Source organism: Sus scrofa, chromosome 8 (genome assembly GCF_054392235.1).
Source record: "Sus scrofa isolate SSC_HxYL_T2T_F1_AM1 chromosome 8, Sscrofa_HxYL_maternal_Yorkshire_Landrace_v2.0, whole genome shotgun sequence".
NCBI lineage: Eukaryota > Metazoa > Chordata > Mammalia > Artiodactyla > Suidae > Sus > Sus scrofa.
The window spans coordinates 27,925,600-28,069,778 of NC_139390.1; the positions used below are offsets into that span (position 1 = coordinate 27,925,600).

Consider the following 144,179-nt stretch of genomic DNA (forward strand, 5'->3'; position numbering starts at 1 on the left):
GAGTTAAAGGAAAAGAGGTCCCTGAAAAACAAGATTTCTAGTAGATAATGAGCCTGCCCCCGCCCCCACCCTCACCCTCACCCTCACCACCGCTCCCTCCTCATGCTGCTCGTTTCCTTTTCCTTCAGCCTCTTCAGACCACAAGCAGGTTCAGCAGCGTTTAGGCCTGTGATGCATTTGTTCTCTAGTCCCTATTCACTGGGCTTATGTTTCCCCATCTTGTCTTCCAGCTGTCCTGAGTGTGGCTCTAAGAACCCTGGTGCTTAAGATAAGATAACGAGATGCCTGTGGGAGAGAAGCATTCGGGCTTTCCTTTGGAAAGCTTCCATTTCATTCCAGTACTTCTGAGAGAACAGGAGCCCGTCTGAAGGCACTGCCCCCTCCCTCTGGCGCTGCGTTTCCCCATGTGAGAGGAGGGAGCAGGCTGTTCTGGGTTTCTCCGCATAGCCCCAGGCCCTCCCCCCTCCGCCCCCAGTATCAAGTCCAGTGTTGCCATGGCCTCATATACAATGTACCCACGGAGGGCCCAGCAGCACTGAGAACTTGCTGTCACTGAAGTTTACTTATGTATGGTGAAGATTCCCTGTTAGTTCATAGCCACTCTCTAGGTTTGCTTTCTTTTAGTGAAGAAGCAGTTTATTCAATTAGAGAAAAATGGTCAGAGAATAAAGAGGCCAAGGTCCTATTTCAGTCTGCAGACTTGACATAAAAGAATGTGCTAATTAAAATTTACCTAACCAGTGGCAATAAACTCTATTCCAGCAGAGGAATTTTTTAAACTCTCTATTATAGAAAAATAATAAATATATGCTGATTGAAGAGAATGGTGGAGACTCCACGTGAAACCATACCCAGCTTTAAGAGTAATTAACTTAACAGCCAATCACTTCATCTCTACACCATTCTCACACTCTCAAGTTATTTAGAAACAATTCAAACACCAGATTAGTTCCTTCATAAGTATCTTTTAGCATTCACATAGAAATCTTATTAGCAATAATATTGAAAGTATTTACCTTTGTTTAATATACTTCTCATCCTATTACAGAATTCATATTTTGTTGCCATAAATCTTGAAAAGTATACTTTAGAGATTAAGCCCTTGTCGGTTACATCATTTGAAACTATTTTCTCCCATTCTGTAAGTTGACCATGATGTACAGTAGAAAAAAATTGTACTGGGGAAATAATAATAAAAAAGGTTAAAAAAAAAAACTTGAAAAGTATATGAGACTTCCATAGTATATTGAAAATGTGAAACTTCCACGGGAAAAGGAATTGTGTGAGCTAACTCCGTCCCTGTGGTTAATCTGTTCTGTACACAGTGGCACCCATTGTGCAGGAACGCCCCTCCTTTGGTCACCTAGTAACTTTTCACTAGTCAACAAGAAGCTGAATAAACTATTATGTTGCATGAAAGTGCTGGCTAGCTGACTTGGATCATCTCCTGGACTTTTAGAAGCAAAAAACCATACCAAGTTTGAATTTGCTAAACCTTTAGGCTTTGCTGTCAGAAACATTCCACTCTTGGAGCATAAGATGGATACAGAAGACATAGGCTCAGGGAAACTAGGCCAAATATTGAAGCAGATTTGGAGACAAAACGTGATGCTAAAGCAGGCGCTCCTGGGAGAAGACCATTGTGAAGGGGCTGGTGGGGCCACTTGGATAGCCACAGTGGTCTTTCTGGGTCAAGGGCTCAGTAGGGCCCTTCACCAACTCTTGGAGCACATTGCAGGGACTCTGCGCTCCACCTGCCAGCAGCTGTGTGTTCTGCTTGACAAAGAGAATCACTGTACCTGGACACAAGGCAAGTGTTTCCTTTACTTGTACTTTTTCTAAGAAATATTGATTGGGTAGCCACTCTGAGAGGGCTGAGGAGCATGCAAACCCTCTATCCATAAGGGACTAATAATTTAACATGAGAAACAAGTTAAGACAAATGCACTGAGGCCAGTTCCACTGGAGACATACAAATGAAGTGTGCTAAGTCTTCCGCAACAGGCAGGATTCCATTTTTAGGGTGGGGAATTGGGAATTTCACTAGCACAAATGCAGTATCTAACCTGGAGTTTAAGGAATAGATTGGATTTATGCAGCCAGAAATTGGGCACCTTGAGAGAGCATTCTGGGCAGAGGTCTTGTTAGCAGGATCCAAGACTTAGAGATAGGAAAACATAGGCTTAGTTTGAGGCATAACAAGAAGTTTTCCCATATTGGAATATGATTTTCTATTTTTAGACTTGTTTGAACTTGAACTTAGTCATTTCAAAAAATCACTGGGAAGACGGGGGTGGGATGGATATGGAATTCAAGCCCCCCGCCCCCCACCACATACACACACACTAAGGGGATGAAGTTTCTTGGGAAGAGGCCCGGTTCTGGATGCTAAGTATGGTGTGGCAGGACGAACATGGTATGCAATGTCTAGGATCTCAGACGATCTACAGTTATTCTAGTTAAGAAGATGGTGGCATCTTGATATCCAATTCTAAATAATATAGAGTCAAGGCAGGTGGTCAGTTTTCAACAATCAAGAATCCAGGGCACATCATGTTAAGAAATTCAGTCTAGAGGGCAGATCGTGAACATCAGGGAAATGTCCGAAGGCAGCATGACCCAGAGACCATCAGCTGGAGCTGATACCAGGAATCAAATCTCTGGATAGAATTGCACGTGGTCCTAGGAAACATATGAAGACAAAGGATTATTCATGGAAAATAATAAAGACTCAGTTACTAGAACAGGAATTTAAAATAAAGACAGGGTCTCAGATACAAGACAAAAAACAACAAAAACAAAAAAACAAGTCATAACTGTAGCCTGAAGAAAACGGCTAGACTAGTAAAAAAAGACGATTTACTGATGATTCTGAAAACACTGAGCTCTGGGGCCTTAAATGATATATTCCTGAGTTCAGAATTAAATTCTAAAGATTGGAGATCTGCTAATCCTGCAAAAAGCCATTAGTTGATCCCACCTGTAAGGAGAGGAGGGATGAACAAACAGGAAAATAATAATTAGCAACGGGGATGGAGTGAGAGATTATATCAGATCAGATCGTGGTGAAAGTTCCTATCCGAGTGAGGAGGCTCCACTTGGCTTATTAGTCCTTGAGTGTTCAGGTTCTAATCATAGAATAGGTATAATTAGAGCTATTCTTTGAAAGATTCATTTGAAAATTGCCAATGATCACAACCCCAGCAGGAGGAATAGTGTCAACACAATAGCCATCATAACAAACACAGTAGCCAATAAAAAAACCTGCTACCCAAGTCTCATCTGGGGAAATTTGCTACAATTTAGGCAAATAATTATAGGTGGATTACTGTTAAACTATATAGTACATTCAAAGAGGAAAAACAATTCTCAAAATCACACCAAATGAGGAACCATTGAGGGAGATGTTGACATCAGCTGAACAGCATTTTATGGAAGGGGGTCACAATATCTGCTTTCAGGTGGCATTTTCACCCCGAAGAGGAATTAGATTTACTCTTTGCTTTTATGTTGAAAAAACAAGATGTCCCCAATTCTTAGATGTGATAAAGAGTTACAGTTGTAGAGTTGTACAAATGACTTCTTCAGGATGGAGACAGGCTTACATGCCTAGTAAAGGGGTTTGTAGATTTCTAGGGTGATCTCTCTATACTTCATTACATGTCAGTGGAAAGACATAATTTGGTTCAATTTGTATTTATTCTTTTTATGTGTCTGTCTCTGTGTGTGTAGAAATCGTGACTTTCAGAGAGTGCCTCATGAAAATAAATGAATATTTGGGGGGCACGGCTGCATTTCTAAAGAAAGAAGAAAAGGAGATGTGTAATTTATGCGGCATGCATGATGAATGTGCTCCACAGCAGACAATGTCCGCCATTCAAGATATCAAAGCCACAGACATTGCTGCAAGAGAGGAACAAAATGTCATAGAAACAGCTACTGTGTCTCCCACAAGTAGAGAGGAAAGTCATTACCCAAACCAGGTCCAGTTAAAAAAAAATAAAACATATAGGAGTTCAGAATTAGTGGAAAAAGAAAACAATACATCATTGAATGGAGATGTAACAGGGCAAGAAGAGTCACAGAACAAAATGTTCCCAGATAATACAGAAAATGAAAACGATAAACAAACAGAACACATGACTGTTGAGAACATAAATGGCAACAGGCGAGAGACACATGACATAATCCAGACAACAGAAAGAGAAATTCAAGAGACCTCAGAAAGCCAAAGAGAAGAGATGATCATATCCTCAATAACATGTGATATCACCAATAAATATGTGACTAGTCTTCTTCCCAGTGATCCAGAGAGTTTAAAGCAAAAGGAAAACATAATGGAAAAGGAGTAAGTAAATACAATGTGAGAGGTGCTTTCACATGTGTGTTTCTACTTATATATAAAATAGTATTTATCATGAATAAAATGTTATATTTACATTTCAGATCTCCAAAAGATATTATAAATCAATAATTCAGTTCGAATTATTCCCATAAGATGTAGATGGCTGCTATTTCCAATATTATTTGTTTCTTATAGATTCAGAAAAAAAATTACATGTTGCTTTAAAGGAAGAAGGAATTGACTATATAAGAAAGTAGTTAAAAACGAGCTTTGCCCAGAACATGAACACTTTCCTAAAGCACTACTCTTTAAATTATCATAAAAAAAAACTAGGGGGGTGCAAATTTCAAATACTAGAAGAGAATTTCCCAACCTCAGATTTATTTTCTTTATATTCTCAAGTAAATTCTCAGATTTATTTTATTTATAAATCATCATGAATTCTTAATCTGTGTCTGTAGAACTCTGGGAGGGCTTTTGGATAAGTTTTGGGAGGTTCTTAAAATCAAATGTGTATTTTCACACCTATTTTATGTCTTTGGAGATGGTCCAGAGCTTTCACCGATTCCCAAAGAGCCCCTGAGTTTAAAAAAAATATGTTGAAATTGACTGATCTATTTTATGAATTATATCCCCTATATATAGGGCATAATAATCCATATTTGCCCACATAAAATAAAATATTCATGTCATATTTTCCTAGTAAAAAATAAGACCCTTAGAAGGCAATGGGGAATAATAATAATAATAAATCATTGGTTTGAGAGTCAGACTTAAATTTATCTCCTGTTTTATTGCATACTAGTTCTGTGACCCTGGGAAACTTGTTTCACTTCTTAGCCCCATTTTCTTATTTGTAGAAATTATATATACTTTCTGGGATTATTTAATAAGGTCAAATGAAAATATCATGTAAATAGCCTAGGACCTTATTGCTTGGCAGATGTTTACTCTTAAATAAATATTCACAGGTTGATTTATTTCACCCTCAAGAAGGTTCACTTTCTCCACCTCCCACACACCACCGAACTTCACTTATTCTCTCTCTGGTCTTTCAGATGTACAATACCATTTCTAAGACAACACCACAAATGAGTCTATGATCTCAGGCAAGTTATTCTGTTCACTTTGACCTTAGGTATCTCATCTGTAAAATGAAGAGGTTGGTCTAAGTTTCTTTCCATGTCTGAAAACTGATGAATCCCACAGATGTCACAGGAGTACACTCAATGTATGAAAGACCCCCCCCCCCACCAGGTTTGAAAGACTCACTGCCCCTGCAAAACAACTATTAAAGTAGACAATATATAGTTGCCCATTTCACTTGAGCAAAACATTAACACTTCATATCCTCACATTCAGAAATGACTCAAAGCATCAACTAATGAGTCATTGCTGAACCACTCCCTCTATCATCTCCTTTAGGTAGGTGTTCCCTAGTTAGTGATTTCCTCTTTGTGGCATGCAAACCAATTTTGCTTGGCTTGCATGTTTCAGAGAATGACTACTCATGGCAATTCCCCAGGCTAGGAAGCCATCATGCTACAAGAAAGATGAGTATCATAAACAAAACCTAGCTCAGAATCTGTTGTGATTCCTTCCTGGAGAGCTTTTTTGGGGAGAAAAAAAAAAAGCCCTATGTGTTTCAGGGTAGTTGTCCTAGTGTGTACAAACTCAAAGGGAAACAACACTAGACTAAACCAATGTGATTATTTTAGTGGATGGAACAGATCGATTTGATTAGGTCTAGGGGAAATGGCAGGATTTATAGGTCTCCTCGCCCTATTTCACCTGTCAGTTTTGTAGAAGAAGAGTGTATTGAGTTGATTTTCCATGGCATTAAAGAGAGTCACTTTTGAAATTATTGAAGGCTGGATTATTGTATCCTCTAGTAAACAATGTATCTCATTTTCTGGAGTACCATTATCACCAGATCAGAGAATACTCAAATAGATCCATGTACTGTGTAATTTTGCATTCCTTTTAACTTTATGAGTTCAAAGTTGCAAATATAAATAAATAGTCCTCTCTGTAATTTCAACATTTTTTATATTTCTAAGTTAAAAGGCACTGTAATATTCAATTTATTAATTGAAAAGTAGTTAAAAACCTGATTATTCTAGAACTGAGTATTAATGCCACATTTTACAAAGATCCTCTTTTTTCTCTTTGAGATTGCTTATATTTCAATCGTTTCACTCATATGAAATGAGAAATAGCAAGAAGAGGAGAAACCTAAGTTGATAATTTTAAGGCAGAGATATAATATTTATTTAGCACTCCCTTTATGTTAATCCATTATTTAAAAAGTTGAAATTTTTTATATCATTCAGTTTTCACACTGTTGTGGATTTGGTATTCATTTCAATTTGTCTGGATAAAGAAACCAGTCTTTTGGAATGATTTGAGGAAAAATGATATTAGAAAGTTAGGGCTTTTGTGTTAATGATAGATGGATTCAGTTATTGACTATATAGCTTACCATCTGTATGATCTTTAGCAAGTTAAATTTTCTAAACTTCAGTTTCTTTATCTCTAAAATGGTAGTGACAGGAGTACCTGCCTGACCATAGTGTGAGGAGTAAATGAAGTAATCTTTAACCGTAAACCTTGTTCAGAGAAAGAGCTAAAATATTAGATATTTTGATAATAATTATCGATGTTAAAGGTCAAACAAGTAGTAAGTGACTGATATCAAAGTTGAATTCCAATCCATAAGACTCTAAAACTGGAGTTCCTGTCATGGCTCAGTGGTTAACGAATCCGACTAGGAACCATGAGGTTGCAGCTTCGATCCCTGGCCTTGCTCAGTGAGTTAAGGATCTGGCATTGCCATGAGCTGTGGTGTAGGTTGCAGACGCGGCTCGGATCCCGTGTTGCTGTGGCTCTGGTGTAGGCCTGTGGCTACAGCTCCAATTAGACCCTTAGCCTGGGAACCTCCATATGCCGCGGGAGCGGCCCAAAGAAATAGCAAAAAGACAAAAAAAAAAAAAAAAAAAAAAAAAGACTCTAAAACCTTTGGCAAAGGTGATGGTACAAAAAACAAGAGTAAATCCAATTGTCAAAGTAAACATTTGGATTGATACTCTGAAGATTGTAGATATTATAAGTATGTTGATCAATCATATATTCACAGTATTTTTGCAACTTTCTCAATTTTTCTTAAATAATATAATAAATATCATCATTTAATTTAAGGTGTTTAGACATTTCTAATATATATACATACGTATATTCCCTTTCCTCAAAATATAGAAAACTATTAAGGTATTAGTACCTGGTTTATCAAGAAGATTTAGCAATCTTCAGATTCATACTGAAGTGAAGAAAAGTGAGGAATGAATCGACTGCTTAAGTAATAATAGTTATAACAATAGTAACAGTAGCTAACACAGATAGTACTTACTATGTGCCAGGCACAGCTTTTTAATTACCATACCATAGTTCCTTTAATTCTCACAGCCTTCCTGTGAGATAGGTATTATTTTATCTCTATTTTACAGTTGAGGAAACTGAGGCACAGAGAGGTCAAGTATCTTGCCCAAGGTCACAGAGTAAATGAGAGAGCTGGAATTCACATTGCAACAATGTGGCTCTAGAGCTTGTACTCTTAGGCAGTTCTCTATGTGGTCCATATATCATAATTGAAAAAATGATGTCCTTTTTGTCTCTGCAGGTATCTTGATGTGCTGAATGATAATACTCTCCCCCAAGTGTCTTGTTACATTACAGCACCATCCTCTGTTCTACAGCATCTAGAATGCCGGATAATTAATAGTATGAGTTCTTTAGTAGTGAGTGACAATGAGGAGTTGGTCAGCAATGTCATCACTGTTGAGTGCTCAGAAATGGAAAAGAGAATTCCATTTCCAATATGCATTGCAATTCCATTTACTGCACGTTACAGAGGAAATTACAGAGACATCATGGTGAAAGTGTCTGATATAAACTTTCAGTCAAGTTACTTGACTCCAAATTCACTGGAAGGAATGAGAGGAAGTTACAAGGTTGGTAAATTTTTGGCTACATCTACATTTGCTATTTGACTTCTGTTACTGAGACTACCAGATTGCAACATAGATACAGTTGTTCCATTGGTAACAAATGGAAGGGTTGATAAGATTTATGCTAGTCAATTTATGTTTTGTTTTGTTTTGTTTTGTTTTGCCATCCATAAAATATCAAAAAGCAGAGCTTAGTGGTTAAATTTAGGATTGAAGAACTTGAGTCTAGGACCCAGCAAGTGTTATATTTTTGCCTGAGAAGCAAAACCAACATCACAGTTTAATTAGGTTCATGCCTTAGACTGCCTTTAGACTAACATTTCTAATGTGAAAGACCTCTTTCCAAATTTAAGAAGTTTAGAATCTCCAGATGATAGTAGCTTTATTTTTATCATTCATGGGTTGGGAAAATATGTAAAAACTAAACACTGTGCATGTATGTGCACGTGTGTGTACACCTTGAGATAGTTATTAAGTTTATAAATCATGTTTAGTCTGTACATGGAAAAGAGCATATAAAGTACTTAGTACTTAGTTGTGGAGGAAGACTGGCTAAGTCTGAAGTTTGACTCCTACACTTCCTTGCTATGTGAACTTGAGAAAATTATGTAACCTTGCTATGGCTCAATTTCTTCATCTAAAAAATGAACAGAGTATTAGTGTCTAACCGATGAGGTCATAAGGATTAAATGAGAAAATACAATCAAGAAGATAAAAAAAGCTCTTAAATACATGTTAGTGGTTACTGAATTATCATTTTTCATAGTAAACTTTTTTTTATAACTCTGAATCCCCTTATAGTGACAGATTCCTATGTTATGATAAAAGAATATATACACAATTATTTTAAATATAACATAAAGTTGAAGGGAACTCAAGTTTAAAGTTCTTTTGTGGACCACTGAACTTATTTTTTTAAATTATGGTTGATTAACAATGTTGTGCCAGTTTCTGTTGTACAACAAAGTGACAGTTTTATGTACATATCATTCGTACACACACATTCTTTTTAATATCCTTTTCCATTATGATTTATACCAAGAAATTGGATATAGTTCCCTGTACTGTATAGTAGGGTCTTGTTGTTTATCCATTCTAAATGTAATAGTTTACGCCTACTAACCCCAAACTCCCAGTCAATCCCACTTCCTCCCCCCTCTATCTTGGCAACCACAAGAATGTTCTCTACATCTGTGAGTATGTATCTGTTTTGTAGATAAGTTCATTTGTGCCATATTTTAGATTACACATTTAAGTAATATTATGTGGTATTTGTCTTTCTCTTTCTGACTTATTTCACTTAGTATGATAATCTCTAGTGGTATCCATGTTACTGTGTGAACTTATCATTAAATAATTAAAATATTTCTATTTCTTATCTTTATATAAGTGATCATTATTTGAAGAGAAGGGCAGGGAATAATGTGAAAAAAAAAAAGCCATGAATACAAAGTTATTTTTAGTTCATCTCTTCCTTTTCTGATTTGGGTCATTTCTGAGTTAAAAAGTTATACCCTTGAATATTAAGGCTAAGCCTGTTCTAATTATTTACTCCAGTCTATATGACTAAGACATTTTGTATTTAGTCTAGGAAGCCTGTAAGTATAATACAGGCTACTGTAAGTATAATACTTACTACTAATGTAGTAAGTATTGCCCTTGTGTGTGGCTTTTTCATCTTGACCAGTCTGTGTGACTGCCATAATAAAAACAAAAACCGACACAGCCATGTGCTTTTCAACAAATGGTGGCAAGAGGTTTAGTAAATAGATACTGCAAAAGAACAAAAAATAAGAGAACCATTGTCTACTGAAAAAAAAAAGCATTTTTTTTATAGTTTTCTAACAGTAGTTATTCCTATTTTTAGCTCAAGACAATTTAAACTCTGGATTCCTTCCAATTTTTTTATGTGGTTCACATAAGACATTTAAGAATTCTAATTCTGGAGTCAGATAAACCATCATCAGAGTTCTGTTCATGACATTCCCCAGCTTAAAACCCTTCCGTTTCCCTAGACTCTGCCAAAAGTACTCTAACTGCATGGCAACCCCCACGAGGTCCCCAAAAAACCTTTCTTTCTTACTTCTCACCATTTTCCCTCCAGCCAATTAAAGAACATTCATCATGCCCTGAATTTTCCCAGCGATGGATTGAGGCAGTGATATTGTGAAATCTCTTTCTTAGTCAGTTTTCAAATGATAGATTATTTTCCACTGTGACTGTCCCTGAGATGTTTGTGTGTGTGTCTGCCTGATTATCCACTCATGCCTGGGTGGAGTCCTGCTGGTGTTTGGGGAAGCCTGAATAGACCAGATTACTTCTAAACCTTCCTCTTCATTTTAAGCTTTGGTGATTATGTAAGTAGATAATTTTGTTTTCATTTATGTACTCAGTTCCTTTTTGTGTGATAAAAAAGCTTGAATATGTCCCTGCGTATATGCCTCCCAAATGTAAACGGCACTATATAAAGGAGAAACACAAATGGGTCTCTTAGTGATCATCTGCTCCCACTGCGTGGAGGAGAGAAACAGAGAAAACGACTTTCTCAAGAGATTGTGACTTGCCAGAAGGAAGATTCTGCTGATGGTACAGGTGCTATGGTACTTGTGTAAACTACCCAAACGGTGAAATTTCAGGCCTCAGAATTCCTAAACCGGTGTTAAATCATCTGGATAAAGGTCCATATTTAAAGTCCATTCTGGTAAAGGAAGATAGGATTCTAAATATAATCAATACTTGTGAAAACACTACATGTGATTGCCCGTCATCCATTTACCTTTTGGAGGGAATACAAATACATTTATTTCTCTCTTTTTTTAAAATGAAAAGAAACTCCTAATATCTACTTTTATATAGTTCAGATTTGGGACACTTCTAATATATACTTTTACTTCATCTCATAAAAGGACCATCTATTTGGGATGAAATGATTCTCCGTAGTGGGGGATTACAGGGGCAGCAGAGAATTTTGTTTTGTGTTTTTCCACAGCTATAGCCTGTGTACAGCATGTAGTCCCCAATGATGTGGTATTAATGTCCCTTAATGTCATTGTCTCGATGTCCTTCGATCCATACAGGGAACCTATGCTGAAGTGAAAGTTTATAAGCTGGGTATCTTTTCTGTTGTGTCCTGTTTAAAGAAAGAGTCCTTTACAGTAACAAAGAAAGGCCTTACTCTTAAACCAAGCATGGATTCCCGGATATCCTTAAATTACCCTCCAGGAGTTTTCAGCTCACCAGTGCTTATACAATTAAAGGTAAATATAAAAAACTGGTGAGTTTCTTCTCCTAGATTTTGTGGGTAATCAAACATGGCCTTGAGAGAATGATGAAGATACAAATATGTAATGTAACAATAAACAAATTTCTTTCTCATGCTTCTAATGACCTAACTTAGAGTCTCATCAGTGATATAGTGATTTGAAGCATATTGAATATCATTTCAAAATGAATCCCTGCCTTATCTGAAAGGCTTTCTAGCTATTTTTTGTTTCTTTGTTTGGCTTGGTTTATGTTATTTGTTGACAAGGATAAATGTTGAATATCTATGATAGAATTAGTACCAGACATTGGGACTTCTGTATGATTCAAGATTTCTACCTAAGAGGATGGCTAAAAAAGAGGCTAATCAATTAAAATACATATGGTTATATTTAATTGTAAAATCTTTTTGGGAAGAGGATTTAATACATACAAACATTATTTACAAGTTGTAAGTGATGAACCAATGTACATATTAGAAGTCATACTTCCTCAATATTTCCTGTTCTTCTGGCCTCGTCTCCCTCGTGCTTTTCTAATTTCTCCCAGTTGTTATTATAAGTGGTAAGCAAAAAAGAAGAGTTAGGAAGAAAACATATTATAAATAATTTATTCATAAATATTTCCATAAACTTTGACATTTTTGAATTATACTAGCTATTTTTATTAGCCATTCTTATGTGAGAGGAAACAAATAAATATAGTCTTGTTTTTCTAGTTTCTGAAGAGCCCTTGTTCTAACAATAGTTCTAATTAGAAATTATATAAAATGTCTATTTTGTTTTCTAGGTCATGTTGTTGCCTACCATTAAGAATGTTTCTCAGTTATTTATAACATAGGACAGGGAACTAAGATTTCAGAAAGGCTTTGTGAAAAGAGGACCAAATGCTGTAATCTTTTATAAATTCTGTCCTGTTGATTCCAACCAACAATATATAGAAATATGTATAAAACTATGTTCTATTAAGTTTTCAGAAAATTAATTTAGAAATGTGCTGATAACTTTGCATCTTTTTGTGTATATATGTATGTGTGTGTTTTCTTTGTTTAGGTCCAGCCAATTGACCCATCTTTGGTGGCATATTTAAAAACTCAGCAAGATATTTCCTATTCAGTACTATCCACAAGTCCTGTGATTCACATTCAACACCCATCAACGCATCCTTTCCAGAAACCAGTCACTGTATTCCTACCTTGTTCACCACATCCTGATAAAAAAAATCTTGGGTCTGAGGTAGATCATAAAGGAAGAGCTAGTACCACAGCAAACAGAATCATACCTTTATACCTCAACTGGTGAGTTAAGACCCTAATGTCTCTAACTGATCCTGATGGTAAACAAGGAGATTTAAATGATTAAAAATGTAATCAGAGGTATGTAAATATAAGTATTGAAATACTATGAAATATTTTAACATAGAAATAAAATATTGTGGGTTGAGAAGGGTAATGATTTTAGCTGTTAAGGGGTACAAAAGTATGCTGTGTTAAAATCTGACACAAAAGAGATAAAATTAGGAGTTCCCATTGTGGTGCAGCGGCAACAAATCCGACTAGGAACCATGAGGTTGTGGGTTCAATCCCTGGCCTCGCCCAGTGGGTTAAGGATCAGGCATTGCCGTGGAGCTGCGGTGTAGGTCCCAGATACGGCTCGGACCCTGCGTTGCTGTGGCTGTGGTGTAGGTCAACAACTGTAGCTCTGATTCAACCCCTAGCCTGGCAGTCTCCATATGACATGGGTGTAGCCCTTAAAAAAAAAAAAGGTAAAATTAATACCTGCTTTCAAAAAACTTATGATATGTTTAATTACAAAGACATGATATAATGATTTTATTTTCCATATTTGAGTGTTCTGTTAATGTGGGAAAAAGATTAACCTGTTCTTTTCATAAACAAATTAACATTGAGTCTATATTTGTCATATAGGCAGTTTGCTTTATCTCATTTTTATAATTAAAGAAAATCCTCACCAGTAAGACTAAAATACATATTGAGCTACCAGCCAAAAATGAAATTGAAAATGAAATGCTAACCACAAATAGCTTACACTGCACAATAGTAATCCTGACTTTAATTCCTACCCTTTCATTTAATTTTTCCTCTTTTTTTTTTCTAATAAGAGACGTAGAAGAGAATCTATTCTTTTATTTTGAAGGGAATTTTTTTTTCTTTGAAAAACCATTGGAGGGAAAAACAATTTCAGACAGAAATAATAAGTACTATTCATTGAGAAACTACTATTTGCCAAGTTTCTTGTGTACATGACCTTATCCAGTCTCCTTCCCACCTTAGCATCATTTGATCAGTAAGAAGACTGAACCTCAAGGAGATGAAGAACTTGCACAACTGGCCGCAGGTTCCACATCTGAATCTTCAGATGTGGGTTGAAAGATTATTGTGGGTTGAAAATATTTTTTAAAAAATTCCAAAAAGTTCCCCAAAGCAGAACTTGAATTTGCCGAGCCCTGCAACTATTTACATAGCATTTACATTGTATTAAGTATTATAAATAATCTTGAGATTGATTAGAAGTATACGGGAAGATATGCATGGGTTATATGCAAAAACCACTCCATTCAACATAAGGGACTTGAGCATCCACAGATTTTGGTATCTGCAGGCGTCCTGGAATGAATCTCTCACATCCAGATACTTAGGGAGCACTTTAACTAAGAAGTGCACGAGCGTGGTCTGGACTCACATATCTCTATTTCTAATCATGACTCTTAAGTAGCCAGTATCTATTTAGTTTGAAATTGCAAGACTAAAAAATCGAGAAGTGGATTATTTGGTCTTTCCCACTGTGTTTCTAATTTAGGAAGTTGGCAACAGTAGAACATTAGGTTGTGGCTAAGTATTAGGTAAGTGAGAGAGAACATAGACATAGACGCAATCCATTTGTATGTGCTTTTGCTACTTGGAATATATATATATGTGTGTGTATATATATATATTGTGTATATATATATGTGTGTGTGTGTGTGTATATATATACACACACACACATATATATATATATCAATTGGCATTGCATTAGGTCATGTTCCTGTATGTCATGGTAAAATAAAATTTAAAATAAGAAATGTTCTGGAGCTTCTTATTTATTTATTTTTTGTCTTTTTGTCTTTTCTAGGGCCACATCTGTGGCATATGGAGGTTCCCAGACCAGGCGTCTAATCGGAGCTGTAGCCACCAGCCTACGCCAGAGCCACAGCAACATGGGATCCAAACCGCGTCTGCAACCTACACCACAGCTCACGGCAACACCAGATCCTTAACCCACTGAGCGAGGCCAGGGATCGAAAACGCAACCTCATGGTTCCTAGTCGGATTTGTTAACACTGAGCCAAGACGGGAACTCCCTGGAGCTTCTTATTTAAATGTATTAGTCTAACAGATTAGGACATTCTCTTTCAAATATTCCCTAAAATACATAAACATATGTATTTTATACACACATATATTTGTATATATAAAGATGAGAGCTTAACTAAAAATTGATTCTGACTGTTAGATCATTACTAGAATCTAGTAAGTATTTCTACTGTCTATAGGATTGCAAAGGATTAATAAAAATGATTTGTGCCTGACCTATACTTTATATTATGAAACAAAGCAGCTCCACTTGACAGGAAGATGATAGAAAAACAATTTGCCTGTCCCTGATTATTGATCCCATAGTCTACATACACCAATGAGAATAAAAATGTATCCTTGCAATACACAAATATCATTTGTGGAAGCGACTCCATCATTGTTGCCCCTCTTTTACTATATTTCCACATCCCTCAGAAACAACGAGGCAGAATGTGGACATAAGTTGGAGGCAGCATATTGTACCGTCAAAAATGAAATTGCCAAAAGCGTAGGGATAAAGGTAGAGGTAATAACAGCTCTAATAGACATGCACGCTGACGGTGGTACCTTTTCATACACTTGGTCAAGGCAAAGCATTGGAAGTCCAGTCAGCACAGACAGAAGTTTACGCCTTTGTCCAGAGAAATTACACTGAGTGAAAAATGACTAGATACTGACAATCAGTTTAGAAATTATGCACATGGATCTGTCCTCTAGATCTGAGAAAGAGATTCAAATGGCTACCGAATTGAAAATGGGTGGACAAATATTCATTCAAGGATAAGTCCTCCATGATGTCTTATTGAAAAAAAAATCAATACCAATCACTACTAATACTTCAAAAGAAGAACAAAACTAACCAAAAAAAACCCCAAAATATAGAAATAAAGAGAACATCATCCTGACATTTCACAGTAATTAAATAATGAGAACTCTAGTTATTGGCGAATATTAGAAAAATCTGTTTTGTAAGTTTAGTAGTATCCAGTAAGGAAAATTTCTAAGAAACAGAGAGTCATCATGGTAGAATAGGAAAAGAAAAAAGGACAGAAGTGAGATACAAAGATAACAAGCTGAGGTGAAATGTCACCCAGGTGTGATAAGGACTCATCTGAAGTGATGTAACCTAATAATTATAACCCGTTGAAAAGAGACTTAAACTACCACGAATGAAGCAATAATCAAAGGCATAGTCAGACATAATTTTCTGATGCTGATTAAAACCTTGAGTTAGAAAGTATGGATTTCAAAATTTATGAAAAAAACCCCCGCATACTCAGACATAACATGGCAAATTGAAATGTACATTTAAATAAAACTCTGTAAGCATCCATTCGGCAGAAACAGATTAAGTAAAAAGGAATAAAATCGGTTTAGCCCCAGGCTCATTCTTTTTTTGTTGTTGTTGTTAAATTATGGTTGATTTACAATGTTTCTTCAATTTCTTTTGTACAGCAGAGTGAGTGAACCAATCACAAACAATTTCCTGTGCTGTAAAGTACGAGTCCATTGCCCATCTATTCCAAATGTTACAGTTTGTACAAGGCTCATTCTTTGTGGCACTAAATATCAAGGAAAAAGGGACTCAAACCTTCAAATATTTGATGAGGAGATGTAGAATTAGTGTCTTCACCTAACAAAAGAATTTTTCTTTTAATACAAGGGCTTATAGAATGTACTACTCACTCGTTCTTAACAAAATAAATAAATAGATAAAATTAATGAGATCAATAATAGGAGAGCCATTCTTATTTTCAAAATCTGGAATTGATCATAATATAAAAGCAAAAGGAGAGTTCCCTGATGGGCTAGCGGTTAGAATTTGGTGTTTTCACTGCTGTGGCTTGGGGTGATACCTGGCACAAGAACTTCCACATGCCATGAGTGTGGCAAAAAACAAATAAATAAGCAAAAGGAAAAAAAAACAGTGAAAGTTCATATGGCAAAGTGATAACAGAAAGAAAACAGATAAATAGCATGGTGATTTTAAAGAGAAAAATATATATAATTAAAATCGAGTTAAATAAATATAAATGGATTAAACATAATTTGCCCTGTTGCCCCTCTTAATCTTAAATATTTTAAAATACTTTAAATGCTTTCCTTGTGAAAATTTCCTTAAATTTATTATTAATTAATTAATTAATTAGCTATGTATTTGGCTGTGCCTGAGAAATGTGGAAATTCCCTTGCCAGGAATCAAACCAGAGCCACAACAGGGACTTGAGCCGTAAAAAGTGACAATGCCAGGTCCTTAACTGCTAGCCCACCAGGGAACTCATTCCTTAGATTTATTATGTATTTTACCAATTTTATTGTCAGTTTTTCAAATTTTTCTTTTTAATAATTCTAATTCTCCTTTCTAAAAAGATATTGCTATTTTAAAAAAATCTTTTCCAAGGTACTCTAGTTTTTCAGTATGCTCCCTATTTCTTCTTTTATGCCTTTAATCATTGTAAACACTTTTATTTCCAGTCTCACTAAGATTATTCTATCACCTATTAGCATGCTATTAATAATAATGTCTATCATACTAATTCATTCTATGAGTCTCAGACTTAGAAATTCATTTCCAAGTATGTATTATAATTTCTGATCAGATCAACTTTTTAGCCCATTCCCTTCCACCCAGAGCAGCTTTTGTGTGTTTCTTATTTGCTTGAGCCAATGTTCAAAGGGATTTTGGTTGTTTCTGTTGTTTCTCATTTCAAGGCCAGTGCTTCCCTTTTGGGATTCCAGTTTTATGACTAAGTCAGTTCCAGTTAACAGCTGGAGGCTGTATTTAATGAGCTGAGTACATGTGAAACTCCAGCCCCCCACACATCTGGTGTATGTGTATGGCTGGTGGGGTGGGAACAGGCTGATGAGGATGGGGGTACGCAAGGCTGAGGCCCTCATGTTCCCTAGGGAGGAAAGAGAATTCTAGCTTTTGGAGATGATTTTTCCCAAATCTAGGGGATTTCCTTTCCAGCTTTTGAGTTTCCCTAAGTGTGTGTAAGTGTGTGTGACATTTCATCCAGCATTCTAAGATTGTCATTCATCATCAGTTCAATTGGCCAGTTTAATTTTTCTTTTCCATTTCTTTGCCTTAGTACGTGATGTCTCTGCTTTTTATACCACGTTTAGCTGAAGAACTTTTGTTTATTCTATAAATTGAAGCTCAGGTTTTCCTTCTCTGTCAAGACAGTCTATGATCTCCAGGAGGGACGGACCGTTCCTCTCTATACCAGCCCTTTCCTTGTGTACATCTTATATCACTCCATAGGGCTATTAAATCCCCTTGTCCATTTATCATCACTCAGCATCCTTACCACACAGTAGGTGCTATGTTGAATTAGATGAAATAAATAAATTAAGTGTGTAGAAATGTAAATTGTGTTATTAATTTTCTATATTTTCTGACGATACTAAATTGATGTGTTATAGCATACTCTGCTGCTATTAGTGCTAGACATAGGAGGTGCATTTTTCCCATCCAATGGAGCACAAAATAATGAAATGAGAACTTATATGAACTATTGACTTAACATTCTTTCATCAAAGGGTGAAGGCCAGTTGAACATTTTCTGTGGAAATAGAAACAGAATGAAGCAATCCATGCCTCATAAAATAAAAAAAGATAAAAAAAAGATGGGAAGCCAAAACATAATCTGAGTATAAAGAATAAAAGGTCTCTATTGCAGTACATTCCTTCATGTGTGAATGATTTTGTGTAAAAAAGATGAGAGCCATTTAATTATGAGCCAGGAAATATTTCTTGATAGTAATGAAAAGAGAAATTAGTTTATTAACTAGAAACTTACCCCATATTCTTCAAGACATATTTTGGAGAGTTAATGGGAAATTGGTTTATTTTGCATAAAATATGCCATTTCTATGTAATGCTATTGGTTTTAAAATCATCTTATTCCAATGTAACTTGTGAGTCATACACAAAAACACTTGTATGATATATGTGTCATATCACAAAAAAATAATAAAATGAACAAGCCAGTAAAGCTACCACATAACTTAAGAAATCAGATATTATTAAAAGGATTACATCTCCTTATTAATCTCTCCCCATCCCATCCCCTATCTTCCTATCATAACTGAGCTTTACCTTCACCAAAGTTCACCACTATGTGGAAATTTTGAATCAGTCCTTTGCTTTTATTTATTTTTTAGTTTTATCACATGAATTTTTATTCATCCCTATACAATGTCTCATTTGGTTTTGTCTGTGCTGGCTATTTGTAAAAACAGTACCCTACTATGTATAGTCTTAAGGTCTCGCTTTTCCATTTATATTTGTGTTAAGTTCATTTTCACTTCTATATAATATTCTATTGAATAGCTTCATATTTTATTTATCAATGATTTTATTGATGGACACGGGTAGTTTCAATTTTTTGTTAATACTAACAGTACTATTATGATTATTTCTCAAAGTATATTTGTGCAAGTACTTCTTTAGAGTATACAGCTAAACATCTTATTGTTGAGTCACAGGGTATGCACATGTACAATTTTACAAGTCTTACAAACTGGTAGAATTAAATTTCAACCTCCCACTATTCCTTATCTTTTCTAGCCTTGCATTGTGTCGGACTGTAATTTTGAATATGTAATAGGTACAAAGTGGATCTCATGTGGTTTAATCTGCAATTCTCTGTTTACCATGAAGGTAACATCTTTCATAATGTCTTCTGATAGTCCTTTTCTTATGTGTGAGATGTCTGTTAATTTCTTTCCTCATTTTTGAATTTTTTATATTTATTTGTAGGATTACTTATACTCTCAGTGCTAATCCTTTGCCAGTTTGTGACCTTTATCTTTATATTTATGTGCCAAATTTATCGTATTTTTCTTTTATGATCCATGTCTTTTGCCCAGGTCTAAAATACTTCTATCTCCTGAAATTATGAAAATGTTCTTCTTTATTATCTTATAATTTTAAAGGTTTGAATTTTATGTAAGTTTTCCATCCGTCTGAAATAGATTTTTATGTACAGTGTGAGGTAGGAATTCATTTTTTTCCATGTGGATAACATTTTACCAGCATGATTTATTGACTAGTTCTTTCTTTCCTTAACAGTCTGCTATGCCTCCTCTGTCATATAACAAATTTCCTTCTTCTGAGCTTGTCCATTGGTCAGTCTTTTTACATAGTTTTGAACTAATCTAACACCATTGTAATTATTAAGGCTTTATAATAAGTTGCTAACTGGTAGGTAAGTCATATCATACTTTTCTATGCAGGATAATTTTTTTTTCTTGAAACTTTCCCATTCATGTAAAATAGGATAAGTTTGTTAAGGTCCACAAGAACATAATGTATTGGGATTTTTCCAGTAATTTCCTTCAACACATGGGTTGATTCAGAGAAAAATGACATCTTTAGCATATTCGGTCTTCAAATATATTCTCTATAATATAGGCTTCAATTTGTGTAGTTTTCTAATGTCTTTCAATGAAGTATTGTAAAAGTCTCCACACATGTACTGCACATGCTTTGCTAGGCTTATTCCTATATACTTTATAGAATTAGCTGCTATCATAAAAGTATATAAATGTTTTGTTCTCTCTTTATTGGGGAAATATATATATATATATATAGTGTATTTTTCTACAATGGTATTGAAGCCAACCTTTCTAAACCTTCTCATTATTTCTAATATTTTTTGAGAGCTCCTTCAAGTTTTCCATATAAACTTTTGCATCATCTCTAAGCAATGAAAGTTTTTCCTTCTGGTCATCATGCTTATGTATTTAATCCATTTTGAGTTAATTTTTGTATATCGTGTGAGATGAGTTCAGTTTCATTCTTTGGCATTTAGATATCCAGTTTTCCCAAAACCATTTATTGAATAGGACAGCCCTTCCCCATTGTGTGCTCTTGGCATCCTTGTTGAAGATTAGTTGACTTATTTCTAGGCTCTCTATTCTATTCCATTGGTCTATATGTCAGTTTTTATGCTAGTACCATACTGTCTTAGTTACTGTAGCTTGTGATATATTTTGAAATTGGGACATATGATACTTCCAGCTCTGTTCTTTCTCAAGATTGCTTGCTCAAGGCCTTTTTTGGTTCAATATGAATTTTTTAAAATGTGTTTTTTAATAAAGACTGCCATTGGGATTTTGATAGAGTTGTATTGAATTGGTATATTACCTTGGGTAGTATGGAATATTAATTCTTCTAATACATGAGCACTTTTGTCTGTGTATCATTTTTCTTGAAATAGAATTTTGCTGGATCTTTCAGTTACCCATTTCTTCATGTCAAACTACTCCAAATAACAATCATTTTACTAGTTATTATGTTCTGTGGGTTGTTTGGGGTCTCAGATGGATGGTACTGTCATTCATCTTATTTAGAGTCTGTTATGCATTGCAGTAAGGTGGTGTATGAGGCTAGGAAGTACAAGATGGCTTTATTCACATGTCTGGAGTCTTGGGAGTGGTAGTGGGAAGCCTGGGCTCTGCTGGTATGCAGAAATGGTTGGGCCTCATTTGCACTCCAGGTAACCCCAAGGCCTCTTTCTTTCCATCTGACTTCTCCATATGGCCTCTTCCTGTCATTTACTTTTTCTAGAAGAGTAGCTGGATTACTGACATGAAGGATCAATGCTCTCAAAAGTCCAAAGGCAGATGCTGCCAGGCTTTCTTAAGTCTTGAGCCTGGAATGATCCGATCATCACTTCCATAATATCCTACTGACTGAAGTGACTCTAGTTTATTGTGGGAGAGTGCAGCACAAGGATGGGAACACTGAGAGGCATGGGTAACGTCTCTGGAGACCAGCCACCAATCTGGCATATGAGTCTAGATTTATGTTGATTTTTTTCTCATTTCTTTGGGGATATTATGCCACTGTTTATGGATTTTGTTACTAATGCTGTAAAGACCTCAGTGAATTTGATTCTCATAACTTTACGGGTGTCTTATCTTGCTGGATGATTTTCTTTGTACCTGGTATTTTGCATTTTTCTATGCTATATCTAGGTGCAAATTTAAAAAAACTTTTTTCTGAATTCAACACATCGTGCCTTCTAAATAAGTGGATTCTGTCCTTTTTTAGTTGTAAAAATATTTTTTATTACTTTTAGGCTTCTTGCAAATACTTAATCATTTGCATTTTTAGGATTTTATTTAAGTAAATAAAATATTTTTAAATTTCTGTAGTGCTTTACAATTTCCAAAAGTTTCACACACATGCATTCATATAATCCCATATTAACCAAATTTTTAATCCCCTCCCTCTACATTGTACCTCCCCTCTTCCGTCTCCCCACTAGTAACCACAAGTTTATTCTCAGTGTCTGTTAGTCTACTTCCTTTTTGTTTTATTCACCAGTTTGTTATATTCTTTAGTTCCTATGTATGTGACATAGTATTTTCACATTTCTGAAAAAATCCTATGTTTTCTAATCAAATATTGCCTCACATCCATTTTATGTGCTCTATTCTTCCGGATTTCCAGTGAGATGTATGTTAGACCACGTCTTTCTTTCATCTTTCTTTTCTTCTCTTTTACTTTGTCCATCTTCCTGTCTCTCTGTGCTATATTCTGTTGTTTTTTTTTTCACATTTCAGTTCAAATGACACAAATATTGTATACTTTAAAATATACTTTTAATCTATCACTGAGTTTTTGCTTTCGGCAATTATTTTTTTTATATCTTAAGATTCTATTTAGCTCATATTTAGCTTTCCCTCATCATCCTTCATAGTCTCTTGCTGACTGTTTATATTTTATGCTTATTAAACTTTTACCCTTTATCTTTTTAATCTTTTCATATATAGTTGTAGCATTCTGCAACAACTAATTCTGATACCTGCAGGGTTTTTTTTTTTTTTTTTTTTTTTTGCCTTTTGTCTTTTTAGGGCCACACCCACGGCATATGGAGGTTCCCAGGCTAGGGGTCTAATCGGAGCTGTTGCTGCCGGCCTATGCCAGAGCCACAGCAAAGCCAGAGCCACAGCAATGCAGGATCCGAGCCGCATCTGCGGCCTACACCACAGCTCATGACAACGCCAAGATTCTTAACTCACTGAGCGAGGCCAGAGATCGAACCCGCAACCTCATGGTCCCTAGTCAGATTCATTCCCACTGTGCCACAATGGGATCTCCTCATACCTGCAGTTTTTGATGGTGTTGCCTGTGCCTTCTGCTGACTATCATTCATGGTAGTTACCTCTTTATTTGGGGTGAACTTCTGTTTGTAATCATGTATACGTGAGATATCTAAAGGGTAATTGAGTTGCTTTCCTTCAGATGGCATTTATTTCTGTCTCTGCTGAGAACTGGGGGCTATTTACCCAGGACTACTTCAGCGTCTTTGAGAATCTTGGTCAAGGTCTCTAGCTCACATTTTATGATGAGGATCTCAAGAGTCACAGTTCCTTATTCTGCTCACTTGATTATCACTTACAGTTTTATTCTTCTGTATTTAAGTTATTGGAAAGTAATTTGTCCTTAGAGTAATCCCATAATTCCTAGCTGTTTGCCCCCTGATGTTCAATCCTGGTCTCACAGATGTTTTGATGGAGAGCTTGAGACATTCTCTTAAGATTCCTCCTGCTTATTGTAAACCAAAAAAAACCCCCCAAAAAACAAAAAAACAACTTGAAAAAGTATATTTATCAAGATTTAGTTGTTCAGCCTTAGAAAGGGGGAGGACTTAAATGACTTATTCTTGCTTTGTTATTATAATTTTGTGTTTTGTATATTCAATTTATAATATTTAAAGGATTTCACCTAAAATGTCATTTTATTTATTTACTTTTTAGTTTTACAAAGCTAGAATTAACAAATAAATTTGTAAAATAAAGCATACATCATTGTGATTTTGTAGACAGATACACTGTGAAAAGATTCCTCCCATCTAGCTAATTGACACATCCATCACCTCACACACTAATCTTTTCTTTTACATTTTTGGCGACAACACTTAAATTCTACTCTCTTAGCAAATTTCGACTCTATAACAGTGTTATCAACTATATTCACCATGTTTTGGATTAAGAAGTGGTAATTTTATAAAAAGTAAAACTACCCATGTCATATTTTTCTTTGTACTGAATGAAATCATTTCAACAAGTTTTTGAAGCAAATGCTTACTGGGAAAATACAACTTTTTAGACTTTTAAACATTCTGGAAACACCAAAACTATGAAAACAGTAAAAAGATCAGTGGTTATTAGAGTTTGGTGTTGAGGAGGGATGAGCAGGCAGAGTACAGAGAACTTTTAGGGTGGTGAAAATACTCTGTAAGATACTATGGTGATAATATATGTTATTGAGTATTTTCCAAACCCATAGAATGTACAACAAAAAAAGTGGACTCTAATGAAACTATGGTCTTTGGGGGATTATGATGTGCCAATGACAGTTCATCAGTTGTAGCACATGCATCACTCTGGTGGGGAGAGTTAATAATGGAGGAGGCTATTCATGTCTGGGGCAGGAGATATATGGGAAATTTCTGCACCTTCATCAGATTTGCTGTAAACCTAAAACATCACTAAAAATATGGTCTAAAATAATAAAAAGAAACTATCCTTGAAAAGTTCCCCGTAATGTCTATTTCTGCATAGAGACAAAATACTGAGGTACCTGGGAACAGATCATTTTTATCTTGGGAAAAATCTTAATTGCGTGGCATTAAGGCACGTATCTAGGAAAGATGCGTCAGCATGCTCTTAGATTTGAAAAAGACAGCCTGGGGTAGACACCTGCTGGTTTGTATATCCTGCCACTTTATTTTGGGGTAATTGTACCAGAAATTCTGGATATTGCCTTTTCTATCTATGTGGATCTAATGGGAGCTTCTGTATTCTTCAGTGTCTCTGTTCATTATAATTTAATATTTGACCCCAACGGGCCAATCATAATTTCCTTAACACCTGGAATTTTCGACATGGAAAGAGTCTTGAACTCAAGAAATAGCATGGTCAGTTATTCCTAAATAAACAAATAAATTCAATAAAGTTTATGTTTCATGGAACTATTAGTAAATCAAAATGCCTGCTATCTTTTGTGGAGTGCTATTCACTGCTAGGCAATACTTAGTGGTCAAAGTTTGGTGATACCGTATATATAAAAAAAGAGGTTAGGTGCAGAGCTGCAAAGAATAGCTGGAATAAATAAAGATGCCATCAAGTTATCTAATTTCAATATGATTTGTATCTATTACATTAAAACCTGAACTTTAGGTGACAGATATTAACAAACCTTATTGTGTTAATATTTTACTATATATATATATATATATATATACATATATATATATATGTATGTATCAAATCATCAAACTGTATGTACTAAACTTGCACAAAGTTACATGTCAATTATAACTCAACTGGAAAAAAATGAAGCCTAAATTTGACCTTACTATCATTAAAGACTGTTTTGATTTTAAGTGACAGAAAAGCAAACCCAAAGTGTTAAGAAAAAATGAATTCTTTGGTCCATTTAAATTATAAATCCGGGGATATATTTATCTTAATATTTATCTTTAGCCAACAAAAAACCCAGTCTCTTTTCTTTTCTTTCTGCCTTTTTCTGTGCAGTTCCCATTCTCTGACACACTTATTCCTCATACTGGAAATATTGCTACATCTTCAAAACTCCCAGTTCAGTAGAAAAGAGGAAGCTTCTTTTAGCCAAGAGTATACATAATAGCCCTAAGTCTTATTCCTACTCAAAATCAGATCACTGAGACCAATCGGAAGATGTACTACACAGGGTAGGCTAGTCTAGTTTATGGCATGATAACAAAAACCTGCCTCATTCATCAAAGACAGGCTGCCTCTTTGTCATCCTTACTCCTAGAATTAAGCTGAAGGGCAACCAGTTTGGTTGCGGTCATTGTGGCAGAAGAAAGAATTTTGGACAGACCTGCACTAGGAATTCAATACTTAGCCTGAAAAATGACAAAATGACATTGTTCACTATTAACCAGAACTAGTCCCATGGCCCCAGTCAACCACAGGGGCCAAGGAAGTATAATCCTATCTCAGAAACGGGGTACCTTGGATATTTTGGCAAGCAGCACTAATGAGCGCCGAATGCACTATTTGGCTCAGGTCATACATCCACCTAGATCCAGGAGTAGGTCAGCCCCACCAGAGTTGAGAACATTTAGGTCTTCACAGAAAACTTAGGCTATTAGCAGGAAAAAATTGAGAGTTGTCATCAGAGAAAAAATTAATATTACATATAATTAAGTCAATTTCTAGTAAATGACAAAGTTCTGGATTCAGTATGAGTATATCTTCCTGGGTTAATAGATAATTAACTTTCAAGTGTTAAAATTTTTAACATGCCTGTGGTTATAAACCAAAAGCCAAAAACTGTTATGTTTTCCCCTGTACTCTTGATTTTAGTCTGGTTGATCAATGCAGTCTAAAATTTTGAGAATAGGCATTTTAAATTTAGTTCAGTTCCTAATTTACGGTTCACAGGACAGCTCAACCTGTGAAACAAAAGTGGTTTTAAACCTATAACTAATTCAGTTCACAAATAAAGATGTGGGACTCACACTGACACCTTTATTCTTAGTACCTAGCTAGAATGGGTCTGTCCCCTTGTGAGTTGTATCATCATTAGAACAGGATTTTTCTTTTTCCAGCAAGATGATCAGTATCAAGGATTTTTCTTATTGTCGTTGAGACAGATAGAAATCTAAGCGAATTTAAGACAAGAGTTTATTATAAAGTTGCAATAGGTAATCTCTATTTTCTCCATCTCTAAGACTACACTGATTCTTTCATATTTTTTTTTCCTTTTCTCTCTTAGTATCTGATCTATTTCTCCCTTCTTAATAATCTCTCTGACAATTCATTTTCATAGCCCAGGGCACTATAGCCAAAGGACAACAAGTTATAATCTCTGGGCCTCTTTCTTGGTCAAATTCCAAAGAAAGGAATCAAATTGGCTAGGTGTTGGAAACTGGTCTCCTGTTAGTGAAATCAGCTGTAGTTCCTGGAAAGTATCACAGGGTATGTACAACTGCCTCTTTCAAGGCTTTGGAATAGGGTGCATTAAGCAAGAAGGATAATAGTTTGTGAAAGCTCAATTAGCTAAGTCCTCCAGCCATCTCTGCTGGAGGAATTAGGGTGAGAATATCAATACCATTTATGCTTAGTACAATTTTAAGTGCTTTACAAATATTAACTCATTCCATCCTATAAAGTAGATACTATTATTACTCTCATATTACAGATAAGAAGATTGAGATACAGGGAGGTCTCATAACTTGCTCATGGTCATACTCTTCATAAGAACCAGGGCTGCCCAGAATTTGAAAGTAGGAAGTGTTGCTCCAGAGTCTATGGTTGCCATACCACAAGTCATGGCTATGCTAAAGCATCTGGGTTCATATCAGTGAGTTTATTGTTTTGGGATAGTCCCTTAATTTTTTTTTTTTACCAGTAAAATGCTTCTCATTCTCTAAACTTCATCTCAAATATTAGCATTTTCCCTTTGCAAGCTTTCCTGAGCACCTTCCTTTTGCTGTTGAACTATCCTGTACATCCCTTCACTACTCCACAGACCACCTTGTCCTGTGACTGTTTAACACTGTAATATTATGAACTTCTGTAGAACAAGGGCAATATATTTCTTATCTTGGTATTACTGGGTACATAGCATAATTACTGCCACATAGTATATATTTAATGAATTGTTACTGGATTATTCACTTAATGAAAGAATGAATGCATTAAATATGATGTATGCTATACAAATTTTGCCAATTTTTTTACCATTATCATAATATAGGACAAAACGAACTTCCATAAGAAAACCTGGAAACACCTGTGAATCTTTGAAATTATTGGGATTCAGAAGCCGAGACAGTGGTTGGTTTGTGCTTGATGGTGTTATGGTGAGAACCACACAGAGTGGCTTGATATCATTTGAATTGTGTGAACATTTAGAGAGGTAATGCAACAGTAAACAATAAAAGTTGATGATATTATATCCTGATGGTTGGTAATTGATGTTTACAGAGGTAGAATCATAGGATTAGGTTTTTTTATTCCTCAAATTGAAATATGAATAGTCCTTTAGGGTGTGTTTAAAATGCAAACTAGATCCAACATGAATACACTATCTGTAATTTCATTCATGATAGTTTAATAGGTGTTGTTGGAAACCACTCTTAACTTAGATTTATTTTTACAGTTTTCTTCTAACTCTAAAATAGCTTTAAAATAGCACTTTCATTTCTGAAATTCCATGAAGATAGTAATTAACTCTTCATATCATGTTCATCTCCTAAGTATGTATATATAAACTGAATTTACTTCTGTATCCTCATTTTGCTCTCTCATTTCCATGTGTTCTAGACGGCTCATTATGAGAAGAGGCTTAGACATTTTAAGCTTCATGAGAAGTAGACATTCATAAAGAGAGGTCAATTGCATGTCCAAAGATAGCCTTTATCTCATTAAGAAGAACTTACATCTATAATTGTCTTGGGTCAGTTTCCCTAGAAAAAGCATCTAAGATGAGAAGGCAGGTGACACATAGAGAAAGCTCTCAGGTGACTCCTGTAGGGGAATAAAAGAAGAAAGTTATGGAAGGGAAGAAATGGGAAAGATTATAGCTTGAGCTGAAGTTTTACCTCAGCCTGATACGCCAAGGGAGCTTCTAAGTGTGAGTACCAAGGAGGCTGGCTTTATACCCCTGTGTCAGTTAGTCTTTGTCTGAGGATGTGGAGCTCTTGTGAGGGAGATGGCTCTTGTGGAGCAATTTTCTGGAGGACAACTGGGTGATGGCTGGTCCAGCCCAGGGAGAAGGATTTGCATTCATTTGCTAGACTGCCATGATAAAGTATCCCATACTGGGTGGCTTAAACAACAGAAATGTATTGTCTTACAATTCTGGATGCTAGAAGTCCAAAATGAATGTGCTAGCAAGGTTTATTCCTGCTGAGGACTCTAAGGACGTGTCCTGGGCCTCTCTCCTGGGCTTGTAGATGCCCCTTATCATGTTCACACGGCATTCTCTCCTTTTTATTGCACCAGACATACTAGATGAGGGTGTTCTCTAATGATCTCACATTAATGTTATCAATTCTATAAAGACCATAACGCCAAGTGAGGTCCCATTCTGAGGTATTGGGGATTAGACCTCCAACATACGAATATGGGTGCAGGGCACACAATTCAACCTGTAACAGGATCTGCCATAACAACCCTTTTCACATAGTGACAGAGACGAATATTTCAATCCCCACTTCATTACGACATCTCTCCCATGTCCTATTGATGGTAAATGGATGATCTTGATCATCTTTCTCCTTTTGAAGTAATACCTTTTGGTAACGTGAGTTAAAATGGAACCTAAAATATACTGCCATATTTAGAGCTAAGCCAAGACTGAATCATTTCTTTGTTTATGAGTATCTATTTGAGAACTTGGTTTGATTTAAGCTGGTTTCCTGACTGTTGAGAGTTTCATTAAAGGCGTTCATGATTTTAATAAACTGGCCATTAGATGCTTGGTTTTAAAGGAGGTTGGGATAATAATGTCTTTGGGGGGGGTGTTTTTAGTTATCTCTGATGTTTTAGAGACTGGCTGTTTCCCTCAGGTCACCCCTTTTCTCTTCTGTGCAGGTTTATTGTGCTTCGTCTGTCTTCCATTATGGAAAATAGCCATTTGCTTTCTTTTGTGAAGTCTTTGGAGGAAGCCATGTTCAGCACCACTGCCTGCATTGTACTTTACCACCAGAAAGACAACCCACATAGAGTTGTTATTTTGGTGGTGCCTTCTAAAGATTTAAACCAGGAGCTCAGGCACTTGCGCTTGGGAGGACTCAGTGGTCCTCCAGAGCCATCTCGCCATTTCCAAGTGAAAGAAGGAGAACAACTTCTTTTAAGGTTTACTGGAAACATATTTGCTTCAAGTAAGTATAAAGAAATCTTTTAGCATAGTCTATGAGCTATCCGCCACAAACTTTGGGAGGAGATCATGAAACACCAAGGAAATCTTCGAAGGACGGAGAGGAGCTTTGGAAAAGTAGAAAGAGAAAAAAAGGATTTCTTTCTCCCTTTCTTTTCAGTCTCTTTCTTCTCTTTTTAGGGCATGTGTGCTCCTTTATGAGCAAACCCTAAGCTGTACTCTTTTAGAAATAGTCATCTCCATAATTATGATAGCTGACTCCATGCTAGGATCATCTCTTTCCTACACCAGTGCCTCTTAAGCATTCCTTTGCTTTCACTATGACCCACACGAGATGTATTTCCACACAGTAACAACAGTAATAATTTAAGAATATAAATCAGGAGTTCCTGTTGTGGCTCAGCAGGTTAAGAACCTAACTAGTATCCATGACAATGCAGGTTTGATCCCTGGCCTCACTCAGTGAGTTAAGGACATGGCATTGTTGCAAGCTGCAGCACAGGTTGCAGATGTGGCTCGGACCCAGTGCTGCTGTGCCTTTGGCATAGGCCTGAAGCTGCAGCTCTGATTTGAGCCCAGGAACATTCGTATGCCACAGGTGCAGCCATAGAAAGAAAAATAAAAATTCTATAAATCATACTTTATTACTCCTCTGATTAAGACTTTATAATCATCTCCTATTCTACTGAAAGTAACATCTGAACTCTTTATGTTGTCCTACAAAGACTCTAACCTGGGGCCTGTAGAGTCCCAAGGAATATGTAGATAGAACTGTATTCCAGTATAATCATCTTATTTATAATTCCACTTATTGTATTTTATATGTGGTAAGAGACTATGGTGAGAAGGAATCAGTAAGTTTCACCAAACTCCAAAAGGGTCTGTGGCACAAAAGAGATTAAGAACCTTGGATCCTGATGAGACAGTCCTGTTTACCTCTTATCTTTATATTTATCTAGTGATTTTTAATTTCCACTATAAATCTTACAAATCAAAATTATTTTACTTATTTGTTTACTTACTTTTCATTCCTATACTCATGTTCTTCACTGGAATATAGATTCCATGAGGGCAATGACTTTGTCTTTCTTTCTGTGTATCCTTGAGCCTAGGATCATGCCTGACATTGAGGGCCTTTAATAAATATGTAGTGCATGCATGAATTTATGACCATGATGAGAAAAACGAACAGTGTGAATGAAGATGAGAGATGGCAGGAGACATGGGAGAAGTGGGGGAATGGATGAGATAGAAGAGATAAAAGGAGAGAGAAAGAAAAGGAAGCAAAAGGAGAACACAGAGAGGAAACAGCTGTGTGAAAAAAGGGAGAGAAAGAATTTTGGGGGAACATCACAGAAATTTATTTTTTATTAATTGATCCCCTTCCCCTTTATAACTCCTTTCCTTGAGGTGGAATAAGATCTAATGGGTGTTCATGTAAAGGTGAGATGTGAGGGGAATTCAGAAAGAGGTTTTGTGGGGATTTCTGGCCCAAGAGTCTTGTGATAGACTTGACTTGAAATAATACTCTCTTATACTTATAAATTAATATAGATCCCCTTGATTTTTAAATGGTACCTATTTTCTCCTAATTCTGAAAATTACTTCAAGGTCCACTGGCTCTTTGGTTTTTATTTCTTGAAAAATGATGTGGCTTAAAGCTGAGGCTCCCCTCCCCCCCCTTTTTTTGATTTCTTAGGAATAAATAAGATTCCAAGTGTCTCAATTTGAAGAATCTCTTCCACTTTCACATGTAGAGTTTCAGCCATCTGCTCCAGCTAAGTGGACCTAGTGAGTGAGTGACTGAAAGTCAGAAAAAGGGGGAAGAGACAGCAGAGGAGAGGAGGAAGGAAGGGTGGGAGGTACCCCTTCCTTCTTGGCTTCCAGAGCAGAAACCACCCTAGGAGAATCCCTCTAAGAAGAGATAGTCAAAACCTGGAAGGGTCCCACCCAAACTAATGATGCAAATGATTTCCTGTAATCCTTGGGATAGCAGCTGTGTTTACCTCCTGCCCTAAACAGGAAAAAGTCAGGCTGCTTCTCATAGGCAACAGTTGAGTGTACTATTGCCTGTAATGAGGAGTGGGGAATGTGTACAAAAGAAGAGTGCCTGGGGATAGCCAAGTGTGTGCAGTTCTTCCATAGAAGAAAGGAGAAGAACTCGTCGTTGCTCAGGAAAATGAGTCAGGTGGGATGCCAGGATCCTTCCTGCCTTGCCTTTTCTAGAGATCTATGCTTGGATCCAGGGTCTCACTGCATTTTCTCCATCTAAGAGGAGCAAGACCCTTACTAGAGAATTGATGCCTCATCTTTCCATCAGGGCCTGCGGTAGCCTCTGGGAATCTCAGAGGCAAATAGCCAGAGGTTGTCTGTCTGGAGAGTCCTCTCCACCCATCCTCATCCCCTCCTCCAGTTATGTCCAAATGCATTTTTATATCTCACTTTTCATGATCATAACTGGAGAAGCCTTTCCTATCTTTCCTGATGATGTCAATTCTTATTTTACTTTTTCAGATCTTTATGTAATTCTCTTAGTGGACATGGCCATAGAGGTAATCTTTTATTTATTTAATTGTTTAATCAATGTCAGTTTCTCTGACTGTAGTTCCATGAACGGAGGGCTGGTCCTGTTGGTAGGAAAAATCCCCAGCACCTAGGACAGTGCCCAAAAAGCTAGAAGAATTTGTTTGAAGAATAAAGACAAAAGCTTGGGAACAAACGTGACATTATAGTATTATTTGATTAAAAGTATATAAAACTCAGATGACTGGCCCTCTGAGAAATATCAAAATCTCCATATGCATTATATAGAATACAGATGATTCTTTTGATTGAGGATCTTGAGACACGGACATTATTTCTACTTCTAAGAAAAAATAAGATAGGCGCTCCTCTTGTTTTTATATTGGGCTTTGGCATTCTTCTGCACACAGCTAGAATCTTATTTCTTTCTCTACATTAGAGCTGTTGACTCAGCCCTTAAGCTTTCCACTGGATCACATTTAAGACCCCCCCCCGCCCCCGCCATGCTTCTAACATTCTTAAAGTGCTGGGAAACAGGCAGACAAAATTTTACATAATGATACCTTAGCACCACTCATAACATCATGTAATGCCCTAAAGAGACCTACATGTATCAAATTTGCCCTAAATGCCCTTCGGCCCAGAGAAGTGGTTTTCCCAGACACATATGTAAAATGCCAGAATGACCATCTTTTTATTCATTTAAAGATTAAAGATTCTGTTATTTCACTGGAGAGAGAGAAGTAAATAAGTAAATAAAATGTACGGGTTAATGAGGTTGAAAGTTCCTTACAGTAGAATAAGCAGGGAAAGGAAACAATCTCAGAGAGAGTGGCAGATCTACAACTTTAAATAGACTCATCAGGGAAGGTTTTTTCAAAAGATGCCCTTTCAGCAGAGATGTGAAGATGAGAGAGCAAGCTGTATTCCAGGAGCGTCTATCCCAGGCAGAGGGACTACAAATGAAAATGAATTGAGGCAGAAATGTGCCTGATGTGTTTGAAGAAGCGTTAACAGCAAGGAGGCTGGGGTGTCTGGATGAGAGGGAGTGCAAGGCGAGTTGAAGGAGATGAGAGGAGTACTAGCCATACCTTAAAGACTATTTTGAGAACTCTGTCTTTTACTGTAAGTGAAATGAAGAGCTATGAAGGGTTTTTAAACAGAGGTGTCACATGATCTGGGTCAGATTATATCTATGTTGAGATGAGATGGTGTAAGTCCAGGGAAGAAACAAGGAGATCAATGAGCCACTGCAATGGATCAAGCAAGGGATGATGGAGGCTTAGATGCAAAGGTGCCTTAAGCATCTTTGTCATAGACATCTTTGCTGCAAACATTCTCACTGCATAACTAACTGGCCATGAGGCAATTTTGCCGCAAAAGATATAATAACCTAAAATAAAAGAGGGACATTTAAAGCACATAATGAAACCTGAGAAATGAATAACAAAACTATAAACACTTCATTGCAAGATATAAAGTATTTAAATACAATTAAAATATGTGGAGATTCATGGCAATCCTGCACAGATATTGATTTTATTTGGTGGGTTGTACCTATGCACGTGTCTTCCGAGTTTTTTGCTCATAGTATTTTATACATTTTTTAAAAACTTGTTCATTCATCTTATTGTTCAGCATGACACTGTTTCTTACTCACTAAAACTTCATTCTTCATAAGAGAGGTACCGGTTTTCACTGTGCTGGGATGCATGTTTGTAATTGAGCTTTGTGTGGCATTACAAAAACCTCCTACACTGTTTGTTCTTGGCCTATTGTCACATGTCTATTGATAGATGTTCCAAAGTTCTGTGGGAAAATTGGGCTCAACTTCTGGCCTCTATGGCCCTGAGTCTCTGCCTCTTTCTCCTCCAGTGTGGTGTGTTTCAAAATAAGAAACCACCTTGAGGCCAATCATTGTCATTTGTCATGATTTTTTGAATAATCTATGTTAAACTGTTGACCAGTTAGTTTATTTGCTCACAGCAAAATTGCCTTTTATGGAAAACATGTTTGTGGCAAAGATGTCTACAGCAAAGATGCATATGGTGAACTGGCGGAGATGAGTTAGACCACAGATATGTCCCACACCAGTGGTTCTCATGCGAGTCTTCTGGGTCTCTGTGTTGGCAACCTGTTACTTCCTCATCTGACTTTTCTAAGCAAAAACCCATGTATTTCTACATTTGCACTTCCTATGTCTTCAACGAAAGTTATTCCAATACTCATTACTGAGAAGAAAATGTATTGCTATAAGAAATATCTAGTAACTCACAAAATAGAAATAAATTTTGTAGTTCTTTATATGACAAATATTTATTACAGAGCTACTACCCTACCTTCTCTGCTAGTAACTATATCCATAATATGTTGAGGAGAAAGAGGTTCTCAAAAGGTCAACAAAAGTTGCTTCCATAATTTTGGTATGTAATGAATGGCTTTAATTTTAAATATGCTGAAGTGGGAGAAAAAATAAAATAGTGTAATTTCTTTGTGCTACTTGTACTTTCTTGGGTTCTAATTGTTTGTTTGTTTTCTCTAACAAGAGGTCTTCAAAATATAGTGTTATGTCTTCCAACAATGAAATTCCAACTTTAAAATAATCTACATAATGCTTCCTATTTATAACACTAAGATCATGTAATTTATTACTGGTAAATCATCAATAAATTCATCCTTATTTCATATAAAAATGAGATTCTCAGAGATTTTCATTGGAGAGCTTTATTTTTTAAAATTAACTGCTAATAAGAGGTAGATAAGTTTTAGATCTAATTTGAACAAATTTGGCTATGCCCATCCTCAATCTTGATATACTGTATATAAATTATTCCTTGTAATTGAGTACCTGGCAGGGAATATCTTTCAAGAGATGGAAGGAGAAATTTACTAAATTATATTCTATTGGGACCAAAGTAGTAACATTTTTCTTGATAGTACTCTAGTGGTTTGGAAGTAGAAGTATGCCAAATATTAGCCCAGTGATCCAGAAATTCTAATTTACTATTTACTAGATGACATTTCAGTGACTCCAAATTATTTATCTTTTCTTTTCTTTTTACCAGAGTGAAACTTTGAAGAAGGCAGACCCCAGCTAGTCATGTAGTCACATCTGTGTCCTAGGAATCTGTTTTGTTCAAGGTGCCAGGTTGCCTCTAAAATATAGACTTGTGCAAAAGGACATACTCCTATACCTTCTGTAACCTGGAGTTATTCAAATTGTAGATAACAGTTCTTTAGACATTTACCAACATGACTTCTAGCAGTTGCAACAGAATATTTCTTTCACTGGGCAGGATGGGATGACTAGAGAGAGAGAGAGAGAGAGAGGTCTGGGCAGTAAACTCTCAGTCCTCACAGAGCAGCAGGAAGTTGCACTTTAGACATAAAAGCTTCATATAGACATTTAAAAAAAAATTAAGTGGGTTTGTTTTTGTCATACAAATTCAGAATGATGTAAGAATCCTGCTTCTTTCTTCTTATTTGTGCTCATTGCTATTATTTAATGAGTTTTTATTATAAGGCAGGCCTTGTGCCACCTTTCATATTATCTAATTTCATTCCCAGAACAGTGCTAAGAGGTAAGTTTTATTTCTCTTGTTTTAAAGGTAAGGAAGTTAAGGCTCCAAGCAATTCAGAGATGTGAAAGAACTGGATAAATATCACGGTGTTGATAAATACTAATGGCTGAACTTGGGTCTAGATCTGTATATCAAAAACATATAACCATTACATTGTAGCTTACTTTTAACTTTTCGTAAGGGTAACATACACCTGCCTTAGGCAATATGGCAGTGTCTTTTTTACCATTGCAATGAGAAGGTGAAATATCCTGATTGTCATGGTAAAACCCCCATGAGTGAAATGTTACATTTATTAAACCTCCATTATTTTCAGCGGACAGTTGAGAAGATGTTTCCATATCTTTGTTTTGGGAGAATTCACCAGGTTTTAGTAGAAATTTCAGTAAGTATCATTAAATCTAGTAATTATTCCATTTGAAAGTTCTAGGAGTTTCCATCATGGCTCAGTGGTAATGAACCCAACTACTATCCTTGAGGACGTGGGTTTGATCCCTGGCCTTGCTCAATGGGTTAAGGATCTGGCATTGCTGTAAGCTGTGGTGTAGGCCACAGCTGCAGCTTTGATTCAACCCCTAGCCTGGGAGTTTCCATATGCTGCAGGTACAGCCCTAAAAGACAAAAATACATTTAAAAAAATAATAAAAGAAAGTTTTAGAACTGCAGTGTATTTCTGCAATTGTGAAAATGTTTGATATCTGTACTGTCCAATAAGGTAGCTAGTAAACAAATGTTGAACATTTGAAATGTGGCTAGACTGCCTAAGAAATTTTATTTTCAAGCTTTATTAATTCTGACTTTAATTTAAAAAGCCTCAGGTTGCTGGTGGCTACCATATAGGAGAGTGCAGATCTAGAATGTCTATTGTGAGGTCTTGATAGTGTGCAACATGAGAGGAAGAGTTAAGGGAAAGGAAAAATATTCTTAAAAAGTAAACATTTTCTGTGTAAAGAAAGAACTGAATATTTCCAATAATTTCTTGTTGTAGTAAAATGGAATAGAAAAAGAAAATCAAAGATTATTTTATCTAGAAACAACCAGAGAGTACCTGGTCCAACTATAGATGAGAATCATTTTACTAATTTATACAGTTTCAGCCTGTGATTTACACAGTACTGCTTTGTCAGGTTGTTGTGACTAGACATAATGACACCAAAAAGACACATTTTTAAAAAATGAGTTAATTTGAATTTTTAAGAATTAAGTCTCTTAATAGTAACACATGCATCTTACTTCTATTTAGGCAATGGGAAGGATTATGGAAAAGACTACAAGCTTATTTTTCATTTACAAAGGAAACCTAGATTGGAACTCCAAATCAAAGAGGTGGATGAATTTGGAAATTACAGCTGCCCTCATTACAAGGGTACCATTATAGTTTATAAAGTACCTAAAGAAAAGATAGTTCACAACTCGGATCAGTGTCTTATACTTAATGAAAACAATTATCAGTTGCCAATTTGCAAATTACCACTGAGATTGCCAAAGGTAAGTAATTTTACTTCCCCAATTACTATATTTTATTCTTTTTAATTCTCTACCAAAGTCAATATTGGCAGACATATGGATACTTATAGTTAAAAGGAAAGATAGGAATAATGTTGATAAAGAAAGAGTAGCTACAATTTTAAAGTTAGAGAATGTTTTCTACTTTTTTCCATATCAACTTTCTAATAGAAGCAATTCAAGTTGGTCTTGTCCTAACAGTATATTGTTAATGACTATTGAAAAAATATCATTCATTTTTTTGTAATTGCATTTGAGTAACTAGAAAAATCATGTATAAGAGTACTGAATAGGAAGTTTCCTTGTGATAGTGGTTTAAGGATCTAGCATTGTCGCAACTATAGCACAGGTTGCTGCTGTGGTGTAGGTTTGATTCTTGGCCTGAGAACTTTCACATACCACAGGTACAGCCCAAAACAAAACAAAACAAACCCTGAATTATATTTCAGAATACGCTTTAAGAAAAATCATGTGGTAACAAAGACAGTGACATCAAAATATTTTCAGTGAGACTTATCAAATCCTGAACATTTGTTTTGAGTTAATTACTCTTTTAGTTTTGATTTTGTTTGAGTTCTTTTTTCTTGGTTAGTCTAGTTAAATTTTTGTCAATCGTGTTTATCTTTCCAAAGAATGAGCTCTTAGTTTCATTGATCTTTTCTACTGTCTATTCAGACTCTATTTCTTTTATTTTCTCTATCTAACATTTATTATTTCCTTCCATTTTTAACTTTGAACTTTTTTGTTCTTTATTTCTAGTTTCTTTATGTGTAGAGTTATATTGTTTATTTACTATTTTTCTTTTTTCTTGAGGTAAGTTTGTATCATCATAAACTTTCCTCTTAGGACTGCTTTAGCTTTATCCCACAGATTTTGGTATGTCATGTTTCTGTTTTCATTTGTCTATGTATTTTTTATTTTGTCTCTGGATTCCTAATAACACATTGGTTGTTCAGTAGCATGTTGTTTAATCTGCACATTTTTGAAATTTCCTCAGCTTCTTCTTGTCGTTGATTACTAGTTTCATGCCATTGTTGTTGCTGAAGATGCCTGATAGTATATAAGTCTCCTTGAATTTCCTGAGACTTGTTTTGTGACCTAACATATGATCTTAGAATGGTCCATATGCACTTGAGAAAAGTATATATTTCAGGTGGAATGTTTTAAATATTTTAGATGGAACATTTTATATATACATGTTATATATATGTGGTTCATTTGGTTTAATGTGTTGTTTAAAGTTGATGTCTGCTTATTTTCTGTATGGACAATATATCCATTGATGTAAGTGGGATATTAAAGTCCTTTATTCGTTTTTTATTGCTATAAATTTCTCCCTTTAGGCCAGTTATATTTGCTTTATTTATTTTGGTGCTCCTATAGTGGGTGCATATATATTTAAAAGTATTACATCTAGAGGAGAAGCTACAACTGATACCACAAAAATAAAAAAGATCACAAGAAATTACTACAAACAATTATACACCAAAAAAAGCAGGCAACCTAGAAAAAATGGATAAATTCCTAAAAACAATCTTCTAAGACCTAATAATAAATAAATAGAAAATATGAATAGACTGATTTCTAGCAAAAGGATTGAAATAGTAATCAAAAACTTCCCAACAAAGAAAATTCCAGGACAACATGTTTCATGGGTGAATTTTACAAAACATTCAAATAATATTTAATGTATATCTTTCTCTAAACCTTCCAAAATACTATAAAGGAGGGAATGCTCCCAAACTCATTTTATGAAGTCAGCATTACTCTGGTACCAAAACCAGACAAGGATACCACAAAAAGAAAAAATATATATGGTTAATATCCTTGATGAACATAGGTGAAAAAATACTCAACAAAATATTAGTAAATTGAATCCAATAATACATTAAAATAATCATGCACCATGATCAAGTGGGATTTATTCCAGGGACACAAGGACAGTTTTGCACCTGCAAATGAATCAATGTGATACACAACATGATACATTGACAAAATGAAGGATTAGAATCATGTGATCATCTCAATAGAATCAGAAAGAATTTGACAAAATTCAACATCCATTTATGATAAAACTGTCAACAAAATGGGTAGAGAGAAAAGGTACCTCAACGTATTAAAGACCATACTTGACAAACCCACAGCAAACATTTTGTTCAATGGGGAAAAGCTGAAAGTATTTACCCTAAGATCAGGAACAAGACAAGGATGCCCACTCTTGCCACTTTTCTTCAGCTTAGTACTGGAAGTCCTAACCACAGCAGCTTGACAAGGAAAAGAAATAAAAAGGCATCCAAATCAAAAAAGAAAAAGTAAAACTGTCACTCTTTGGAGATGGTATAATCCTACTGATAGAAAATCCTAAAGACTCCACCAAAAAATTGTGAGAATGTATCAATTCAGTAAGGCTGTAAGACACAAAATCAGTATACAGAAATCTAAGACATTTCCATACACTAATAATGAACTATTGGAAAGAGAAGTTTTTAAAAAAAAATCCCATTTATAATTGTATAAAGCCCCTGTAGTAATAAATTTAAATAAGAACATGAAAGGCATATACACTAAAAATTGAAAGAAGAAATTGGAGAGGACACAAATAAATGGAAAGACATCCTATGCTCATGAATTAGAAGAATATTTTCAAAATGACCATAATAACTAAAGTAATTTATAGGTTCAGTGCAATCCCTATTAAAATACCATTTAAAAATAATTTTAAAATTTGTGTGGAAACACAAAATACTCTGAATATCCAAAGCAATCTTGAGAATGAAAAACAAAACTAGAGGGCTCACGCTCCCCGATTTCAAACCATACTATAAGGCTTAGTGTTCACAACAATATGGTATTGGAATAAAAACAGACACACAGATCAATAGAACAGAACAGAGAACCCAGAAATAAATCCACATATATGTGGACAATTAATTTATGACATTGAAGCCAAGAACATACCACAGAGAAAGGATAGTCTCTTCCACAAATGGTGTGTGTGTGTCTGTGGGGGGAACAGGACAGCCACATGCAAAAGAATAAAATTGGCCAGTATCTTATGCTATACATAAAAATTAACTCAAATGGATTATAGGCTTGAATGTAAGACCATGAAAACCCAAGAGGAAAACATAGGCATAACTTCCTTGATATCAGTTTTAACAATGTTTTTGTGGATCTGACTTCAAAGACAAAGGAAACAAAAAAGAAAATAAATACAAAACTACATCAAACTAAAAATCTTCTGCATAGTGAAGGAAATCATCATAAAAATAAAAGCGGAATCTAATGAAAGAGAAAAGATATTTATAGATCATATATCTGACAAGAGATTAATAGCCAAAATATATAATGAATGCATACAACACAACAACAACAACAACTCAATTATAAAATGGGCAGAGGACCTGCATAGACACTTTTCCAAAGAAGATACACAAATGGCCAACAGGCAAAAGAAGATGTTCAACATTTCTAGTTATTAGGGAAATGAGAATCAACAGTGCAATGAGATACCATCTCAAACCCCTCAAATAGAGAGGCTTTTATCAAAAAGACAAGAAAAAACAAGTATTGGAGAGGTTATGGAGAAAAGGGAACCTTTGTATACTTTGGTGTTTGTGGAAATTGTTTTTCTGGAATCCAACTAAAATCAATAGAAGTTTCATAGTAGTTGCGGTATTTTATCTGAGCTTCATAAGTTGGTAGAAAATCATGTTAGGCTGAAGAAATGGAATGAATTTGACTGGGAATGGTAGGCATAGCTTAGCAGGAATTCTTAATTCATATAATGCTATTATAATAATTTCTAATGTGCCAAAAGTCTTCCAATTCTTCCCATGCGTTGTACCATTAAATCCTCACAAAAATCCTATGAGGCTTTATCACTGCCCTCATTTTATAGGAAACTGAGGCATAGAAATTTTAGGTAACTTGCCCATGGACCCATAACTTAGTGTCAGAAGTGGGATTCAGACCCAGAAAATCTGCTTCACACATGAGCAACATTGTGCACTATTGCCTCTTTAGCACTTAACATTATGATTCTTAGTCATGGGTACAGGATGGATTTCAGGACATTCAGGTTCTCTCTGGAAATTGTTTGAAAATTTCATGTATACTATGTTTTAGTGTAGAGATATTAAAATTATTTAACAAATGATAGGACATGGGTTCTAGTCATTTGCACTGAAAGCAGCCATTTAAGCAGAAGTACAGTTTCCCGGAGACATTAATTATTTACTTGCTGGTTTGGGGGAGATTTGGGGGTTCATGGGAGACATGGATAAGGTAGTAGAGTCTAGCAAACCACTAGATACGGAAAATTATAGTTTAAGAATGATATAACTAGATAGGTGTATACCCACTATCAATTTTCCTTCTGGGCATTTTTGTTTCCATTCTAGGGCCTTTGCTGCTCCCTATGTTTGGGGAGCGGTCCTCTTCCCTCAGATGATCACATAGCTGGTTCTTCATCACACAGGTTTCAGCTCAAATATCACCTCCTTATTCGTATTCCTCCATCTCTTTATCTAAAGTTGCTCTTTAATCTCTGATCCTTTTATATTTATATTTTATTTATTTATTTATTGGTTTTTTAGGGCCACACCTGTGGCATATAGAAGTTCGCAGGCTAGGTAGGGGTCAAATTAAAGTTGTAGCTGCTGGCCTACACCACAGGCATAGCAACTCGGGATCCAAGCTGCATCTGCAACCTACACCACAGCTCACGGCAATACCAGATCCTTAACCCACTGATTGAGGCGAGAGATCAAACCCTTATCCACATGGATATTATGTTCATTACCACTGAGCCACGACAGGAACTCTAACCCCTGATCTTTTTAAAACTTACTTCATAACACCATTAACTGAAATTTTTAGATTTACTTATTTGTTTGTTTAACTTCTGCTTGCTTTTTCTCCTTGAGGAAAAGCAAGTTCCATGAGTAAAGGGCCTTGTCTACCCTGTGCTAGCTCTGTTGTCAGTGATTAGAACAGTGCCTGGCACATTATAAGCACTCTAAATATTTGTGACTGGATGAATGCAGAGAGGTCTATAGTGTTCATTAGATGCTAAAAGTTTAAGAACTGTTGACTTAAAGGAATACTTGAGTTCTCTCAGATCAGTGGTTTAGAGCCTGGCTGCACAAACACTTAGCTGGCCGGCCAAGGAGTTGATTTGGATCAACATGAAGATTTGAAAACAGACAAAGGATACATCAGAGGCTCTTTAGGTAGCTTGACTTAGCACTTTACATCTTAAGATTGCAGTATTGTTCCAATGCTATGGGAAAATCATGGGCTTGAAGAATAGACTTGTGGTTGCCAAGGGGGAAGGGGAGGGAACAGGATGGATTGGGAGCTTGGGGTTAACAGATGCAAACTATTGCCTTTGTAATGTATTAGCAATGAGATCCTGCTGTGTAGCACTGGAAACTATGTCTAGTCACTTATGATGGAGCGTGATAATGTAAGAAAATAGAATGTGTACATGTATGTGTAACTGGGTCACCGTGCTATACAGTAGAATAAAAAATTTGTATTGGGGAATTAATGATTAAATAAAAATACCTATGCTATACCAATGCAGAGGGAGACAAGTAAGGGGGTGGTGGGAACTGTTGGAATTTTCTGGCAGGAGGTGTTGAGAGCCTCACTCACTGTGATGAGGCTGATGGAAGACAATGAAAAGAAAGGCCCTGGGAGTTCCCATCATGGTTCAGTGAAAGGGAATCCAACTAGGAACCATGAGGTTGTGAGTTTGATCCCTGGCCTCGCTCAGTGGGTTAAGGATCTGGCGTTGCCATGAGCTGTGTTATAGGTCACAGACATGGCTCAGATCCTGTGTTGCTGTGGCTGTGGTGTAGGCTGGCAGCTACAGCTCCGATTAGACCCTCAGCCTGGGAACCTCCATATGCTGGGAGTGTAGCCCTAAAAAGATTAAAGACAAAAAATGTAAAAAAAGAAAGAAAGAAAGGCATTTATGGGAGAAAGAGCAGACCTGAGGTACAAAATGTGACAAAAAATTCAGCTTCTAATTGCAGTGTCTTCTCTGTGGCTTGATTTGATGAATTAATTAGCCAAATTAGCCAAACTAGATAATTAAGGGGTTTAGATATATTTTCCACAATGAAAGTCTGTTCGATAATTGTCTAGATATTTTCATGAACTCTTCCTCTGCTTTGATTCTAAAACAGCGCTCTCCACCTGCTTGCCTGAACAATTCCTACTGGTCATCCATTATAGCTCTGCTGAAGGGTGACTTCTCCCAGGAAGCCTTCCGTGATCTCCCTTTCAAAACAAGTTAGGTCTTTCTAGGGTGTATTTTACAACATCCTACACTTTTCCTTTCACTGGAATCATCAAATTTTATAATAATCCCCTGTTCTCCAACAGACAAGTATTTCTCAATCTCATTGTCTGTTTTTGCCTTCCTAAGGGGTCCTCAGAATGTATGTCCATTTATGTATTGTATGTATATTTTATACATTAAAAGTTCAAGCCTTTTATCTTGCCCAAGAGCAAATTTTCTCTCATTGAGAGTAATGTTACTTTGGTTGAGGATAAGTGCAATGAACTGTGCAGACACATCCACTGTCCTGCTCAAGTTGTACTGTCAGTATCAGGCACTTAGTACATGTTTGATAATTATTTGTGAATGATTAGATAAGTGAGACAATTTTTCAAAGCTTAAAATTGTCAAACCTTGAAATTGATCCTCTTGAAACTATATCGGCATTTTAAAAAAATTACATTTTAAACGTCTGCTGCATTTTACATATGAATCTACTGCCAGTATGCCATCTGTTTTTTTTTTTTTTTTTCTCCTAGATAGCTTTGTATAAGGCTTTCCAGACATACTCTTTTGGCCCTTTCTCATGATTAAACTAAATCTTTACAAGTAAGTTTGCTGGCATTGAGAAGGAATCTATAGCTGGAGAAAATTTTAAACTAACATACCTAAATGGAAATTGAAACCATGACCTCTATTTTTATGAGAACAGACTTCTTCCATAAAATTCAGAATTTTAAAAAAAATTCATCTCAGCTAGGCAGTATTAGAATGTGCTATTTTTCAGGAAATGGAAGTAGCCATATTATATGGAGCTTGGCATTAATAAACACTACATTATGCATACATTTATAGATGTAGCATAAATTAGGTGAAGGCATCTGTCAAAATTAAAAGTGTTTTCCACAGAGAAGACAAGCAGTAAATATTCATATTTGGTATGTATATAGATATAGACACACACATACATTCACACACAAATACTTATAAGATGTGACCTTAATATGTCTGTTTCCCAAAGATATGAACATATCACCTGTTACTTCATGCTTGGGAGGATCCCTGTTTATCTTATTCTTCAACTTCCATATTCCATTTACTCATATGTTAATTCATTCAACAGACACTTCTTGTCTCCATGGGTATTCCTATGTATACTGTCTCATTTTCCCCTTGCCTCTTTATAGACTATTCTCAACTCAGAGGGCAGAGTGAGCCTTTAAACCATCAGTCAGATCACCTTCTGCCTCTGCTCCAAACCGTGCAACAACGTTCAGTGTCACTCAGAGTAAAAGATTCTATGTGAACTTGCCCCCTAGAATCTAAGGCCTTCTTTCCTACAGTCTCTTCACTTATTCAACTACAGTTGCAATGCCCCCTGGCTGTTCTTGGAGCTTGTCACCCACAGGTCTGATTTAGGTCTTTGTGTTAGTGGTTCCTCCTTCCTAGAATGCTCTTCCAACCATCAGACACCTGCAAGGCTAACAGCTTCACCTCCTTCACTTTGCTCAGATTTCACCTTCTCTCTGAGGCCTACCTTTATTCCATTTCTTATTGCAGTCTTCTCCTACCCATGCAACCTGACACTTCTGATTGCTCTTTTTTTTTTTTTTTTCCTTCTTTTCTTTAAAGCATTGCTACCTTCAACCAACCTCTTTTTTTTTTTTCCTTCTAAGGCTGTGACTGTGGTATACAGATGTTTCCAGGCTAGGGGTTGAATTGGAGAAGCAGCTGAGGCCACAGCAATAGCAGGATCTGAATTGTATCTGCAACCTACACCACAGCTCACAGCAATGCCAGGTCCTTATCCAGCTGAGGGAGGGTAGGGATTAAACCCTCATCCTCATGTGTATCAGTTGAGTTCTTAATCTGTTAACCCACAACAGGAACTCTACTGAATGTCTATTTCCTCATTTATTGTTTTTATCGCAGGAGTGCCTCCACCCCACAGCGAGGACCTAGGCTCCTTGAGGGCAAGGATTTTTATTTATTTTGTTCACTGATGAATCGTAGGGACTTAGAATAGTGTCTGGTGTATGTTAGGTGGTCAGTGAATGTTTGTTGGATGGGTGAATTCATAAACAGAGCTTGCATTTCAAATACCAAGTGTAAAGAGGAAAATAAGAAGCATCAAGAAGCAAAGCAAATCAGCATCAGAAGGTTGACAGAATTTCCAGTGTACACTTATAGAGGGGATGGCTGGAAAGGGCTGCTCTGTCTGCAGAGGTGTCTTCTGGGCTGAGGAGTCACAGTGACAGGAAGCCTGTGTGCCTGTGTGGCCAGGGGAGCATCCAGGGAGGCAAACGGCAAGTACCAAGACTATGATGGGCACGAGCTTCTCTTCAAGGACTCCAAGGAAGGCCATCATGAGGGACAGAGAAACTGCATGAAGCTGGAAAGATTAAGAGGGTCCTGGTGATAGTTCACATTTCAATACAATTTTCTGAAAATGGTCACATAATTAGTATATGTAAAAATATATGGCTGAAAAAAGGGTGATTTATCTCTAAATTTTTCTTAAGTTGTGTTTCAAACTTCCTCCTTTTACAAAATATTCAAGTCAGTTCAGTTCACATTTTGCCTCTTTGTGCTTTGGTAGATACGAGGCAAGTTTCAAAGAACCATCAAAGATTTTTGTAGGTGGCAGGAAGTGGTGTGCTTGTGTTTCTGAAATCACGTCACATAGGTGACTGCCTGTGCTCTTCCGTTATTTGTGCCAGCTTGAGTTGTGGCTGCCTTTGAGCGAGGACTCTTCCTGTCTGCTTGCAGGCTTTGCTTTGAAGGGGAGAAGGGCTCCAGGTGGCTGTTTCTGTGGGACTCTGTTCCAGGCTGCAGCGCCGCAGTCGCACCTAACCTACACATTTACGTAAGCTGTCCGTTGACCCACGTTTTGCTCAGCCTGAACTTCCTCTTTTCTTTTCTTTTTTTTAAACTGAACTCCTGACATGTGATTTCTAGTAAATAATGATACTGGTTCAACACTTACTTTCTCACCACATTAAATAAACTTGCTGTGTCAAACGGGGGAAGCCTGCAGAGGTGCAACAGTCAGTTTTTCAGAATCACCATTTTCTTACCACTTTGGATTTTCATTGCCATCTTCCTGCCTTATCAGGGTTGACTTTCTTTTCTCTATGATTTTCTCCGCTAAACATATGAACTACTAAAGAAGAATCTTGATGAAATAAATGAGAAGATTCCAAGCTATTGAAAAATTTTACATTCACAGGCACTTCAGTGCTACCTTGGCTTTTGTAGATGTAAGTTTACAAAGTTATAACAAGGTTGAAGAATGAAATGGAACTTTTATAACCCTATAGGTAACTCTTAAGAAAGCATAGTAGAAAAAATATAGACCTTAAAAAACAAAATACTCTTTAAGAGAACTCTCATCTGTTTGTGATATGTGTGTGTGAATAGTGAATTTAAAATAGTAAGAGTGAATTTAATTTTTTAATGATTTTTATTTTTTCCATTATAGTTTTACAGTGTTAGCAAGAGTGAATTTAAATTAGCAATTTAAACATTTTCTGTAACTTAGTTTCATGCTTTCTGCACTAAAGTCCAATACTGTGTATGTTGCTTCATACTCCACCCTGGACTAATTATAGAAGAAAATAGCTAGACTCTTGGTAAGTAGAGATATCATGTCAATTTCTTTAACCTGTGAAAATTTTAAAAGTCTCCTCATTCTTCCCAGTGTTTCAATTCTGGTGCACTTTGGCTTTACCTAGACATGCCTTCCCTGCCTCTGGTGTAATCTTCCTCAAAGCGACATCAGAACGATCCTCAAAGAGCAGTCTGAGTCTGAAAAATTGACTTTGTAGTGTATATGAGACGAAAAAGGGAGAAAATGAGCAGAACTGGTTTAGTCAGCAATAGGGTCCTGTACTTTTTTTTGGAAAGTGTTTTGCCACCAATTTAATCAGAAGAGAATCTTCTCTTTTCCATCTTCTTCCTTTTCTGCTTCCCACTCCCTATCCTTGTCACTCTCCCCTCTTCTCCCCTCATCTATTGCCCTCTTGATTCTTTTTCTTCCTTCTCTACCCCTTCTCCTCCTCCTTCCTCCTTCCCCATCCATCTGTCCACAAAAGGTAAGGTTTTATATGCTCAGTGGGCAGTATAGCTAAACCAGGAATTGTGCATTATATTGATGTGTTTGTATTTATTCTGTTAAAATTACAACATTTAATAAGTGAAAATGGTGTTCATTAATTCTAATAACTTTTTAGTTCATGAACTCCCACTTTTTCCCTGTATATATCAGGGATATATATCAGGGATATATATCAGGGATATATATCAGGGATATTTCCCTATATATCAGTCAACATGTCAATTAGTAAATACTAATTAAGCGCCTACTATATATAAGACATTACATAGGGCCTAAAAAGGAAGTAATGTAGGTCAAAGCCCTAGCTTCCAAGGAAATTACAGTTCAGTTCAGGAAATAAAGGATAAACACTTTAAAAGTTATAAAACAATGCAAGAGATAAATATAATTGAATATAGCAATAAAGTAATATCACAAGACAGGAACTGATGATAAAATGCAAGTAAATGACCGAGATGTTAAGTGCTATGAAATTTCAGAGGAGGAAGTGATTTTGGTGGCTGGGGGGCTTGGGGACACTTCAGAGAGTAAGATAGTTGTAGAGAATGATTAGCTCTGGATAGGAAGAGAGAAAGAGGCAGTGGGTCCCACTTAAGAGGGATGCCATGAGCTGAAACTTAGAAGTAGCAAAGCTGAAGGTGTGTTTCAAGACAGGACAGTGAATAGATCTGACTGAAAGATTTGGTAAAATTATATTGCAAATAAGTTGGGAAAAGATTATGGAGGGCTTTGGATGTCTCATTTAGATTATCCAGATGTCTCTGTGAAATTGTCATGAGGGATCATTTTGTTAAAATTTGTCAAAAGAACATGATTGATTTCATGACAGAGAGAGTGTGTGCAAAGTAGAGGTTCAAACCAGAGATCCTCAGCATGAGTAAAAAACAAAGTCTCAGCCGTTGGTATTTTTGGAATGAGTCTGGCCATAACTGAGGATGGAGAAGCACGTATGTAGTTGATTCTCACTGAGTTCATCTTCTGTCCTATTAGTAGTGACAAGCCATTGTAAAAGGTTAACCAGGATAGTGACATGATCAAATTTTGTTAGCATATCATTATGACAGCCTATAAAGATAACTTAGAAATAGATGAGTTTAGCAACAGTATAATAAAGGGCTAGTGAGGTAGTCCATGGAAGAGATAGTGATGGTCTGATGTTAAGACCCGACAGTAAGGATGGCAAGTAGAGATTAGGGCTGGAGTGGGATTTAGGTTGGATTTGGGATCAACTGGATATATTAGGGTTGGGAGATAGAGGATACTGGGAGATGGAGGAAGTCATGGAGTGGGCAATTCCTAGGGTGACTCTCAGGACATTGCTTTGAGCTACTATTACACAAATAAGTGTTTCACTGACTTTAGTTTGGGTGTGTGTTCAAACTTGCATTTCATCTCTATTCCCCCTAACTGTCCTATACACTAGATGATTGCAACTTTCTCCTTGAAGGCCTATCACCAGTCCCCTTTTCTACTCTAGGCTATATGGTAGTTTTTCTCAAAAACAAATATGATTTTCACTCTTCTCCTAAAAGTTCTCAATTGGCACTTTATATCTATTGATTAAAGTCCAAGCCATTTACCCTAGCAGATGAGACCCTTTACAAACCTCCACAACTTAACCATCACAAACCCTTCATATTACATTCGCCCTGCTAACAGCTTTTGCTCCTATTCCACTTAAGGTCTCATTTCCGTTATACATTATGGTCTTAACTGTCTTAGAGGCTCTTTGCAAAGCTGGCCTTGTGTTAGCACTGACTCCACACTTAGCTCTATTATCATTTCTTTGTTTTTGGCTTTTTAGGGCCATAACCATGGCATGTGGAAAGTCCCAAACCATGGCATGTAGGTCGAATCAGAGCTACAGCTGCCAACCTATGCCACAGACACAGCAATGCAGGATCCAAGCTGCATCTGTGACCTACATCACAGCTCACAGCAATGCTGGATCCTTGACCCACTGAATAAGGCCAGGGATCGAACCCTCATCCTCATGGATACTAGTCGGGTTCATTTCTGCTGAGCACAAAACGAACTCCTATTATCTTCTCCTTAGAAGAAACTTTTAAATTTCCTAGACAGAAGTAGACACTACACTTTATCCATTACCAGAGCACTTTGAATACATATTAACTTATAGTTTGTTAAAATTTTAATTTATATAATAAAGATTATTCATAATGATCACTAATATTTTTTATTATTCCTTGCTAGTAATTTGATAAAGCATTTATACATATTAAGTCATTTATTGGAAAAGGTCAGTGCTTGAAGAAACTAAGGTAAAGAGAAGTTTGCTCAAGCTTGTGTGATTCCAGTGGTGGCACTCCCAACCACTCTACCCAGTATCTCTTTTTGTGACAGAGTTCCTCAAGGCTGGGAGCATAGCTCATTCAATTTTGTAATCTCATCTGTAGTACACATTAAATAATGCTTTGTAGAACTATTAAAGAATACATGAAGGCATGCTAGGGAAACTGATTAAACAATTAAAGGTGGAGTCTTAATAGCTGACAAAAGCTTTACCTGTTTCCTCTCCCAGCTAAGAGTAACATTTAGCAGAAGCCTTTCGTGCCTACAAAGGAATGACTAATGTGGGGATTTTACACACTGTAGCCAGATATGGGAAGAAGATGTTTGTAGCTATCGAGGCCTTTCCCAGCACATTCTCATCATCCCTTCTGTCAAAAAGGCTATTCCTATCTATAAGCCAAAAATAAAAAAGACAAAAAAAAATCTGTTAGATATTCTAGAAAGAATTTTGGTCAGAGTTGAATAGGAAACTTGACAGGTCTTTATGACTGCCAAAAACTTGTTGGATCCATAATTTAAAAGTTGAACAATAAAGAGAGAAAGTGGAAGCTTATGCAAGTGCTAATAGTGCTGTGTATCCTTGATGTGTTGAGTTGCTTTTAAAATCAATGTGGTCTCCCATATAGCTACATTTATGGACCAAAAACATATGCTTTTGCCAGGATTCCTTGGAATAGTGAGCAAAGTTAACACTGACAGAGTGCTAGGAGTATTCTATATTTAATATGCTATTTAATCTTTACTGCAACCCCATGTGGTATGTCTATGGCTTTACTCTTTGGTAGATAAAAAAATGAAACTAGAGACATTAATTTAGAAATTAGGTATATCTATTCCAGACTGCTCTTGACATCTTTAATAATTCCATGTGTATTCCATTTTCTGAATTTTCTACCACCCTGATCACATTATACATACAGCCATCCCTGATGTTACCTTCCTTCTCTCTCTCCAGCTCCTTAAATTAGTTGGGATTTCTTAAATTGGTTTATCTAGCTTCCAGGATCCTAAAGCTTTCTTCTTTTGTGACTGACTCCTTCAAAGGCTGAGAGATATTTAATCCTTTCCTCTTGACAAAGTCATGATCAAATTTAAGCATTAAAAAAGAGTTCTTTTCTAAGAAGTAGTTGAAAAAATAATGCACGATACAAAATGTAAGTTTGGTTAAAATCAAAGGTGCATAGATTTAAAACTAAGGAAGATCTAAGGTAAGCCAAGATATGGATGCATATTTCTTCTGGGATTGGTAAAAGCCTGATTTCATTTCTGAAAATCTTAATTCCTAGATTTATCTCCAAGTGAGACCACTCTGAGTCAGTTATTCTTGCTCTAAACTCAGTTTTTACTTTTTTTTTTCACAGTAATCATACTTCTCTGTTTGTGGGTCTTCAGACCTTTCTATGTAGAAGCCCTTCCCTTTATTGTGTGGACCAAGACTTCAGGAAGTTCTGCACTGAGTGTGCAGTTAAAATAATATCTGTGATGAAAACAACAACAGGATATGGATTGACTGGTGCTGGTGTCTTTAATCTGTATATATTTATTTCAAAAAGTGTATGTGGAAGTTTTCAAAGGCACATGAAAACAGAAACTATACAGTGCACCTATGTGGATCCATCACTCATCATTTTTCTGCCATTCTTATTTCATTTAATAGGGTTTATTTGGGTATTTTAAAACAAATCATAGCTGTTCTATGACTTTACTTCTAAATAATTCTGTGTCTCTCTAAGAGGTGAGAAGGACTTCTAAAACAACCACAAAGCCATTACAAACCCCAATACAATTAGTAGTTCTTAGTAATAGCATCTGTACCCCGCTTGTGTTCTGTATTCACCTACTGACTCCCTTTCTTCTTTTTATAGTTAATTTGTTCAAAAACAAGATATTTAAAAGTGTTCACACAGTGCATTTGGTTTGTGGGTCTTCTCTAACATTTGTTGAATTTTCAGTGTAGATGACATGCTTTTCAGACATCATGTTATTCTAACCTCGTAGTATACTTCAGAGGTAAGAACCATCATCTCCATTTTAACCAGTCTGAGATGTTGTCAGGAGTATTTAGATGGCTTCTCTCAACTTGCATGACTTCACAGGGGCAGAGGCCATGCGAAGACCCAGAATTCAAAGTCATTTCTCTTTCATTCCCTTCCACTTCCTCCATTCCTTACACAAGCCAAGTCTTTTGTCTCCTCATGTCTGTCATGTCTATCCTAATGTCATATTGCCTCTCATATCTTTTGTCCCCTTCAGGGTGTTTGACAAATCTAGATCTTCCAGAGAGTCAGAGTGGTTGTACCTTTTGTTGAAACTCATAAGCAACCATAGCCTCAGATGGTGGTTTCCTTTGTTGCCCGGAATTTTTTAGCTCTTGAGGCCGAAGAAGACTTTCTCTGTCACCTTGTTTTTTAAATGCATAGTCCCTTCTGAACAGCCCAATAAGTTCCTCCATTTTAATCCACATGGTAACATCAGATCATAAACCCATGATTACAGAGCAGAGAAAGATACCATCCCTTTAACATGATGAAGGCCCCAGCTTTCTCTGGGTTAGGTTATGAGTTCAAGTTCTTTGCTTTTTGTTGATGATTTATTACTCAAATGCCCTCAAAATCTTCTTTGTGGCTTCAAAGGAACAAATATACTTTCTTTGCATGTTTACAGTAAAAGATATGATTCCTGGCAAATAAAAGGTGATGTTTAGTTATATTTTTCCCAAATTTTGAATTTCAAGTGCTTTTTTTTTAAGAACAATGATATATCAGCTTTGAATAAAATGGATTCACATAATGAAGCAGTTATTATTTTTTAAATCTTTTTTAATCCCTGATCCTCTAAGTAGATCTTAGTTTGGTGTTTGCATGGGTTTACACCTATCTAACATTTGCTAAACATCCCTGTTACAACAAGCAGAGAGCAACTCTCAGACTCAGAGATCTTGGTGGGCAACAGGATTGAATAATATTGTTTTGTTTTAATTGTATTTATTGTTAAGATTTCCAAGTGTTTATACAACTTAAATGGTATTTTCCTTTATGATTAAAATATGAGTTTCTTTTAAAATGTATTTTTGTAGGTAAAAAATGATTTTAAAGAAAAATTTTAGGTAATAACAGCTCTTGTTTTGAACACTTATTACATATAATGCCCTCCTCTCAGCTCATGATTGACTGAATGTTTTCTTTAATAGCACTATATAGCAGATGCTATTATCATGCCCATTTTATAAATGAGGCAAGTGAGGCACTAGCCTGTAAGATCACAAGGTTAGTAGGTAATATGATAAGGAGTTTAACTCTTTCCCTCCATCTACTATGGCTTCCAAGTACAGAACAGTGATGTGAATATATTTGAATGGTGAGCATAATGCAAGAGGTTATAGAACAGCAAAGTGAAAGCCTTTTCTCCAGCCTTCACTTTATAGCTAAGTTTTAACTTACAGGTCATAAATAAAGGCTCTGTAGGCTTACAAATGCTAGTTTAAATTTTATATCTGTCACTTAGTGTGTATGTTTTGGTCAAATTATTTTACTTTTCTAAACTTCACTGTTCTCATTTGTAAACCAAGTATAACAACCACCTTGCAAGTTCACAGATATACTAGACTCTGCCAAGGTTATATAATACATTTTCAGATGGTAGTTACTGGTACATGGTAAATAACCAAAATAGTAGCTGATATTGTTATCTGGAGGCAATATTACTTATTGCTTAGTTTAGGCTTTAGATAAACCTAGATTTCAAGATTAGTTCCATGCTACTTTGCAGAAGTTATATCTGTATAATGGGAATGATAATTCTTCAAACTGCTGTTAAGAGTTTGAAATGAAATAGTATAGGTTACACATTTAGCCCAAATATTGGCATCTATTCTGCCTGGTATCCTCTGAACTTCCTGGATCTGTGATTTGGTGTGTCTGACATTAATTTGTGGGATCTCATCATTTCAAATATTTCTGTTTCTTTCATTTTTCTTCTTCTTCTTCTGGATTCCAACTACACATGTATTTTTATTGTTGTTTCATAGTTTTTAGATATTGCTTTTCTCTTTTTTTCCTTTGATTTTCAGTTTTGAGATTTCTATTGAGTTTCCTTTGGGGGGGGCTCACCTGTGGTATATGGAAGTTTCCAGGCTAGAGGTTGAATCTGAGCTGCAACTGTCAGCCTACACCCCATCCACAACAATGCCAGATCCTAGCTGTGTCTGTGACCTACACTATAGCTCATGGTAATGCCAGATCCTTAACCCACTGTGTGTGGCCAGGGATTGAACCCGCATCCTTACGGATACTAGTCTGGCTTGTTAATTGCTAAGCCATAAAGGCACCTCCTTCTATGGAGATATTCTTAAGCTCAAAGTCTTTCCTCAGCCATGTCTACCTACTAATAATCCTTTTAAAGATAGTCTTCATTTCTGTTTACAGTGTTTATGGCCACTAGGATTTCTTTTTTGTTCTTTTTAAGAATTTCCATCTCTCTGCTTAACATTGTACCTCTGTTCTTGTATTCTGTCTACTTTTCCATTAGAGTCCCTAGCATATCACTCATAGTTAAAAAAATTTTCTGGTTTGATGATTCTAACATCCTTGCCACATCTGAGTCCAGTTCTGCAGCTTGCTCGGTCTCTTCAAACTGTGTTTTTGGCCATTTGGTATGTCTTGTAATTGTTTTTATTGTTAGCCAGAAATGATGTACCTGGTAAAAGGAACTGCTGTAAACAGACCTTCAGACATGTGGTGGTAAGTGCTGGAGAGGGGAAGTGTTCTATGGGTTAATGCCTAGGTCTCCGTTTTCCGTGAGCCTGTACTTCTGACTATGCACTCCTCCCCACCCCCACATTTGGTGGGACAGGATGGCTAGAGGGGCCAGTTGGGTATTTCCCTCCCCCCATGTCAGTTAGGCTCTGATAAAGCCCCAGCCTATTAGCTTTGGGTTAAATAGTTTCTTTTGAGGGCAGGCCTTGGTCAGAAAACAGAGGGCTCTGATGTAATTCGCAATGCTTGCTTTCCTTTCTCCCTGCAAAAAGTAGAAGGGGATTTTTCTCAGATGTTCACTATGAGAACCGGGTTGAGCTCCTGGAGGTCAAATTCACAGAAATGTGGAAACTCCCCCCATGACTGGGTGCCCTGGAGTTTATAACTCTTGGACCTGTCCACACAGAGCTTCCAGCAATTTGTTGATTATAGTTCAGGTTTCCTTACTTCGGCCCTAGTTCCCCTGGTGGTTTGTGTTTGTGGGTTTCTGGTCTGGTAATTTGTGATTCTCTGTATGTGCCTGTCAGTCTCATCAAATTTGGCACAGAGTTTTTCCCTGTGACCTTATTTCTCTGATGGCTTTAGAAGAGTTGATGATTTTTCAGTTTGCTCGGCTATTGACTTAGGACAGAGTGGCAACTTCTAGCCTCTCACATGACTGACTAGAAACTGAAACTCTAGCCCAGTTATTCCTGTCAGTGGGTCCTCATTCAACACTGATGTAAACTCTTATTTGATTCGTATTATTTGGGGCCCATAACTGAAGCACAAAGCTTTTCTGCTAACATCAATCTTTTGTATCAGATTATTTCTTTGATCAATATTCTAACTAATTTACAATGTAAGACAACTAAGAATTTGATAGGAGTTGTACATTATAAAGATGGGGACTCTACACTTTATTATGATGTGATAAATGAACTCTGATAAACTAAATGGCAACTATTACTTAGTTGAAGAGGCCTCTATATGAAATAAATGCAGAGCAGAATAAGCAGTGAAAACTAGTGCTTGGATATGGTATCTTAAATTCTTCTGGTAAAATCTGTTAAAGATACATAGAAATATACTAACCATATATACTTCCTTGATGTATTATTCATACTACTTTCAGTTCTACATCTTTTAACTACAAAATAAATTAACCTATTTATCAGAAAAAGCTACAATAAGTGTGTGGGGGATGGGAGGATTATGGAGGTTAAGGCTGGATGGAGGTGTTGTTGCCATAAGATATCATAATAATTGCCTGGGAAAATCTCTCCATCCATGAGTACCTTAGTGTAAGTGATGAAAATGATAATTCCAGCATCACCTTTCTTGTTGTGGGATGCATTACACTGACATTTAGACACAATGCTCTGTGGCACCCATGTTAGATGATGCTTCAAGTATCAGAAAATTCTTAGCATGTTACTTTACACAAAACTGGTTCTTCAGTGGAGACCCCCAAAACTAACAGACAGGTAGAAATTAAAGAAGAAAACTATCCCTTATTACTTGTATATCTTCCAAATAGCAATAGTATTAGTGTAGGTGCCCCGGAAATGACTGACCACCTGACTTACAATTTCAAATAGGATATTGGTCTGGGAGTCAAGGATACCGTTTGAGGTTATTGTTTCCATTGAGCTTTTCAAAATATGTGTGAAATCATAGGAAGGATTTATGATTTTTCCAACTTCTTTTTTTACTTTCGTATTAGGTTTTATGGGTTATTGTGGTGAGCCTGCAGGAATCCCAGCCCCTAATCTTTGCTGAACTCCCTAATTCCATCCATTTTTGTGCTTTTAAGCTGGGGTGGGGGTGTGTGCAATGATAACAGGATGCCACCAACAAATCTTCCCTAAAGCCAGCTCATAGTGGCAGTGTTTTCACAGCATGTTCTTCATTCTATTTTCATGTACATGTTCCTAGAGGAAGGTTAACATCCTTAAGTACAGCACCATCCTAAGCTTCCCAAAAGCACCATATAATGAGGGTGAGTCCTGGCCAAGACTGAAACTCTGAGCTTGTCTCTGTCAGAGCATCACTGGTCAGCAGCTGCTAAGCCCAGGTGGGCTATGAGACCACAGGGAAAGGGACAGTCTCCAGTGCCATTATGTCATGGTAAGACTTGGATCATGTCATGCGGTGCAGAAGGCTACACTTATGGGATTAGCCTTAGCTACAGATGGATCTTTGGATAGTCATCTACATACTGGAATTTCATTGGTGTCAAAAGCCTCTCTGCACCCAAAATAGACTTTCATTCTACCAAGACTTACTTGTGTGACAAAAACAACTAAGTGACTTACTGAGAACCCACTCTGTGCAAGGAACTGAACTAAGCTATCCCATTTTATTTCATCCAAAGTGCATTACCCATTTTATTTCATGTAAAGCTCGCTATACACCTAGGAAGGAGATAAGGTAACAATAATGATTTTAAAGTTTAGGACACCAAGGTATGAATTTACTCAGGAGTCAACAATTGACAGAATGGTTTTAAGCTAAGTCTTACCCGAGAGCCTAGGTGCTCAAGCAGCCTTTATTAAGGAAAGATCTCTTTTGGACTTAATCAGGTTAAGGTTGAGCACTCTGCTCCCTCCTTTGCTCTGAGGTCTAAACACTCTTAAGTCTTGATATTCTTACTCATCTGAGAGGAAAAGAGTAAGAACTCCCTCATCTTCCTCACAGTATTTTAGAGAAAGACAGATGAGATAATCAAGAAGAAAACATTTTGTAAATAACTGAAGAAGGCTCAATTCTGAGACTTTCAGACAAGCCTCAGAAATGAGTGCTGAGGGTTTGCCAGCCCAGAAGATTATTTGCATAGAAGCTGAGGTACTTCCTGGGGCAAAAAATTAATCTGTATTCGCTGCTAAGTTTAAAATAACAGTATGAGATATGACTTGACACAGTTCTATTTGCAGGGGCTTCAGGGTGTGTTTGCCTAAACATACACATATTTAATATGTTAAAACTGAGTAATTTTGTATTAAATACCTATAAATATGCATCAAACTTTCTATATTAAATATATTACATATTTATATATTTAGATCATAGAGGCCATCAGATGTCTAGAACAGAGCACTAGAGTTAATAGTGAAATCTGTTTCTCAGTTCAGCCCCTTGTTCTAGGGAGAAAGATTTTAATAAGAAAAAAGACAAGACTTATTTCACTGAGCTCTGTGACACATCAAGGTAAAGTTCCTATTACTCTAATATTGTGTAACCCAAGAGGTAGGAAGCCACTTATTCCTTGTATCACATGTTACTACAATTGCTTTGCTTGGGAGACAAGTAAGAGAGACCATGAGCTCCATATAGAGCAGGTCAGAATGGTAACACTGTTGGGAGGGCAGCTGATTGGTGGCAGGGCAGCAGCAGAACAAATTCGTGGTAAGCCCTGATGCGGAATGACTGTGCTTCTGTGGTACCTTGGGAGCAAAAGTGCAGTGTGGGTAGAAACATCATGGCACATATGTGGTGGTGCACAGGATAGACTCCATGACAGATGCAGGAAGGGAAACTGTCATGCCCACAAGAAGAGTGGGCTGGCTGTGGTGCCTGGCTGAGAGCTGTGGTGTTCCTGGTGGAACATGAGGATGCTGAGAGATGCCTATGGGACTGCAGGGGATACCTGGAGAGGACTTTGTCAGAGCTGGAGTTTCTGCATGAGGAGGAATGGATCAGACCTGGGTCATCTGGGTGACACCTATAAGGCAATTTGTGAATCAGAAATTATTATCACTGTATCTCTATAGCATTAGGTATATAAGAAGGAATCAGAATTTCACTTTGGTCCTGACATAATATTGGAAATCTTCATCATTTCTTGCGTAAAGATATTTCTTTCATTCTTCTATGCATTTGCTGGGCTACATTTGGAACGCAAATTGATAATTGGTGTAAATCCTACTTGACAGTGCTTTTCTGTGTAGCCACCATATTTCAGGATCAGAATCACCCTGGTTATAAATGTGGCCTTATCTGAGATGAGTTGAATCAAAGTGTTAGCTTAACTTTTTTTTGCCATTTTCTCAAGATTTGTTTTCATGACCAGTAAGGTTTGAAAATACTGCCTTATTTTCTCAGTGAGTTGAAGATAAACCCCCCTGCTGGGAGTGGTGGGCAGGGGTGAGGTAGAGGTCTTGCAAGAAGGGTAAAAATCTGCTATATCTTCGGTGGGGAATGGTGGGAGAAATCTCCAGGGCTATATAAAAATATTGCTGAGCAGCCCTGGAACCCAGCTGAAGCTATAGGTTTTAAATCTGTGGTGATAACAATCTTCATAAGTGTCCACAGAGAGTCCCTGGAACTATCAAGAGTTGATTGAGGGTACAGTGTGGTAACTGTGTGGTAAATATAAGTACTAATATAAAAGAAAATACAGAAAATGATACAGTAGGTTCTACCAATGGTGTGGCTGTAAAGAGGTGTTAAAATGATTAAAGAAGATAACTTAGGTGAGACAAGTAAACTTTATTTAAGACTTCATGAAGTGGACAGTTTTCTTTTGGAGAGCTACAAAATGGGACAGAAGGCAAGAAGCTTTTATAAGAGAAAGAAAAAAAGAATAAGGATGAGACAAATAGAAAATATCTGATTAGCTGGGGCCATGTAGCCAACCCTGTTTGGGGTGAGAAGGTGCAGAATTGGCTTTGCTACTAGGGACTGGTCAACTGGACACAATGAGCTTCTGGTCAAGCAGAGCATTTGCAGGGACAAGAAGCTATCTAAGTTTCAACATTGCTGACCTGGCAGTTGGAAAGGAGCAAATCCATTTGGGGCCTGGAGATTTATTTCAACACAGGCACTGTCTTGTAGTGAAAGGGGGCACAACACTCACAACACTTGACCTTTGGGTCTTCATTGTGTTCACTGCTTCTGTGCTCATGTCCATACTGTAGTTCTGAAGTGGCAGGAAAAATGCACCTTCCATACATCATGGAGCAGGTGGACCCAGAGAAAGTGGAAGTTCTGGAGCCTGAAGAATATTTTGAGCAGTTCCTGTTTCCAGTCATCAGCGAGGTGCAGCAGGATATTGAGTCTTGCACAGGAGTGAGTCCACAGGAGAGCTTATGAATGGAAGAGGAGCAAGTTGCAGGAAATGGACTATGTCCTCCTCCAAATAAAAACCCAGGTGTAGGTCTCGGAGGAAGGCACTCTGAATCATCTTTAGAAACCCACTGATAGAGTCGATGGCAGAGTGACCAAAGGTGTAAGAAGGCAGAGGAGAAGGCCAAAGAGGTTTCAAAGGTGACATAGATAGATGTTGGCTAACCTAGTCCAGCAGATAAAGAAAAACAATTGTCTTGAAAGAGGTCTGGCTGTTTATAGCTAATGGATACTGGTCAAGCCATGGAGACTGGCTGACATCTTAATAGAAACTGAAACCAGCAAGTGCTTTTTTTTTCCCTTTTTTTTATTACTCTTTTTCTGTCTACACATTGTCCTCACTTACACTAGGCTTCTGCTATGGTCTGTGGTTAATGACCTCAATATTGGTTGTAACTGTTAAATATCTTAGTTTGGGGAAGTAACTTATTTGGAAAATGCCTTCACATATGAGCATTATTGCTGAATGCTTCTATAGCAGTAAGAGACGCTGCAAGCTTCTTGTAAGTGACCTTGCAGTAGTCACATTTGCTCTGGAGCTTTTGAATTATTTCTAAATGTTGCGGTGCTTTGCTCTTTCTTGTGTGACTAGATGGCTCCCTGGGAAGCTGGCTCTGTGAGTGTGACACTTGACACTCAGAGCTGGAGTCCTCTAGCTCTGGAGATGCCTAAGGAGCTGCATTGCTTTTGGAAGACGATTTCACGCAGCAATGGCTGAAGATACTGAATAGACTTTCATTGGGGGTGTGAATGGAACAGACTTGGCTAATGCTGATAAATAAGAAGATGGGGGTGGAGGATGGTATAGTCCATAGTTGGGGATTTTAATTTCTGTGTGAGGCCAAAGGAGGAGAGATGTGTTTTTGTTAAAGATTTAAATTTTGTGTGGCACACTATCCGATGTAATCTGTCTGGGCAGTTTGTTTGGATAGCCTAACTCAGCTTTTTGACATGGAAACTAGTACGAGAGACATGATCTTGATATTCTGAACAAGTTGATGTTATACCCTGATGCATTTCAGGGGATTTTGGCCATAAAATGAAAGAAATATTTGCAGTGGCAATAGACAGACTGGGAAAGGAAAGTGAGGACTAACTGTAATGGATCTAACCTGGATGAGGAATGGGTATTTTCAAGGTTCCATAAATTTTCCAGATATGAGTCCATTTGCATAGGAGACCTGACAAGTATTTGAGATTGAAATTTTACTATGAGGAAAAAAATAATTTAATAAAAGTATCTATTGGCTAGAAAAATAAGGATACAAAAATTACTGCAAGTCTAATTGGAGAGGGAAAACAAATATAAATGAATAAGCATGTGTGAAGGGCATTGGCAATACAAGACAACATTAAGTTAGATAAACATAGTGCATAAATTCTCAAATAATAAACCAGGGACTAGAGTAGTTGATCAATGTGTTAGAATTTGACCAGTGGCCTTGAAAATATGCTAAGATTTGAAGAAGATCATTCAGGTCAAGAGAAGGTATCACATAAATTAAACAGTTTTTACTACCCTGTATGTACATGTCAATACCATGTCAAGCATGGTGAGGAACTGATATAGGAATAAGATACCTCACTGGTCCTCGAAGAGATGACAGTCAAACAAGTATAGAGTCAAGACTCACCATGGCTAGTTCTTCAAGAGAAGAAAAATCACAATGAAACTTTTGGAAGTGCCATGGAAAATAATGTTGGATAAAATAAAGGATTTGCCCAAGTCCAATTTGGGGATTGTACACAAAAGACCCAAGCTGGTATACATATGAACTCAATGAAAAATGTTTTGTCTAGTATTAAGAATTCAATAACAGAGTTGTATTAAGGCAGCATGGAAATAATGGTCAGTAATTAAAGGAGTCTTAAAATCTATGACCTGTAAATCTCAAGCCCCACTACACCCTTTTACAAGGCAGATATGTATGACAGAGAGCTTGAGAGCCAGGTTTACATTTGTCTGACAAACTTCCTGGGCCATGACATGTTGAAAGTGACATTTCGGAAATTGTGTTCAGCAAAAATAAAAGACAGAATATTAACATAAAAGCAGGTTATCTAAAGGAATAACAAAACTTCTTCCAGAAAATAGCAGAACCTGAGAAGATGCAATAGAATAGGGCTTTTTTTTTTTTTTTTTTTAACAGATTACCTACTTGAATAGGGCTTTTTGATTGGAGAAGGGAAGAGAGGAAAGTAGAGAAACATTAGAGCCAGTCCTGCCAATAAAAGCTTCTCTGCTTGGCTTGGTGATGACCTTGAGCACCAGTGAGGTCTAGAAGGTGGTATGGAAGGCAAAAATAGTGCACAGAATTTTTTTTTTCTTTTTAGGGCCACACTTGTAGTATATGGATATTTCCAAGCTAGGGGTTGAATTAGAGCTGCAGCTGCTGACCTACACCACAGGCACAGCAATGAAGAATCTGAGCTAAGTCTGCAGCCTACACCACAGCTCACAGCAATGCCTGATCCCTGACTCAACTGAGCGAGTTCAGGGATGGATTGAACCAGCATCCTAATGCATACTAGTCAGATTCGTTTCTGCTGCACCACAATGGGAACACCAGTGCACAGAATATTTAAATACTAGAATCACACTCAGTCCATCAGGGTGCTATGAGACATCTGTGATGAAAGAATGACTGAGGGAAGGGTAAATTATTTATTTATACAAAGAAAAAATGCAATGTGTACCTCTTGTCCCAGGTTCAGTCTAGGTCATAGGCCCATGGATGGGAATGACAGAATCTGCTGCGCTGTTTAAATCGGTATTTCTTAATTTCTTGAGAGGTTTAACTACACAGTTAAAGTCTCAAAAATTCCATGCACATATTTTGCAGTGTTATAGTATCAATATACTTGAATTTAATTGTTCTTATTTTGATTCTCTTTTTTTGGGGGGGGGGCCACACCCATGGCATATGGAAGTTCCTGGGTCAGGGACTGATCTGAGTCACAGATAAGGAAACACCAGACCCTTTAACCCACTGCGGAGGGCTGGCAATTGAATCCACACCACAATGATCTGAGATGCTGCAGTCAGATTCTTAACCCACAGTGCCATGACGGGAACTCCTTTATGCTTATTCTTAATTTCCTCTCATTAATTTTTTTTAATGGAAGGGATATTATATAAATTTCAGGAGTTCAGCATTAGAATTCAACATATTTATACACTACACAGTTGATCACCACTACAAATCTAGTTACCATTTATCACCATACACTTCACCCCCTTTACCCCTTTCACTAACTTCCACAACCTCCTTCTCTGGTAACCACAATTCTGATATCTGTATGAGTTAATTTTTTGTTTCATTTTTTCCTTTTTTATATTAGACATAAATTAAATCATATGGTATTTGTCTTTCTCCATCTGACTTATTTCACTTAGCATAATACCTTAAAAGTCCATCCATATTGTCACAAATGGCAGGATTTTGTTCCTTTTTATGGCTGAATAGTATTTCATTGTGTGTATATACACATACATACACACACATAACATCTTCTTCATCTATTAGACACGTAGGCTGTTTCCATGTTTTGCTATGTAATATGCTACAAAAAACTAGGGGTACATCTGTCTTTTCAATTTATTGTTCTTGTGTTCTTTGCATAAACACCAAAAAGTGGAAATACGGTAGAAAATTCTTACTTTTCTGAGGAACCTCCATACTGTTTTCCATATGGCTGCACCAATTTACAGTGACAGTTTTCTTTTCTCCATATCCTCTCCAATATTTGCTATTTCTTTTCAAGAATAGCCATCCAATTTGAAATGATATCTCTTTGTCGTCTTGATTTGCACTCCTCTAATAATGGGTGATGTTGAATATTTTTTCACGGGCCTGTTGGCCATCTATTCTTTGTAAAAGTATCTCTTCAGAGTCTCTGTCCATTTTTTAATTGTTTTGGGTTTTTTGTTACCAAGTTGTGTGAGTGTTTTAAAATGTATTTTAGATGTTAACCCCTTATCAGATGTATGATTTGCAAATATCTTCCCCCATTCGGCACATGGCCTTTGCATTTTAATGATGATTTCCTTCACTGTGCAGACATTTTTTTAGTTTGGCATTGTTCCAGTTTTTTATTTTTGCATTTGTTTCCTTTGTTTTCAGAGTTAGATAATAGCTAATAACAAATAGCTAATAACAATGTCAGTGAGGTTACTGCCTATGTCTTTCTCTAGGATTTTTATGGTTTCAGATCTTACTTCAAGTCTTTATTTTTAGTTCAGTTTTGTGTAAGGTGTAAGATAGTAGTCTAGTTTCATTTTTTCCAGGTTTTTCAACATCACTTATTGAAGAAACTATCCATTCCCGTTGTATGCTCTTTGCTCCTTTGTCAGTTTTTAGTATCGTTTATTCTAGTTCTGCTAAATATGACATGGGAATTTTGATGATATTGCACTGAATCTGTATAATGCTTTTAATAGTATGGATATTTAAACAATATTCATTGTTTCAATTCATGAACATGGAATGTATTTACATTTATTTGTGTCTTTAATTTCATTCATCAGTGTCTAATCATTTTCAATGTGCAGGTCTTTCACCTCCTTGGTCAAATTTATCCCTACATATTTTTATTCTTTTTGATGTAACTTAAAATAGGATTGTTTTTTTAAATTCTCTTTCTGACAGTTTATCAGTGTATAGAAAACCCGCAATTTTTTTTTTTTTGTCTTTTGTCTTTTTAGGGCCACACCCATGGCATATGGAGATTCCCAGGCTAGGGGTCTCATCAGAGCTACAGCTGCTAGCCTATGCCACAGCCACAGCGATGTCAGATCTGAGCTGCGTCTGTGACCTATACCACAGCTCACAGCAACGCTGGATCCTTAACCCACTGAGTAAGGCCAGGGATTGAACCCGCAACCTCATGGTTCCTAGTTGGAATCATTTCCACTGGGCCTCAGTGGGAACTCCAAAACCTGCAAATTTCTGTACATTGATTTTGTATCTTGCAACTTCCATGAATTTTATTTATTACTTCTCATTGTTTTTTGGTGAAATCTTTAGGGTTTTCTATATATAGCATCATATCATTTGCAAATATGATTTGGATGTTTTTATTTATTTTTCTTGCCCAATGCTGTGGCTAGAAATACAGCACTCTGTTGAATAAAAGTGGTAATAGTGAGCATACTTGTTGCATTCCTATTCTTAGAGGAAAAGCTTTCAGCTTTTTACCATTGAGTATGATGTTAGCTGTTAAGTTTGTCATACATGGCTCTTATTATGTTGTGCTCCCTGTCTACTCTTTTTATTGAGAGTGTTTTCTTATTATTATAAATGGATGTTGAATTTAATCAAATGCTTTTTCTGAATCTATTGAGATGATCATATAATTTCTATCCTTCATTTTGTTAATGTGGTGCTTCATATTAATTTGTGGATACTGAATCATCCCTGTGTTCCTGGAATAAATCCACTTGATCATGGTGTATGATACTTTTAATGCATTTTCTATTCAGTTTGCTTACATTTTGTTTAGGATTTTTGCATCTATGTTCATCAAGAAAATTGGCTTGGAATGTGTGTGTGTGTGTGTGTGTGTGTGTGTGAGATGTCCTTGTCTGGTTTTGGCATCAGGGTAGTACTAGCTTTGGTAGGTGTTAACCTTTACATTTTTGTGGGTTTTCCAGTTTCTTCCTTGTGGTCAATTTCTAGTTTCATGCCACTGTGGTCAGAGAAGATGCTTGATAGTATTTCAGTATTCTTGAATTTCTCACGACTTGTTTTGTGCCCTAGCATAAGATCTATCATGGAGGCTGTTCTAAGTGCACTTGAAAAAGATGTGTATTCTGCTGATTTTGGATAAAATGTTCTGTGTATATCTATCAAGTTCATCTGGCCTAAGGAGTCATTTAAGTACAACACTTCCTTATTGAATTTATGACTGGATGATATATCCATTGCTATACGTAGGGTATTAAGTTACCCTACTATTATTATATTGCTTCAGTTTCTCAATTTTAAGTCCATTAATTTTTGCTTTATATACTTTGGTGCTTCTCTGTAGGGTGTATAACATTTATAAATGTTATATCTTCTTACTGGATTGATCCTGTTATCATTATGAATGCCTTTCTTTATCTTTTATTACTGTGTTTGTTTTAAAGTCTATTTTGTCTGATATGGCTATAGCTACTCCACTTGCTTTTCATTTCCATTTGCATGGGAATATCTTTCTCCACTCCTTAACTTTCAGTCTGTATTTTATCTTCTGAGATGAGTCTTTTGTAGGCAGCATATCAATGGGTTTTTTAAAAAAATTATCCATTCAGCCACTCTATATCTTTTGATTTAGTCTATTTACATTTAAAGTAAATATTGATACATATGTACTTATTGCAATTTTGTTCATTGTTTTCTGGCTATTTTTGTAGTTCTTTTTTGTTCTTTTCTTTTTCTCTTTCTTTCTTTCCTTGTGTTTTAATGTTTTTTAAAGTGTTATGTTTAAATGTCTTTCTCATTTTCTTCTGTGTATTCATTTTTTCTCCTGTGGTTATTGTGAGGCTCACATATAACATACAAAATAAGTAGAAGCCTGTTTTAAGTTGGTTGCAACTTAAATTTGAACACATTTCAAAGATTTGCATTTTTACTTCTCCACCATTTTATACTTATTACATCTTTTTTTATTATATGAACTCCTTAATTCTTGTAATTTTAGTTAATTTTATACTTTTGTTTTTACCCTTCATACTTGCTTTATAAGTAATTGATCACTATCTTTATTATATATTTAACTTTTCCACAGAGATTTTTCTATGTAACAAGTTGTTTTTCTCTTGCTGTTTTAGGATTCTCTCTTTATCCTTAACTTTTATGATTCTTTTTTTATGCTTAACTTAAACTTATCATTTTAGTTATAATGTGTCTTGGTGTGTGTCTCTTCGGGTTCATCTTATTTGTAATTCTCTGGACTTCCTGGACCTGGATATCTCTTTTCTTCCTCAGACCCAGCCACTGTCTCTTAAATAATTTTTCTGGCTCTTTCTCCCTCTTCTCTCTCTGGGACTCTCTATAATGTGAAAGTTATTCCATTTGATGTTTTCCCAAAGGTGTATTCACTTTTAAAATTCTTTTTTTTTATTTTGCTGCTCTCTCTGTGTATTTTCAATTATTTTGTGTTCCAGATCACTGATTTGTTCTGCCTTATTCAGTCTGCTATCGAATACCTCTAGTATATTTTTTAATTCACTTATAACTTATGTTTGGGATATATAGTCTCTATTGAAGTCCTTACTGTGTTCATCCATTTGTTTCTCAAGTTTGGGGAACATTTTTATGGCCAGTATGCTGAAGTCTTTATCAGATAGTTTATTTCCATTTCATTCAATAATTTTTCTGATATTTTTTCTTGTGTTTTTCATTGGAACATATTCCTCTCTCTCCTCATTTTTCCTAAATCTATGGGTTTATTTCTATGTACAACTAGTTAAATTAGTTATCCCTCCCAGTCTTGAAGGTGTGGTCATTTTTAGGAGATGTCCTGTGGGACTCAGAAGCATGATCCCACCTGGCCACCAGATACAGCTGTCAAGGGATGTTCCTTCCTGTTGTGGCAGAGCCAAGCTGCTGCTACTCCTGCAGGGCCCTGGTTGGTAGAACTGGCCTCCCACAAGCTTCAAGGCCCACCTGCTATTGCTGTGCATGCTGGTGGTAAGAGCTATCTGTCAGCTGGCTGTGAGGGCCAAAGAGCAAGCATGGATGGGGTTCTTAGTGGGATGCACCCACTGGCAGTAACATTTAGAGGGAAAATTCCAAAATGACATTTGCCAGTGTCAGCATTAGCCAAGTAGCCTGAGCTCACAAAAATGGCTCCTACCAGTGTCTCAGTCCCCCGGGAACATCACAACTGGTTGCTACCTCTCTGGAAGGTCCTTTAAGATTAGTAAGTCAGCCCTCTTTACCTATGGTCCATGTGCTTTTTAATCTGGTATCTTTGCACTGATTTTGCGTTGAGCAAGTCTTTGTGCAAACCCTTTAAGAGCTTTGCTGTTGTTGTTGTTCCTTGTGGTTCTAGTGTTTTCCTGGATGTATTCCCTGATGGTCTTATTTTGGGGGCTCATCTCTCCTGTGCAGAATCTAGAGTTTGAGGTGCTGGATGTGGAGCTCAATTCCTTTACTCCTCAGGGAAAAGATCCATACTTTGTGATCCCTCCTGATTGTGGGTTGCTGTGGCTGGGTTTTGGTGAGGCCTTTACCAACCACTGTCTCTTCTACATGTCTCAATGCTGTCCCTTTAGCCTTTGTAGGGAAGCATTGCTCATTCAGTTTTAGGTGTCTTCCTGAGGAAATTATTCCATATGAGGCTGTAGATTTGTTGGGTCCATGGGAGGAGATGAGTTTAGGATCTTTCTTGCTCCCATGCCTTAATGAAGATTTTATATACTTTTTATATAATGTCTATGTCTACAAAATATTATATTCAGATTTAATAAACCTGTATAGAATGCCTTTTATGAACCACTGTTCTGTGCATTAACAGAGCATTTAAGTAATACTTGTATCATTGCTATGAATGGCTTTGAAAAAGTTTGTTTTCTTTTGAAATGATTATAGGTTTACAGGAAGTTGCTAAATATAGTACAGAGAGGTGCTATATTCTCACCCAGTTTTCCTCAGTGGTTACATCTTATGTAACTATAGCAAAATATCAAAGCCAGGAAGTTGACATTGATACAGTAACGGTATAGTATTATACCATTTTATCAGATGTGTAGATTTGTGTAACCGCTACGTTCAAGATACACAACTATTCTAGCATCACAAAGACCTCCTTTGTGCTACCTTTTTATGTCTTCCACCACCATCTTAACCCTTAGAAATCTCTTATCTGTTCTACTATATCTTCACATTTCTATAATTTCAACAATGTTATATAAATGGAATCATGGAATACATGACCTTTTGAGACTGGACTTTTTCACTCAGGACAATACTCTTAGTCCATGCAAGTTGTTACATGTATCAATGATTTATCCTCTTTATTACTGTACAGAAATACAGGGATGTATTACTGTATACACCCCATCTTGTGGCTGTACCAGAGTTTGTTTAGCCATTTACATATTGCAGAAAGTTTCAGTTATTTCCTGTTTGGGGCTATCACAAATAAAATTGCTACGAACATTTGTGTACAGGTTTTTGTGATGTGTAATAAATCACATTTCAGGGCTGAGACTGAGGGGGTAAATAAGCTGTCCAGAGCACTCAGCAGGTTTATAAACCTAGATATTTTTACTTTTACCTCCTGTGCTGTTTTCATGTTCCCATATTAACTAAGAACAAACTGTTCTGCAGACAGTGTAGAAAAGTAATGATTTTATATTTGATTTCTTCTTGACAAAATTTGGGTTCAGAATAATATCTGCTTAAAGGCCTGATTGTTTTTAGCATCATGTCTGCATATTGATTCACTCATTTACTCATAAAAACACATGTTGGAATACCCATTAGGTACCGGCCTGGTGCTGAAGCAAAATGCCTAGCTCAAGAAGGCTTTTACTAAATACTATTTTTGTAGCATAGAGGTAGCTTGCTTTATGTTAGCTAGTATTAAATTTTTGAATTTTAGTTTTGAAAATATTTGTTCAGTGTTAATGTGACTACTATAACAATAAATGTGAATTCCTAAATTTAAATTTTCTGAAAGATTTGAGTTAATATACATTGCCTTATCTTAGAAAAGCAATGCTGAACATGTATGTATAAATACACAATCTAATTTATAATGCAGGAGATTCAGGACTTTTTTCATATAGAGGTGAGGTTTGGATGAATTTTTATGTGTAGTTTGTTCGCAGATTAATGATTTCTTCTGCTTATTCTGTGTCCCTTTCTCCCAAAAGCATGAAAAATTAATCAACCGTCCACAGAGTACCAAAAGAATTTCTACAGATCCTCTAGGTAAGGAATAATTTCTGTGTCCTCATTATGGTGGTGCTCTTTTCCTCTTATATTTTATATTTTATGTGACTCTTTTGATTAAAAAGAATAGAGAAATTTGCAAGTAAATAATTATTTTTTAATTATCTATTATCATAAGCCTAATAAATGAGTTTTCCTTCAGAAGTCATGGAGATATAAGCAAAAAACTGTTGAATGTAGATGCAATTAAAATTTTGTTAAAATTCTATGAGAAGTATGAACTCTATTAAGTATTATTTAACTGAGATAACTAATAATTCCTTTGTTTTCTAAATAGACTACTGTGGTTTGTTCTGAAATGTTGACAATTAGGTTTTAAATCTTAAAATAAATTTTAAATAGAGGTATATATTAGAGGTATGAAACCACAAAGGAAACATATTTGATTGTGGTTATGGGTAACCTAATTGCATAACAATGATACATGTTTCAGGGTAAAATTTGACACTTTTATTCTATTTTAGCCTTTGAAACAATTCATTTTTGTGCTACTGATAGGTACTACTATAATAATTTTTTGGTTTTCAAAATACGTCAGTGAATGTGTTTTAACTACTGTGTCAGTCTCACCCCTGATGCCCTAATGGTATAATATTCCATTCAGGGGTTATCTTTATGGACTTGTACAGAGAATGTACAAACTTTACTGAATTAAGTTAGAAGTGAGTAGGATGGGAATAAACCTTTGCATTATATCCTCTCTCAGAGGCGATAAAGTTATTTTTCAAAGAGAGAGCAGGTGATAGAGAAAAAACAAAAGAAAAAATACCAAAGTCCCCCCCCCCAAAAAAAAGAGAAAAAGAATCCACTAAAACAACAGGAGCAGTAGATGAAAGCCCAGCAAGTTTAATAATGTTGTTAACTTTTGAAGAACTTGATGGTCAAATAAAAGCCATCCTGTTACCACTGTCAACAACCACCAGAGAGGACAAGGTGATGGTAGCCGACATGAGAGCAGCATAAAACTATGACCAGTTTTAAATGACAAGATAAGAAGTCAAGACAATGAAGGAGCCTAAAAGAGGTTTATTAATAAGGAATGAATAAGATCAGGTTAGACCCTGACAACTTCTATTAGTTGTGCATGAGATTAAAGTCCGTCTACACTGATAGCAGGGATGTGAGTTAGAACTCTGGTTCTTGTAGTACTCCAGAAAATAAAAAGGTAGGGCATGATTAAAACAGAGTCAGGCTGGAAAGTGGGGGAGATATCTGAGATATTTTTAGAGTTAGGACAAATAAAACTTGGTGGAGGTGATAAGAGATAAGAAATAGACTCTGAGGAGTTCCCACTGTGGCACAACAGGATTGGTGGCATCTCTGCAGTGCCAGGAAGCAAGTCAATCCCCTGCTTGACACAGTGGGTTAAAGGATCCTGCGTTGCCGTAGTGTAGGTCACAAACACTGTGGGACAGCCAAAATGAAAAAATACATATGCTTTGAGAAATTGGAATAATATTACCTGCATTGGCATTCTCAGCTGAGAGGTCACATTCACTAAGAAAGTGGGGGAGAAAGGAAAAGACCAAAGTTGATTTTTTTTTTTTTTTTTTTTTTTGGCATTTCTTGGGCCGCTCCCGCGGCATATGGAGGTTCCCAGGCTAGGGGTCTAATCGGAGCTGTAGCCACCAGCCTATGCCAGAGGCACAGCAACACAGGATGCGAGCCGCGTCTGCAACCTACATCACAGCTCACAGCAACGCCGGATCGTTAACCCACTGAGCAAGGGCAGGGACCGAACCCGCAACCTCATGGTTCCTAGTCGGATTCCTTAACCACTGCGCCACGACGGGAACTCCCCAAAGTTGATTTTGATTTTAGAAATATGGGATTTGAACTGGTTGTGGTATAAACTGGTAAATATAATTAGGAGATAAATATTGCAAATGTTACATAGGCATAACTCGAAGATATTGAAAGTCTGGTTCCAAACCACCACAATAAAGTGAGTATCATTCAAAGTAAATCATATGAATTTTTGGATTTTCAAGCTCACATAAAAGTTAGGTTTACACTATACTGTAGTCTGTTAAGTGCACAACAGTCTTAAATCTAAAATAACAATGTTCATGCCTTAATTAAAAAATCCTTTGTTGCTAAAAAATGCTAATCATCATCTGAACCTTCAGCAAGTCCTAATCTTTTTACAATAGTAACATCAACAATCACTGATCACGGGTTACTCTAACAGAAATTAATGGAAGAGTTTGAATACCAGGAGAATTACCCAAATGTGACATAGAAACACAAAGTAAGCAAATGCTGTTGGAAAAATGGCGCCTGTAGACTTGCTATACACAGGGTTGCCAAAAGCTTGAATTCAATTTGTAAAAATGCAGTATCTGTGAAAGACAGTAAAGCAAAGCACGAGAAAATTGGTTATGCCTGTACTAGGATGCAGGGAAACAGAACCAAAGATGAAGATATGGTAGATCTGGGATATTCCACATACAGGAGATGGCTAAGGCAATTGCTAAGGGGGAAGGGACAGAAGTAGAAGGGGCCTGAGAGGAGAAGCAGTCACTCAGCACTATCAGGAGGAAGAGAGTCAGCAAAGGGTAAAGATAGGGAGATGGAACACCAGGGCAGGCCGTGGAACCCCAGGGAAGGATTAAATGCTCCATGGAAGTCAGAGAAGATGCAGAATGAGAATGAGTTGTTGAAAGCAGCATTTAGGAGAACTCTAGAAAGATCAGAAAGTAAGGCTTTAATAGAGTTTTAAAAGAGGATATATAACTCATAAGGTAAGGGCTTAAGGAGTGAGGTGATGGTGATGGACTTAAGGCAACAAGTTTACATTAGGCGTGAAAAGACTTTTTGGTAGAAAGAAGGGAAGAGAGAGCCTGAGAGCTTGAAACAGCATCAGAAATGGGAGGCCTAAGAGGGCTTGTGGGAACCATGGAAAGAACCTGATGGAGGAGGTGGTTAAGGAACAGGTGTGAAGGGAAATTTTTTGATGAAAAAACATGTGGGAGATGGCACCTGGCAAACGTGGAGGAGTGTGATTTTGTAAAGACAGTGATTTTGAAGTGAAAACAAGGTTAGAAGAATTCAGGTCAAGTGGCTTTAGGTAATGTTAGGAGAAATAGGCATTGGTTGGGTGAGAATAAGAGTGAGACTGGGGTTTAAGGATGGCAGAAAAGTTTTGTGTCATTGCTGTGGAAAATTTGAAATCAAATTCAGGAATCGGATGTTTTAATGGATTTGTAAGCTACTAAAGGCTTAAATTGTGTACAAAGCATAGAGTTTGTTGACCACACTCAGTATAGTTTCATAACCCTGGGCATCCCAGTGGCTGACTGCAGTGTGAGTAAGGCAGGATTGGTGACTGACGAATTGAGAACACTGAAAGCTAAAGAGGACAGCAGGCTTTAAGGTGGATGCAAGACCATTATTGAATCACAAAGCTGATCTTTAGGGGAAGTATGGGTACAGAGACAGATGATGGAATGACTGGGAGCCTTAAAGAAGGACTTGCAGTACTGGTGATGAGGCAAGAAGCATATGAAGCAGGAGCAAAGGAATAGAAGCTGTGGAATTTTAGGAGGTACTGGTCAGCAGTAATATTGAGAAGTTGAAGCCATGGAGATAGAATAGCGGTAGCTGATCATGAAACATAAGGATTGGTCATGAAAGTTGGTTTTTCATATGGAGTTACCACACAGGTCATTGATGTGGACAGGATTAGGAAAGCATGTGGTCAGCGGTGTGACTGATTGTCAGCAGGGTTGCTGATGCTTCTGCCTGGCAATGGCAAGAGAGAAATGATGTGGAAGGGGAGAGGAAGGCTTATGCGGGCAGCAGGGACATTAAAATAAATATATGGTAAGATGGAAGCAGAATGTTGGTTTGAAAGTGAAAATGGGAAAGATGACTCCATTTCCTGAGTAGCTTTCATAGAAAAGTGGCATGATGTAAATGCAGGTGCAGTTTATGTGAGGAGATAGTTGGAAAGAATGGGTAAAAGAAGGCGGACATAGAACTCTTTCCTCATACCAAACCAGGGAAACTGCTGCAGGGGTTTGCATGACAGAGAGAGAAAGTGACTCTGAAGCAGCTTAGTGTTGACATATGGAAGGAGGGAGATAGTAGGACTTGGGGGACTTCTTGAGAGTGATGGATCTGAGCTAGAGAATGAAATAAAATGACAAGCAAACAGCAGAAGATTGGAATCATGAGTTTGGTGGTAGACAGGAGTCATGGAGTAAGGGAAGGGGTATGCTGAACATACAGGGTATATTCAGAGATGGTAGAGTTTCTCAATAGTCCAGAACCAGGCAATACAGGTTCTCTGTAAAGGACCTTCCAGAGAACTGCTCTTTGGGAAGTGGATCTTGGTGCGTTTGTGTGCATATGTAGTTGGGGAGGTTGGGGTGTGAAGATGGAGCAGCTGCTAGTATAATTTATACATTATGTTAGTACTAATTAAGAGAAGTATTTTTTTGAGCCTAAAAAAAAAAAACTGTTTTAACATAGTGCTACTCAAAGTCAGGCCTCAGTATCAGCATCATCTGGGAGCTTGTTAAAAATGCCAATTTTGGGGCCCCATTCTAGTCTTACTTAAGTAGACTCTCTGGGGCGGAGGTCTAAAGCCCATTTTTAACAAGCCTGCCTGGATCTCAGGAAAGTTAAAATTTGAGAAGCACTTCTAACCTTCTGCAATGGGTGGGTCCCTCAGAAGACCCCGGAAAGCCCAGGGACTCAGAGTCTCTCAACTGTCCATCTGTGTGGTCCCCAATTATTCTGCTGCTCAGAGGACATACCAGAGATTGAGTAGATTTCCCATGACCAGGTGGAGGGCTAGATGAGCACACACCCCTTCCCCCCCACCCCTGCCCCCACTCCCGCCCCCGCGAAAGGGTCCTGACTGAGTGCTCCCCGTGTGTGTGTGTCGGCAGAAGCCCTGTGGAACAGCTTGCTCTACTGGCTGTCGGAGGAGCTCTCAGAAGAAAACGCGCTGTGTCTCTCTGCATCCCTCCCGCTGCGCCGCAGCACCGTTCAGCTCATCAAACTGAAGGCCCCCAATGACCTTGCAGAACAGACCTACGAACTTCTCTGCTTCTGGAAAAGATCACTCCCAAATTCCACCGACAAACTTCGCCTTCTAGCTCGCCATCTCCGCAAGATAGGCAGGAGTGACCTTTCAGGAGAGCTCAAATTCAAGTGGGAAAATAAAGTGTTCACTGAACCACCACGGTGGTCTGATGGGGCAGAGGAAAGCCCTGTGGCTCCTTCTGCCCTAGAAGAAGGGCTGTAGCTGGCTTGAGGATGGCTTCTGTCAACGTGTTACTAGCAGTGTCCAAGTAATGTCTGAAGTGAATCTAGGTGATAGATGTGTTATTGAGACAAGTGAAGAGGCGGTAATCAGACAAAACCATTTGTGGGTTGGCTTCCTCTTTCACGGTTCAGTGATATACGTTCTGCAGGTGTGACCGTCCAGAGTTCAGCCAAACTTATTATTAGTTGTAACAGAGCTTGCCCTGTTTATATTTTAATAGATAGGTTGCTTTTTATTTTTTTTAATTAAAAAAAAATTTTTTTAGGGTCGTAGATGCAACATTTGGAAGTTCCCAGGCTAGGGGTCAAATCTGACCTACAGCTGTCAGCCTATGCCAGGTCCTAGTGGTGTCTGCCACCTACACCACAGCTCATGGCAATGCCATATCCTTAACCCACTGAGGGAGGCCAGGGATTGAATCCGCATCCTTATGGATACTAGTCTGGTTTGTTTCTGCTGAGACACAACAGGAAGTCCTAGGTTGCTTTTTAAATATAAAGGAAAGGTGTAATCTACAGAATTCCTTTTTTTTTATTCTTATCTAAATAAAAATGAACATGTCATCCAGTACTCCAATTCATGTAATTCATGTAATGTGCAAACCATGGAACCCACAAGTAACAATACAAATAAAGTGAGCTGCAGAAACCTGATGTGAATGAGAGCAAATCAGTTTAACAGCCAAGGTTGAAATCAATTAAAACTAGAATGACCCTTCATGCATGTATTGTCACAAACTTTTTTCATAAAATATAGCCTAAAATAGGGCAAACCTCATTTTTTTTTTATTATTGGTCAGATGAGACAGCAGAGAGACAAGGATGCATCAGTGAAAGAACTCAGGGCCTTTTGTACTGAGGAAAACAACCTGCTACCAAATCAGTTTGACAGAAACCTTATTACATAAGCCCTTATGCGTCATTATTTTTTTTTAAAACCTGACTGTAAAAAACACAAAACTACAAGGAAAAAATACTAATTACATAAGACTCTCTATCACTGATAATCTTTGTTAATGTTAAGTGTTTATGTATTGAGACTTGGGAAAACCTAGAGCACTTTAGTTCCCCAACACAGCATGACACGAATGGGCCATTGCATTAGCACCACCAGTTCACTTGTGGGGGACCGATAGGCCTTGGCTTGCAAATATTAGCAATGATGAGTCTCGGTTATTGAAATACCTGAAGGGTAATGAAATTACATGAAACATTAAACACTTTATATGGTTCTCAAATTTAAAGAAAGGATTTCCTCCTATAAATTAACCAGAGACTTAGATATCTATGGTTATGTTAACAAAGAGAATTCCAATTTTCAAACACATTCCTATGAAAAAGACTCTGAGGAGCCTTTCTGTGTTTCCAGAAAGGTATCATATTTTTAACGTGTTTTGGGAATGAAGAAAATAGACTGAAATGTTCATTGTTTTTCTGATTGCAAAATAACCAAAAAAAAAAGTCAAGAAAATAAATTTGCCTCTTATTCCATGACTAGAGATTACAATTAGGAAAATATTTTCTTCCAGTTTTTTTTTTTTTTCCTGCAAGGAACTGTTTCTATTTCTGGGTATTTAGATGTACGTAAACACACTCACCTATATGTGCACACATGCACACACACACACACGCACACTAACACACATTATCTCTTCACATATATTGCCTAACTTACCTCCCCTCTTCTTGCTCATTCACACACAACTCCTCACACCTCTTCTCCCTGTCCTCATACCTCCACACTCAAACTCACTCGTACCAACACACACTTCCCCTCCCACACACCTCTCACAAACACAACTGCACCTTACCTGAGCAAACACAGACTCTTAGCCACCTGTACATCCTCATATGTGTTCATACGCTGTCATACACATATCCCCATGGCACCCCCGCATCCAAACACACTGCTTCACATACAACTCCCTCCACCTAGAGCTCCCCCCCATACAGTCTCAGAAATACTTGTACATTCTCACACATGCTTTCACAAACACATACACACCTTCCTCCCGCAGCTCAGGCATACTCTCATTAACATGCATACCCCACAGACACACACACACACACACACACACACACACACACACACACACACACACACATACCATCTCACATTACCTGTATACCTTCACATATACATACGCAGCCACAAACCTGTGCTTGCTTTCTCTTTCACACACATACACATACACAACTCATTCACATTCAGAATGTGTTCTGGTGGTATGGCCATAGACCTCATTCACATTCATACCTTCATGGGCACACACTCCTTGGCACACACTCTGACATAAGTTTTATTCCCCAGAATTAAAAAATGCATATATTATTGCAACAGTAAAACATAAAGCAAAAAAGGGGGTCATCTCTGCAGCACCTCATCTCCTTAGGCAATCAAAGGAATCCTGGGTCTCATATGTGGTGCACCTGCCACATCTGCGTCCCACCCTTGTACATCCTGCTCTTTGACTGGTGGGCTGGCCTGTCGGGGTTACGTCAGTTATGCTCTGGCTTCTTTGTGGGCTTGTGTGATGGGGAGCCCCAGCAGGCACTGAGAGGAGGAGGAGAGTGAGTTAGATGTTCCCCTTTCATCCTCCCTTGAATTCTCAGTGACTCAACCCTGTGCCTCCCCCAGGGGCCACCTCCCCTCTCCTCTCTGGGCAGTTCTCTCCTGGGTGTAGAAACCACTCCTGCCTGTGTCATGTCCGTTCTGGGGTAGTGACAGCTCTACTGCTGCACTGTCCCTTGTGATCCCCCACACCTGCCCACTCTTTTAAGGCAAAGCCTCCTCTAACTATCCTAATTTGACTACATCACGTGCTTCCCACTGAGACCCTGAAAGATACTTCTCATAGCAACTTAAATATTTTTTTCGAGAATGGGGGTCCTATATACACAGTTTTTAATATCATTGGCTATTATTCAATTATAAGCATTTTCCAACATTTAATTTTTTAATGGTTGTATAATATTCCATTTCATAACTGTAGCATAATTAATTTTAGTATTACCTACCTTTTACCTAAAGAGAGGTCATCTTTAGTATTACCTATCTTTAGTATTACCAGGTTCTTATGCTTAGCCCTTTACATGTATGCACTTCTTTAATTTTTCTGATGTCCTATGAGGTAGATACACTGCCCTGTTTTACAGGAGAGGAAACTGGAGATTAGAAAGGTTGTTTAAGGCCTTGTTTAAGGTCACAATGAGTGATCCAAAATTCAAAGGTAGGTTGATGGCTTAGGTTCCACCGTATCATGTTGCCACCGAGCAAAGGAGAAGAAGGTGGGGGGTGGATTGACACATCTATTTTCTCCTAAACTTTCTCTATTCCTATTTCTCATTTTGCAAAACAATATTTGTAATTCATATCAGTGGTACAAATAGATGTCAGTTTTGAAGATTGGGGGTAGGGGCTGGGGAAGGGGTTGGGAGGGGACTGTGATCACTGATAATTTTCCCAGCTCAATCCATTACATGCCTTCCTAGACTTGTTTAAGAGGTGGACAGATTAGGATAACATTGCGAATTGACTGAACACAAACTGGTGATGCATAAATATTGGGGTATTTGCAGTATATGTCAGTAATTACCAATAATTAGAGCTACATTACCACAACTCGGCTACTCAGGCACATCAGATCCCTTCAAAATAGTGGCTCCAAAACAGGACAATTTATCATGTAAGCCATGGACATCATTACTGAGGTGCCTGTTTTATACCACAGAGGGGTAAGAACGCTTCTACCATTTAGAGCTGATTTACCTATTTCAATTAACATAAATTTCATCAATGACAACCCATTACAACCATCATTTTGCTAATGGTTAAGTACCAAATTCTACAAATTAAAAAATTTTAATACTTATTATTGTAATTAACAAAACCTACGATGTTATAGCACAGTTATCTTGATCAAATGCTTACCATATCTGGGGTATCAATTCATGACTAGAGAAATTGATTAGTCCTTAAAAATGTAGCTTAAATGAATGCATACACAATATTACATTGTATATTCTGATATATTTTAAAGTGAAATAGAAACATCTTGATAAATGTTAGGTAGGCTTTGAGGACATCATAATACATTTTTTCAAAATAACTAAATTTTCTGAGCAAAGTTCTGTTTTCTTAACCCAGTGTTTCTCAATAGGGATGTTACTGGCATTCTGAATGGAATTATTTTTTTTAAGTGACCTGAACTTGCTCATGCATAATAAGCCATTCAGCATCCCTGAGCTCTGGCCACCAAATACACAGAGCTCCCCCTCCCCCTGGAAAGTGTGAGCAACAAACTTCATTCCATGTAATTCCAGGCCTGGGCGAGGGAGGTTGGGTGAGTAGAAGTACTCAGGGTGAGTAGAAGTAAGAACAGGGTGCCACAGACCTTGAGGGAGGGTGTTGAGAACTACTGTCTTAATCAACATTAATCTTGAAGCAGGTCATAAAAACAAAGGGGCAGAATAAGTTAAGAGAACTTAAGAAATGTATAAGCAAAAGTGGGCCCACCTTAACCTCTCCAACTGATATCAGTGTTTGCAAGCAATGTCAATGGCTCTCTGATGACGTGCCCAGAAATAACCCCAATGAGTGTTCCCTCTGAGTTATAATCCAGAGCTGTGCTACAGAATGAGAAGTCTGCCTAAGGCACATGGTCAGGCTGCCTGAATTTAGAAGAGCAGTAGTTCAGAAGAAGGGAAATGTGGAGTGAGGTCAAAATGCTGGCTGACGCAGGTCTCGGGTTTCCCCTGTAACTTAGCCAAGCATGGCTTCTGGGACCTAACCTCATCAGAATGCCCCCATGCTATGTTGAGGCATTTTGACAGATGTCACATCCTTTTTCTTTAGCTCACCCTGTCTCTCTAATGTCCTGCACTGGTGCCTTCAATTTTCTCCACTATGCATTTATTACTTAACATACTAACTTATATTTCAATTAACTATTATTTATTTTTGTAAACTCCCCCATACTGCATGTTATGCAAGGGTCAGGGAGCTTGTCTCTTTTGTTCCTTGATGTCATCCTATTATTTAGAACTCTGTCTGGCACTCATTGAATGCTTCTCTGCATTGTTATCCTTACTTGACAATGAGAAAACTGCAGCTCAGAGTCTCAGAGCCCAGCCAGTGGCAGAGGCTGGATCAGAGCCCAGATGATTCTGTCTTCAAAGTCCTTTTTCTTCTGCTTTCAACATTCTGCCCCTGGCTCCCCTGCCCCTCTCCCCTCCATCATCCTCTCTCTCCTATAAATTCAGGTAATGTTTTTCCAGTTCCCTGAATAACCAAGACTGGGTTAATTGTTCTTGTAGTCCTTTTCCTAAGTCTAGTGATAACATTTCTGTACCTTGTTGCAATTGCCTATTTATCCATGTTTTTCTCCAATCAGTCTAAGTTTCTTGAGGGTAGAGACTGAGTTTTGTTCATCACTGAATTTTAAGTACTCTGTACTGGTTCCAGCACATAATAGATGTTCAATAAGTCTTTGTTGATTAATGCATGAGTAACATCTACCCACTGATATGCTAGGACTCTCTTTTCTTGGTCCATCTTCTTTCTGGAAGCAACACTGTGGGGGCCGATATTGTATATGGAAAGGTAAATAGTTTTGACTATAAACATCTGCTCTGTCATTCATGAGGCTGGAATAACAGACATATATGAAATGGCTGAAAAGTTAATAGGATTTGATATTTCCCCCCCAAACTCACTACAACTGTAAAGTGTACCCTTCTTTGAGTGACTGATGCTTTCTTACACACTAAGAAATTTTGTTCCCCCAAATCACAGACTATCAGAAACTTTGCTGTTTGAATTTGCAACAGTACGAATGAAATGACCTTCTCTTGCCTGGAGTATATAAGTCACTTTGACACAGAAAAACATTCTCAATTGATAACCTGGGTATAGAGTGAAAGACAAAGGGTTTCTGAATAAAGCACTGCACATATGTCTGAACATTAGTGTTTCCAAGGAAACAGGCCTCTTGGTTGTTTGCAGTGCAGATGTGACGTTAATCCCTTCACACAGCTCTGCTTTGCCTTGAGCCCATCAAAACATTCAGTTCCAGCCTACACTTAGGACCTAAAATAACTGCCTTTGCCTTTATGTAGGGAGACTCCACTGTTTCTTTGGCATGCAATCTCCCTCATTGCAATGAATCAACCAACCCAATTTTATTGAACTTTAAGTGTGTGCCTGGTGATCCTAGGCTGTTTGGGCCCTGACAGCCATACTTCTGTGTTCTAACCCAATAGTTCTCAAATTGGCAGTATGTTAGAATCAGCAGTGCTGCCTAGACCCATCCTGAGAAATTATGATTGAGTAATCTTGGCTCAGTCCTGGGAATCAGAAATTTAAAGCCCTCCAGGTGATTTTGCAGCCAAGGCTAAGAATCATCCTTTTGGCTAAATGGACCTAGAAAATTCTGGAAGGGTGTTAAAATTCAGTTTCACAGGAGCATAGCTCAGCCCTCTAAGTAGAAATCTTGGCTACAGACCTGAGGACTCTGTATTCTTAGAGAATATATCAAGTGATGCTTATATACATGGAAGTTGAAGCACATTGCTTTTTATATTTACTTCCTTCCTAAAGCACTCTCTCAATTATGATTTTTATTTTTCACAGTTAGCACGGACCCAAGAGTAACACAGGAGGGAAAGCGAAGGAAATAGAACAGGCTCTGTGCTGTGCTAAAGATTAAAGTTTTTTGTTTTTCTTTTAAATATTAGTTTACAGCCTTCTTTCGAGGCAATTTATTTGCGCACAAGACCAGGCAGGGTGGGATCAAGAACCAAGGTGGGTAGCTAACTAGGATAGCTGTGAAGGAGGAACATGGCCCAGAGGAACCCAAATACGGAGTTTTCATAATGTACCTTGGTGAGAATAGTCATGCCCAAATCACAGAGAGGTGAGAATAGTCATGCCCAAATCACAGAGACAAACTGACTTCCCTGGAAGCTGGTTACTATACACCTTTAAATTTGGTCCCATTAATGACTACACACCTGATCATAGATTGTGAATTCATATTTTTTATTTTCTCTCTAATTTTAAAGAGAAAAATTATATTTCATTGTATTGTATGCTAAAAATTTTAAAACATACTTATTTTATTATTTTTAGACTTCATTTTTGTCATTTTTATATATTCTGGGGGCTTCAAAAATTCCAAATGTTTCAGGCCTTGCTTCGCCTAAAAGATCGTGTCTGCCCAGACAAGTTGAAACTTAAAAAACAGTTACTGCAAATGCCTAGATACCACCACAAGAGGGCCTCTGTGCCTTAGATAAAATTAAGGAAACCTTCAAGACTTTAGAGAGAAATCCCTGTGTGTTGTCGAAGAATTATTTTGCTTGATACTTAAAAAAAAAGTTTTATGTTATTTTAGGGAAGAGGGCATAACCTCACTTGTGCTCAATATATTGTTAATGTAATAATACATCATTTTGTGGCTAAATTCTGCTCAAATATTCTGATATGTCCAATTTTCATTTGTTATAAAGAAACAAAGTGTATGGAAACTCCTGCATTTATAAAGGCCTTTATGTTACATTGTATCTTTTGTTTCTTCAGTCAAAGCAATATAAATAACAGTGTAGTCTATTACTTATTACAGGAAATGATGTGTGTAACTTCTTTGAAATTATCTGGAAATACAGATTAAAAATATAAACTATTGAAGGTACTATGGAATAAATGTAGTTTTGACTCCTTTACTTTCCAAGAAATGCTACTAACTTATTTGATTTCTAAATACCTTCCAGCTTTTGAAACTTTCTGGAGTGCTGCTCTGCCTTATCAGTTAAAAAAATATAATTTATGTATATTCAGAATGGATTTCTGAATTAAGATTATTATTTAAATAATAAAGTGATGTTTTTCAGAACATTTTTAGTTGTGATTTTAAAATAATGTATTTATGAGATTAAATTCTAAGAAAAAATGAATATTACTCTTTCCAAGAAGCATCACAAAACACACAAGTCAACGACAGTATGGTGGCAATAGAACAGCTCTTGAACACAAAGCAGAAATAAGCAAAACTGAAAATAGCCACTATAAATATGACAAGTAAAATGTGATTGATTATATTAAAATATTTGCCACTTCTCTTTGTGGGAAGACAATACATTCCTGCCCTGTTGATTTAGAGTGCCCAATGAAATATGAGTATCACATTTGAGCAGAAGCTACATGAGGGACCATGGAAGAGATTCACAACTTACTTGTGATACACAGCATTAAAAAGTACATGTGAAAAATGGATTTCATGGCAACTCCCTATTATCCTGATTGATATAATTAATTTACAAGCATAAGGAAGATGACACAATGATTGGTTATCAGTGCTATCAGGCTTCACTAAATGGACTTTCTAAACAAGGCAAAGAGAAGAAAATGATGAGAAGAGTAGCAAAATGCAAAGATTGGAATCACTGGTGTTAGCAGCAGACTGCTACAGGAAATGGGGGAAAGTCAAAGTCAGTTGTTTTAGGAATGATAAGCCCAAATGCTATGCCACTGAATAAAGATTAGTAATAGATATCAATTTACTGAATGCTGACTATGTGCCAAGAATTTTTATGTATAATTTTACTTTATTCTCATAAGTATCCTTCAGTTAGATGTTTTATTTTTCCTTCCTAGATGATGAAACAGGTTTTGAAATATTAATTCATTTATACAGGCCATTCTGCATTTGTTCACTTTTTCATGCATTCACCATTCAATCAATAAGTATTTGTTAAGAACCAGGTGGTGACGTTATTAGGTTTTTAAATCCCTCCCTATCTAATTTCTAAGTCTATGCTCTCTCATTCCATAAAACTCTGTGGTCAGCAGAATTCTAAGATCACCCTCAAGATTTCCCACTCTGTTGGCATACACACTCTGAATAATTCCCTGGATTACGTCTATTATGGATTTAACACCAGGATTAGGTTATGCTACCTGGCACAGTGGACTTTAAAATAAGCCTGTCATTTGATTGGCCCTGACCTAATCACATGAGCTGGTCTCAGGAGTCAGAGAAAATTGAAGCTTGAAATTGAAGTTAAAGAAGCTTCCCAATTCTTGACATAAAGGGACCCACATGGCAAAGATCAAAGTGTAGCTTCTAGGAGAAAGAAGCAGTGCCTGAGGATAGCTAGCAAGACAATGGCGGTATCAGTCCTACAACCCAAACAAGTTCTATCAACAACCTGCTGGAGTATATTGTTTCTTAGTCAGACTTCCAGCTGGCCAACATCTTGAATTCAACCTTCTGAGACTGAGCTTGAGTGAAGGACAAGCCAGACTCCTAACCTGTGGAAATCATAAGCATGTAAATATGTATTTTTCAAGTCATTAAGTATCTGATAATTCGCTACACAGCAAGAGAAAACTATTGCACTCTCCGTTAGGCTGGTACCTTTGAATCATTAATAAAAGCAGAATTATTTGCTTGAGAAAATAGCAAAGTATGATGGTAGAGTTTAGGAATATGGGCAATAAAAACCAAAGCCCCCCCCCCCAAATAAAAGACAAGAAAAGAAAAAGCAACAAAAATGATTACAATAGATGATTTCTAACCTTCCTCCTCAGTCCAGAGTGTATGATTTAATTTTGTGATTTCATGACCTCTCAAGTCCCTTCTTTTCAAATTCTATGAATTTCATTAATTTTGCTAGGTACACTGAATTATTTTTTGATTCTAGGTGAAGTTTTATAACAGTAGAGGTCCACTTGTAATATATAGCTTTGAACATGAGATATTTTTCAGGGCTGTGAGTCATTTAATTTAGACATTTCTATCTTTAAAACTTTGTTATTACTACACAAGTCTCTGCAGCAATTGGACTAGAATTCTTCATTATTTCCTTTATGTGATACTTAGGAGTCTATGCAAAAGCTTTTTCTCTGAGCATAGTATGAACAAATATAACAGCACTTTCATTACCATAGGCTTTCACTTCAATGTATATAATTTCTATGATAACCTTGACCTCTCCTCACTTGTGTTTTTCATATCTTCTTATTTATGTAGCATAGGTTAATAGTCTTTAACTATTTTTGTACAAATCCCTGGAATTTTTACGTGAGATCCTATTTATTTATTTATTTATTTATTTATTACTTTTTAGGGCTGCACTTGTGGCATATGGAGGTTCCCAGGCTAGGGATCTAATCAGAGCTACAGCTGCCAGCCTACCTCACAGCTATAGCAGTGCAGGATCTGAGCCACGTCTGCAACCCATACCACAGCTCATAGCAACATGGGATCCTTAACCCACTTAGCGAGGCCAGGGATCGAACCCTCATCCTCATGGTTCCTAGTCAGGTTCGTTAACCACTGAGCCACAAAGGGAACTCCAAGATCCTTTTCTATTTAACCTTACCATTCTTCTGTAGCTAAAGCTTTATGAATAGTTTTAATTTTCCCTTTTCATAATATGGAATGAAATATCATCTAACTAAAATACATGGAAAATAAATGATCTTTATTTTAAGAGAATTCCTTCCCTATTTCAAGATAGTTGTGAAATATTACTCAAAATACAAAAACAAGGCACAAAAGCAGCAAACTGGTCCTCCAGTCTACAGCTTTATAAAAGGAAGTCCTCCATGAGTAAGTATTCTAAGATTCCTGAGTTAATGGATCTTCTTTGTATCTTCCTTGAAATGTCCCTCCTTATTCATTAGTATTTACTATCAGGTTGCCTTTCATCCAGGTTCAATTTCCTTTTCTTTCATTTTTAACTCATTACATTGAATTATATGTTTTCGTTCAGGAAAACAACTCCCCTCTTCTTTGTTCTTCTTCTGTATTTGGAAATGTAATTACCATTGGACTCAGTAACATTGTTTCAATTAATGTCTCAAATTGTCTTCCTAGAAGAGAATTGTTCATGTCTGTTTGGGGCCAGAAGTTTTGAATAACATGAAAAGAAACTTAACTGCCACTTCTACTCATTGAATAGAATACTGTAGTCAGCTCTAAAGGAGCTATTTACCCCATTTATAAAATCTTGAAGAGGAACAACTCTGCCTTTTGGAGAAGAGTCTGGGTTAGAGTTTATGAAAATTGTATACTGTGGGCTGTGAAGCTATTGCCTTATGACATATGTGAAACCATCCGTATTAGATTATAGGTCAGATGTCCTGAATCTCTAGGTCAGGTTCTGAAACTAACTCACTGTTGACTTTTGGCAAGTCCTTTAATATCTTTGTCTCAATTTTTTTCCAGTTGAAGTTGAAAAGGATTGGATGTATTTGAGACAGCACATATACTGCTTGAGGATTGTTATTTTCCCATCCCGTGTATCCATAACACAGAGTTGATCATGACACCATTCATTCATTCAGGCAAATTCAACCAAAATCCTCATTTTTTTTCTTTTTCTTTTTTTTCTTTTTAGGGCCACACCTGCAGCATATGGAAATTCCCAGGCGAGGGGTTGAACTGGAGCTACAGCTGCTGGCCTATACCACAACCATAGCAAGGCCAGATCCAAGCCGCATCTGTGACCTATACCACAGCTCATGGCAATGACGGATCCTTAACCCACTGAGAGAGGCTAGGGATTGAACCTACATTCTCATGGATACTAGTTGAGTTCGTTACCACTGAGCCACAATGGGAATGCCTCCAAATCCTCAAGTTTTCAACAGACTTACTAACATTGAGTTATCATTGAATGTGAAACAATATACCACTCCTGGAATAGATGGTCCCCAAATTCTCTTCTATTTTTCTAGTGTTCTGTTTCTTGTTACACCTTCCAGTACAAAGAATTTTACATGACCTCAAAGAGGGCTCCATTTTGCTTCAGTTCTTGACTCCAGGCCTTGTTTGCTCACCCTTTCCTTAAAGCAGGGGCACACGTTGTTCCCGAGTAGAATGGACTGCTAGGACAGTGGTCCTCAAGCATTAGTGTGTTAGCATCATTTCAAACTCAGATTGTTGGGCCCCACTGCCAGTTAATAATCCAGTACCTCTGGCGTAGGACCTATGAATCTGCATTGCTAACAAGTGTCCAGGTAATTGTGATGCTGTGGGTCTGAGGATCACATTTTGAGAAACACTGCTCTCTAGAATTACATTTCTTAACCTAGAGTTCATAGATCTTAAAGGTATCTATGGTTAGGACTCAAAGAGTTAATGAAAAAAAAAAAAAGATGGGTTAAAATTACATTTGGGGGAGTTCCCGTTGTGGCTCAGTGGAAACGAATCTGGCCAGGTTTGATCCCTGGCCTCACTCAGTGGGCTAAGTATCTGGTGTAGGTTGCAGACACGGCTTGGATCTGGCATTACTGTGGCTGTGACATATGTTGGCAGATACAGCTCCAATTCAACCCCTAGCCTGGGAACCTCCATATGCCGCGGGGGCAGCCCTAAAAAGACAAAAAAAAAAATTATTTGTATTTTTGCTCACCAACACTGAACACAGGAAATAAACCACAGAAATAGTAGTACTGACTTTGTCACAATAACAATCAGAGATGTTTTCTTCACCTTACAATTATTTCAGATTGTTTCAGATTTTGGCTTCTTTAAATATGGTTTATATACATCACTATCTTGAAAAACATTTTGATGCTTGTATTTCTCCTTTTTTTTTTTTTTTTTTTTTGTCTTTTTGCCTTTTCTAGAGCCACTCCCATGGCGAATGGAGGTTCCCAGGCTAGGGATTTAATTGGAGCTGTAGCCACCGGCCTACGCCAGAGCCACAGCAATGTGGGATCCAAGCCGCATTTGTGACCTACACCACAGCTCACGGCAACGCTGGATCCTTAACCCACTGAGCGAGAACAGGGATCAAACCCACAACCTCGTGGTTCCTAGATGGATTCCTTAACCACTGAGCCACGACGAGAACTCCTAATTTCTCCTTTTTAATTTTACATAGTTTATTTTAAATTTAGAAAACATCAGTTTGAATGTGTGACTAGAAGACATAGCCTTCCTCTCTCTGCCTGAGGGTTCATGGCAAGACACATGAACTCTCTACCTAAAGGGTGGGTATAAATAAAGACTTTAAATCAAGTCATATTTCACCTACAGGATCATTCTGGTGGTACCAACACTGTTCAAGGATCTGGTCAGAACAGAAGATACTGGGCGACATCCATCTCTAATCATCTTGGCCACTGAGGAGGTCAACGTCAGGCTATGTGGCTGGATAAATGAAACTATACACTACATTTTACCTTTCCCACACTATTTTCACTATTGTAGATGCACTACAGTAGTGAGAGGGCACTGTTTCTCTCAGCTTAACTATCACTTAAGGCAACAGTACTCAAAATGCAGTGGTAGTGGTGGGGGTCCCTGAAACTCTTCGAGGAGATATGAGAAGAGGAGGTAAACATTTTTAGCCAAATTTATTTTCCCTTCTAATTCTTATTGTTTTATCAATATGCAGTGGACTTTTCCAGAGGCTACATAGTTTCAAAAATTTAAAAACTGCCACTCCTCCCCATTGTTTGTTTTGGAAAATACAGTTATTTTTAGTGAAAATATGTAACGTGTTAATGTACAGTAGGTTTATAATTGTTACTTTAAAATGAATTCATCAGTAAACATTTCAGAAATCTCATCTTAATTTATAATATGGTAAATATAGCAAGATAATCAACACTTAAAAAAAACCATTTTGAGTTCTTCCATTTTTAAAAGTGGAAAGGGGTCTTGAACCAAAAGTCTTTTCTTAAAGAATTTATATCCCAAAGAATATGATTATTAAAATAGCAAAATGTTTGTCAGTGGCTATGTAGTTTTACCAGGTCTTAAACCAAGCACATAAGGCTTTTCCTTAGGAATATAAGGAAAGGCTATCAAAGGATATCTACTTTGATAGGATCTGTGAAAGAGAGAATAGATCACATAAGGAACATGAGTCATTTAAAGACATTTTAAAAAAAGGTTCAATAGCTTTAGGGAATGACAAGGTTAAATAGAAGCAGGGTTGGAACAAAGAGAATGAGTTTGTGGCCACACCTGTGGCATGTAATAGCATGCCAGGATGCTTTCTTTCCCTTCACGTCCCTTTACCTGCTTGCCATTTTTCTTACCAGGAGAAATAGACAAAGTATAAATATTCCAGATAGGAAATACATTGAGTTACGATTCTCACTAAAATATGAACAACTGGTATTAGATCTTTGAGGTTGTGGAAATCCACACCTGAGTCGGGGAATGTAGATGTGCGAAGCCCCCCTGGTGGCAATGAATACAGGATTGTGAGCTAGACTGGACTTTGTTCAGATGCTAACCAGGCAAAAGAGGCCCTGGCTACGCTCTTCACACATTTATATTGCATTAAGTATTATAAGTAATCTAGAGATGATTTGAGGTCTATGGGAGGATGTGTGTAAGTTATATGCAAATACTACACTACTTCATATAAAGGCATTAGTGAACTTTGGTATCCGTGGGGTCCTGGAAGCAATCATCCCTCAGGAATATTGAGATGACTATATGCTACAACATGTGTGAAGCCAGCCTGTGTACAAGGACAACTCACTGACAACAGTGAGTTTGAGAGAATCATTGAAAATTAGTATAAAAGCTCTAAAGCCCTCCCTTTATAGGAGAGGATGCTCTAAATATCACCCTCCCTGTAACTTATGTGAGCTCACAAATCATTCTATTACCTAAACTGCTTTGAATTAAATTTGTGTTTCTTCATTCAAAGACTCTTCCAATCAGCTTTTTATTAAATGCTCACAGAAAGGTTGGGAAGAGGTGAGAACAGAGAGAAAGTTTCATGGTCCAGGTCTGGAGAAGGGGCAGGGCCACCACTAGGGGAAAGGCAGAAAGTCCACCTGGATGCTTCTTCACCTGGGAGTGGGGAGAGGGGGAGCCTTGAGCTACTGCGGGATGGGCAGCAAATCCTGCCACAGCCAGGCCACAGGCCAAGAATCCCTGTGGCTTGGAAAAAGGAAAAGGAAAAGACTCTACATCTTAGTAGGGGCAGAAATATCTTGGGCCCAGTCCATAAGAAATCTCTTGCAACAGAGGGAGGGGAAGGATCACTGAGAGACTTAAGATGAAATGCGATAGAGCCTATCTAAGACTGAGCCTGGATCAAGGCGACTGTTGGCCCTCCTTCCCTCTAGTGGACTAGCCACCACTTTGAAACAAGCAGCCATCTTCTGCTGGGAGATGGACTAGTCTTAGAGAGGAAGCCTCTCTCAACCACAGGTGCACAGGGAAGACCTAAAGCTGAGAGTAGAACAGTAAAACTGTAATCCAGCCCTTACCACAGGCACAAGGTAATTCTGCAAGAAACTGAAACTAGCAATGTGCTGAAAGTGCATCACTGTGATAAGCAAATCTCCCCTTTCCCACGCACTAAGAAGAGGAATGCCTACTTCCAGATGTAACTACTGCTAACTTCAGTCTCTTCTGTCTTTACACAGTTAAACTTTTAATAAAAACTACAAAACACACTATGAAATAAGCAAAAAAGCCACATACCATCAATGGACAAAGTAATAAATAGAATCATAGTTACATATAACCCAGATGTTAGAACTGTCAGACAGTAATTTTAAATAACCATGGTTAATATGTTAAAGGCTCTTGTGGAAAAGTAGAACAGTATAGATAAATGGATGCAGAATTTTAACAGAGATGTGAAAATATAGGAAAAAATCAAGTGTAAATGCTAGCAATAAAATTAGAATAATAGATATAAGAATGCTTTCAGTGGGTTCATCAGTGGACCCGACACAGCTGAGGAAAGAATCAGTGAACTTGAATGTAGATAAACAGAAATTGCCTGGATGAAAAGAGTAAAAAATGAATTCAAAAAATACAAACAGCCCACCAAAAATATGAACTGAATCCTACTAAGTCAGATGAGCTTGAAGTAAAAAATAAAATAGTTGATATTAATAGAGATAAGCCATATTGAGAGTATGTAACCTTGATGTGTTGTGATGAGAATGGTCCCTTTACCTCTGTGGCCTTCCTCACTTCTATAACCCCAGTCTTATAAGAGAAACAAACAAATCCAAGCTACCCAAGTTGAGTGACACGCTATAAAATATCTGACCCCTATCCCCATTAAACATCAGTGTTATCAAAACAATGGACATCTAAGAAACTGTCAAAGCTGAAAGGAACCTAGGGGACTATGATGACTAAATGTCATGTGGTAACCTGCATGTATCTTGAAGCATAAAACAGAAATTAAGTTAAAACTAAGGAATTCCAAATATACTATGGCCTTTAGTTAATACTGATATATCAGTATTAGCTCATTAACTGTAACAAATACATCTTACTAATGTAAGATGTCAAAAATAGACGAAACTGGGTGTGGGGTATATGGGAACTCTTTTTATTATATTCATAATTTTCTTATAAATCTAAAGCTACCCCAAAATAAAATGTTTAAAAACAAACTAATTTTTTTAAAAAAATACTTATTTTTATTATTATTATAGTTGATTTATAATGTTTCGTCAAGTTCTGCTGTACAACAAAGTGACCCAGTCATACATATTTCCCTGTGCTGTTTTTGAATGTCATTTAAATAATTATACAAGCAATATTCATAAATAATAAAACAATTGTGAAGGTAGTATGGGAACAGGTTTGGCAAACACTGTATTAAAACAGTTGATTGATTACACTATGCCATGCTATTTGCCAATTTACTTTAAAAATATGAATTTCTAAGTCCTGAGTCTATATTTTTACTCAGTTCCTTAATGGTGTTTTGTGGTTTCATAGCTGAACAGTATAACTTCCTTTCTCATTGGAAGCTTCATTAGGGCTGAACGTATGTCTTTATTCAATATCCTCAAGGTCCTATATGACAATGTTCTAAATGGAAATGAAACATTTATTCATAAGATCAATTTGTATGAAAATGAATGCTTCTTCATGCTTTTCTTTAACTTCACATCACTAATTTTCCCCAAGTGTAGAGAAACCCAGATTAGTCCTATATTTTCCTTTGGAGTGACTCTTAACATTTTAATCATTAATAATCACAAAATGGTCACAGGGTTTTTTTCTGTGATCATTTTCATTTCCTTATATTAAGATAAAGGTAAGTTAATCTCTTGATCTCTGCCAGTTCTCAGTAGATCTGCTTAGAGTAAGGAGAGCAAATAGGTATCATTTTTTTTTTGTAGCTCAATTCCAATCCCTTGGTGATGGCTGTCAAGAAATCTGTCTTGAGGATTCTAACACCCTGAGTACAGTAACAAATTTAAGGGTGAAGGAGAAAGAATGATTTTGCCATGATGGCCATACATCACAACTCTGGAAAATTCAATTTAACTATTTAACACTTATAACTATTATCACTCTCATAAAGGACCTCTGAAAGCCTTAAAAAAACTTAAATATTAATATACACAGATTTAAATGGGCAAATTAAGACATATTGGCAGAAGGCAGGTCATAGAATGTGCTAAAGCCTTCCTAGGTGCCAATTCTTGCCACAAAGAAAGTTACTAAATTTTACTAATTGTAAGGCTGCTCTTTTGGGGCAGTTTTTTCATATATAAATCTTCTAAGAACCATATAAGAAACTCAAATTTTAGACAAAATTTTTAAGTAAAAAAAATTGTTATCATTGCTGATGAAAAAAGAAAATAAATTCACATGAACATAGGTAAAAAAGTTCATTAAATAGCATATTTTTTTTCTTTTTTTTAATTGGAAGAAGAGAGACAAATGGCAAGCTCTCAAATTAAAAAACTTTTCCCCCTTTTTATGGCTGAGTAGTATTCCACTGTGTATATATACCACATCTTCCTAATCCAGTCATCTGTCGATGGACATTTGGGTTGTTTCCATGTCTTGGCTACTGTGAATAGTGCTTCAGTGAACATGCGGGTGCGTGTGTCTTTTTCAAGGAAAGTTTTGTCTGGATATATGCCCAAGAGTGGGATTGAGTGAAGTCAGAAAAAGAAAGACAAATACCATATGATATCACTTATATCTGGAATCTGATATATGGCATAAATGAATCTTCTCACAGAAAAGAAAATCATGGACTTGGAGAATAGACTTGTGATTGCCAGGGTGAAGGAGTAGGATGGATTGGGAACTTGGAGATAATAGATTATTGCCTTTGGAATGGATAAGCAATGAGATCCTGCTGTGTAGCACTGGGAACTCTGTCTAGTCACTTATGATGGAGAATGATAATGTGAGCCTTGTATGTGTAACTGGGTCACCATGCTGTACAGTAGAAAACTGACAGAATGCTGTAAAACTAGCTATAATGAAAAAAATAAACATCTATATAAAAAATAAAAATAAAAACTGTTTCCCAATTAGTCTGGCAGTGATCCCAGCCCTGGTTTCTGGGAATGAGCTGAATCACCTCTGACTTACCACACATGCCAATTTAAGTATGGTTCATCCCAACTGAGGCCAAAGGCAGTCAGTTACCTCCCTATAGCACCTCACCTGCCACCCTGCTTATTCTTGACTAAGAAAGATGCTGTTGTGATCATGTATGAGTTACAACCTCTCCAAAAGTGCTTTAGTATTTCCATTATAGGAAGTGTCGTCAAAAGGCTAATTAGTGGCAAACTCTCCACTGAATCACTTGGCAGCTACATTGCTAAACTCTTTGAGCAATGGAGAGATCTTTTATTTAGCATTACATCTGTGGCCAACATCTATTGGGCATGTATATTATCACACATAAAGAGATGAATACATCAATTTTGGTCCTCAAGAAGACCACACTCTAGTGCGGAAGAATTATAATATTAATACCCCTACTTCAGTTTTCTATAGGTAGATCAGAAGGGCAAAGAGTGTCTGCCCATCATTCAGAGAAATTTTTTTTTTGAATAGTAAAAAATGTAAATGTCAATGCTTTTATAAGAAACATCACTTTTGGGCTGGCTTTTCCTATAAACTGGGAGCCAAATTAGAGGGAACTTATGGCTGTCTATAAAGGGCACTACCAACTGAAGAATGATTTCTATTCAATAGGAAGCAGCTGGATCAACACAGAGGCCAAGTAGGTAAGAATAGGAATGCATCTTACCCAGAGCTCTGGCAGAAGTGTGAGACTGATGGATGTGGTCCTTGCTTTGGAGAAAGACACCCACTCTATTATTTTTTTTTCTTATTAGAAATATCTGTTCCATTCCTTAATCTTGACAATCTAACACTAGAGACATGCCTGAAAACACATCCATCTTTCCTTGGACTTGGTAAAGATACTTTTCTTGGCAGCTGAAAAGTCAGGGAGTGTACCTGTGGTACTGTTGCATCAAGAGCAACAGTAACAGATGCAGAGCCAAACCTGCCAACATTTTACATGGATCAATGAGAAAGAGCTTCTCATTCATCAGTTTGCAGCCTAGGACTTCCATCGTCCTCTGCTTACTAGGCAAACTGGGAATGTACTCATTTGACTATATTAGGACAACAGAGGCAGTGGATAGTTGACAATTTTTGAATATCTTTCCTATTAAAGAAAAAAGGTGAGGCTGTATCCATGCCTTTTGAATACGCATGCATTTTTCAATGGAGATCATTTCTTGCATTCATTCATTCATTCACTCAAGATTAGTTTTTTCATCAAATTAGTTATTGAATATCAATCAGATCAGAGTAGCAGACTGTTAGATACTGTGACTTTAACAATTTGAAAAAAATATTTTTTCTCAAGAAGGTTTCATTCACAATATATTATGTGAATATGTGCCATATTCTGTGGATATAATAGCAAACAAAACCAGACATGGCCCGGTAGCTGCCCTCATTATTTTGGAGTTTTCCTTTTAATACCTATTGGATTCTCCGTGGCTTGTGGGTGGGGCTGCAGGCCAAATGATCCCAGCAGGGCAACCTAGTTTTTCAGAACTAAAGAATCAGGGAGAGAAAGACAGAAGAAGCCTGTTTCCTACGTGGAGGAGGAGTCACAGTAATCCTTGCCTTGGAAATGACGGCTGCTAAATAAACGGATTAGTTTGATACTTATGCACCATATGAGTATATTATGCTTAAACCAATATTAGGTTCAATGTGAAATAAATTTTGGAAAATACAATGAAACTGATAAAAATGTGGAAAAACAATAAATATGTCCTTTTTATTAGTATATTGTTTTCAGGACACTTTTTCACATTGAAATGACATGAAACAGTACAAAAATAGCCTAAAGGAAACAGAATTGTTGGATTTCTTGTCATGGAAATCTCCCTCCAGCAGACCTTCTTCTTTTTTTTTCGGGGGGGGGTCTTTTTAGGGCTGCACCAATGGCATATGGAGGTTCTCAGGCTAGGGGTCAAATCAGAGCCATAGTTGTTGGCCTACACCACAGCCACAGCAGTGCTGGATTGGAGCTGCGTCTGCAACAAATACCACAGCTCACGGCAATGCACTGAGAGAGGTCAGGGATCAAACCCACATCCTCATGGATACCAGTCGGTTCATTAACCGCTGAGCCACAACGGGAACTCCGACCAATTTATTTATTCTTTGACATTTGGCATCCCTATATATCTGGGCAGAAAGTTAGAATTTAGGTTTCCTTTATCTTACACTGCTAGTAGAGGATAGACATTTAAAAATAAATAGATAGGTTTTAAGTAGAGGCCGCACCAGAAAAGTGACATGAAGAAGACAAAAGCTATGGCTGGTTTTTATGACTATTTCTGATTTTTTTCAGAAGAAAAGATGGAAGATGTGGTGTGAGACGACCAAAATAAAAGTCTACTATGTGGGGTTGAGAGGGGAAAATTCTCAGTAAGACTAGAGGTTACTCCAAATTTTCTCCTCACTAACACACAAACTCATCACACAGCACCAGCCTGTTACATATGCAAATTTTCTCTACCTGAAATAAACTCTTTCCTTCGGACCTGTAGCCAAATGAAGTATTTCTTAAATCTTTTCTCCTTCATAGTTTTTCCAACTGCAGTGATCTCCTTTGAACTCATTATCCTTGTATTTATCACCTCTGCCTCTATTTAACCATATTCTGCTTTACGATTCTTTTTTTAGACCACTCGTTTGTTATGACTGTTGAAGGATCCAGACTGAGCCCAAGATAGAGTTATTTATGCGAAGCTCAACAACAGCAAACCACAACTTAACTAAAATTTCTTATGCTCAGCTCTTCCAGAAAAGGAAGGCCTAAGCCAACAAATCAGTGTTTGCTGCTCAGCACAACTTTTCTGACCCGGCCACAGGACGGCCCATTCCCATGTAAGGAAAGTAACCCTGCTTTAACCAGTCAGCACATGCCCAGGAAAACTTCCTTGTTATGGAAATCTCCCTTCAGCAGACCTTCTTCTTCTTTTTACTTTTGGTCTTTTTAGGGCTGTACCCTTTAGTCTGGACACTTCATTCTATGAAGTTCTCTGTACAATGCTTTGTAGCTCTTTTCTATCTTGCACAGTTTATGGATGATTGCTTCCCAATTTATGGATGATTGAATAAAGCCCACTGGATCTTTTCAAATTTTATGATTGTTGGCCTTCTCCTTTAATATTATTTAGCCCTTCTGGGTGTACATATTTCATCATTTCCCCCTTTTCCATCATAAACTTTTAGGGATCAGGGATGCCTCTTTATATGTATTTATTGATTCTACGCACTACATTTGGATCAAGCGGATTTAGGAGCCAGCTAGAGCAGCAACCAAATGTCTTTTGTCTTATTTTGGCTTCTTTTATGAATAATTTCTGGATGATCACAATAAATATTTGTTTACAATTAAATAAATGAATAAGTTGTGTCCCATCTGGCAGTCTTGTTATGGTTCCAAAGATGTGGAATATTTTGGATACCTGAGATGAGAAAAATCTTTGAGGAACATCTACTTGGAAGACTGGAGAGAGAGGGCAATTTCTCTAACCTCTCGACAAACATGAGAAATGTTGTAACTTAGCTTTTGCTCAAGATAATGCCTTGTCAGACTTCTGGAGAACTTAGAAGAGTATTCTTTCCTGTTTGCTTTAGACTCTCCCTCATGTTTTACCCATTCAAGCTACTCTAAATGAATTCCTTTTTTTTCTCTTGTAGAGACAGAGAACAGATTGGTGATTGCCAGAGGCAGGGGCTCGGGGGTAAGTGAAATGGGTGAAGGAGAAAAAAAGTACAAACTTCCACTTATAAAATTAAAAACTAATGGAGATGTAATATACAGCATGGTAACTGTAGTTAATAATATTTTTTAACCGTATTATATATTTGAAAGTTGCTAAAAGAGTAGATCTTAAAAATATTCATCACAAAAAATTTTGTAACTGTTTATGGGGACAGATGTAAACCTCACTTATTGTGGTGATTATTTTGCAATATATACAAATATAGAATCCTTATACTGTACACATGAAGCTAATAATGATATAAGTCAATTATACCTCAATAAAAAGGTAAAAAGGTAAAATATAAAAACAATAGCTAATGGGATTCCCATTGTGGAGCAGTGGAAAAGAATCTGACTAGGAACCATGAGGTTGCATGTTAGATCCCTGGCCTCATTCAATGGGTTAAGGATCTGGCATTGCTGTGGCTGTGGTGTAGGCTGGCAGCTGTAGCTCTGATTTGACGCCTAGCCTGGGAACCTCCATATGCCATGGGTGTGGCCCTAAAAAGCAAAATAATAATAATAATAATAATAATAATAGCTAACATAATCAAGTACATTAATTCTCTAATTCTTTTATATGTATTATCTCTGTTTTTCTTTCAAACACCCAATGAATTCCTACTTTTTACTGCCATTATATAGATAAGGATTGAGATATATAGAGGTAACTTGCTCAAAGCACATAGATGTACAATGCAGAGTCAAAATTCAAAACCAGGCATTCTGACTCTGCAATTCATGCACTGAATTCTGACAGCAGGAGCTGGTTGGTCCTTCTGGCTCACTCACAAGTGCTGACTGCTAAATTTTCAGGAATTTTCTCGAGCCAGATGATATCACATTGGTAGAGTGAAACTGGCCATGGTGTACACTGTAGGCAGAATAAGGACCTCCCAGTGTTGTCCATAATCTTCTAATCCCTGGAACAGGTGAACAAAATTACTTTTTATGACAAAGGGACTTTTAGATGCTATTAAGGATATTGACCCTGGGGAGATTATTTTGGGTTATTCAGGTGGGTCAATTTAGATCACATAAATCCTTAAAAGTAAAAAAAAAAACTTTCCCCATATGTAGTCAGAAAAAGAGATATAGAAACAGAAGCAGGGTCAGAGAGAGGAGTGTGAGTAGGGAACTGGTATGGCAGCAATAGAAAATCAAGGAGCTGAGTGGGAGTATTTATGCCACAGAAATCAGCAAATAGTATAAATCTGCTTTTATGTTTTTCTTTTCCCCATGGAGAGACAAGCACTTACCAGCACATCACTGCTTTTAAACTTTAGATTATATTGCATCCTATTATATAGGTGAAGAAATAGAAATATCAAGAGATCAAGTAATTTATCCAACAAATGGAATGGAAATTTGATTGTCTCTATGCAACTATTTGCTATAATATATACAAAAGCATGTTATGAATCTTTGCAATAACTGGGGAGTTTATTTCTTTACTTCTGTTCAGTGTGTTTATGTTAAATGTACTTAAGTAGAATCCTTCTGCATCACATTACATCATTTCAGGGTACCCCGATTTTCCCGAGTACACATTAGTTGGTACATACCACCGTGTCTCCAAGAAGTAGCCAACATATCTCCAAGAAATAGCCAAGGATATGTTGGCTATTTAAAGAAAAAGAATCAGTTAGTGACTATTCACCCATTTATCCACCAATCCATTAATTTATGCATTCAAACAGTAATCCAGTTACTTCTTCAATGTAACAGATACTTATTGATGAACTACATCACACTCAGTTTTAAATATTCAGTTATTAGTAGACAAAACAGTCAAAAACAAAAATTACCCTAATCTCATAGAGCTTCAGTACTAATGGAATAATACACAAATATTACCCCCAGACACACAACATTATATTCATCTGGATCAGGGGCTTTCATGTCCTTAGATGTAATCATTTTGGAAAAATCTGCGGCCAAATAGGAAAGTGTGGGGTCCACCCTTGGAGGCTCCTGATCTTTCATTGCCCTTTCTCTCCTTCTGTTTCTTCTCCTTTACATAAAGTGGTCTCCCTTTGAAAGGTATCATAAAAGGTCCTAGTAAATAAGCCTACTGTTCAAAGAGCCATGATGGAAGCCACTACTTAAAGAGGCATGATCAAACCATTGGAAATGACAAAGGATGGGGGGACACTAAGAAACTAACAATGGCAAGTTTGGAATCTAGAAGGAAGACTTCTTGAGAGGAGTTATGCTCATGGAGAGATAGCTCCTGCCCAAAGCACAGCACCCAAGCAGTAAAAGAAGAAGGAAAAACACCATGGTATCTCACTTCTTCTTCCACCTGTCCTCCTGTTGGTGCCTCCCACTGGCTGGCCTAGCAGAGGCCAGCAGCAAGGGAGCCTGGGTGATGCAGCCTTCTGTGGTCCATGACTGGGCTTGCAGAGGTCAGAGATTGGACCCAGAGGAGAGGCACAGGGAGAGTTAGAAATACAAGTATTCAAATTATGTTGCAAATGGATAAAATATCTTACTGCATATTAAAAAGGGATATACCTTACACTAAAGAAATGATCTTCTAATAGTATAATTTAAGGTAATGTTAAGAAACATTTTGGGCAGATGAAGGGTTATGTCTTGGCTCCCAGATAACTACTGATCTCCCATTAAGTGCCACCCCTTCCACATACCTTCTGTATTATAAGAATTCACTGTTGCTTTCAGTCATTCACTAACTTTTTTTTTTTTAATGTCTTTTTGCCTTTTCTAGGGTTGCTTCCTCAGCATATGGAGGTTCCCAGGCTAGGGGTCTAATCAGAGCTGCAGCCGCCAGCCTATGCCAGAGCCACAGCAACGCAGGATCTGAGCCACGTCTGCAACCTACACCACAGCTCACAGCAACGCCAGATCCTTAACCCACTGAGCAAGGCCAGGGGTCGAACCTGCAACCTCATGGTTCCTACTCAGATTCGTTAACCACTGCGCCACAACGGGAACTCCAGTCATTCACTAACTTTTAAGTTAGTTGCAGTTGTTGGTTTGCTAAATTAATGTGTTTCCAGAGGAAATGCCACAGCACTCAAGAAAATAATCAGATACAGGAGATGAGGAGATAAGTATGTCCCAGATTCTTTTATCCTCTAATTCATTAGTGTTTGCTTATGTGAAATGAAATCTTGCTGTTTAAGGAATGGATCTATGGAACACTTTTGGTAAAAGGAAGCCTTCTGGTCCCTTGAGCATTGTCCTTGCATGGGGAGCCTTGAGAAGTTAATTCACTGATATTATTTGGAGAAACACGCGCTTTTGCATCATGTGCGCTCTTGACCAGCAGATGTCATCATTTTCTGCTTGTTGTCAGCAGAACAACAGTGTATGACATCAAATAAAAATTCTCATATGCTTGAACACCAATAATTATCTATACTTTCTTTGAGAATAAATAGCAAGTTTAATGAAAAGAGTTTATAATTTAATATATTTGAAGGGAAGAGAAGCAATCAGACATTTAACATATTTCATGAGAAGATAATAAGGAAAAAAGTAATCAGATAGTTCTAGATTTGTATCAAAAAGAAAAATTATTCTAATTATTCTCCAGTATCATTCTAGCCCTCATAATTTAGTTATTGTGCTGATTCAAAATGTATAGAGAACATCGTAAATTTAGAGTTCCTCTTTACTGGCATTGATTTTGTTCCTTTGATCAATGATCTGGAGTATTTTTAAAACTGTATAGATTTATAACACTGTGCTCTATTCTTCCCCACCAAATCTGCTTGTTAAATACACATAGAGTAGCTTCTTCAAGTCACACAGTAAAGGATAATCACACCCTATTCTCAGGCTGCTCATATCTTACTGGAATATTTTTTTCCTTTCCTACTACAATGACTGGGAATTTTTCCCTACTGAACCCCTCTTTGTTCATTCTGTACGAATAAAATCCCCTCAAAGTATTTTACTTCATTTTCACCCTTTATAGATAGCTACATCTTTTATAATGTTTGCATCACTCACATATTTTATAGGTTTGCTATTCTCTTTCTCTCTTCCAGGTCGATGTCTAATGTCTTAAGACATCATTGGGCTAAATGCTGGGTTTGGTGGTACCCAATTAGCCATCTTTTACTTATTTGGAAAACAATACAATTTATCATCATACTCTAATACAGGCAATTTTGTTTTCATTCAGGCTAATGTGAAACATAATTTATACCCAGTGGATCAATAAACTAATTGCAGAAGAACCAATGATCCATGCTAAGCAGGCAGTGAATATTGATGACAAATGCTGAGGATGATAAGTTTTCATGTATTTCTTACATTTAGCCAGAACTTCAGAGTTATAGACCTTATATTAGTCAAATTTCTCCAGAGAATGGGTCAGGCAAATACAGAGGGTGACAAATTCTAGGATCTGCTATACACTACTATATATAAAATAGAGAAGCAGCTAGGACCTACTGTATAGTACAGGGAACTCTATTCAATATCTTGTAATAACCTATAAGGTACAATTCTGATATCTCTCATCTATCTGAATCACTTTGCTGTACATCTGAAACACTGTAAATCAATAATACTTCAATTCAAAAAAAAAGACAAAAACAAGAAACCAATGACACAAACAAAGTAAACCCTTAAACAAGAAAAAAAAAAAAAAATCCAAGATCTTCAAGGTGGGAACCCAGGAGAGCCAATGATCTAGATTTTGCTCAAAGACTTTCAGGCTTGAAATGTGGGAAGTGCCCATGTTTCAGTTTCAGTTTGAAGGCAGGAAAAAGCCAAAGGCAGGGAAGAGGAATGCTCTCCTACGGGAAGGGTCAGCCCTTTTATTCTATGCAGGCCTGAAGAGAACAACTGATTTGATGAGGCGCATCCACTTTTTTTTTTTTTTTTTTTTTTTTTTTCCTGTCTCTCTTCCTTTTCTAGGGCCGCACACGCGGCATACGGAGGTTCCCAGAGGTTGAATCGGCGCTGTAGCCGCTGGCCTAAGCCAGAGCCACAGCAATGCGGGATCCGAGCCGAGCAGTGTCTGCCACCTATACCACAGTTTACTGCAACGCCAAATCCTTAATCCACTGAGCAAGGCCAGGGATCAAACCCGCAACCTCATGGTTCCTAGTCGGATTTGTTAACCACTGCGCCACGACGGGAACTCCACATCCACATTTTTGAAGGAAAACTGCTTTACACAGATCACCAATGTCAATATTAAATTCATCCCAAAACACAGAAACACCCAGAATAATATCTGACTCAAATAGTGGGGCATCCCATGGCCCAGGCAATCTGACACAAAAAATGAGCCCTCATAGGGCATAAGACACTGACTTCTCTGCTCTTTGTTCAGTTTCCTCACTAAGGAATGAAGGGTGTGTTCTGGATCAGCGGTTTCCAAATTGAGCTGAACTTCAGAAATGTACCTATGAAAACACAGATTGTTGGTGCTCCCTTGAGATCTACTGAATCAGACTTTCTCTCTATGAATAGAGCTCAGGAATCCAGTCATTCTGATTCTATACTTTGCATGTTGATGGTTGGAACTCTGTAAGTTACCTTTCTCTACTGCCATCTGGTTTCTTACCATTTCTTCCAACAGAGTTCACTAGGAGGAGACTGGAAGGCAGGAAAAGGAAGGAAGGGATTTCTTCATTCCTATTTGCTTTCTGTATCTGTCAGCATCGCTCCGAAAGTGGCATTTTCACCCTGGAAGAAAGTTGATTCGAGTTTTCAGTTTTTGTTGGCACTTTCAGGACCAGTCTCATTCTGACCCCAGGGAGCCCCCCATCTCACAGCTCTAGGTCTCAGTTCTCCAGTCCCCTCATTTGATCCTCGGGCATCAGTGCAGATGAGCAATGGTCCTTCCTCTGAGATATGAGACCAAACTTATAGGCTCCCCTCTGAACTCCTGAGGTCCTAGCACCAATGATCAGGGTGCCATCCTCAGATACCTGAGCCACAACTCCACAGCCACTGCTCTGAGCTGCTGGCTTCTGAGAGCCCCACACCCTTCCATTTGGTTCTCCAACTTGTAGAGGTGGTAGTTGCTTCCTGCCTTTACTATCGAGTGTCAAGCTTACTATTGCTTTTGGGGGTTCCTGTCGTTCAACAACTGCTTCACCAATTCCATATCAAATCTTCAGGTGAGAGATTTAACGCAGCTTGTGTTTCCTCACTGACCACTGTTGGCTGCAAGATAGTGAGCTACCCACATGAATATCTAGGTGAAAAATTGCCCAGAGAGCAGAAGGAGCAAGTTCAAATCATGTGAAGCAGAAACATGCCTGGAATTTCTGAAAAACAGTAAGGAGTCACTGTTGTTAGAGAAAAGTAAATGAGAAGGAAGTATTAGAGGGGTCAAAAATGGCCAGATCATGCATGGACTTGTAACAATAGAAAATAACTCTGGTTTTTATTTTGAGTGGGAAGGGATACCTTTGATTCTACTGAATCCACTCCTCTTTAAGGAGAGAAATGATATGATGAGAAGTTTGTATAGCACTGTGGCTGCTATATTAAGAACATTTTTAGGGGAACAAAAATTAAAAACATAGATACTGGTTAAGAGAGAAGTGAAAGCATCTACACAAGAGATAATGATTTTTTCCCTAGGGTAGTAGCGGTGGAGGTAAAAATAATATATATAAGTTGATAGTGGATCCAACTAGATTTGACAATTTGATAAAAGAAGAGAAAAAAAAAACATAGAAAAGATTTAGGCTTTTGGCCTGTGCAATTGGAATAGTGAAACCATCATTAATAGAAATGGAGGGGAAAAAAAACAGAGAAAATTTTTCTTTTTGTTGGGGTGGGGAATAGACAGCAGGAGCTATGTTTTAACACGTTAAGTTTCAGATGTATAGTAGACATCCAAGTTGTAAAGTAGACAGTTGTATATATGGGTCTGATGTTCAGAGCAGAGGTTCAAGAAGGAGCTGTAAGTATGCGAGACTTCAGAATAGAGATGATATTGAAAAAGTATAGGAATGGATAAGATAACCTGGGGAATATAGACAGAATAGAGGTGCAGGAGATGACAACATTTAGAAACTAAGGAGATAAGAAGAAACCATCAAAAGTGACTAAGGATCCAAAAAAGTCAGAGGGATGTTAGAAGAATGTAGTGTCCTAAAAGCCAATGATGAAAGGAGGGTGTAGCTTGAACAGTGGCCAAAGTTGCTGATAGGTCACCTGAGAACAAAGTGGCTTTAGCAACAGGAAGGTCATTTGATATCCATGATACAGAGCAGTTTCGGTGGAGTGGTAGGGTTTCAGGTCTATTCAGGATGGGATAAGAGAGAATGGAAGTCAAAGCATTGCAGTCAGAGAGCAGAGACAATTTTTCAAGTCATTTCTTCCTTCCTTCCTTCTTTCCTCCCTCTCTCTTTCCTTTCTTTCCTTCCTTCCTTCCTTTCTCTCTCTCTCTCTTTCTCCCTTTCTCTTTCTTTCTTTCTTTCTTTCTTTCTTTTTTCTTTCTTTCTTTCTTTCTTTCTTTCTTTCTTTCTTTCTTTTCCTCCACCCTTCTTGTCTTCCTTCCTCCTTTCTTTTCTTTTTGTCTTTTGTCTTTTTAGGGCCACACCCATGGCATATGGAAGTTCCCAGGCTAGGGGTCAAATCAGAGCTGCAGCTCCCAGCCTACACCACAGCCACAGCAACACAAGATCCTAACCGCGTCTGTAACCTACACCGCAGCTCATGGCAATGCCAGATCCTTAACCCACTGGGTGAGGCCAGGGACGGAACCCACGTAACCATGGATACTAGTCAGGTTCATTAACCAGTGAGCCATGATGGGAACTCCTTTTCTTCTCTCTCTCTCTCTCTCTCTCTCTCCCTCTCCCTCTCTCTCTCTCTCTCTCTCTCTCTCTCTCTCTCAGGTTCCTCCCTTCCTCCCCTCCCTCCTCCCTCCCTTCCTTTTAATGTAAGAGAAAGATAGAGATGAAGATGGTAACTAAAGTGGGAATGGGGATTGATAAAGTTTTTTACAGATGGTAGAAAAAAAACAGTGTATTTGTGTTACTGGGAAAAATCCACTAGAAAGGAAAATCTGATGTCTTTGATCTTGGGCAGCAGTGGTGAGATTTGCTTTAGAAACATGGAAATTCATCTACAGTATTTTTAAGTCATAAAATATATTGTCTTATCCCCTCACTTAAGATCTATGAATGATTTTTTTCTTGTGGTAGAAGAAAATCCATAATCCTTACCCTTCAATCATGACTTGGGTTCTGCCTCTCTTGTGTGTGCCATCTCTCACCGCTCTCCTGCTGCACTAAACTCCAGCTACACTAGCCTCCTTTTTGTGTCTCAAACACATAGAGCTCTTTCTGGCTTCAGGACACTTGCATTTTCTTTCCCCTTCCCCAGTAAACTATTCTCCTAACATTTTAGGCTTTGTCTTTTACATATCTTAAGGTTTAGGCTAATGCTTCTTTTTCAGAAAATCCTTTCCTGATAGATAACCTGATAGAAAGTATGTGCTCAGAAATTACTCTTTCATTATGCCCTGTTTAATAGCATTTATCACTGCTTGTAATCATCTTGTATGTATTTGTATACTTGCTTGTTATCTTTCTCCACAACCAAAATACAAGTTCCAGCTTTATCTCTAACACCTAGTAAAGTGTCAGGCTCACACAGGTGATCAATAAATTATGTCCATGACATAGATAAATCATTACTAAAATAATAATGAAATCTTCAATGTCTCAAAGTCTTCAGAGATCTAGGATGTTTATTATGTTTTATATACATGTAACAATACTGAGCTCCCACACTGCATAATTGCAGGAAGTCTAATTCTCTTTCAAGTATTTCTCAGATCACTCTTTATGTGTCCTGGAAATCCAGATTGTCTTGCTTATCACTTCTTTTTCTCCCTTACAGATTGCCTCCAGCTGTCTCATCAGCACTTCCTCATTCCTGAGAGTACATCATCTCCAAACATTAACACAGGCCCCTAACACAGCTAGAAAAAATACTCCCTTTACTATTTTATTATTGGGGATAATCATAGTGTTGGTAATAATAAAAATAATAGATGCTAGGGCTAGACGCTGTATATATATTCACTTAATTACCCCACAAATTCTATGATAGATGTATTATTATTATCCTCATTGACTAGATAAGGCACCAAAGCATTGGGAAGATATATAAATTTCCCCAAAACATTGAATAAGCAATTAACTCAAGATTCAATTCCAGGCAGTGTGGCTGTAGAATCCACTCTCTATTTTTTTTTTTTTTTTTAGGGCCACACCCATGGCACATGGAGGTTCCCAGGCTAGGGGTCGAATTGGAGCTCTAACTGCTGGCCTACACCATAGCCACAGCCGTAGCACTGCCTGATCCAAGCCATGCCTGCAACCTATACCACAGGTTACAGCAAAGCCGGATACTTAACCCACTGAGCAAGGCCAGGGATCAAACCTATGTCCTCATGGATGATAGTCAGATTAGTTTCCACTGAGCCATGACGAGAACTCCAGAATCCACTCTCTTAAATGGAAGGAATTATAATCTAGAGATGGAAAGGTTAAAACTGGCTTTCTGATCACTTTCTTCCTCTGATGTGTTGGCTCATTCTCTTTGATGTAAGTTCTCCCACTAGATACATCTTCTCAGAGCTACTGGTTTATTTCCATATTATTGGGGCTTGATTCTCAATCTTGGGGATAAATTAACTTTTCTTAACTCTTAATTCATACTCCACACTTACTTGTTCTTAGCCAGAGAAGATTAATATATCTTAACAACATAATCTTTGCTAAGACTAACTCAAAATAAAGAGTGTTTTACATAATTAAATATGTAACAACAGCTTGGTTTGAAGCATGAGTGTTTTTATTTCCTCATGGCCTTATATATGTGAGGCTAAAAGGGTCACCAAAGAGGCCTTTATAATAGCAAAGAGGGAATGATGGCATTTACTCTAGAATTTAGACATGGCTGTTGCCTTTAAAATGGTACATTTTGGTCCCCACTTTATATGCCAGACACTACAAGGGTTACATGAAACAACAGTGGCATTTGTTACGCCCAGGAACTAAGAGGAAGAGAGGAGACAGCATGACACACAACTTTAAGTGTTATAAAATAGCCTTCGCGAGCTGGGAAATAATAGCATTCTGTTCCGCAAAGATATGCCTCAATGCCTAAGGCGAGAAGTGAAAATCAAAAGTGACTAACACGAGCCTTTCAGAGAGCATGCATGTGAAGAGTTTGGAGGGTGAGTGCTGTTGAATAGTAAGGATGTTAGAAAAGGCTGATTCTCATGGTCTGAGAATGTAGAGAACCCTGATATACTGGAAACCCGATAACATGCTTGTCTTTCCTAACTATTTTAAGGCCAATGTATGCCTTGGTGGGTTGGAGGTTTTGTCATGGTATCTGTGGGAGTTCCTGTTGTGACTCAGCCGGTTAAGAATCCGACTACTAGCCATGAGTATCCAGGTTCGATCGCTGGCCTCACTCAGTGGGTTAAAAGATCTGGCGTTGGTGTCAGCCAGTCTGGGAACTTCCATATGCAGCAGGTGCAGCCCTAAAAGGACAAAAAAAAAAAAAAAAAAAAATCATGATACCTGTTTTTATGAATATCATAATTCACATGACCTGACATTAACAACAAATACAAAACAGCAATATGTGTGTGTGTGTGTGTGTGTGTGTGTGTGTGTGTGTGTGTGTGTGTGGTAACTAAGCAGTGCCAGGATCTGAGGCTTTAGCAATGAACAAAGCAGATAAAAATCCCTGCTTTCATGGAGGTTATGCTTACTGTGTGCCAGCTAATGTGTGGTGAGTTTTTACAGACATTTATTATTAGTCCTTGCAATAACTTTTGAGGTAGTTTCTCTTTTGACAAGTATTATATAATTATAGAATGAAAAGAGTGAGGCTTAGGACTGATAAGGGTGTGATAACCAGCCAGCAAAGGCGTCAAGTTGTGACACAGAACTGCCTGGCTCTGAGATCCAGGAGCCTGAAGCTTTTAAGCATTGTGTGTTTTCTCCTACATACTCATTTGTGTTTCATGAATTCCTTGACCATCTATCACTAATCTCAGGCTACCAATTTGTCTCTGTTTCTCATCTGCTCTATCTGTAGATATTGCCAATCCTTAACAGATTTTTTTTTCCTACAGGTATAATGTATTTCATGCCAATTTCACTCAAACATAAACATAATCATAGCGAATACCACTAGTGCTTCTTATTTTCTTTATTATATTTCTCAGGAGAACATTTATGAAGCAGCGTCACCGAGGAATATCAATTTGTAGGATCGTCACTAAAGTAACATTATCTAGGTCCATTCAGCTGTCTTAAAAAGATTATATTCTGGTAATCAAATGGCTGAAGAAAATGTGTTCTAATAAAGTCCTGCATGTAGGTAGATGAAAGTTTCAAGCACAGACAGATTTCATATTTGACTTTTACAAGGACATTGACTGTCATATATGGTCAACATTCAATGTGGTCAACTTGACTAGTCTGGGAGCTGCATTTCCCTGTATGCTTCCAAATTAGTGTTGGTCAAAAAAACTTGTGTGGGGAGTTCCTATCACGGCTCAGCAGCAACAAACTCAATTAGTATCCATGAGGATGCTGGTTCAATCCCTGGCCTTGCTCAGTGGGTTAAGGATCCTGCATTGCCCATGAGCTGTGGTGTAGGTCGCAGGTGTGGCTCAGATCCTGCGTTGCTGTGGCTGTAGCATAGGCTGGCTGCAGCTCTCACCCCTCGCCTGGGAAATTTCATATGCCATAAGCGTGGCCCTAAAAAGACCAAAAAAAAAAAAAAAAAAGAAAAAAAAAAAAGGATTTGTGGACTTGTATGTACATGGATTGGAGAAATAAGCAAGCTTCCACTATTCTCTGAAGGCCTTTTCCAAACCATATATGGTGACAGACATTCAAAGAAGTGCTTGCTCCATGTCCAGTTATTCCTCCAGACTTCTGGCTGTGCTGACCAACAGTGACCTCAGTCTCTTCCCAGACACTTGGCTGTGTACTCATTGATTCAGTAGCTACTCAGAAGCAATGGTTTTTCATAGGCTTCTTCACAACCTCACCTTTCATGGTTATACATCTATGGTTGTTAGGACATGGCTTCTCTAATTGACTGGTCAGTGACTCATTCTCTGATCCAACAGCCCCTCTGTACCTGTACTTTTCAACAACTCTGTAAGGTCTATTTCCTATAAAAACTCAAAACACTCAGACTCACCCTTCTCCACTGATTGAACCTGGGTTGATTCATTAACAAAAGATGAATGCTAACAATTAGTGGAATGGGAAGCAAGATGGCAATTATTTATTTGTAAATATAGAATTCTCAGAAATATATTTTTAAAAATTTTTTATTATAGTTGATTTACGATGTTCTGTCAATTTTTGCTGTACAAAAATTGTGATCCAGTTATACATATACATTCTTTTTCTCACATTATCCTCCATCATGTTCCATCGCAAGTGATTAGATAGTTTCCTGTGCTATACGGCAGAACCTCATTGCTTATCCACTCCAAATGTAACAGTTTACATCAACTAATTCCAGACTTCCAGTTCATCTCGCTCCCTCCCCTCCCCCTTGGCAACCACAAGTCTCTTCTCCATGTCCATGAGTTTTTTTCTTTTCTATAAATAGGTTCATTTGTGCCATATATTATATTTCATATGTAAATGATAACATATGGTATTTGTCTTTCTCTTTCTAGCTTACTTCACTTAGTACGAGAATCTCTAATTCCATCCATGTTGCTGCAAAAGGCATTATTTTGTTCTTTTTTATGGCTGAATAGTATTTGATTGTGCATATATACCACATCTTAATCTATTCACCTGTTGACGGACATCTAGGTTGTTTTAATATCTTGACTATTGTGAATAGTGCTGCAATGAACACAGGAGTGCAAGTGTCTTTTTGAATGAAAGTTTTGTCCACATATATGTCAAGGAGTGGGACTGTTGGATCATACGGTAGTTCTACATTTAGTTTTCTGAGGTACATCCATGCAGTTTTCCATAGTGGTTGTACCAATTAACATTTCTACAAATAGTGTAGGAGCGTTCCCTTTTCTCCACATCCCCTCCAGCATTTGTTATTTGTGGACTTATTCATGATAGCCATTCTGACCTTTATGAGGTGGTACCTCATCGTAGTTTTGATTTGCCTTTCTCTAATAATTAACGATGTTGAGCATTTTTTCCATGTGCCTGTTGGCCATCCATATATCTTCTTTGGAGAAACGTCTATTTAGGTCTTCTCCCCAATTTTCAACTGGGTTTTTTTTGCTGTTGAGTTGTATGAGTTGTTTGTACATTTTGGAGATCAAGCCATTGTCAGTTGCATCATTTACAACTATTTTCTCCCATTCTGTAGGTTGTCTTTTTTTTTTTTTTTTAATGGTTTCATTAACTCTAAAAGTCTGTAAGTTTGATTAGGTCCCATTGGTTTATTTTTGTTTTTATTTCTATTGCCTTGGGAGACTGACCTAAGGAAACAATTACACAGTTGATGTCAGAGAATGTTTTGTCTATGTTCTTTTCTAGGAGATTTATGGTGTCTTGTCTTATGTTTAAGTCTTTAAGCCATTTTTAGTTTTTTTTTTTTTTTTTTGCATGATATAGGTTGTGCTCTAGTTTCATTTGATTCACATGTGGCTGTCCAGTTTTCCCAGCACCACCTGCTGAGGAGACTGTCTTTTTCCCATTTTATATCTTTGCTTCCTTTGTCAAAGATTAATTTTTCACAGGTGTCTGGGTTTATTTCTGGGTTCTCTATTCTGTTCCATTGGTCTGTATGTCTGTTTTGGTACCAGTACCACACTGTCCTGATTACTGTAGCTTTGTAACATTGTCTGAATGGTTTTATGCGTCCTGCTTTTTTCCCCCTCAGGTTTGCTTTGGCAATTCTGGGTCTTTAATGCATCCATATAAATTTTTGGATTGTTTGCTCTAGTTCAGTGAAAAATGTCATGGGTAATTTGATAGGGATTGCATTAAATCTGTAGACTGCTTGGGTAGCATGGGCATTTTAACACTATTAATTCTTCTAACCCATGAGCATGAAATATCTAAATATCTTTCAATTTCTTTGAATCCTTGATCAATGTTTCCTAGTTCTCAGCATATAAGTCTTTCACCTCCTTGGTCAGGTTTATTCCTAGGTATTTAATTTTTGTGGGTTTGGTTTTAAAAAGTATTGCATTTTATACCTTTTATTTCCTTTCTTTGATTGCTGTGGCTAAGACTTTCAGTACTATACTGGATAAAAGTGGTGAAAGTGGGCATCCTTGTCTGGCTCCAGATTTTAGTGGGAAGGTTTTCAATTTTTCTCTTTTCAGTATTATATTGGCTGTGGTTTTGTCATAAGTGGTTTTTATTATGTTAAGGTATGTTCCCTCTATACCCACTTTGGTAAGAGTTTTTATCATTACTGTTCATATTCACTCTTAATGCCTATATATTTGCTTGCTTTTAATTCCTTGAGTATTTCACTACCTCCTTTTTGAACTGTTAGACTGCAGAGGTCTGTTTCATTGTTTGTTCCTTCAAGGGAATTCTCCTATTCTTTTAACTGGGAATGGTTCCTGAGCTTCTTCATTTTGCTTATATTTTTCTTATTTTGTGAGTTTATGGGAAATAACTATTGTAGTCTTGGAGGGGTCTTTATATGTGAGAGCATCCCTGGGTGTTTTGTGAGGGCTACTATTTTTTTCTTTTTCTTTTTGGCATGAGTGCTACTTTTGGTCTGGATGCTTGCTGTCTCTTTCCTCAGTGTGTTGCAGGCTTGAAAGGGGGTGCTGGTTTATGGCCTATGCATTCTTCCAGGGAGATGGAGGCAATGGGCAGGACTGGCTGCTGGACACTTGATAGTGGCAAGGACCCATGGGGAGGTAGTGCAGGTTGCTCATGGTTTTAGGGCCCTGGAAAGTAGCAGTGACCCTCATATAGATGTAGGTAGCACCCAGAGTGTTTGGCAGTGGCAGCAGCAGGGCATGTGCTTTCCCACAGGAGTGAGAGCAACAATATAGTGGGTGGTTCTAGGTTGCAGTTCCCTCCTCTGCAGCTTCTCTTGAGGTGACTGGGGCCCAGAGGTGGTACTTATTCATGGACCCCTAGTGGTGGCAGGTCACACCAACCCGTGGAGTCTCAGATGGCAACAGTGGTTTGCCCCCGCTGCCTGTGGCCTCTGCAAGAGGTGCCCCACCACCTGCAGCCCATGCAAAAAGTGCCCTGCCACCCACAGGCTGTGCAAGTGGTGCCCCACTGCCCAAGAGCCTGCACTGGTGCAAAGATATTCCTACAGTGGTCCTGCCCCTCCTCCTCTCATCTTCCCCAACAATGATGCTTTGCTTCTGCCACAGGCCCAGAACTCCTGGGTTCCTCCGCTGTGATGCTCTGCTCCCCAGTCATGGCGCATTGCTCCCCAGTCCCTCAGGCTGTCTCCAACACCCAACCCTAGTCCTTTCCTGGGAACTGACCTCCAGAGCCTGAGTCTGAGAGCCCCTGCCCAAGCATCTCAGGCTGTGGTGTCTAGGGATGGTGGTACTGATGGTTTGTGTGACTCTCTGTGCTTTGCCCTCCTCAGTCCATCTGCTGTGCTTTTCTCTAAGGCTTTGTGGTCCCTCTGTCTCAGCTGATCTCCCCCTGAGCTGGGTGACTTCCCAGGGTATAGGTTCCTTTCCTGTTTCACAGCTCCCTCTTAGGAGTGCTGGTGCAGTCTAATTCCTTTTTTCCCTCTTCTCTCTCTTTTTTACCCTGTTGTTATGCACAGTTATTTGGAGGTTTTCTTGACCTTTTGGGAGGTTTAAGGTCTTCTGCCAGTGTTCAGTAGGAGTTCTGTGCAAATCATTCTACATGCAGATAGCTTTTTTTGATGTGTTTACGGAAGAAGGTGAGTGCCACATATTACTTCTCTGCCATCTTGATCCCACCTCCCCAAAATATTTCTAATCTATTCTTAAGAAGAGCTCTCTCTAAAGAATGCCACAAGAAAACTACTAGAGCTCATTAACAAATTCAGTAAGTTTGGAGAATACAAAATTAATATACCAAAATCTGTTGTATTTCTATACACTGATTACAAAATATCAGAAAGAGAAATTAAGGAAACAATCCCATTTATCACTGCATCGAAAAGAATACAATACCTAGGAATAAACCTACCTAAGGAGGTCAAAGACCTGTATTTGGAAAACTATAAGCTGCTGATGAAGGAAATTAAAGATGACACTGTGTTTATAGATTAGAGGAGTAAATATTATTAAAATGACTATACTACAGAAAGCAATCTATAGATTTAATGCAATTGTTATTTAAATACCAAGGGCAGAGTTCCCATTTTGGCACCTTGGAAACAAATCTGACGAGTATGCAGGAGGATGCAGGTTCAAGCCCTGGCCTTGCTCAGTGGGTTAAGGATCTGGTGTTGCCAGGAGCTCTGGTGAAGGCCGCAGACATGGCTCAGATCCCACATTGCTGTGGGTGTGGTGAAGGCTGGTAGCTGCAGCTCCAATTCAACACCTAGGTCCGGGAACCTCCACATACCGCAGGTACAGCCCTAAAAAGCAAAAATTAAAAAATAAAAAATTAATTAATTAATTAAATACCAAGGGTCTTTTCACAGAACAGGAATAAATAATTTAAAATTTTGTATGGAAACCCAAAAGACCCTAAGTATCCAAAACAATCTTGAGAAAGAATGGAGCTGGAGGAATCGGGCTGCCTTCAGACTATACTACAAAACTATAGTAATCAAAACAGTATAGTATTGGCACAAAACCAGACACACAGACCAATGGAATAGTATAGAAAGCCTAGAAATAAACCCACACATTTAAGGCCAATTAATCTATGACCAAGGAGGTAAGAATATACAATGGAGAAAATACAGTCTTTTCAATAAGTGATACTGGGAAAACTGGACAGCAACATGTAAAAGAATAAAATGAGAACATTCTCTAACATCACATACAAAAATAAACTCAAAGTGGATTAAAGACCTAAATATAATACCATAAATCATAAACCTCCTAGAAGGATACATGGGCACAAAACTCTAACATAAATTGTAGTATTTTTTTTTGATCTGTTCCTAAAGCAAAGAAAATAAAGGCAAAAAAAAAAAAAAAAAAAAAAAAAAGGGACCCAACTAGACTTAAAATCTTTTGCCTATCAAAGAAAACCACTGACAAAGCAAAAAGACAACCTACTGCATGGGATAAAAATATTTTTAAATGATATGACCAATAAGAGGTTAATATCCAAAATATATAAATACCTTGTACAACTCAACATCAAAAATCAAACAACCCAATTGAAAAATGGGCAGAAGGCCAGAATAGATATTCTTCCAAAGAAGACATACAGATGGCCAATAAGCATATACACAGATGCTCAACATCATTAATCATCAGAGAAATGCAAATTAAAATCATATTGAGATATTACCTCACACCTATCAGTAGAGCATCAAAAAGACCACAGATAACTAATGTTGGCAAGGATGTGGGCAAAAGGGGATCCTTGTGTACTGTTGGTGTCGATGTAAATTGGTGCAGCCACTATGGAAAACAATATAGTGGTTTCTTTAAAAAACTAAAAGTAGAACTACCATATGACCAGCAATTCCACTCTTGGGTGTATATTCAAAAAGAAAACAACAACAAAAAAAGAAAACACTAATTCAGAAAGATGCATGTACCCCAATGTTCACAGCAGCATTTTATTTACAATATCTAAGATATGGAAGCAACCTAAGTGTCCATCAACAGATGAATGGATAAAGAAGATGTGGTGTGTGTGTATGTGTGGAATAGAATATACACAATGTACTATACACAATGGAATAGTACTCAGCTATAAAAAATAATGAAATTTCTCCATTTGCAAAAACATGAATGGACTTGGAGGGTATTATGCTAAGTGAAATAAGGCAGACAGAGAAAAACAAATACTGTGTGATATCACTTATATGCAGAATCTAAAAAGGTACAACAAACTAGTGAATGTAACAAAATGGAGGCAGACTTAATATACTATTCATGACTCAGTAGTTTAGTGGTTACCAACGGGAAGAGGGAAGGGTGGAGAAGGAACATAAGGATAGAAGATTAAGATGTATGAACTCAGTAGTTCCCATTGAGATGCAGTAAAAAGGAATCCAATTAGAATCCATGAGGATGTGGATTTGATCCCTGGCCTTGCTCAGTGGGCCAGGGATCTGGCATTGCCATGAACTGTGGTGTAGGTCACAGGTACAGCTTGGATCCCATGTTGCTATGGCTGGCTATGGTGGAGGCCGGCAGCTATAACTATGATATAACACCTAGCCTGGGAACTTAGATACACCAGGGGTGCAGCCCTCAAAAAAAAAAAAAAAGGGAAGTAGAACCTACTATGTATAAAATAAATGAGCAACACAGATACATTGTATAACACAGGGGATACAGTTAATATTTTATAAAAACTGGAGTATAACCTTTAGATTTGTGCATCACCGTTTTATACCTATAACTTATGTAGTATTGTACATTACTGTATCTCAATTTTAAAAAAGTAAAAAAGAGAAGTATTGTCTTTTTTTTGTAATGATATCTGCATCCCCATGTTTATCACAGCATCATTCACAATAGACATGGAAAAAAAACCTGTGCCCATCAATAGATGAATGAATAAAGATGATGTGAGATATATATATTATATATAATAAAATATAATATTATATGAATATATAATATGATATATAACATTATAATAATATTCCATTGTGTGTGTGTATGTATACATATATACATACACAATTAGATATTATTTAGCAGTAAAAAGAAGGAAGTCATGCCATTTGTGACAACATGCATGGACCTTGAGGGCATTATGTCAAGTGAAATGAGTCAAAGGAAAATTCTATGATTTCACTTTTATTTGAAATTTAAAAAAGCCAAACTTATAGAAACAGAGAGTGTAAAACTCATAAAAACAGTGTTGAATGGTGGTTGCCAGAAGTTGGGGGCTGGGGATGAGGAGATGTTGGTCAAAGTGTATAAACCTCCACTTATTAGACAAATTCTGGGGATCTAATATATGGCATAGTTAGTATAATTAATGACACTGTGTTATACACTTGAAAGCTATGCCAAGAGAGTAGTTTTTAAATTATGTCACCACACACACACACACACACACACAAAGATAATTATGAAATATAAGTTTGTCCTATGGCCAATGTTAATATACTATTCAGGACTCAGTAGTTTAGTGGTTCAGATGTTTTAAATGGTCTGCCTTCTATTTTAAAAAGCAATAGCCTAAAATTGACAAAGCAAGGAATCACGAAACAAGTCTGCCTTAAATCCCTAAACAATTTAAATTTTCTTTTAAGTCATTATGGTAGCACATTAAAAATTGTTCAACTGAAATTAAATGAACCACAAGTTGTTTATGTAATTGTCTGAGGATAATATGTCAAAAAATATTATGACTCCTGGTAAACAAACAGGGAAAAATGATTAGTCTCAGTTTTAAAAGGAATAAAAAGATGTTGTAGATCATGTTTGAAATGTACATTCTGCCTCACTGAACTGCATAATTTATATTAATAATTTATGATGATACTTATTCTTTTTAATGTGCACATCCAATTTTATAAACATGTTGGGAATTACGGCAAACTGAATTTCACATAAAACATACCTGCATTTCACAGTACTTTGCTTTATGCATTTTAAGTACAATACCAGATGTATAGCTGGTCCATTTTTTTCATTTATTTTTTAAAAATAAACAATTTTTGGGAGTTCCCGTCGTGGCGCAGTTGTTAACGAATCCGACTAGGAACCATGAGGTTGCGGGTTCGGTCCCTGCCCTTGCTCAGTGGGTTAACGATCCGGTGTTGCTGTGAGCTGTGGTGTAGGTCGCAGACTCGGCTCGGATCCCGAGTTGCTGTGGCTCTGGTGTAGGCCGGTGGCTACAGCTCCAACTGGACCCCTAGCCTGGGAACCTCCATATGCCGCGGGAGCGGCCCAAGAAATAGCAAAAAGACAAAAAAATAAAAAAAAATAAACTTAATTTTTGCAGAGTTCCCATCATGGCACAGTGATTAACGACTCCGACTAGGAACCATGAGGTTGCAGGTTCGATCCCTGGCTTCCTCAGTGGGTTAAGGATCTGGTGTTGCCATGAGCTGTAGTGTAGGTTGCAGACGCGGCTCGGATCCCATCTTGCTGTGGCTCTGGCGTGGGCTGGTGGCTATGGCTCCGATTGGACCCCTAGCCTGGGAATCTCCATATGCCGCGGAAGCAGGCCTAGAAGAGGCAAAAAGGCAAAATAAATAAATAAATTAATTAATTAAATAAACTTAATTTTTGAACAGTTTTGGATTAACGTAAAAGTTGGGAATACAGAGAATTCCTATATAACCCAGGTCCAGTTTCCTATTAGTAAGCCTTATATGACACATTTATGATAATTAACCAATATTGACATATTATTAACTAAAGTCCATAATTTATTCACATGGAATTTTACTCCAATGTCCTTTTTCTGTTTTTGGATTTCATCCATACAGCGCATTGCCTTCTGTCACCAGGTCTGCTTAGGTATCTTTAGGCTATGATAGTGCTGTTGCTTTGATTCTGATGACCTTGAGAGTTCTGGGGAGTACTGGCCATGTGTTTTGTAGACTGTCCCTCAGTTGGGATTTGTCTGACATTGTTCTTATGACTAGACAGGGGTTATGGGCTTTTGTGAAGAAGAGCACACAGGTAAAGTGCCCTTTTCATTCTATCCCATTAAGGATAAATACTCTGAGTGTGACTCATCACTGGACATCACCTCCATCACCTGGCTGAGGTAGTGTTTGTCAGGTTTCTCCACTGTAAAGGTATTCTTTTTTCTCTTTCCATATTCTACTCTTTGAAAGGAAGTCACCTTAGTTTAGTTGGCTGGGGCTGCCTGACAAATATCACTAACTGGCTGGCTTCAATACCAGGCATCTTCAGAGTTCTCTGAATGGTACACACACCACCTGGATCTCTACTTCCATGTTCACCTGGCATTCTCCCTGTGCTTATGACTGTGTCCAGATTTCCCCATTTTAAAAGGACTCTGGTCTATCAGATTAGGTGTCAACCCTACCCCAGTCACTTTGATTAATTGCATCCACAGTGGCTCTATTGCCAAATAAGTCAAATTCCAAGGCATTAGGATCTTGACTTCAAAACATGAACTTTGGGAGGATATAATTCAACCCGTATCAGTTGCTAATTGCAATGTACACTCAAAGAGTGGGGAGTTATAGTCCACTTCATTTATTTATATTAGGATGTGCTCTTTGGTATTTGCTTAATACTTTAGGTTATAATCCAATAATACTTTATTTTATTGCTCAACTTCAGCATTTGGAGCTCTTTCATTTGGCTCCTATGTCCATTTAACATACTCACATCAACACAGCTTTTATATTTATTTTAAAAACATTTAGCACTTACTTATTTTCTGATACCAAAATGCTCCAGCTTCATCTTATATATTTCCTACCTGTACTAGAGTCAACCTTTTCTGATGTCTTTTATTAAAGAACAGTTACAGCAACCAAGATCAGGGCACTAAGTGTGCTCATTGCTACTAAGTTGTTTCTAGTCCTTCTCACCAACAATGCAAGAAGATGTATGTGTATATACTAGTCTGTGTATATACACTTATCCATATATATTTCCATATGTAATCATTTGAGTCTATATTAAGCTAAATGAGTTTATGCTAATGTTTCCAATTCTAATCCACTACGATGTGGATTATTCTAGCCTCTTCCCCTTGTGCATCTGTAACCTCCCACTGTAATAGTGAGAAACTTGGCACCACCTACCCACCAGCCATTCACTTAATTGTTCAGTTCTAGTATATATTTATAGCAGATTTTCATTTACTTTTAATCTACAGAATTATTAAAGTATAAATATTTATAAACCAATCATAAATATTTAAATATGCAAAATGCCACACAGTAATAGCTTACATTTCCTAGGAATAGCTACAGACTAAATTGAAATGTAATTTCTCCTTTGGAACATTGTTAATGAGGATAGCGCCATTACTGAAGTACAACTGACTTTGCGTTTAATATAATGTGTTAAAATGTGCATTAGACCAATTAGAATGATACAAACATCAACTTCATGTTTTCATCAGAGTAATAAAGTGTATCTAATCTCCCAAAGCCTCCTCTCTCTCTCTCTCTCCCCATATACACGTATATATATGTTACTCGTATTAAGTTATATATATGGACACAAAACACACTCTCCATATCCTTACCCACCTGTAATAAAAACTTCATTATAAACATTTCAGAAATGATGAAATAATTACTGAATTTCAAAGGTGGTAATAAGGTATAAAAGTAAAAGCTGAAAGGCATTTTTAATACATTAAACACCTTTGGGAAAGGAAGTTTCTGATACCAGAGGTTTATATTGCTGAGATTCAAACTATCTCAAATGTAAAAAAAAGTAGGATTTTCTCATTGCTCATCACATGCAGCATTATAGTTTTCCTTCCCTTTAGGTGCTGTTCATAGGATAGTATTTATCAATCATATTTTTCTTTCTTTTCTCCTTTTTCTTTTCAATGTTACAAATTTGGTTATATTGCAAAGTCCTGCTAATACTTCAAGGCAAAGAAAAAAATTGAGTAAGTTTAGGGAAAGGTCCAAAAATTAAAAATTAAATTAAAAATAACCGGAGTTAATGTACAAAATGTGTGGCATAAATTCTCTGCACTCATTGACTGCAAACTTGGCTCTGGGGTTTCCATCCTTCCCCATGTAGCAGACACCTCTTCTGCACGGCTTCAGTGTCTCGCTACATCTCACTTGTCTCTTATCCCAGCTGTCTCTGTGGTGACCAGCTCAGCCTGGAACTCGACTGACTACACACAGCTGCAATACGACATGCCAGGGCCCTGGACCCAAGCCACACACTCACTTTCTACCCTATAGTTTCTCTGTTGATAATGTTTTGGGACCTTCACTCTGAAATCTCATCACTATCATCTATAAAGGAACATAATCATCTTTTCCCTTTCAAAATTTAATTCCTGCGGCCATTTTTCCTTCTACTGATATTTTAGCAAACTCTCATACGCCTGTACGTTTATTATGTTATGGAGAAAACATTAGACTCAAAATGGGAGCCTATCACGTGTGAGCCTCTGGATGTCTCAGGGGAGAATATGATAATTCATTGCAACATTAGTAGAGCTGATGGTAGTATTTTTAAACCTTCTTTATTTGTCTTTGCAGGTTGAATATGAGGCTATGAAGAGGGACCCCCGCACATGGGGAAAAAAGCTATTATCCTTAGTTGGTCAAACAACAAGGGATTTAAATTCTAGTTTAGGCTCACTGAGATCTCTCAGAGGGAAAAATGTTCAGATGGCATTTAAATGCAAATGTAAACCCAGTGTTACCTGCGAAGGTGGCCTTGAGGGAAGGAACTGCCTTTATCAAGGCATTCTCTTTGGATCCCAAGTCACTTGGAACTGATTCACATGGTCAAGTCTGTAACTAACTGATTACTTTTAAAATAAAGCTTATGTTCTACTAGTCCTTCCCCATAATACTCTGAGATTCTTAATGCAAGCTGGAGAACAAAATAAGAAAAAAAAACACCAAACATTAAGACTTCCTCCCAAACCATCCAAAGTGAAATTCAGGCTGTGAAACAATGATGCTTCCCCTACAGTGGGGACTTTATAACCTTTTATTCATAGGAAATTCAATTAAAATGAACATATCTGCTGTTTCCTGAAAAATTTAATTTGTATCTGAAGTTGCTACTGCTGTGCCCAAGATTTTCAAATCAAATATTAAAAATGAACTTGTCAATTCCAGTGGCTTTATGCTGGGAGCTAAACACTTCAAAATTCTCTTTAATTTTCTAGTCTATGAGATACACTTATAAGTGAATACGTAGTGTCCTAAATTGCTAATTGGTAAATTTTACAATGAGTTTTAAATTAGGTTCTCTCCACCTCATTTCCTGTGTATATTTTTATCTTCATGCCCAATTCACAGTCTCAGAATCAAACACAAGCCATTGTGTTGTTGGCAAAATCTCAGAGGTCCTATAGTCCAGTAATCCATGAACTTCCTTTTTCTCTTTAATGTTTCTGAATATTTTAGATCTACCTAAGCAATAATGCAAAAAAAAATATTGAATTTATTAGACATGTCTGCCTTCGAATGGAAAATTATGACCTTATAATTTGTTAATGTTTGAATATTTCTTTTTAAAAAATGCGTATACTAGTTGACTATAGTAGAGTGATATCTTCTGTGTAAGTCAGTGGGAGGGAAAAAAAAAATCTCACTTTCCTAAATTTCCTGGGTGCAGTGGGACAGAGGTGATTTTAGCCATGGCCAGATACTGGGACTCTTTAGATTCTGTATCTCTTGTCATTTCTGCTGTTCCAGTGGTTCACAAAATGGCTACCAAAAGCCATACACTTACATTTTTTCAGGTTACTAACCTCATTGGAAGGGAAATTTTTTTCCAGTAGTCCTTAAAGAAAAGTCTGCAAAGGAGTTCGCATTGTGGCTCAACAGGTTAAGGACCCATCATTGTCTCTGTGAGGATGTGGGTTCAAACCCCAGCCTTGTTTAGTGGGTTAGGGATCCAGCACCACCACAAGCTGCAGTATAGGTGGCAGAGGCAGCTCAGATCCTGCATTGGAAGGAAAATTTTTTCCAATAGTCCTTAAAGAAAAGTCTGCAAAGGAGTGGCATGGAGTATGCCAGCAGCTGCAGCTCTGATTCAACTCCTAGCCTGGGAACCTCCATATGCTGCAGGTGTGACTGTAAAAACTTAAAAAAAAAAAAAAAATTAACAATAAAAAATTACAAAAGAAAAATAAAAGTCCACAAAAAGGCATATTTGTCAGGGATGTAGCACAAGATCATGAACTAATCATGCTGACCAGGGCTTTACAGAGCCCTGTTTGGCTAGACTAGATCGTAAGAAATACCCCTCTGGCCTCACAGAACCACATGAAATGGTCTTTTGTAGTAAAGAAGAATTTTACCACCTGAGAAAAGAGGGGAAAGAAATATTGAAAAGGCAAAAAGAATGGCAGTTACTACATGCTATTTATTACTCTGTTTTAGTGTCTCTTCATACCTCAGTTTAGATTGTCTTCTCCTAGATTATAAAATTTATCAAGTTACATTGTGATTATTTTTAGATTTCTTGCCCTGATCAAACCCAGAAAATCCTAAATATAAGATACAAATTTTTATCAATTTTAAGAAATATTCCAGGAGTTCCTGTCATGTCTAAGAATCTGATTAGCATCCATGAGGATGCAGGTTTGATCCCTGGCTTTGCTCAGTGGGTTAAGGATCCAGCATTGCCGTGAGCTGTGGTGTAGATCGCAGACGCGGCTCGGATCCCTTGTTGCTGTGGTTCTGGTGTAGGCCGGCAGCTGTAGCTCTGATTTGACCCCTAGCCTGGGACCCTCCATATGCCACAGGTATGGCCCTAAATAGACAAAAGAAAAAAAAAAAAGAAATATTGCAATCATTTCACTTTTGGAGTCTAACCTGGTACTTGGTACTTAGTAGCTCTTCAACAGATGATTACTAATTATACTAAATAAGTACACATACTAGTATTCTTTTCTCCCTATCTCTGGTTTGACATTCTTTTATCTTATTTAGACCTTGTAAACCCTTTAATTTTTTTTTTTAATTTTTCATTTCAGCCAATTGTAAAATCACTTTTCTAGGAAGATAAATTTTAAAAAAATGTAAGCTTAATAGTACATTTAATTTACAAAAGACACTTTAATTTTTCAAAAAAAGGGTGATCTATTGGGTCTATAGAAAAAAACAAATTTAGCTATTTGATACCTGAAACCTCTGATCCCTCAATCCTGCAGAATCATGAGAGTATCTTGATTTCTCACTGACCCTCACCCTGATCCCCAATACCTTTGAGACAGCAATTGCCATTCTTACTTAAAATGAAACTAATTTTGATTGCGTAGTGTTACAAGCATTTTTGTCCCAGACTTTTGAAATGTTTTCTGCTATTGGCTGGTTATGAGTCACATGCATTGTTATTTAATTTATTATAGGTCCAAAGCTAGTCTCTTTCTAATTAAACTCAGTGAGATTTACTTTGTTTTAACGAGTAACATCCAGGTCTTGTCCTAAAGTCTTATGGCTCTAGATTGGTCCCAGGACTCTTGTAAGGCTCGGGTTACTGTGGATTAGGTGCTGATTAACAGACATGTCCCAGAACACCACTAAGAAAAGCACATTAGAAGAGTTTTCTATGCAGCCACTTTTTCATACCAAAACCTCTTTGAACTTAGATGGTTCTTCCTTCAATCCTATATCATGCCAGGTTTAATGGGGTTCTTTTCCATTACTTCTCTCTAGAATGTCTTCCTGGAAAATTTCCCCCATGTTATTTCTACTCATCCTCATGTCTGCCTTCTTCAGAAAAACTTTCCATACACATTAAATAGATAATTGGCTTACGCTACTGTGCATATGGCATCACCTTGCAATTTATTTACCATCTTATTACTGGTGATAATTGGACATTTAAAAATTGTTTGACCCATATACACATGTTCTTCTTCTCACATTATCCTCTATTATTATTATTTTGCATTTTAGGGCCACAAATGTGGCATATGGAAGTTCCCAGGCTAGGGGTCAAATTGGAGCTGCGGCTGCTGGCCTATAGCACAGCCGAAGCAATGCAGGATCTGAGCCATGTCTGTAACCTATACCAAGCTCATGGCAACGCCCAATCCTTAACCCACTGAGTGAGCCTAGGGATAGAACTGGCACCCTCATGGATACTAGTTGGGTTCATTATTGCTGAGCCACAATGGGAACTCTCTTAAGTATTATTTTTAAATTTTTATTTTATTTTATTTATTTTTTTAAATTATAGTGGATTTATAGTGTTGTACCAATTTCTGCTGTACAGCATAGTGACCCAGTCTCATACATATATATTCTTTTTCTCATACTATTTTCCATCATATTCAATCCCAAGAGACTGGATATAGTTCCCTGTGCTGTACAGTAGGATCTCATTAATTATGCATTCTAAATGTAATAGTTTGATTTGGCTATCCCTGGTCCTTTGTGGTTCCATATGAACTTAAAAATTTTTTTTTGTTGTTTCTCTAAAAAATGCCATTGGGATTTTGATTGGTTGCATTAAATCCATACATTGCTTTGGGTATTGCTTTAACAATATAAAGGCTTCCAATTCATGAGCATGGTATTTCTTTCCATTTGTGTCTTAATTCTAATGAATTTAGGCTGTTCAAACCATCATTTTTGAGTGAAATCTAAATAAGTGATAAAGACCTTATTTCTCTTTTTTGTTGCTGTATCCCCCACAACCTAGAACACTGGCCCATATTTTGTGCTCAGTAACTGATTTTTTGAAGAGTAAAGGAACTTTAAATATGCATCAGGTAATAAAAATATCTCACATTAAAGAACAAGTTGCTGAGCCAGTTGCCCTCTGGTGATTAAAAGTCATCACTGCATCACTGTAGCCTTTTCTTTTCTTTCTTTCTTTTTTTTTTCCTTTTTTTGGGCTGCACCTGAGGCATATGGAGGGTCCCAGGCTAGGGGTCAAATCAGAGCAACAGTTACTGGCCTTCACCACAGCCACAGGAACGCAGGATCTGAGCTGTGTCTGTGACCTACTCCACAGTTTGCAGCAATGCCGGATCCCTGACCCACTGAGGGAGGCCAGGGATCAAACCCGTGTCCTCATGGATACTAGTCAGATTTGTTTCTACTGTACCACAATGGGAACTCCCCGTAGCCTTTTCCTTGAATCAAGTGACTGGCCCTTGGGCTTCTTTTTTTATGTCTTACACTTCACGATATAATGTAACAAAGGTTGTCTCAATGAGATACCAGTAAGAAATCCTACTACAATCTTAGCAGTTTAAGAGTAGTATCATATATATGTGTGTATCACTAAAGTTTTAGGGTATACGTAGGTGTATTAGTCAGGGTTCTCCAGAGAAACAGAACAAACTATAAATATAAATATATATTAGAATGCCATGGGAATAGTCAAAGTAGAAATTTAGTGAAATTTAGTGAGAGTGGGTGATGAAGAAAGAGCTTGCGGAGGTTAGAGATACCGTCAGGACACTTGAGCTTTATTTTTCTGTACATCACCAGGCGATATTTACCTAGCATAACAGATGTTACAAAAGTGACTTCATTAATGAAGTGAGTAACGGTCAAGATTTATGAATTGGTTAGAAACATCATAGAGACACTGGCCCTCACATAAACAGTGAGCCTAGCAATCTGTATGGTTTTGATTGCTCTTGACTTTTATTTTTTCATAAATTTTAATTTTGATATCATTAAAAACTTGGAAAAAGCAAGAATAATACAATGCTCAAATTTTTATTCCCAAGGTGGCTAATATTCAGTCACTGCTTTGAAAAAAATCTGATTATCTGTTGCTTACAAGTAAATAAGCAGACTCCTGTTTCTAGTATATTCTTATATTTTCTTCCAGAGAAGCTTTCATGCTAAACATAGTCAAAATATTTAACCATGGACAGAAAGCTGGAATTTCACTGAGCTGAAGGGGACAGGTTGCATAATGGCCTTAGTTCCTGTTTGCTAATAAACATTTGTATGTGTACAACATTTATTCTAATGATTGCTTTTATTCCTGGAAGTAAGTATCTGGGGGAGAGCTCTTAGCACTCACCTACCTACAAAAGCTTGATGCTATTATATCAAAATAAAGCCCACATCTGTGAGGGCTCATGTTGGTTTAGATCAATTTACAACTTTTAGGTCTTTTTCACTGGTTTCCTTGGAAGTCCCTTCCAATTTGATGAGTTTGGATCTAAGTTCTGCCTTGTGTGTACCACAGTGGAGCTATATACTAATAATAGCATCATAAGACATGGATTGTTTAATGGAGAGGACATTGCAATGAAAATCAAAAGACAGGTTCTAGTTCCAAATCTACTCTTACTTATCATTTATATTAAGAAATGAATTTATCTTTCTTGGCCCCTCTCTACTTTTTTTTGCTTTTTAAATTATTATTATTATCACTATTATTATTATTATTATTATTTTGCTTTCTAGGGCTGCACCTGTGGCATATGGCAGTTCCCAGGCTAGGCGTTGAATTGGAGCTGTGGCCACTGGCCTACACCACAGCCACAGCAACATCAGATCTGAGCAGCATCTGTGACCTATACCACAGCTCATGGCAATGCCAGATCCTTAATCCACTGAGCGAGGCCAGGGATAGAACCCGCAACCTCATGGTTCCAAGTCAGATTAGTTTCCACTATGCCATGATGGGAACTTCAGTCCTCCGTACTTTAAAATGAATTTCCTTCAGATTGTGAAAATCTTTGAGTCTACATGAAGCATATCAACTCTTCTCTCTCTGGAAGAAAGCTGATATGGACTAAATTATGTCCTCCTAAATACCCATGTTAAAATCCTAACCCCCAATGTGACCATATTTGAAAACAGGGCTTATAAAGGTAATAAAGGAGGAGGTCATAGGAGTTCCATGAGATAATATGCATAGAACCTTTATCCTGTAGGACTGGTGTCCTTCAAAGAAGAGGTGAGAGAGTTCTCTTTCTCTCCACGAGTGCACAGAGAAGAAAGGCCATGTGAGGACAATGAGAAGTCAGTTGTCTACAAACCAGGCAGAGGCTACATCAGAAACTAACCCTGCTAGCACCTTGATCTTGGACTTTAAGCCTCCAGAACTGTATAAAAGTAGATTTCTGTTGTTTAAGCCACCCAGTCTCTGCTATTTTTGTTATGACAGCCCCAGAAGACTAATACAGACGCACTGCATAGGCTGTCTTCTCTGAGAGGTAAGTCATTCTAATAGAAAACTCTACATGAGATTCATAGTCAGAAATGGAGCTAAATGCTATGTGAAGTTGGGCAAGGGACTCAATTTTTCAAAGTTTCAAATTATTCTTTTTAAAAACAAAAACAAGGGAGTTCCCATCATGGCGCAGCAGAAATGAATCTGACTAGGAACCATGAAGTTGGTTCCATGACTAGGAACCTGGCCTCGCTCAGTGGGTTAAGGATCCAGCATTGCCGTGAGCTGTGGTGTAGGTCACAGACATGGCTCAGAGCTGGCGTTGCTGTGGCTGTGGCATATAGGGCAGTAGCTGTAGTTCCGATTAGACCCCTAGCCTGGGAACCTCCACATGCCGTGAGTGTGGCCCTAAAAAGGCAAAAGACAAACAAACAAACAAAAAACCTCCACAAACAATAGCATCTAATTTGTTGGATCACCGTGAGGATTAAATGATTAAATAAGATAATTTAAGGAACAGTTTTATAAAGTACAAAAATTATATAAATTTCCTGGTTCACCCTGCCCAGCCTGGGAACCTTCTGTTTCAGAGAGACAAAAATAACATCTCCTTACTAATACTAGCTCAGCTCTCTTCAGACCATTCATGGGCAGGAAGCTCCACCCAAGTCTTTCAAACTGAGAAGACAAATACTCCAACTGAATATAAACAATTTCCTTCCATCAGTGCTTTGAGGTCAAGTTGAATCAAAGACTTTCCTTTTAAAACAATAATTATTAGGAAGCAATTCTATGAAGAAAAACTTTCCCATTCAACTTTTTCCTGACTTCACTGATGAATATTTGATATAGTTGTATATATTTAAAGACTACAATGAGATGATTTTATATATATGCATGTACACATGTATGTCCGTGTGTATACACATACGCAGATGGAATAAAATGGAACAGTTACCAAGATCAAGATAATTAACATATCTATTATCTCACATAGCTAACTCCTTGTTTTCTTCTTTTTGTGGTGAGAATTCTTAAGATCCCCTTTCAGCAACTTCTAAGTATACATCACTATACTATTAACTACAGTCACCAGGCTGTACAATCAATCCTCAGAACTTAGTCTCAGTTTTAAATGAAGATGATAAAGGAAAGGGGGCAGGAATAGACGGAAAAGTTAGTTTAAGGATAAAAATCTGTTATTTATTTAATAATTCACAAATAACAAATAAGTGAGTTCTCTGTATTAATTCAAATGCAACATCTTCCTCTTATTTTTAAATTATGCATTCTTTTAAATGTGATTTGTATACTTTTAACAGGTTTCTGTCCATTGTGATTCAATTGAATAGGCCTATCAGTAGATAGGCATTTTTTTCTTTAAAAATATTAATTGAGAAACATATGTTTTCAGAACACAGATACTTTCTCTAGGGTCTTTATTGAAAAGAAGTCACCGAGTTTTGTTGCCAAGGACACCAAATGTTGCCAGTTGACTGGTTAGTCATTTCTGTTCTAATGAAAAGAGACAGCGTGGAGATTTCCTGGAAGATGAATCAATGTGAATGCAGATAGTGGTTTGAAGTCTTACTGCTGAGCTATTTAGAACATGACAGAAACCAAACAAGATTACAGAGCAAAATGAAATTATATAAAATGTGTTAAAAAAAAAAAGACTGCATTATGCCTTTAACATAATTGAATTTACCATGGAAATAAACCCACACCAATGAAGAGCCTGAATACCAAACAGTGTAGAATTGGGTTATCCTTGTGTTGTTACAGAAACTAGGGCAACATGTCTTCTCCTTTCTTTTTTTTAAATTAATGTGTCTTTTGTTTCATTAATCAATAGTCACTGTGCACTTTTTCTTCATCTAAAGTTCAAAATATTATAAAGAATGACTTGTGGCTTTAATGTAATAAAAAATGATGGTGCTTCTGGAACTTAAAAGTAAAATTCTCTCAGGGCATAACCTATTATTTTAGGAAAAGAAAATGATCTTTGAAAGCTGTATTAATTTGGAACCTCCATCCAAGAGCTGTAATATATGCTAACATCACCAGTCTTTGATAGTTGAAACACAAGGAAAATGGGCCAAATATGAAAGAAGGTCAATAAGGGAAGAAAAAGAGATCCAATTATGTTATCTAAGTAAAGTACTTAGTATGTTATGCTAAGTAAAGTACAAGGAAGAGAACAAACTTCAGTCTAAACCCATATATGCTGTCATTTAAATAGAAAAACTTTCAGTTATATAGTTATTATTTTTAATTACAAAAGTAATACAAGCTCCATACTGAAAAACAAAACAAAACAAAACAAACAAACAAACAAGCACTCAATGGTCTTTTTGATGTGTCCACTTGGCTAGGCTACAGTCCCAGTTGTCTCTCAAGCACTAATCGAGGTGTTGCTCTGAAGGTATTTGTGGATGTGATTAAAGTCCATAATCAGTTGACTTTAAGTAAAGGAAATTATTCCAGATAATATGAATTGGTTTGATTCAATCTCCAGAAAGGTCTTAAAAGCAAAGCTGAGGATTCCCTGAGAATGACTGCAACTTCAGCATGTGCCTGAGAATTCCAGGTTGCCCTTCCTGACATCCTGTCCAATAGATTTTGGACCTGCCCTGTCAATCCTGACAATCACATAAATAATTCCTCATAATAAATCTATTGTCATATACATTCTACTGGTTCTGCTTCTTTTTTTGAGCACTGACTAATACAAATTTTGCTGAGGCTAGAGGAACAGAATCCGAAGGGTGAGTTTTCTGAATTGATTCTGGGTTTTCCGGGATTGATTCTCTAGTTGACAGATTGAAGGCACTAGTTGCTCTATCTCCAACAGTAAAAAGAGCATCTAGAGTCCATGTGGCAATAGAGCTCGGGGTTGTATTGCACTGGATACTCCTAATAAAATATCTATAGAAGCCAAGATTCTAGATGAACACACATCTGCTATTTTAGGGCACTTTAGTCAAACTAGATAGTATAATGAGATTGATTGGCTGCCCTGAACTGAGCTGTAAAATGTGAAGAATGAAAAAGATGAGCTCAGAGCTTCAACTTCCAAGCACAATCTTCACATAAATCATTTTAAACTTTCTATGTCTTCCCTAAAGGAAACTTGTCTACTGTAGTCCCAGGGCTAAGTTTTCTGAAAACCAAACCCAGAGTCTTATCTTCTGACTGACTAAATTACTATACTAAATGAATCCTTAATCTCCTAGGAATGCAATCCTAAACATTAGAATAGGGTCATTTAGGTAGCTCCCAATAAAGTTTGGAGTATTGAACCCTTAAATTCTGCCAAGTCTTCTTTGCCAGGAAAAATAGCTTTTTCATCTTTACCTAAAGGAAATATAAGAGCCTCCCAGAAGCAGCTGCCTGTGGAGGCACTACTGACTTTCCTCATGAAAAACCCCCTACCATCCCTTTTTGATGCTAAACTTACCATTAGACTCAATTCACAGTTGGCTCCAAAGACTGAAGTAGAGGTTGTAGCCCAAGAAGAGGTTCACTATACATTAAAAGAATTGTGTGTTTGTTTTTCAGTTCATATAGACAAAAACCTTGGAAATGTGTATGAGAATAGATCTTAAAGGTTTGAGATCATGTTGAAAGAATATACAACTGGATCAGGCTAAATTTATTGATATGAGTCCAATTATGAGAGATTCTGGATTTAAAGTTTTAGCTTGAAGGGTTAGAAAATGCTCTAGCTGTTTGGTTGTTTAACAGAAACATAGACTTAAACATGGCCTACACTAAAGGAAATTGAAATGCCACAGGTGTCTTGGTATACTTTGGGAGAGTATCCAAAAGCTAGTAGATTGGAAAGTTAAAATGCTTTTGTCTTTTAAGGGATTGCTTTCCAAACTATATAAATAGCTCATACAGCTGAATATATTTAAAAACCCCAAAAAATCAATAAAAAATGGGCAGAAGATCTAAATAGACATATCTCCAAATAGGACATAAAATAATAAGACATAAGACATGATAATACAATAAAACATAAGATGGCCAATAGGCACATGAAAAAATGCTCAATGTTGTTAAATATTACAGAAATGTAAATCAAAACTATCAAGTATCACCTCCCTCCGTTCCAAATGGCCATCATCAAAAGGTCTACAAATAGGGAGTTCCCATTGTGACAGAGCAGAAATGAATCCAACGAGTATCCATGAGGATGCAGGTTTGATCCCTGGCCTCGCTCAGTGGGTCAGGGATCCGGCATTGCTGTGAGCTGCAGTGTAGGTTGCAGACATAGCTCAGATCCTGCATTGCTGTGGCTGTGATATAGGTCAGCAGCTGCAGCTTTGATTTGACCCCTAGCCTTGGAACGTCTATATGCCTCAGGTGCAGCCATAAAAAGAAAAAAAAATCTACGAATAGTAAATGCTAGAGAGGATGTGGAGAAAAAGGAACCCTCCTACACTGTTGGTGGGAATGTAAATTGGTATAGTCATTATGGAGCACAGTATGGAGTTTCCTTAAACAACTAAAAATAGAGCTACCATATGATTCTCCAATCCAACTCTAGGGCATATACCCTGAGAAAACTATAATTTGAAAACATATATGCACCCCAATGTTCACTGCAACATTATTTACAATAGCCAAGACATGTAAGCAACCTAAATGTCCATCTACAGAGGAATGTATAAGGATGATGTGGTATATACATGCAACAGACTATTACTCTGCCATTAAGAAGAATGAAATAATGCCATTTGCAGGACCATGGATGGACCTAGAGATTATTATACTAATCTTTGGTATGCCAAAGACAAATATCATATGATATCACTTATATGTGGAATCCTAAAAGTAAAGATACAAATGAACTTGTTTATAAGACAGAAATACTTACAGACATAGAAAACAAACATATGATTACCAAAGGGGAAAGGGGGGAGGTATAAATTAGGAGGTTGGAGTTAACATATACACACGACTACATATAAAGTAGAAAACCAATAAGGATCTACTGTATAGCACAGGGAACTATACTCAGTATTTTGTAATAACCTATAAGGTAAAAGAATCTGAAAAAGCACACACACACACACACACACACACACACACACACACACACACACACATGCATGAATCACTTTGCCATACATCTGATGCTCACATGACATAGTAAATCAACTAAACTTCAATTTTATTTTTTTGGTTTTTTAGGGCCGCATGGGTGGCATGTGGAGGTTCCCAGGCTAGGAGTCAAATCAGAGCGGTAGCTGCTGGCCTATGCCATAGCCATAGCAATACCAGATCTGAGCCATGTCTGCGACCTGTACCACAGCTCATGGTAATGCCAGATCCTTAACCCACTGAGCAAGGTCAGGGATGGAACCTGCATCCTCATGGATGCTAGTCAGATTCGTCTCCTCTGAGCCACAATGGGAACTCCTAAACTTCAATTGAAAAAGAAAAAAAGGTTTGCTTACCCAACTTCCTCCTTACCTGAGTGAAACAAATTTTTGAGGGAGCCTCAGCATCCTTGCAGAACCCTGTGGTAGCTTTTCTCTTTAGGTCAGAAATGACAGTGGGAACTTCTGCCATCAAACTGCGATGTCTAAGCGTAATGGGGATAATGGGATCCTGTGGTGGCCGGAGCCAAGTGGTAGCACTTAATCACCAAATGCAGTGAGTGGGGTTATCATGATGGGCTACAGACCCAGAGCAGTAATCAGAATAGTCTGACTTATAGAAATCAAGACTGAGTCCCTGATTTGGCACTGTTCCCCAGTGGGCTTTTGTTGTTGTTGTCATTGTTTGCTTTTTCTTTTTTGGCTGCCCCACATATAGCAATAAAGAATTATTCACTAATGACTGTCAAGTAGTGTTCAAATCAGTTACAGGCCTTAGGGAGTAAATTAGAGTCATTCTTTTAAAAGATATGATCTGTTGATATTGATAAGGTTTATAAAAATAAAGCTTATTTTAGAATTTATATGAGTAGGGTATCTCTCTAGATTCACATAATTCATAGCACTATCTGAAGTTTAATAATCAGTTTTATTAAAACTTTGGTTATTGTAAATCGGTTTGGTTCAAAACATATTTTCATTTTCCTAGTTAGAAACACATATATGACACCGGTGTTAGTACACCTGACCAGTAAAGCCAGAATGGGAAGTTTAGAAAGTTCCAATTATTTAGGATTTCTATAAAAAAGTAAGCAATGTCTTGTATAAATTGGAATATTTTCTAGTATTGTTTTACATTTTATTATTTTTATATTCTGATAAAATCAGAGGGAAAGCATATCGATCCAGTGTAATTTTGAATAATTCATCTTGATTAAATATATTGAACGCCCCCTTTTTAGATATATAACAATTATTCAAAATGGCTAATCGACTTAAAAGCAATGAATCCCCCCAAAGCACAAATTTTGGAACCTCATAAAGCCTTTAAACTTACTCAAAAGGCCATTATTATTATAGCATAACTTTCCCCCTTTAAATAATCAGCATATTTAAAGCATTAAAGTTATTTCTCCTTTGGAAATTTTTCAGTTCTCATATCTTAAATTTATATAAGCCCTTTTAAATCTCTACAAACCAATTAGCGCAGTGCACCTATAAATTTTAAAATAGCTGCAAAGCAGATTTTTAAATTTTCCTCTCTTTTATGTTAGATTTAATGGGGCAAGATAGTTCCAGAGTACACACATGACAGATTTTATAACCAAATGAAAAGACTGACTTTTGTAAAATACAACAGTGTATCCCATTTTGTTCTAGAATTCCACACAACTGTAAAACTTGGTTAGCATCAAAACTTTTTCAACACGACCACTGTGACTTTAAATTAACTTTAGAGAAACACTACCACTTAAACAGTTAAATACAGGAATTGGGGTTATGATGTAAGCGCAATAAAAAACAGTCTTCTGGGGTGGCTGAGATTTAGATGAGGAGAGACACACAGTGATCGATGAGAGGAACAAAGTACCATGACCAAGGCCCCTACTTCAAACAAGCGGAGCTGGTTCACACATGCATAGTCTTCCCATTTTCAACCTCTCCCACCAGAGTAGTATATTTATTACAACTGATGAACCTATACTGACACATCATCATCACTCAAAGTTCAGCATTTATATCAGAGTTCACTCTTGGTGTTGTACCTTTTATGACTTTGTACAAATGTATAATGACATGCATCTACCCTTTTGGTATAATACGGAGTATTTTCATGGCTCTAAAAATCCTCTCTGTTCCCCTTATTCACCCCTCCCCAGAGGAGTCTTTTTAACCCTGGAATGATTGGATGAATTTTAAAAGTACAAAAAATAGAAATTATACTTAGTTAGCCTTTTTTTCTAGTATAAATTTGGCAAATATGCGAGTGTTTCCAGCTTCAATCCTTTGATAGTTGGGTGAACCGAACGACACCTTAGTACCTGTTAAGTCTGAAAGCAGGGTTTTGTTCCATCTTCACTACAGCCAAAATTAACTTCTGATTTTTCCTTCTAATACTTGTTCCTTATCATCCAAGTAATAAAGGAAAAATCTCCTTCTTATATTGCTTACGTCAAAAACTTAGAACTATTTTTGACTTTTTCGTTTTTCCTCACACCAAACATTTCAATCCATCAGTGAAACCTCTTATATTTACCTTAAAAACCTATTCATCTAAGCATTTTTCTCCACTTCCATTGTTAGTCCAAGTCATCATGGTATTATATGTAGATTATTGCAATGCATTCTTAAATGGGATCTCAGTTTTCAAACCACTTCCCAATCTATTTTAAATACGGAAGATAGAATCGAGATAATTTGGCTTAAAATGTATAAGTAAATCATACAAACCTTTTCCTCAAAACGATCTAGTGATTTTCTACTTCATTTAGAGTAATAACCTTAAAGTCAGAAATCCTGGGAGTTTCCGTCGTGGCGCAGTGGTTAACGAATCCGACTAGGAACCATGAGGTTGCGGGTTCAGTCCCTGCCCTTGCTCAGTGGGTTAACGATCCGGCGTTGCCATGAGCTGTGGTGTAGGTTGCAGATGCGGCTCGGATCCCGCGTTGCTGTGGCTCTGGCACAGGCCGGTGGCTACAGCTCCGATTCGACCCCTAGCCTGGGAACCTCCATATGCCACGGGAGCGGCCCAAGAAATAGCTGAAAAAGACAAAAAAAAAAAAAAAAAAAAAAAAAAGAAATCCTTAAACTCTCACATGAATTGGCCCTAAATCTTTCTCTAGTCTCATCTCTGCTGCTCTCGGCTGTGCTCACCTCCTCTGGTTATACAAGCCTCCTTGCTGTTCTGGGGTCCTCAAGTTTACTCCTGTCCCAGGTCATGGCCCATGACCTTCCTTTTTTTCTTTCTCTTTTTTCCCTTCATTCTCAAAGGGCTCAAGACAGACATGTATACTCAGCACAAATGATTTCTTCCAAAAAAGAAGTGACATAATGATATTTGCAGAAAGCAGAAACTGAGTATTCACCACCAGGAGAACCGGAGTATTGGAGAACCTCAGAATGAAAATGAGTCTGGACTGAAGGGCAGAGATGCAGGAAGGAAGGAGGAGCAGAGGAAAGCGCAAACATGCAGGGAAATCTAAGTAAATAACAAATTTCCACTGTAGAAAACAATAGTAAAAATGTCTTTTGATGTTTAAAATACAGAAAATTAAAATACCCAACACCTGTATAATATTAGTTGGAAGAGGCTTAAAAGTGGTTGAAATAGTCAAAGTTTCTTGCATTATCCAGAAAGTGATGAGAAAAAAATTATATAAGAAATTAGAAAAAAGAATAGCAGATTAACCCAAAGTAACTGCAAAGAAAAAAATAATAGAGATAAGAAAAAATGAAGGAAAGTACAAATAACACAAGTCAGGGTTTACAAACAGGATAGCCCATAGACATTAAAAATACCAATAAATTTGAAATTTTTGATAGAGATGGACAAAATCCTAGAAAAATAAACTCATTGAAACTGAAAGAACAGAAAATATGAAAATTCTAATAATATAAAGGGGAAAATTATAGAATAACCTTAATATATAAATAGGCATCTGATTAAAGGCAACATCTATTCATAAAGAAAAAAGTTGGAAAATTATTAACAAAAGAGAATTTCATGAATCTGATAAGGTTTATATTTAAAATGTCTATTTTCTATCTTTTTTGTCACCTTGCCTCAATACAGTTTTTTTTATACCTATTTTCCAGTTCTTGGTGAAAATCTTGACTGTGTTTCACACTTGATTAAACATAATTTTAAATATTAAAAATAAGTATAATAACTTTAAAGTTTATGTTTGGTAACTATGGAACTTTTGCTATTATTTGTTTTTTATTTTTCTTTTTAAATCAATCCATGACCTGTCTCTTATAATATAAAACAAATAATGGTAATTGTTAGGATCTAAATGACATTATCTTGTTCCAGAAAGGATTCATCTGTTTCTGCCAGGTGGCCAGGTTAGAGACACCAGCCTAAATGACCAGAGTTTGAAACTCAGAACTATACTCTTATCCTTATGAGGACTAGCATATTTCTAGTTCACTTCAGGCGCCCAAACCAAAAACCTACTATTTTTCTAATTCCCTCTTTGTCAAGTTCTGAAATTCCTTTCTCCCCTTTTAGAAGTGCAAGCTCTGCTTGGCTGTGAAGCATCTTGGAACAAGTACTTGTAGGAAAGTTGTGGCTCTAAGTGTGAGAATCAGTGCTTCGTTCTCCTAGAACTTGCCTTTAGATTTCATCTGAGTCTTGGTAGGTCTTTGGCTCATTGGAACAAACTTTACAAAATATCTTGTTTAGCTTTCTTTTCCTGTTTTTCCCAGTAGGAGGATTTGTCCTAATTGCGTACTATGCCACTAGCTAAACTCAACTCCTATTAAACTTTGCAATTGAATACATATTGCTAAATTTTCTATTTATAGTAATAATAAAAAGTTGCCATTAAAATAAACTTAGTGAATGCAAAGTGAGTCCATCTAAATAAAAATATCAAGTAAATAATATGTATAAAAAGTTAGGCAAATATGGCAAAGGCATTAAAGAATATGCCAATGATTGAAGCACAGGAAAGACAAAATGAGGTAATCTATATCAAATAAAATAAACAATATCCTCCAATTTTTAGTACTCAGAGATGTCTGCCTCCCTTAAGATGAAGTCATCCTTATTGGTAGGCTCTCTGTTTAAAGACTCAATTTCCTGTCTGAGTTTCTGCTTAGTTCCCACTCCCAAGCTACTGCACGGTTATTACTTTTTTCCCCCTCTCTTTTCCTCTTTCAGAAAACATTTATTTAGAATATACCATGTGCCAGAATGTTGATAAAATGTTGGTGATTCAGTATCTGATCTCAAAGAGTTCAAAGCCTGCCTGATGAGATAGAAAAAAATAGGCAAATAGCATTCCTGGTTTAAGTACCATGACAGAATCACAGACAAGAAACAGAAGTAGCATAGTGCTGATGTGATTAACTTTCCCTCTGGATAAAAAGTTAGGAAAAGGTCCTTAGAGAATTTGGAAATTAATACACTAATAGCAATCTGCTAGGTAGGGCAGAAGCAAGGTGAAGAGGGTCCACTGTAAGTCAGGGAGGTAATTCTTGGGAGAGAAAGGTACTTCAGTAAATGCAAAGAGGCATGAAGCATCGTGACTTGGTTGGGTAACTGGAGTCAATTGTCACTGATGTAATAATTGCGAAGGAGTAGCAAGATAATCTGATTAGAGAGAAAAGCAGGAGGGAGATCATGAAGAAATACAAAGAGCTCTGGGGATTCTCTATAGTCAACAGAGAACCTTGCTGTCGTTTCAGCAGAGCAGTGACATCATCATATTTGTGCTTATCCAAGGTGATATTAATGAAACAAGAAAAGATGATCTGGGCATTAGAGTGAGGGTGTGGCCCACACAAGGGGAATCACTGCACTGCCAAGGGTGTTCTGCAACTGTAAGACTCATTTTTTCAACAAAGTTATATTTTGATCAAAGTTGCAACAATCAACAATTCTTCAAGACTTCAATATATATAGTTCTTGTTTGTGTCAATATTTGGGGGGATACACTCATAGGACAAGTTTTCTGTATTGATGGCTACAAGTAGTATTTTATGAAATATACATTTAAAACATATAAACTTTTGTTTACAGAAAAAAGTTCTTCATTTTTTTTCATATAAGAACACAAAACAACTCAATTTACTGGATGGTAATTATTCCTATATTCAACAAGTAGAAAACACATTCAAACTGAAGCTAGTTTCTGAAAAATCTGCTGAAACTGGTGGGGTAAGGAAGGGGGAGCTATCTGCAACTGGCTGTCTGTCTGTAATGCAGTGTTGGCAAATTAAAATAACTCTTAAAACTCATTTTGCTAAACATTATCAATAACAGCACAGACCTTGGCCCCCATTTGCTGAATATCATTTTGTTTCAAACTTTGTATAATAATTATAAACTAACTGGGAACAGGGAGCAGAAAGCAGACAAGTAAAAGTTAAGAAATTTGTCTTTTCACATTATTATAATGGAAAAAAATCTTACTTGATTCTAACCATATATATTTACTATTCATAGTTTTGATAAAATGAGAAGTTTTAAAACAGAATCTCTCACAGGATATGTACTCTGAATTTCCATCATTAAATAACTAGGCCTCCTTTTCCTCATGAATAAAATCTGAATAAATTTCATTCAGATTTCTGAGAATAAATTCTAGCTGAAAACTGTTGTTACTTCTATTTATTTCAATAACAATGAACCATGAAAAGGGACAGGAAAGTACTAATTTACTATAAAATATACTCATAATTTCTATTATGAGAAATAATATTATCCTAACTACAAAGAATTTAAGTTTTAATGCATTCATACAAACCTGGGGTTTGAATTTATTTAAAGCATTTTTTTTAGAAAAAACGAAGTGATTTCTTTCTTTTTTTTTTTTTTTTTTGTCTTTTTGTCTTTTTCAGCTATTTCTTGGGCCGCTCCCACGGCATATGGAGGTTCCCAGGCTAGGGGTTGAATCGGAGCTGTAGCCACCGGCCTACGCCAGAGCCACAGCAACGTGGGATCTGAGCCGCGTCTGCAACCTACACCACAGCACACGGCAACGCCGGATCGTCAACCCACTAAGCAAGGGCAGGGACCGAACCCACAACCTCATGGTTCCTAGTCGGATTCGTTAACCACTGCGCCACGACGGGAACTCCCTTTTTGTCTTTTTTAGGGCCACACCTGCAGCATATGGAGGTTCCTAGGCTAGGGGTCTATTCGGAGCTCTGGCCTACGCCACAGCCACAGCCATGCCAGATTTGAGTCTCATCTGCAACCTATACCACAGCTCATGACAACGCCTGATCCTTAACCCTCTGAGCGAGGCCAGGGATCGAACCCACAACCTTATGGTTCCTAGTCAGATTCGTTTCTGCTGTGCCATGATGGGAACTCCAAACGAAATGATTTCTAATGAAGACATGAGCGAATACATTAAGACTGGGTAAGCTTTTAAAAAAATGGACTAGGAACCTACAGTTTTAATTTAATCATATGTTGTTCTTTAAATTGCTTAAAATAATGCTTATCAAAATAAATACCTAGAACATTAAATACTGACAGCTACTGAAAAGATATTATTAGGCTCACCACCATTCATTGATTTCTAGAGCTCTGGAATGTTTATTTTTAAATATTCTATCTAGTTTTATGGTTCTTTTCTAGGGAAAGGACGTGCCAGCCTCCTCACTCTGCCATATTGGAAGTTCAGTTTCTCTACACTTTTTTGTAAAGGCCATGAGGACATTTCTTTCTTATGACACCTCTGATAATAGTGAATGTTAGGTTAGGCTGGACCAGTTAGGAGTCACTACCAATGACCACAGAAGAGATTATGTGCACCTAAACCTGGGCAGCAAAATGGAATAGGTCTGTATGCAAGTGACGATTCAGAAGCACAACAAATGGAACTAGTTTAGTGGATGTTGGCTGGGAAGAAGAGAACCATGAATGTCATTTTTAGATTTTTAGCTTATGTGATATGCATAATCATAGTTTTGTTATTTAAAAAAAAAATATTTACCTCCTGTCTTGTGCCAAGCACTTAGCTAAGCATTAAGGATACAGAAATAGACAAGATGATGCTGATGATGTATTTTCAGATGGCATCCATCAATGGTGTCATCAAATAAATTGAGAGGCTGATAAATCATCATTATTTTGTTGACATGATTAATTGGGCAGCTTTCATCAGAAATCTTCATAAATCTCAAGATACCAAGTTTGAAGTAAACATGATTGTAGGTGGTAGTAATGACAGCTTATTTCCACATGGGGGCACTTTTATACTCAGAAACTTAGTTTCCACACTCGCCCAAACCTCAATGCTATTATTTGGGTAAAGAATGATTGTGGATGTTTGCATTAGTTCTCAGTATTTTTTTTAAAAATGTCTTCTTTTTGAGAAAGACAAACAATAAGCATATTTTCTTCAAATAATTAGCAGAAACATTCTTTTGAAAATACAGTATCTTTCTCTATTTTCTTCCTATGTTTGTAGAAGTATTGCACAAAGAAGAAACTTGGCATGTGTTGTTTTTCCCTTTTCCATTTGCTCTTCAATTATTTAGAAAATCTAGAAGGGTAACTGAGATCTGGCATTCACATAAGACCTTGAATTCCTTCCATGGCCTAAAAATGTTTGTAGTTAGTAGACATCTTTTGAGAAAAATGTGTAAAATTTGAGGGGTTTTGACATATGCAAGGAATTTTCTAACCTTGAATTCTAACTTTGATAAAAAAAAAACACTATCCTTAGAATCTGGAAAAACTGTGCACTATCTCTCTAAAAAGAAATGTGTCACTACACAGTAGCTTTGCATTAAATATGTTTATGTACTCATTTCTAGCCATAACGTTGAGAAAAAAAGTTATCTATCTTAGCGGTAAAAAAAATCATCATAATCATCATCTTATCTAGAAAGGCTGTCAATTATTATTTTCCAGTCTTTCTTATTTGGTAAATGTGATGTGAAATTCTTTTTCACTGGAAATTGATATATAGTTACCTGCAGAAATCCCTACTGTGGCTTCCATAATTTAGTAATCTGTTCTGCCCTGTAGTTAATTTTAAAATATAAAGTATATGCTTTTAAATTTTTCTGAGATTTAGTTAAACTCCCACCCCCTCTTCTGAATGGAGGCAGAAGACAGAAAAAAAAAATAGGTGAGTTTTTGTTTCAGTTGAAGGCAGTACATTGCCTTCTTCAGGGTTTTGAGTGAAATGTACATGTTAAGGGATTGTATCAAATTTATAAAATGAGGAAATTAATCTACTAAAACTTGGCTTTGAAATTCTATTGCATTATTTTTATTTGATTATAAATTATCAAGAAAATTTCTTAAACATATTGTCCTAGTCTAACCAGATGCTTTTTTTCTACATTTTGAATAGTCTTCTGTACCTTTGTTCTAATGTTCCAAGGCAGGCTTTGCACTCTTTTGGAATATCTTTTAAGACCAGAGAAATTATTTGGAAAGTCATCAGTCACAGAAAATCTCATGAACTGAACTTTTGGGAGCCATCATATTCTTCCAAAGTCAAATATAACAAATGGGGTATATGAGTTCTTCCATATCTAATTTATTGTCCCATTTTTTTATCCCCATGCTATTTTTATTTTATTATTTGTTTTTATTAAATTTATCATGTCTTATCATGATGCTGTGTATTACTTGTTTTTAATCTTTTTGAAAAAAATTATTTGTAATCTTTGATCTGGCTTTTCTACTTCCTTGGTAGACAGTAAACACACTGGAGTCAAGGGCCATCATCATGATTTATTAGAAATTCCCTGGAGATTGCCAAAGCTTTTTTGACATTTAGATGCATCAGATACTTTTTGTATTCTATGTAATTTAGAAAATACAACTGGAGACTATTCTATTTATTGCATTCATCTGGACTGATAGCTCTCCATATATGAAGTATAGGTGTCAACATGGGATTTCCCATCCATCACTATCATCCTGAAAATTCCCTTTGCTTCTCTGATGTGTCCCCTCATTTCCACCTCTCCCGTCTTCCCCATACTCAAATCCCTCCTTCATTTTGGCAGGGATTTCTCAGGGAGCATCCGCAAAAAAATGTACATGGGAGGTAGACTTTTCTAGAACTTGTATATCTTAATTATGCCTGTACTTTGTCTTCAGGATGCTTAAGGTTTCTTTCTAATTTATGTTTGTCTTTCTTCGTATCCAACTTTTAAAAATTAATTTGTTTAAACCAATTAGTTTATAATGTACCTTTCATGTGTACAACATTTTATTTCCACTTTCGTTTACCCTACAGTGTGTTTACAACCAAAAGTTTAGTTTCCATTTGTCACCAAACAGCCGACGCTTCTACTCATTTCACTCTCCCTTAACCCCATTTTTCTCTGGTAACCACCAATCTGTTCTCTGTATATATGTGTTTATTGGGTTTGGTTTGTTTGTTTTGTTTTCTGTTTGTTTTTGATATTCCACATATGAATGAAATCATTTGATATTTGTCTTTCTCAATCTGACTTACTTCACTTAGCACAATACCCCTGAGGTCCAACCATGTTGTCACAAATCACAAGATTTCATCTTTTTATGGCTGAATAGTATTCCATTATCTGTACATATATATATACATACATACATAAAGAAGATGTGGTATGTGTGGTATATATACCATCAATGGGCACTTCGTAAATTCTTTCTGGAATATAATTTGAAGCTTATTAGGGTAAGTAAGATATGAGAATAAAGAAGATGAACACTTTAGGGATTTAGAAACCCTTTGTCCTAAAAATAAATTTTAAAATGATCTGAGGCATGTTAGGGTATGATTAGGAACACAGGCTTGGAGCCAGATAGGTTGGGTTTGAATCTATCTCTGCCACTTATTAGTTACTGGATGTTGAACAATTTACTTAACCTTTAAGAGACTCTTCCCTTAATCATTAAATGAAAAGTAAATGGTACCCAATTTATAAAATTGCTGTGAAAATTATGATAATGTATTTAAGTTGTTTAGCATAGTGCCCTGCATGAGTAATTACTCAATAGATGTTAATTTTTATGATTACAGAAGAATAAATAATGTGATTATATAAAATGTGAAGAACATAGGAAAGTGTAAAGGAGAGAAGTACTATATGATCCAAAGATAGCCAAGCATCTACACACAGGAATAGCTCTTCCCCTTCAGATGGTCAGAGTCTTCAGAGGAGTTTCCTGGTCTTGGGAGAGACAGGCCAGCAGAATTCTGGGAAACTAGTTGAGCAAGAAATCTTAGTGTATCAGGACTCAACATACAATTGTTTTTCCATCTATTTTCTTTCAGTACAGGAGTCTTGCTTGCATCAATGGTTCAGTTCTGAGTAACTTTGTTTTACCTTCTCTATGGAATAAAATTCCAGTCTTCTGAAAATGGTTCAATAGTCATTCCATTACATAAAGAGAAATATTTCTTACTGGGATTTTTAGGCAGATTTATTCAGAATTTGACCAGAGTTCCAGGAAGCACTGGGAAAGAATTCAAGGATAGAAACCCAGTATTGTCTATTGTATCCACTTTTTTTACTCATCAGCACACATTTGCATCTGTTCTTTTCCAAACCCCTGACTTCATGCCACCAACAGATTGCCCAGGCACCCAATTTCGCTAAGTCACCATAATACTCATTCGGGACAGATTCTCATGTAACTGCTCCTCCTCCTAAAAAGCAGCAGATGAATACATGGTTTCTTTTATTATACAGTCCTATTCTCGGCTAAGTAATTAATGAATTTAATAAGCTACTATATCTTATCCACTATGCTTATCATTGCTTAGATATTGTTCACAGTATGAGGGGATTCATGTATAAGGATTCTGAACTTTAGTAACATTTGCCAATAGAAATTCAGCAGAAGCAAAACTGTAGAAAGGACAGTTGCCACTCATGCTTCACTTGAATGAACAGT

General features: G+C 37.1%; 1 protein-coding gene and 1 pseudogene across 2 annotated transcripts; both read left to right on the plus strand.

Moving 5' to 3' along the window:
• Positions 1–1,482: 1,482 nt before the first annotated feature.
• Positions 1,483–75,929, plus strand: DTHD1 (death domain containing 1). 2 transcript variants are annotated; one of them, XM_003128908.6, is made up of 10 exons: positions 1,483–1,810; positions 3,733–4,348; positions 8,022–8,352; positions 11,427–11,606; positions 12,663–12,907; positions 27,738–27,899; positions 29,579–29,868; positions 37,212–37,456; positions 69,925–69,982; positions 74,902–75,929. In XM_003128908.6, exons 1-10 carry the CDS (start codon positions 1,540–1,542, stop codon positions 75,258–75,260), a joined length of 2,757 nt encoding a protein of 918 aa, XP_003128956.6. In that variant the 5' UTR covers positions 1,483–1,539; the 3' UTR covers positions 75,261–75,929. The 2 variants fall into 2 exon arrangements, with proteins under 2 accessions (XP_003128956.6, XP_084827849.1); XM_084971723.1 differs by lacking the exon at positions 27,738–27,899.
• On the plus strand, positions 59,886–60,282 carry LOC146400379 (MORF4 family-associated protein 1-like; annotated as a pseudogene).
• Positions 75,930–144,179: the final 68,250 nt, after the last annotated feature.

What these genes read in the sequence shown, in the direction of transcription:
- DTHD1 (XM_003128908.6), top strand. Translation starts at nt 1,540, where the DNA reads ATGGATACAGAAGACATAGGCTCAGGGAAACTAGGCCAAATATTGAAG. An exon ending in CAGTGCTTATACAATTAAAG is followed by an intron (nt 11,607 to 12,662) that starts GTAAATATAAAA and finishes TTCTTTGTTTAG; the next exon opens with GTCCAGCCAATTGACCCATC. An exon ending in TGGAAACATATTTGCTTCAA is followed by an intron (nt 29,869 to 37,211) that starts GTAAGTATAAAG and finishes ACTTCTATTTAG; the next exon opens with GCAATGGGAAGGATTATGGA.